This window comes from Drosophila rhopaloa, unplaced genomic scaffold (assembly GCF_018152115.1).
Source record: "Drosophila rhopaloa isolate 14029-0021.01 unplaced genomic scaffold, ASM1815211v1 contig_190, whole genome shotgun sequence".
NCBI classification, from domain to species: domain Eukaryota; kingdom Metazoa; phylum Arthropoda; class Insecta; order Diptera; family Drosophilidae; genus Drosophila; species Drosophila rhopaloa.
In genome coordinates, this window is record NW_025335073.1 from 436,495 (window position 1) to 580,673 (window position 144,179).

Consider the following 144,179-nt stretch of genomic DNA (forward strand, 5'->3'; position numbering starts at 1 on the left):
TAACAATGAGGCTGAAGAAGAAAATGAGGTCTTAGGAACAGTTTTTTTCGCACTTCGCGATGGTAGTGGATTTATTAGGGAAAGAAACCAGCCGAGTATCATTAGGTATAGCCCCTTTAATATTAATTCTGATAGGCCCAACTATTTTAGAGCATTAGTTATGCTATATTCTCCATGGAGAGATGAACAGGTAGAATTGTTTCAGAGAAATTGTGAGGATTTTTATCATGAGCACGAGGAGGCTATTAAAGCCAACTTTGATAGGTATAATGCCATAGACAGCTTAGAAGACGCGCTCAGAAGGGCCATGGAGGCTGAGGAAAGTAGCGAGGAAAATGTAGATGAGGAGGCCGCAGTTAATGAGGAGTTTAGGGCCTTAGCTTTTCCAGAAATATCTTCTCAAATAAATGTTTTAAACTTAGACGACCGTGTTCAGGAAGTAGATCCGGATAGCAATATCCGCATAATAAAGCTCCCGCCAATTATTTCCCCTGAAAATTTAGCCACCTTAGTTAGGTCCCTTAATTTAAAGCAAAAAACTTTCCTTACGCATATCTTGCACAATGCAAGGAGAAATGCTAGTTTCCATGAGTTCGTAGGAGGCGGAGCAGGTGTCGGCAAGAGTAGACTTATATCCACCTTATTCCAGTCCCTTTCCAAGGAGTATAATGGTAGAGTAGGATGCGACCCAACTTCTGTTAAAATACTGCTGTGTGCTCCCACAGGCAAAGCTGCTTTTGGAATCGGAGGCTCCACTCTCCATTCCATGTTCTCTCTCCCTGTAAATCAGGCTGGGTCTGCATTTAGGAGTTTAAGCCCTGATCTGTTAAATACCCTGCGTTCAAGATTTATTGATCTTAAAGTTCTTATAATAGACGAAATTTCTATGGTCGGCGCAACCATGTTTTCCCATCTGGACTCTCGCCTTAAGCAAATTTTCTCCAACGTTGATACTCCCTTCGGAGGCATTTCGGTCATCGTGTTCGGCGATCTTAGGCAATTGCGGCCAGTTTGTGATCGTTGGATTTTCCAGCCGCCGTCGCATGATCCATACAGCGCTATATTTGGATCCCACCTCTGGAGTCCTTTTAGGTTTTTCGAGCTCACAGAGATAATGCGACAGCGAGATGACCAGCCGTTTGCAATAGCACTCAACAACATGGCGTCCGGCCAAATGTCGTCTGAAGATATTGTCCTACTTAGAAGCCGTATTTCCGTAGAAAGTCAGATTCCAAATGACGCCATTCACCTTTTTTCAAGCAATCAGGACACAGACCGATACAATAGGGAGAAGCTCAACTCGATTCCCACTGATCAGTTCATTTCGGAAGCCATTGACTCTGTAAAATCTGCACATATTAGCTCAGAGCAGGGGAACAGATGTCTGGAACAAGCTAGGGCATTAAAAACATCTGAGACACAAGGTTTGTGTACCTCGCTCATTTTAAAAACCACTGCTAAATACATGATGACGGTCAATGTAGACACATCAGATGGTCTCGTAAACGGAGCCACTGGTGTCCTTAGGGAGATAGGTTTCAACACGTCCAACTCTCCAAACATTCTTTGGATACAATTCTTAGATGACAGTATAGGAGTAGCTGCACGATCAAAGTGCAGTCATCGCCAAGAGGCTTCATGGACCCCAGTAGTTAAGATCATAAAAAGCTTTCAGATTAATTCTAACCAGGCCACAACCATTGACCGAAAGCAGTTTCCAGTGGTACCTGCAGAAGCAATAACTATTCACAAAAGTCAAGGCGCTACGTACAGCAAAGTGGTGGTTCACACTAGTCCTAGCATGCAGAGAGCTGCGCTGTACGTAGCCTGTAGCAGAGCCACAAGTGCAGCAGGTCTCTATATTATTGGACCTTTCGTCCCCCCAAGATCCGCCCAGGGATCGGCTTCCGAGGAAGAGCTCCGAGAACTGCGTTCCACTAAGTTACTGAGTACCCATTTCGATTGTTTACTCAATAGTCCGAACCTTCATGTCTTTTTCCATAATACGGAAAGCTTGCACTGCCACATTAGCGATGTGTGTTCCGATCAGCTAATGCTTAAGTCTTCCATTCTGTGCTTCGTTGAGGCTTCCACATACTCAAATGAAGCATACGACATTCCTGGCTTCGCCACAGCAGTGCGACTAGATTGCCAGTCAGTAGCTAACGGAGCTCGACCAAAAAGAGGCATTCTCGTATTCGTTCGAAACGAACTCTTTGAGAATGTCAGTCTTTGTTCAAGTGGTCGCTTTCTGGCTAATTCCTCAAATATAGCCTCTCCAGTGTTCGAGTTTGCCATCTTTAGGTACCGGTCTTTAGGGATTGTAGTTATTTATAAAAGTCCGACCTATCCGTTGTTAAAGTTTGAAACAGAGTTTAAGGAGTTATTTCAGCGGCACACATTTTTAAATAGTAATAGTTTAGTGTTAGGAGATTTCAATTTATGCCTTCACTCCATCTCTGGCTGCTGTAGGAGAGTTTTCGATTTTCTAGCAGATGTAAAAGGGTTTAGTTCGTTGCTAGATTTGGACTCGTCGACAACCAATTGCAATACGCATATTGATTGGGCGTTTTCAAATATTTTCGATAATAGGGCCACTGCGCGCACATTTGAGACTACATATAGCTACCACAGTGGTATATTAGTTAGCGTTAGGGAGGCTGAATAGGTAGGGAAAATTGTATATATTATATTTATAGTATGTATATATTTAAGTTAAAAAAAAAACAAAAACCCAAAAAAATTAAATAGTTGCATGCACAATTTTTTTTATAGTATGTATATATTTAAATTAACCAAAAAACAAAAAACCCAAAAAAATTAAATAGTTGCATGCACAATTTTTGTTATAGTATGTATATATATATTTAATATAAACAAAAAATCAAAAAACAAAAAAAAATTAAATAGTTGCATGCTAAATTTTATTTATAGTAACTAAATTAAACCCTAAAAAAAATTAAATAGTTGCATGCAAAATTTTTTTATAGTATGTATATACTTAAATTAAACTAAATTTTTTTTATTAAAAAAAAACGCAAAAACCCAAAAAAAAAAAAAAATTAGTAAGGTCAAATAAGTATTAGTAGTATTAGTAGTAAGTACATAAGTATGCCTTCCGTATGTTACGGATAAACAAAATTTTGGGGAACATGGAGATTCCAAACTTGAATAAAGTTTAGCAACTCAAGTCGACTCGTAGGTCCCCAAATTTTATTTTGGTTTGAAAGACCCCGTTGCAAATCAACGGCCTCCACGTGGTGTTCCCTGGTTACCGATTTTAACATAAAAATCGGGAGCTAATTCGAGCGGCGAAAAACATACAAGACGGCATACTTATATTAAGTTGTTTAGCTGAGTAACGGCTATCTAATAGTCGAGGCACTCGACTATAGCGTTCTCTCTTGTTTTTTAATTGGTTTTAGTGTCTTTTGGATATAAAAATTTTGGTTTTTTTCTGATTTTGAAGTTATTAATTTGTATGTTTTATCAAAAAGAGTAACTGTGCTATTATTGTAATTTATAATTGATTGTGCATTTTTCAACAATTTTCTGCCAATTAGTATATCATAATTATTAGAAAAATTGTGTACATAAAATGGTTCATTTGTTTTAAAAATACTATTGCTTGGTAACATAATTAAATTCTTCAATGTAATAGGACCATTTGATGTCAAAACTTCGCATATAGTATTTTGAATAGGAAGACAAAATATATTTTTATTGATCATATTTATTGTGGATCCTGTGTCTATAAGGCAATTGTATGTGCAGCCTTTGTATGCTATTTCTATGTATTGGTGTTGTCCGGGGCTGTTAACCGAAAATTTTCGTTTGGTTCTGAGCTATTTTGATTTTGTTCATCTTTATTTTGGGTTTATTGTACCTGTTGTTGCTGTTGTGGTTCATTAATCAAATTCACTCGAGGTTCTTTTTTGCGGATACTTTTTGTATCCTACCGACTGCGCCAGTTAAGTGTTTATATTTTGTTGAGTCAAACTAATGTCCCGTCAGTTGACTAAGGACAACGCCAAGTTGAATTAAAAACCGAAGAATTAGTTTCACGTCTTTATTCGATAGATCTCAGCTTACGACTAAATTCTTGTGACAAAAATATTACTTGTGCTGCCCTTTGTTTACATAAGTTGGCGAGCGAGATCGCCGGCTTGGGATATTGATTGTACATAATAATTTGAGAATAAGAGTGCCACTCAGAGAGCGGGACTTAGTCATTGAAAGAATTGTTTATGTTATTGGGATGCAGTATCGCCTGCTCCGGATGTGATTGTTTACATTGGTTCAGCGTGGTATAGCCTACGCTGCAGATTCTTATTTCTTAGTACATAAGTGGATATATGAATATGTCACTATATACATATAATAAATAACCGAATTGTACTATACATAAGTGCTGCCTGTGTGCAGCGTAGGTTACAAACTCATATTTGACATTATTAAAAATCGAATAGTGAGATAGAAGAATTGTTAAAAGAATTCTGAAAGCTAAAAAGCGCGGACAATTTTCAAGTAAATCAAAACAACTTAAATATGGCAATGACCAACGACCAATTAAAGGCCATTATAGAGGGCGTGGTTGGAGCGCACTCGCCGCGCAAGAAAAAAATTTCGGACAAAAATTACAGGACGTTCAGAAGCGCCTAGGTGGTGTTAATATCGGTACACCAGAAGTATAAACATATAGAGATGCTGAAATCAGAATAGGTATTACATGTAATGAGACCTTAGATATTATAAAGTCCCTGCCGGACTTCGAGGGTAAAAATGAGACGTACGTCTCAAGGAGAAAAGCGGCGCACACCGCATATAAGGAGTACGAAAAATACGATGGTAGTTCCAAACATTACCAAGCTTTAGGAATACTCAGAAATAAAATAAAAAGTTCAGCCGATATGGTTCTTTCGTCGTTCGACACTCCTCTGAACTTTAGGGCCATAATAAACCGACTAGACTTCACCTACGCGGACAAGCGACCGGTATACTTAATAGAACAGGGGATTTCAACGCTCCGCCACGGAAGCATGACACTCTTGCATTACTATGACGAAGTAGAGAAAAAACTGACTCTGCTAATAAATAAGACAAATGCGCTACTCGTTTTTATTTCAGGAACAAGAAAGTCACTGAGCGATTCTTTTTTTTTTCAGCAAGACCATCTGATCTTCCTTCCGCTCTAGCGCTACTACAGGAAGTAGAGGCTAACCATGAGCAATATATGTTCGCAAGTAATTTTGCCCGTAGCACGGAGGAAAAACTCCAAAGGTCCGAAAAACAACAAAGACAACTGGATAGAGAAAGAAATCCAGTAACAGAATCTAGATTTCACCCGGAGGGTAAAAACCCCCATTTTAATAAAAGACCAAGACAGTGACAGATAAGACCACAAAATTTCCAAGCGAACGCTTACAATAACCAGGGACTGACAAGTAAAAGACCTAATAATAGTAGCGCAAGGTACACAGGACCGAAACACCAAAGAATAAACCATTTGGCGTTAGACAACGATTTATCCAACGAAATCAATGACGAATACCCTACAGTAGCAGAGGAAGAAGTAGAAGACGTAGACAATGACCTTGTAGAATATGACGAAATAAATTTTTTAGGCATAACTCCCTGCTAAGGGATATCGCAGGGAGCAAAATCCAACTTTTGATAGACAAAAACATTATTTACGTATATAAACCATTTTCTGTAAAATCAATCCAATGTCACAACACCATAAACAAAAAATGTATGATGCACCTTTTTAACACAACTACAACATTTTTCTTACTACCGAACTTAACGACCTTTGGTGGAATAATCGGACTGGACTTACTAAAAAAAACTAATGTCGTACTCGACCTAAAAGACAACAAATTAATAACTAATAGCGGTGCGGAAGAAATTAAATTTTTAAAATGTGCAAAATGAGGATATAGAGGTACCCCAGGAAATTTCGGAAAAATTCCAGGACAAGTTGGGAAATCGCACAGGCGTATTCGAAGAGCCGAACGAGGCGCTGCCTTACAATACTAATATCATTGGTACTAATCCGGACAGAGAACGAAGACCCAATATATTCAAAATTGTACCCATACCCGATGAGTGTGTCCGACTTTGTAAATAATGAAACACAAGCCATGTTACGAGACGGCATAATCCGACCATCTCGGTCTCCGTATAACAACCCTGTTTGGGTTGTAGATAAAAAAGGGACCGATGAGCAGGGAAACCCAAAAAAACAACTAGTAATAGACTTCCGAAAACTTAACTTAAAGACGATAGACGACAAACACCCTAACCCGAATGTTGTATTTATCCTGGCTAGTTTAGGGAGGGCAAAACACTTTACCACATTGGATTTGAAGTCTGGTTTCCACCAGATACTTCTCGACGAAAACGACAGAGAGAAAACGGCATTCTTAGTAGGAAATGGGAAATATGAATTTTGCAGACTGCCCTTTGGATTGAAGAATGCACCCAGCATTTTTCAGAGACCCAACCATGATGTGCTCAGAGAACAAATAGGGAAATCATGCTATGTTTATGCCGATGACGTAATTATTTTTTCAGAAAATATGCACGATCATGTGAAACACATAGCATGGGTCTTGGACAAATTATATGAGGAGGGTTCAAAATCTAATTTCTTTAAAGAAAGCGTAGAGTATTTAGGTTTCGTAGTTTCACGAGGAGGCATAAGAACATGCCCTAGCAAAGTAGATGCAATTCGTAACTACGAGCAACCAACCACACTATTTAATGTCAGATCATTCCTTGGATTAGCAAGTTACTATAGGTGTTTTATTAAGGACTTTGCATCTATTGCAAAACCTATAAGTGACATCCTAAAAGGCGAGAATGGCAAAGTAAGCGCAGGTAAATCTAAAAAAATACCCGTTAACTTTGATGAACATCAGCGCCAGGCATTTGAGAAGCTTAAGAGTGTTCTTTGACTTAACGACGGACGATTCGTCTTTCGGTTTGGGAGCAGTCTTATCACAAGACGGAAAACCCATAACCATGATATCACGAACTTTAAAAGACAGGGAACTAAATTTTGCAACAAACGAAAGAGAGTTGTTGGCAATTGTGTGGGCCTTAAAGAGCCTCAGAAATTACTTATACGGAGTAAAAAATTTAAACATTTTTACTGACCACCAACCACTAACTTTCGCCGTCTCAGATCGCAATCCAAACGCAAAAATTAAGCGCTGGAAAGCTTTCATTGACGAGCACAATGCACAAATTTTTTACAAGCCAGGAAAAGAGAACTACGTTGCTGACGCGCTGTCCCGACAGCACATTCATTCGCTAGAAGAAGATGCGCAGTCAGATATTGCCACAATACATAGCGAATTATCACTAACCTACACCATCGAAAAAACGGACAAGCCGGTCAACTGCTTTCGGAACCAAATAATAATAGAAGAAAGCGGAATTGCTTCAGTTAGAACGGTCATTATGTTTGGTGAAAAGACTCGACATCTCTTACATTTCTCGGATAGAGAAACACTTATGCAGAAAATATGTGATGTGGTCAAGAAGGACGTAGTCAATGCAATTTTTTGCGAACTACCAGTACTGGCATTTATCCAACATAAATTAATAGAAACATTTCCGACAACCACTTTTCGTTACACAAACCGCATGGTGACCGACATCTTAGAAAAAAACGAACAAAAAGAAATTACTGTGTCAGAACATAACAGGGCTCATAGAGCTGGACAGGAAAACGTGAAGCAGATCATGCAGGACTATTTTTTTCCCAAAATGACTCATATGGCAAATGAGGTCGTCGCAAATTGTAAAATTTGCCAGAAGGCAAAATATGATCGACACCCTCAGAAACAGATTCTCGGGGAAACACCTATTCCCTCATACACGGGCGAAATATTACATATTGACATATTTTCGACCGACAAAAAATACTTTCTTACTTGTGTAGATAAATTTTCAAAATTTTCAATTGTCCAACCAATTGCTTCCAGAACCATTGCAGACCTACAAACCGCGATCTTACAACTTATAAATTTCTATCGACGACAAAAACAATTTATTGCGATAATGAGCCTTCTATAAAATCCGAAACAGTTAAGTCCCTTTTAAGTAACCGGTTTAACGTACAAATCGTTAATGCACCGCCTCTTCATAGTACATCGAACGGACAAGTGGAAAGATTCCACAGTACACTGACAGAAATTGCACGGTGCTTAAAAATTGAAAGAAGTATTGAAGACACTGTTGAACTAATACTTCTCGCGGCTATAGAATATAATAGAACTATTCACTCAGTAACAAATAAAAGACCCATTGACATAATACACTCATCGACCATTGAGCTCAACACAGAAATTAGGGATAAAGTCTTAAATGCCCAGAACATTCAACTACAAAGATTGAACAAAACAAGACAAGAAAGAAATTTTCAGGTAGGAGACAAGGTTCTTGTGAAATCAAATAAGAGGTTGGGAAACAAACTTTCAGATTTGTACTCCGAGGAAACCGTCGAAGCAGACTTAGGGACCACAGTCTTAATAAAAGGGAGGGTGGTCCATAAGGACAATTTGAGGTAATTACAATAAATCTTATTTTTCTTTTTATTTTTATCTTCGACACACTAGGATTTGGATGATTCTACTCAGCAGCTAAAATGACCGACTACACGACCTCAAATTACATACCAATCATAGACGGGCATGTGACTATTTGGAGAGACTTCCAATACCTCAAACACTCAACCAACTTAACCATGTACTCGGAAATAGTTAAAGAAACAGAAGAAATGAGAAACCATTTCCCCCAGTCACATATGAGGCAAATATTAGACTCAGATTTACGACACATTAAGACTCTCATAGATACCGTAAATGTTCATCATAGACACGCTAGAAGCATAAATCTATTAGGCACCGCATTAAAAATCGTAGCCGGTACTCCAGATTTTGATGACTTTGAGAACATTAAATTTAGGCAGAAAGAACTCATAGAATCAGAAAGTAGACAAATAAAAATTAACACAAAGACCCAGGAACAAATAAACATCCTAACGAACACGGTAAACATTTTAGTAAAAAATGCAAAAGCAAAACAGATAAATACAGAAAATTTATATGAGAACTTGCTATCAAGAAATATAATTATTATTTCCGAACTCGAGGCCTTACTGTTGTCGGTTACTCTTGCAAAAATTGGAATAATCAATCCCGCGATTTTAGACTCAAATGACTTACAAAATTTAATCAATGAACATTCCACAAATGTTACTATAACTGATCTAATGGAAGTAGCTCAAATTAAAGTTTTATTAAATAATAACTTTTTACACTTTATATTAAAATATCCTAAGCCCTACATAGCTTGTAAGAAAATAATCTTGCACCCCGTTGAACACAACGGCACTATTCTTAATTTTGCTGAAGGCGATAGTATAGCTGACTGCGGTAACAAAATCATGCCGATTGGAAACTGCAGCGCTGCCCTTACGACAACATGCTGCAGAGAACTGCCCTATGCAACATGCGCACAACAACTCCACTCAGGAGGCAACGCACACTGTTCGACTCGCACCAGCCACCTCGAGCCACTAACAATCATCGATGACGGCGTTATTATTCTCAATGACGGAACAGCTACGGTCAATGGACAACTGGTAACTGGAACGTTCCTCGTTACATTCGACGAGGAGGTAAAAGTAAACAACACCTTATACCGAAACTTGAAGAGCTACGTAAAAAAATTCCCAGCACCCGCTGTAACAACATTACAGACCATCAGGAAATACTGAGTTTACCATACTTACAGAAATTAAACATAGAAAACCTACGATACATTGGCGAAATGGAAAAGAGACTGGAAAACCGGCCTATAATATCTGGAGTGGCCGCGATCGCTTTCTTCGCCATCTGCTTTATCATTTTCAAGCTCTACCAAAGACGCCAGCGAGTTCGTCGCCAGCATGACCTTCAAGTTATTATTAACGGTTTCAAGAAGTCCGAGGACGTCCTTCATCTAAGCGATGGAGGAGTTAACACGGTCACCCGGCAACAGAGAAGTTGCCAAACTGATCACGCGTAGCCGGCATGAGAATAATGCAAAGCCAGCGACACCTGCGGATATTGCACAACGACGGTAGCAGAAGCCCAAGCTTCGGTCAGCGCTATCAGCGGGCAATGCACTGCGACGCAACCGACGGCTACCCAACACCACACACGGGGCGCCGGGTCAGCACTTTCAGGGCATAGGGCTAGCTTTCATTATAAGAATTTATGTACTTAGTAATTAGTTGAATTTTGGAAATAAATCGTGACGGTCATCACCTCCCGAAACCTAAGTCTTCTCATTCGCGCAGTACCGCGCGTCTTAAGTAAAAACCTGAATAAGGAAATAATTAATTTATATATTTAAATTAACCAAAAAACAAAAAACCCAAAAAAATTAAATAGTTGCATGCACAATTTTTTATTTATAGTATGTATATATATATTTAATATAAACAAAAAATCAAAAAACAAACGGTCTATTACTTTTCTCTTTTGTTTTCCAACGACTTCTCTCGCACTTTCACTTAGTTTACTTAGATATAAAACAAAAAAACTATACTAATCTTTTTTTTTTAAATTACTTTAAACATTTTTTTTGTATATCTTTTTTTTTTGGTTCATCCTTTTATTTAACCTCCTGCGGCTAATTTTTCTGGGTGGTTTTTCTACGTTTGTAGCCCCAAAGGCAACCCTTCTTGCAGGTGAAGATAAGCGCAGTCTACTTCCTACTTCTTCTGCCGCCAGCTGGAACCTCTGGTTTCCGGGATGTTGCGAGCTCCTACAGCACGGCCGCCGAACAGATTTGCCGAACCCTAATGACAACAAAACGCTATCTGTATAACCCAGACTAAACTCACTGGTTTCTTTTTCCCATATATGTCTTACCTTTTCTGAGGGCTCGGCAACACAAATAATACAAAAAATTCACTTCCCGGGCCAACTGAGGGATCCGAATTCTAGCACCCGCGAAATGATTGGCTTTAAGCCAGACTTTTATTTAAACGCCAGCTTTTCTTAACACTTGACATAATCTTTTAAATCGCTAAGCTAAATTGACTGGATCCTCCGGCCGCCAAAAGGGAACAGAACGAATGGACGCCCCGAATTAAGCGGGAACCCTTGTCGCTCTCCCAAAGGTGAATTTTCCCTCCGGAGAAAGTCTGACATTCGGCCCTGTTAAGTAATCTTTCTAATTTGACCGGCGACCTCGACTTCGAACATCTCTCTCCTAGATGGCGCCTGCAACCTCGAGTTTCTCTCTCATAGAGGGCGGGACTCTCAGCTTGTTTTGCTGGGACAAGCGTTACAAAAAACCGCCCACGCAAGATCAGTCTTGGGGGTCAGACCTCCAAGACTGATACCACCAAAGCTTGGCACAGCTATTGCTTGAGATCTTTCGCATGGTAGCGACCCACAGAGCAAAGCTGCAAATCCTCAAGATCGTAATAGCAATTACCTATCTTTTTCCTTATCCGCGCCTTCAAGTAAGCTGGACCAAGTTTAGCGTTATACCCAGCCTGAAAATTGTTCTGCTTGAAATTTTTTCTGAACACTTCCTGTCCCATGGCATGCGTCACTTCTCGCGACCTCAAATTGTAAGCCCGCTCATTTTTGCCTCGTTGCTTCGCCATCACCTCCAAAGCCTTGCTTCTTACCAGATCCCATGAATCTTCTTTTGCAAGCATTGACGATCTGTCGTCTAACAGGCGAAGAGCTCTTAATAACTTGTAAGTTGCTGCTGAGCCGACAATCTGCTGTCCAAACACCATATAATACGGAGAAGTTCCTATACTGGAATGCACTGCCGTCCTTAAAGCGCAACAAATGCTACTGAGCTGTTCGTCCCAGTTCTTCTGATCAGGCTTCACGTATGAGCGTAGTGCTGCGATTACCGAACGGTTAACTATTTTTGAGGCGTTAGCTTGAGGAGCATATACCGCCATCAGAGTGTGCGATACCTTGTTAATTTTGAGAAACTTTTAAAAAATCTCCACCTTGAATTGGGATCCGTTGTCCGAGATTCTGGTCTCCGGAACTCCAAACGTGTGGAACAAATCTTCCTGAAGATATTTTATTACCACATCCGCCGTCAGTTTCTTCACGGCTTTCAAAACTACAAATTTAGAATAGTGGTCTAGAACAATAAAAATGCCGATGTGCCCACTTTTCGACCTGGGATACGGACCCAAACACTTCCGGTACCAAATCTTGTGGAACCCATAGTTTCCATATATAGTTGTCGTGTTAAACTTTACCGGTAGCATGTTCGATTTTTCTATATAAGCGCTCATCAACGACACATAATCACTTGACCTGAAAGCTGGCGACTCCAAGTCGACCAGAAGACCTTGACTAGCTTCTATGGCCGCCACGCTATCCTCATTCATCCTGGAAAGAGATCCGGTACAACGTTTAATTTGCCACTTCTATGCTCAATCTTAAAGCTGAAGCGTTGCGATTTTAGAGCCCATCTTGCCAAACGTGAATGCAAATCGGTCTGTGTCATAAGCCATTTCAAGGATGCATGATCAGTTATGACCGTGAATTCATGCCCTCAACCTCATTCCGAAGCTCGGCCGGGATAACCTTGTCCATCAATCTGGTCATAGTTTGGAAGGCATTCGTTAACCCAAATGGCATGACATTATACTGGTATAAGGGCTTTCCCGGAATTGTAAATGCTGTCATTTCACGAGACTTTGAATCAAGCGGTATCTGCCAATAAGCATCTTTCAGGTCCCGCGGAGTCCCACGGCCTACTTACCCGCCCAACCGACCGAGGGGCGCAGCCCACGATTCGCGAGAAGATAGACGCTAGATAAGGAAATATAGGTAAAAGTCCGAGGAAAAAAGTAATAGAAAGATCAATTTTGTGCCAATGAAGCAAGTATTAATCGTTTTAGGAGCGGCAGAGAGTCCAGATTTGAGATTATAGGAAAAAGTCTATTATAGTCAGAACATAATACTCTGAAGGGCTCATGCAAGGCAAAGTTAGATCTACAATGATTTAAGATTAGGGGAATATAACTTTTAGTTAATCTACTTGGCACAGAAAAGTTTAGCCGACTTAACAAGTCGGGGGATTCAATATCACCATGTATAAGTTTATAAATGAAGACAGTACCAAGCATCGTTCTACGGTTGGCTAGGGAGGTAAGTTAAGATTTGAATCCCAGTTTAGGCGCCGTAGAGCAAAAAGAAGAAAGTTTTTTTGTACTGATTCAATACGACCAATATGCATTCCGTATTGTGGACTCCAGACGGGAGACCCATACTCCAGAATCGGACGGACTAACGAAATAAATAAAGTTTTAGTTAAATAAGGATCATCAAATTCTTTTGACCACCTTTTAATAAATCTAAGCACTCTTCTGGCTTTATTAACCATGGACGAAATGTGGTTTGCAAATTTTAGATTAGGGTCCAAGAGAACGCCAAGATCGTTTATAAGAGTTATTCTATCCAAAGAGCTGCCACTTAAACTAGATATGTACATAGCCTTCGGAAGTCTCCCCAAAATTTCATCTATTTGCGGCAGGGGATACGCATCCTTCCTAGTGACTGCATTAACTTTCCTACTATCCAGACACAATCTTACTTTTCCCGGTTTCTGCACCAAAACAACGGGTGATGACCATGCACTATCCGATTCTTCAATCACCCCAAGCTTGAGCATTCTGTCTACCTCCGCATACAATAATCTTTCTACTGCCGGTGACACGGGAAAATGCATTTGCTTAACTGGCTTAGCATTCCCAACATCTATAGAGTACGAAAAAAGCGACGTTTTTCCTAGCCCAGACACAGAAAACGAAAGAAATTTTGCTATGGTATTCTGCAATTCTTCTTTTTGGCTAGGCGACAGGTCATACGCCGATTTCAGAAATGCTGTCCAAAAATCTATCCCAAGGTACAGGTCTTGGCTAAGGGATGGAATGATGTGCAAATTGAGATCTCTAACTTCTTGATTATACTGCACTGCAGTCCTTAATCTACCCATTACCTCTTGGTTCTTTCCATCTGCCGTGGAGGCAGCCAAATTTCATCGCTTAAATTTCACTTCACTTCTAATCACTTCTTTGGCTAAATTTCCTCCTATCACACTTATAGCAGCACCTGTGTCTAGCAATCCTAGGACCACTCTGTCGAGAACGCGAACTTCCGCATAAGGCCGATTATCTGGTTGCTTATATCGGATTGCATTGATAGCTCTAGCTGTGAACGTTGCCGAGTTAATCGGTTAGTTGGTATATAAATAGGTTTTAAATTTAATAATGTCGGCCAGAAACGTGGTTGACTAGATATACAATCGGACGAAAACGGATTTTTGACCGATGAAACGTTAGCAATTTGTTCTATCCGCCTGATTGATCGTCGGCCGGCGACGTGGAGCACACGGTGGCTGACGGGACTGTGTGTTCGACTTCCCGTTTTTTGACATTTACCACAAGCACCTGTGTCTAGCAATCCTAGGACCACTCTGTCGAGAACGCGAACTTCCGAATAAGGCCGATTATCTGGTTGCTTATATCGGATTGCATTGATAGCTCTAGCTGTGAACGTTGCCGAGTTAATCGGTTAGTTGGTATATAAATAGGTTTTAAATTTAATAATGTCGGCCAGAAACGTGGTTGACTAGATATACAATCGGACGAAAACGGATTTTTGACCGATGAAACGTTAACAATTTGTTCTATCCGCCTGATTGATCGTCGGCCGGCGACGTGGAGCACACTGTGGCTGACGGGACTGTGTGTTCGACTTCCCGTTTTTTGACATTTACCACAAGAAGGCTTGTATACGTTTGGAGTACCACATCCATAGCAAAAGATTTTTCTCTTGCTTTCGCAGTCCTGATACCTATGTCCCTCTTTGTGGCAATTCCAACACACTAATGCCAAAGCGCCGATTACTAGGTCTCCTTCTTGATCAGAAAACTCGGAAGCCTCATCTGACAAAGCTTCCTCCAGCAATTCTACCACCTGTTGGCGAAAAGGTGTTCCTTTCTGATACCCGTGAGTCCGTTTTACATCTTGCAAGAATGTTTCCCTGCGCCTGCATATCTCCCGGATGCTGTCTACCGTTTCTATAGTCACATTTAATATTTCGTGACGGATTTCAGGCCTTAAATTCCTTTTTAAAATGTACACTATAGTCCTTTCTGACAGTGGGGACTCTAGTGTATCCATTAACTGAACAAATGGAGTCATAAAATGAATCAAAGGATTCCTTTTCCCTTTGTTTTCGATCCCGAATGGCTTCAATTATATCCGCATCAGTCCTAGTCCTAGTCCATTGCTTTTGCAATGCCTCACATAGAGTACCCCAGTGAACCTGCCTTTTTGCTTTGTGGAACCTCCAGAAAAATTCACTAGCCTTGCCATCGAAAAGAATGTTTGCGTTGTTGCATACTAATTCGAATCAACTCTCCAAAGTTTGGCGGGCTAGTGATTCAACTCTATAAATAAAGTTGTCAACACTAATTTCGTCCGCGCTGCCATTAAATTTTAATTTCCACCCGTTCATGATGTGGCCGACTTTATCCGGCCTCTGCCTGGGCAACCATTGTCCCTATTGCTTCTGTGCTGACCGAAGCCTCTTTAACCGCTGCAGCTTCTGAGACAGGTGGATCATTTCTAGCCGTCGCCATTTTTGTCTTTTGACTCGTCCCAGCCGCCGATCCTTGCACTTCAAAGCACACCGTATTGCAGATCGGACAGGTTGCTATCGCTTTCGAGTGAGCCGCTATACAGGACTTGTGGAACTCGTGTCCACATTTGGTTTTGTACGTAACTCCAGTGCTTAAATCTTTCCCACAAAGATTGCAATTTGCGGCTTTGTCCTGCTCATACATCTTTACAACGCGCTTTTCCGACCTAAGATATAGAGAGTTTCGCTTGTGATGCTCCAAGCTTAAGATACTTTGATCAGAAAGCTTAAACACTCTCTTTGTCCTCTCTCTCACCTAAGCTATTCCAAAAGAGTCAGTCAGCTCTGAAATTATGGTCACCTGATCAGCAATTTTCAAAACTCTTATTAAATTTATCTTTTTATTTGACATAAATATTATTAAAATTAAAGCAAATGTAAATATGTGTAACAAAAATCAAACGATCAGAAGAAATCATAAAAAAATTGTTTGCCTTCAAGCATAGTGGACCTCCCTTTCAAACCTTAAGCCTAGTACTCAGATCGACAAAAACTGTCCGCCAGTCATGAGAGAGAGCGAGAGGCAAACAGATGGCGTTCACTTTTCGTCAACGTTTTTTTCACCTCGGTCCTCAGATCGACGAAAAAATACCAGAAAATTGCATAGCGTTGCCAGTCTGCGGAAATGAACTTTGGGTGAACCCTAGCGAAAAGATTAAAAAATTTTATCTTTTGGCGTGCGCTTCTCACTGAACATTATAAGAAATGGAGGGAAAAACTCAAATAACTCTCAAAAGTCGATTTCAGGAGTTTACATGTGATGAAAACTCGGAAGCCTCATCTGACAAAGCTTCCTCCAGCAATTCTGCCACCTGTTGGCGAAAAGGTGTTCCTTTATGATACCCGTGAGTCCGTTTTACATCTTGCAAGAATGTTTCCCTGCGCCTGCATATCTCCCGGATGCTGTCTACCGTTTCTATAGTCACATTTAATATTTCGTGACGGATTTCAGGCCTTAAATTCCTTTTTTAAAATGTACACTATAGTCCTTTCTGACAGTGGGGACTCTAGTGTATCCATTAACTGAACAAATGGAGTCAAAAAATGAATCAAAGGATTCCTTTTCCCTTTGTTTTCGATCCCGAACGGCTTCAATTATATCCACATCAGTCCTAGTCCTAGTCCATTGCTTTTGCAATGCCTCACATAGAGTACCCCAGTGAACCTGCCTTTTTGCTTTGTGGAACCTCCAGAAAAATTCACTAGCCTTGCCATCGAAAAGAATGTTTGCGTTGTTGCATACTAATTCGAATCAACTCTCCAAAGTTTGGCGGGCTAGTGATTCAACTCTATAAATAAAGTTGTCAACACTAATTTCGTCCGCGCTGCCATTAAATTTTAATTTCCACCCGTTCATGATGTGGCCGACTTTATCCGGCCTCTGCATTAAGTCACTTCTGTGAGTCTCCGCCGCATCGGACATTATTAATCCTCGCCGTTCTACATTATGCAAAATGGGATCTGGAGTTGGATCCCTGTTTACGTGACTTCCTGCTAATGAACCGAGATGTGCAGCTTCATTGGACTGAATTAATTGAGCCATCTACTCCGATAATTCGGTCAAAATATCGTTTTGCATGGACCTAACTGCCTGGGCAACCATTGTCCCTATTGCTTCTGTGCTGACCGAAGCCTCTTTAACCGCTGCAGCTTCTGAGACAGGTGGATCATTTCTAGCCGTCGCCATTTTTGTCTTTTGACTCGTCCCAGCCGCCGATCCTTGCACTTCAAAGCACACCGTATTGCAGATCGGACAGGTTGCTATCGCTTTCGAGTGAGCCGCTATACAGGACTTGTGGAACTCGTGTCCACATTTGGTTTTGTACGTAACTCCAGTGCTTAAATCTTTCCCACAAAGATTGCAATTTGCGGCTTTGTCCTGCTCATACATCTTTACAACGCGCTTTTCCGACCTAAGATATAGAGAGTTTCGCTTGTGATGCTCCAAGCTTAAGATACTTTGATCAGAAAGCTTAAACACTCTCTTTGTCCTCTCTCTCACCTAAGCTATTCCAAAAGAGTCAGTGAGCTCTGAAATTATGGTCACCTGATCAGCAATTTTCAAAACTCTTATTAAATTTATCTTTTTATTTGACATAAATATTATTAAAATTAAAGCAAATGTAAATATGTGTAACAAAAATCAAACGATCAGAAGAAATCATAAAAAAATTGTTTGCCTTCAAGCATAGTGGACCTCCCTTTCAAACCTTAAGCCTAGTACTCAGATCGACAAAAACTGTCCGCCAGTCATGAGAGAGAGCGAGAGGCAAACAGATGGCGTTCACTTTTCGTCAACGTTTTTTTCACCTCGGTCCTCAGATCGACGAAAAAATACCGGAAAATTGCATAGCGTTGCCAGTCTGCGGAAATGAACTTTGGGTGAACCCTAGCGAAAAGATAAAAAAATTTTATCTTTTGGCGTGCGCTTCTCACTGAACATTATAAGAAATGGAGGGAAAAACTCAAATAACTCTCAAAAGTCGATTTCAGGAGTTTACATGTGAGGACAAAATAACATTAATACTATCTGGTGCCTCTTGTCAGAGCAAAATGTTTTTTAGGTCAAGAATGAACGAAAAAACACAATAAAAGTGCAGCTATGAACTTTAAATTAGCAAATAATTATCAGTAAATTAAAAAAAAACAACTGTTAAATTTAAATTGTATTTTTTTTAAATTTCTTTGTACAGCGGCAAACTTGTCTTGCCAAGGTATTCGATAATATCTTTTAAAGGCTCTTCCCCGCAAATACGATATTTGAATTTTAACAGCTTGTCAACAAACCCAGCTGATTGACAGTACGACCGTAGCACGCTTAAATCTGATGAACTCTCGAAATTTTGGTCACACTGGAAAGATTAAAGTTTTTACGCTAGCATACTCGTTTGTCGATCTGAGTACTAGGCTTTATCAGTAAATCTGTCGTCAACGAAATGCATGCGAAAAGAGAAATAAAACTGCATTAGCAGCGGCGGTCCGCTTTTACAGAGCGCAAGTGCCAAAAACAACGCTCGACAGTCCGCGTGTGCCTTGCCAAACGACAAGACGACAATCGTTACGCCGCATTGTTCCGCTAGGCTGCTCTGTTTTTTTTCTCGCGATCGCCGGTATACGCAAGGTTTTTTTTGACTAAAACTAATCGCCTTCCTTGCTATTCCCCCTTCTGTTTAACTTTTTTCGTCACACGTGGTCAGATCGCGCTTGACCAAAAAGTTATTATTTTTCTATTTATTTTTTTGTGAAGTGAAATTAAAGAAAATGGTGGAGTTCTAATTTTTATATCTCAGCCGTGGTCAGGTGATATGCCTAAAGAATTATCTAGCCTGCAATTTCCTAAGCGCCTGACAAACAAAAATTAAACTTCCCTTTTTGAAAACCTTCAACTCGCTTTGCTTACACTCTAAACCGTGGCCAGCCGATCAACTGCGAGCAGTAAAATCGCTGTGAGTCCTATGCGTTTTAACAATGTATTTTAGCGAGTTAGTTTATTATTTTTTTTTGTGCAAAATTTGATTTATATTTGTGCTCAGCAACCGTTGCTTGTGGTTCAGGTAGTCAGCTGAAATTCCAAAAGCCCACTGATATATATGTTTGCTACTCTGTAAACTATTTAATTGTTGAACTGTGGATGTATATGTGTTTGTGTGTGTCTTAGCCATTGATAATATCATGGCCTAAATTGGCCCCACGTTGGGCGCCAGATTATAATAATGTTATTTATTGATAAATTATAATTGTGACGAACTACTTAGGTTGGTGTTGGGGTGGGAAAAGACAGGCGCACGCGTAGTTCTCCGGCTACTTGGTCGTCGGCTAATGGGGTGGTATCTTGGCCGCCCTTTCCCTGAGTTACCTAATTTTTCCATTATTATATTCAATAATTTTGCGTGCTACGATAAGCTAAATCGGGAGGACCAAAACACAAATAAACACACTAAAACCAGTCTATTGGACATGCAAGATCGGACAACTATTTAACCCCAGATGTTGTTGAGATTATTAAGGACCCTCCCTGCCTTGGCTATTCTTTGCATCCCCATAGTCAAATGGAATTTTGATTTTTGGTGAATGGCCCCTATGGGTTTTACGGGACGATCGCACTTAAAACATTATAATTATTTTATTCCTTAATAACTAATAAAATTGTTTAAACTAAACATAATGTGAAGAATATAATGAAATCCAATGTGCATGCAATGGGTTTATGTGGATAACAAAGAAATAATAAATATAAATGTGATTCGATTGGACATACATTTTTTTTGTATGACAAAACAGAATTGAAAATCGGCGTTATGTTTCGTCAAGTAAAGGACATTTAGCAACAGTGTAATATAAACGAATCATGGAAAAATATATGCAAGTTTTGTTACTGTCTTTTCTTTTGATTTTTAATCTGTTTCGTTTTAATTTTTGATTTTTGGGGATTAGGCGTTAGATGAATTCTTTTTTTTTTTGTGCATTTTTCTTTTAATTTAGACATTTAGGTAAAGAAAATAATATTTCGGAGCCTAAGCCACCGAGTCACTCACCCGAACAATTTCTAGATGTCCAACGGAGAAAGCGCTTTGGTCGTTGAGATCGAAGCTGTGGGAGTTAAAACTTTATACACAAAAAAAATTCTCTAAATGTATTGTTAACCCCGAATTTTTCTTTTAAAACTCGACTAGATCCGTGCGCATCTTTTTTTTCTTACATTTTCTCTTCTCTTTGACGGTCTATTACTTTTCTATTTTGTTTTCCAACCACTTCTCTCGCACTTTCACTTAGTTTACTTAGATATAAAACAAAAAACTATACTAATCTTAAATTACTTTAAACATTTTTTTTATATCTTTTTTTTGGTGCCTTTCTGTTTTGCTTCTTTTGTTACGTATATATGCGCAGAAAAACTAATTTGGGAGCATTTTATCCATCCGTTTTGTGTCGAGCGGCTCCATGGAAGACATCGAGGCAAAGGCAATTGTATGGTTTTTCTTTTTATACTATTTTGACTATGAAAGAAAATTCGCCTTAATGGAACAGAACGAATGGACGACCCGAATTAAGCGGGAACCCATGTCGCTCTCCCAAAGGTGAATTTTCCCTCCGGAGAAAGTCTGACATTAAGTAATTTTTTATAATTTGACCGGCGACCTCGACTTCAAACATATCTCTCCTAGATGGCGAGTCCAACCTTGAGTTTCTCTCTCATAGAGGGCGGGACTCTCAACTTATTTTGCTGGGACAAGCGTTACAACCGTATAAACGGACGGTCTCTATGGGAAGTGGCTATAACACGCACAATTTTGCGAATGCTGCAAATCGATGGAGCTCTGTGAGATAGGGTATAATACTGCATCTGCAGTAAAGCTGAAAGTTAAAGCCTAGTACTCAGATCGACAACCGAGTACGCTAGCGTAAAAACTTTAATCTTTCCAGTGTGACCAACATTTCGAGATTTCATCAGAATTAAGCGTGCTACGGTTGTACTGTCAATGAGCTGGGTTTGTTGACAAGGAGTTAATATTCAAATATCGTATTTGCGGGAAAGAGTCTTTAAAAGATAATATCAACTACTTTGGCAAGACAAGACTGCCGCTGCCCAAGGAAATTAAAAAACAAATTTAACAGTTGTTTTTTTATTTATTTTCTGATAATTATTTGCTAATTTAATGTTCATAGCTGCACTTTTATTGTGTTTTTTCGTACATTTTTGACCTAAGAAACATTTTGCTCTGACAGAGGAACCCCAGATAGTATTAATGTTATTTTGTCCTGCGGGTTTTTTGAATTTTTCCCTCCTTTTTTTAAATGTTCAGTGAGAAGCGCACGCCAAAAGATTAAATTTCGCTAGGGTTCACCCAAAGTTAATTTCCGCAGATTGGCAACGCTATGCAATTTTCTGGTATTTTTTTCGTCGATCTGGGTACCGACGTGAAAATAGGCCCGACGGAAAGTGAACGGCGTCGAACGTCAATACTAGGCTTAAGAGTCAGTTGTCAGTCAAAAGTGTTTCTTGCGCTGCTATAAATTTTAAATTATCAAATAATTATCAGTAAATTTAAGCCTAGTATCCAGATCGACAAACGATTACGCTAGCGTAAAAACTTTAATCTTTCCAGTGTGACCAACATTTTGAGAGTTCATCATATTTAAGCGTGCTACGGTCGTACTGTCAATCAGCTGGGTTTGTTGGCAAGCAGTTAAAATTTAAATATCGTATTTGCGGGAAAGAGCCTTTAAAAGATATTATCAAATACCTTGGCAAGACAAGTCTGCCGGTGTACAATGAAATTAAAAAACAATACAATTTAAATTTAATTTAAACAGTTGTTTTTATTCTTTTTCTGATAATTATTTGCTAATTTAATGTTCATAGCTGCACTTTTATTGTGTTTTTTCGTACATTCTGGACCTACAAAACATTTTGCTCTGACAAGAGGCACCCCAGATGGTATTAATGCTATTTTGTCCTCTCATGTAAACACCTGCAATCGACTTTTGTGGATTTTTTGATTTTTTCCCTCCATTTCTTATAATGTTCAGTGAGAAGCGCACGCCAAAAGATTAAATTTTTTAATCTTTTCGCTAGGGTTCACCCAAAGTGCTTTTCATCAGACTGGCAACGCTATGGAATTTTCTGGTATTTTTTCGTCGATCTGTGGACCGACGTGAAAAAAAGGCCCGACGAAAAGTGAACGCCAGCTGTTTGCCTCTCGCTCTCTCTCATGACTGGCGTACAGTTTTCGTCGATCTGAGTACTAGGCTTAAGGTTTGAAAGGAAGGTCCACTATGCTTGAAGGCAAACAATTTTTTTATGATTTCTTTTGAACGTTTGATTTTTGTTACACATATTTACATTTGGTTTAAGCCTAGTATCCAGCCTAGTAATATTTCCAGTGTAACCAAAATTGTGAGAGTTCATCAGATTTAAGCGTGCTACGGTCGTACTGTCAATCAACTGGGTTGGTTGACAAGCAGTTAAAATTCAAATATCGTATTTGCTGGAAAGAGCCTTTAAAAGATATTATCAAATAACTTGGCAAGACAAGTCTGCCGCTGTACAAAGAAATTTAAAAAAATACAATTTAAATTTAACAGTTTTTTTTTTTTAATTTACTGATAATTATTTGCTAATTTAAAGTTCATAGCTGCACTTTTATTGTGTTTTTTCATTCATCCTTGACTTAAAAAACATTTTGCTCTGACAAGAGGCACCCCAGATAGTATTAATGTTATTTTGTCCTCACATGTAAACTCCTGAAATCGACTTTTGCAAGTTTTTTGAGTGGATACTAGGCTTAAACAACAACTGCTTAACTGAAATTGAATATTCTTGCCAAGGTAGTTGGAGATATCCCTTAATGCCCTGTTTCCATAGAGTCCATCCGTTCGAAACGGTTGGGATTTTCGACAAATGTGAAACTCCGATTCCCACAGAGCACATCCACCATCCGATTACAGCTGATCTGAACAGCACAACATTTCAAATGAGCACAACAGCGCTATAAATGATACTTATAACTGATAAGAGACTGCAAGTGATCTACGCGAATAACCAAATCGGATTAATATGTCTGCCAGCCTTCAAAAAAAAATATGAACAGCTATGGCCCAATATTGTCTAAATGATAACAAATCAAGTTTGTTTAATATAAATATGTTTTTTTTTTTGTTTTATTTTGCGGGGCCGAAGAGCTGCCTGAGCGTTGACTTCCGCTGCAGAGGATTCCAGATCAGCAGAGGCTTCCAGATCCCTAGTACCTGCAATAAATATATAGTCTGGGTGTATGCTCTCGTTCTCCAAGGTGTTCTGCTCCATGGTGTGAATACGGTATGCGCCTAGGAAAGAGTGAAGTAACTCTTAATGCTGCCAGTTAGATGGATCAGTAATCAATTAATTATTAAAAGTATAATCAGCATTTATTGATTTGGCGCCTCCTTTTTTGAAAAGTTACCCTCCATTATTTTTTAAATCTTCGTAGTGAATGTTTCAATTTAACTGTCAAGAAGAAGAAATCAGAGTTTCGCCGAAAAAACAGCGCCTAACTATCGCATATAAAATCCGTCAAATTCGGATGGGGAACTAACTGGGAATTTTCGGAACGGCAAAAAGAAGAATCCGTTCAACGGATGGTGGAATGATCTCTGTGGGAAGATGGCATACTGGGAAATTTTCAAACCGGCAAAACCTTCTGGACCATCCGTTCAACTTAACAGTTGTTTTTTTTATTATTTACTGATACATTTTTGGCAATTTAAAGGTCATGGCTGCACTTTTGTGAAGTTTTTTTCGTACATTTTTGACCTAAGAAACACTTTGCTCTGACAAGATGCACCCCAAAAGATTAGAACCCTCACAAGAAAACTCCTGCAATTTACTTTTACGCGTTTTTTTTATTTTTTCCCTTCATTTTTTAAAATGGTCAGTACCTGCCAAAGGGTTACATTTTTTGTTCTTTGCGCTAGGGTTCACACAAACTTCATTCAGTAGACTGGCAACGCTATGAAATTTTCTGGCATTATTTCGTCGATCTGAGTACCGAGGTGAAAAAAAGGCTGACGAAAAGTGTAATGCCCTCTTCCCACAGAGCTCCATCCACCATCCACCATCCGTTGAACGGATGGTCCATAAGGTTTTGCCGTTCCGAAAATTCCTAGTTAGTTCCCCATCCAAATTTGGCGGACTCTTTTATGCGATAGTTAGGCGATGTTTTTTTGGTGCAACTCTGAGTTCTTCTTCTTGACAGTGGAAATTGGAACATTCACTACGAAAATTTAAAATAATAATGGCGGGTAACTTTTGAACAGGAAGGCGCCAATTCAAAAAATGCTGTTTATACTTGTAATAAATAATTAATTAGTGCTCCATCCGTGTGGCAGCATTAGGTGTTGCTCCACTCTTTCCTAGGCGCATACCTTACTCACAACATTGAGCAGAACATTTAAAATGAAATAAAATATGAAATTATAATAAAACAAAAAACAAACATTTATATATAATGAACTTGATTTGTTACCATTTAGACAATATTGGGCAATAGCTGTTTATATTTTGACTGGCGGACAGTTTTCGTCGATCTGAGTACTAGGCTTTAGCGAAAAATTAAAATATTTAATCTTTTTTGGGTCTGTTGTCAGAGCAGAGTTTTCTTAGGTCAAAAATGGACGGAAAACACAACAAGAAACGCCGCGAAATTGCCGGCAAGAACTTAGAGCAGCTATGCTCTCTAAGTTACCAATTAATGATCAGAAATTAAAAAAAACCACCGTTAAATTTATAATATATTGTTTTCTAATGTCTTTGTACAGCGGCAGACTTGTCTTGCCGAGGTAGTTGTGAAAATTTTTTAAAGGTATTTTCCGGCAAGATTTTTTTATTTTAACTGCTTGTCAACAAACCCAGCTGATTGACAGTATTAACTCCTGGCCTAAAGGGATCGACGTGGATGTTCATTTGGCGAAGAATGGACAAGTTCGTAGCGGTGTTATACGTACATCGGGAGGACTCCTTACTCGCCCGGTAGTTAAACTGGCTAAATTGGGGAATGTTGCGAGGCTAATAAGAAGGTTTAGCCGCGCGCCAACTGTCCAATTTCAAAAGTCGATTTATTTGAATTTATCTGTTAGTTTAAAAATACTCTTAAGTTGTTTAACACTGTAAGTTATCGTTAGTATTAGAAAACTTAAGAATTGAAGAAGAAGAAAAGGACGCTATAAGAAGTTGAAGAGAGGCAAACCACAAGTGTAAGAAAAAATGTATTAATTTGATTAATTGTGAATCCATTTAAATTTAAATAAAGATTTCAGCTATCTGTATGCTGTGAACCAGAGCTGGAAACCTTCTGGGACCGTGAGTGTCCCAACATTCTGAAATACTTTGCCATCTGGAAAACTCGGTGCCAATAGTGCACGTGATTTCGGAAAAGCATTCTTTTACCAAGGGTGTAAGAGAGTGAGGACAGAGTATACACGATAGTGGTTATTGAGAGCCAAATTCGTAAGTTTCGACGACTTTGGCTGGTGAATCGCACATGAGTTGTGTAGTGGTACTTGTACAAGGAGTGACGTCACAAGTGCGAATTGGATGATGCAATAGGAAACGCATCTGGTGAACAGAATTTACACACCACGGGATTGGGAGCAGGTTCAGTTGGAATCGCAGGATGCAGTTTCACTGAGCCATTCAGAGATTTTGAGGACGGAAATGTATCCAGACAAACTGTTATTTACTCGAACCAGTTTGTTTCGCTTGAGAATGCAAGCACAACGATTATGTTTAATCATTCCGCTTCGCAGAATTGCGCAGGGCATCAGTACTCACAACAAGTTAACAAGCAAAGGGCCGCCACACCTCCTTATACGGAAAGAGAGAGCTACGACTGAAATCTTACCGAACGCATTTTCTTATGCGAATCTTCAGGGAAACATTTCAGGTCAGTTTATGCCGACATATACCGCAGCGCAATGCATACCGCCATGTAACACTGTCGGATTCATGCCACCAAACAATGCACCAATATCTGTACATCCAAATGGTGCCGCAGGATTTATTCCGCCAGCCAATGGGCTGGGTTTTGTACCACAGCCTAACGTCGTTTATAATGTTGGTAACGTTGGAGAAGGAAGACATATGCCACAGTTTGCCGGGACACAGCTCCCACACGTAGTATCATTGGGACACACATTGACGCCAGCTCAAGTTGCATCGCGTCACGGGACTTGCCAGTTTTTAACGGAAAGCCCGAAGAGTGGCTTTTATTTATAAGTAATTATGAACAATCAACCGAGAGATGTGGATTTACCAACGAAGAAAATCTAATCAGACTCCAGAAGTGCGTGAAAGGATCTGCGCTAGAAGCTGTGCGAGGAACGCTCATGATCCCAGCTATGGTACCTTATGCTATTGGAACGCTAAGGATGTTGTATGGACGTTCAGAAATAGTGCATGCTCGCTTGCAACGGAAGCTAAAAGAAGAGCCGTCCATCAAACCCAACAATTTGGAATCCGTGATTTGACTGGCACTTGCAGTCCAGAATTATTGTGCAACAATGATGTCAGTAGGACTACAGGAATACCTTAATGATTATACTCTGTTAAACGATTTGGTTGCTAAGTTGCCAAGTGATCTTAAGCTGGATTGGGGTAGACATCGCTTAGCAGCTGGTGCCGCCAATTTGACCACCTTTGACAAGTGGCTTTTTGGAATAGCGATGTGCGCAACGATGGTTGCACCCTATGAATGTCACTCAACAGAGAAAGATAAAGGTGGAAGGTATTCAAAGGAGCGCCTGCTAGTGCACGACATGCTAGGAAGCAATGACGACGGCAAGTCGAAGGCACACGTCACATAAGATCAACCTTGTCCAGAATGTGGCTGCGACCATGGTCTGGCAAATTGCAAAGGATTCTTATCCATGTCCATCAAGTCGAGAGTGGAATTTATTAAATCCAAACGACTTTGCTTTTATTGTTTTGGAAAGCATATTGTCCGTAACTGCAGAGTGAAGAAACTTTGCACCCTCGATGGATGTAAGTTACCGCACAACGTCCTACTGCATTATCCGAATACTGAGATTAACAGCGAGATTCGTAATGACAAAAAGGACAGCCCTAGAAAAACCGGCGATTCAGAGACCAGCGAGTCAACAGTTTTCTTTCATGAGAAATCAACAACAAAGGCCGTTATATACCAGTAACTTTGCATAATAATTCCCGTAGCATAGACGTTTATGCTCTAATCGACGAAGGCGCGTCCTGCACGCTAATAGAACGATCGTTAGCCGATGAGCTAGGGCTTGACGGTCCTGAAGAGCAGCTCTGTCTTAAGTGGACTAGCGACGTGACCCAGAACGAGTCAAAATCGAGAGTCGTTAGCGTCAGTGTTTCCGCTGAGGGTCGTCCGGAAGTAAGACACGGACTTAAAGGAGTGCGTACTGTAAGCAACTTGAATCTTCCATTGCAAAGCATCGAAGATCGGACACTCAAAGAACGTCAGCACTTGAGAACAGTTCCAATTTCAACATACAAAGATGTTAAGGCTCAAATTATCATCGGACTAGACAACATTAAGATTTAATGGCAGCGCGGACGAAATTAGTGTTGACAACTTTATTTATAGAGTTGAATCACTAGCCCGCCAAACTTTGGAGAGTTGATTCGAATTAGTATGCAACAACGCAAACATTCTTTTCGATGGCAAGGCTAGTGAATTTTTCTGGAGGTTCCACAAAGCAAAAAGGCAGGTTCACTGGGGTACTCTATGTGAGGCATTGCAAAAGCAATGGACTAGGACTAGGACTGATGTGGATATAATTGAAGCCGTTCGGGATCGAAAACAAAGGGAAAAGGAATCCTTTGATTCATTTTTTGACTCCATTTGTTCAGTTAATGGATACACTAGAGTCCCCACTGTCAGAAAGGACTATAGTGTACATTTTAAAAAGGAATTTAAGGCCTGAAATCCGTCACGAAATATTAAATGTGACTATAGAAACGGTAGACAGCATCCGGGAGATATGCAGGCGCAGGGAAACATTCTTGCAAGATGTAAAACGGACTCACGGGTATCATAAAGGAACACCTTTTCGCCAACAGGTGGCAGAATTGCTGGAGGAAGCTTTGTCAGATGAGGCTTCCGAGTTTTCATCACATGTAAACTCCTGCAATCGACTTTTGCGAGTTTTCCCTCCATTTCTTATAATATTCAGTGTGAAGCGCACGCCAAAAGATAAAATTTTTTAATCTTTTTGCTAGGGTTCACCCAAAGTTCATTTCCGCAGACTGGCAACGCTATGCAATTTTCTGGTATTTTTTTCGTCGATCTGAGGACCGAGGTGAAAAAAACGTTGACGAAAAGTGAACGCCATCTGTTTGCCTCTCGCTCTCTCTCATGACTGGCGTACAGTTTTCGTCGATCTGAGTACTAGGCTTAAGGTTTGAAAGGAAGGTCCACTATGCTTGAAGGCAAACAATTTTTTTATGATTTCTTTTGAACGTTTGATTTTTGTTACACATATTTACATTTGGTTTAAGCCTAGTATCCAGCCTAGTAATATTTCCAGTGTAACCAAAATTGTGAGAGTTCATCAGATTTAAGCGTGCTACGGTCGTACTGTCAATCAACTGGGTTGGTTGACAAGCAGTTAAAATTCAAACATCGTATTTGCGGGAAAGAGCCTTTAAAAGATATTATCAAATAACTTGGCAAGACAAGTCTGCCGCTGTACAAAGAAATTTAAAAAAATACAATTTAAATTTAACAGTTTTTTTTTTTAATTTACTGATAATTATTTGCTAATTTAAAGTTCATAGCTGCACTTTTATTGTGTTTTTTCATTCATCCTTGACTTAAAAAACATTTTGCTCTGACAAGAGGCACCCCAGATAGTATTAATGTTATTTTGTCCTCACATGTAAACTCCTGAAATCGACTTTTGCGAGTTTTTTGAGTGGATACTAGGCTTAAACAACAACTGCTTAACTGAAATTGAATATTCTTGCCAAGGTAGTTGGAGATATCCCTTAATGCCCTGTTTCCATAGAGTCCATCCGTTCGAAACGGTTGGGATTTTCGACAAATGTGAAACTCCGATTCCCACAGAGCACATCCACCATCCGATTACAGCTGATCTGAACAGCACAACATTTCAAATGAGCACAACAGCGCTATAAATGATACTTATAACTGATAAGAGACTGCAAGTGATCTACGCGAATAACCAAATCGGATTAATATGTCTGCCAGCCTTCAAAAAAAAATATGAACAGCTATGGCCCAATATTGTCTAAATGATAACAAATCAAGTTTGTTTAATATAAATATGTTTTTTTTTTGTTTTATTTTGCGGGGCCGAAGAGCTGCCTGAGCGTTGACTTCCGCTGCAGAGGATTCCAGATCAGCAGAGGCTTCCAGATCCCTAGTACCTGCAATAAATATATAGTCTGGGTGTATGCTCTCGTTCTCCAAGGTGTTCTGCTCCATGGTGTGAATACGGTATGCGCCTAGGAAAGAGTGAAGTAACTCTTAATGCTGCCAGTTAGATGGATCAGTAATCAATTAATTATTAAAAGTATAATCAGCATTTATTGATTTGGCGCCTCCTTTTTTGAAAAGTTACCCTCCATTATTTTTTAAATCTTCGTAGTGAATGTTTCAATTTAACTGTCAAGAAGAAGAAATCAGAGTTGCGCCGAAAAAACAGCGCCTAACTATCGCATATAAAAGTCCGTCAAATTCGGATGGGGAACTAACTGGGAATTTTCGGAACGGCAAAAAGAAGAATCCGTTCAACGGATGGTGGAATGATCTCTGTGGGAAGATGGCATACTGGGAAATTTTCAAACCGGCAAAACCTTCTGGACCATCCGTTCAACTTAACAGTTGTTTTTTTTATTATTTACTGATACATTTTTGGCAATTTAAAGGTCATGGCTGCACTTTTGTGAAGTTTTTTTCGTACATTTTTGACCTAAGAAACACTTTGCTCTGACAAGATGCACCCCAAAAGATTAGAACCCTCACAAGAAAACTCCTGCAATTTACTTTTACGCGTTTTTTTATTTTTTCCCTTCATTTTTTAAAATGGTCAGTACCTGCCAAAGGGTTACATTTTTTGTTCTTTGCGCTAGGGTTCACACAAACTTCATTCAGTAGACTGGCAACGCTATGAAATTTTCTGGCATTATTTCGTCGATCTGAGTACCGAGGTGAAAAAAAGGCTGACGAAAAGTGTAATGCCCTCTTCCCACAGAGCTCCATCCACCATCCACCATCCGTTGAACGGATGGTCCATAAGGTTTTGCCGTTCCGAAAATTCCTAGTTAGTTCCCCATCCAAATTTGGCGGACTCTTTTATGCGATAGTTAGGCGATGTTTTTTTGGTGCAACTCTGAGTTCTTCTTCTTGACAGTGGAAATTGGAACATTCACTACGAAAATTTAAAATAATAATGGCGGGTAACTTTTGAACAGGAAGGCGCCAATTCAAAAAATGCTGTTTATACTTGTAATAAATAATTAATTAGTGCTCCATCCGTGTGGCAGCATTAGGTGTTGCTCCACTCTTTCCTAGGCGCATACCTTACTCACAACATTGAGCAGAACATTTAAAATGAAATAAAATATGAAATTATAATAAAACAAAAAACAAACATTTATATATAATGAACTTGATTTGTTACCATTAGACAATATTGGGCAATAGCTGTTTATATTTTGACTGGCGGACAGTTTTCGTCGATCTGAGTACTAGGCTTTAGCGAAAAATTAAAATATTTAATCTTTTTTGGGTCTGTTGTCAGAGCAGAGTTTTCTTAGGTCAAAAATGGACGGAAAACACAACAAGAAACGCCGCGAAATTGCCGGCAAGAACTTAGAGCAGCTATGCTCTCTAAGTTACCAATTAATGATCAGAAATTAAAAAAAACCACCGTTAAATTTATAATATATTGTTTTCTAATGTCTTTGTACAGCGGCAGACTTGTCTTGCCGAGGTAGTTGTGAAAATTTTTTAAAGGTATTTTCCGGCAAGATTTTTTTATTTTAACTGCTTGTCAACAAACCCAGCTGATTGACAGTATTAACTCCTGGCCTAAAGGGATCGACGTGGATGTTCATTTGGCGAAGAATGGACAAGTTCGTAGCGGTGTTATACGTACATCGGGAGGACTCCTTACTCGCCCGGTAGTTAAACTGGCTAAATTGGGGAATGTTGCGAGGCTAATAAGAAGGTTTAGCCGCGCGCCAACTGTCCAATTTCAAAAGTCGATTTATTTGAATTTATCTGTTAGTTTAAAAATACTCTTAAGTTGTTTAACACTGTAAGTTATCGTTAGTATTAGAAAACTTAAGAATTGAAGAAGAAGAAAAGGACGCTATAAGAAGTTGAAGAGAGGCAAACCACAAGTGTCAGAAAAAATGTATTAATTTGATTAATTGTGAATCCATTTAAATTTAAATAAAGATTTCAGCTATCTGTATGCTGTGAACCAGAGCTCGAAATAAGTGGAAACCCTCTGGGACCGTGAGTGTCCCAACACCTTCTGTACATATCCTGCATTGTTTACCAAATGTTGGTATTTTTAATTTCAGTCAAAAGTTTGCAACGCAGTGAAGGACCCTATAAAGTATATATATTCTTGATCAGCATCACCAGGAGAGTCGATCTAGCCATGTCCGTCTGTCCGTCCGTTTCTACGCAAACTAGTCCCTCAGTTTTAAAGCTATCTGCTTGAAACTTTCCGGATCGGGCGACTATATCATATAGCCGCCATAAAACTGATTGATCGGAAATGCCATAGCTTTGGTGTTTGTAAAGTTAGGAAGTTGCGATTTTCTATAGGTCTTATTTTTGTCCAATCAATCCGACCTACCAAATTTCATAAGGATCGGCCGACTATATCCTATAGCTGCCATATAACTGAACGATTGGAAATGTCATAACTTTGGTGTTTTTAAAGTTAGGAAGTTGGGACTTTTTATGAGTACTAAGAATGCATCATATGAATATTCTGCAAGGGTATATCAACTTCGGCTCCGCCCGAAGTTAGCTTTCCTTTCTTGTTTTGTTTAATTTTGGGGAAATAATATTTTTTTGCAAGTTGATTTTTGTTTTCTTCTGCATTTTTATGTGCTCTATTATCTGTTTCTAATATTAATTCTTCCGCTTAATTTCTTCTGACAAATCTTCTACTTTATTTTGTGTGATCTTGATTTTAATGGATCCGAAATGTTTTGGATAAATTCGCTGTATTTCTCCCATTTTCTCTTTTGATGTGAAAATTCCATTTAAGATTGACTGATTTAAATGTTTTTAAATATTTCAATATTTTTAATATTATCAATATGATCAAAACTCAGAGTGCTGTGTTGTGTTGCTGTTAATGAATTTATTTCGATCCCAGACAAAGCATCGGCCACTATGTTTTTCTTTCCGGATTTATAAAGTAGTTTTTTATTATATTCGTCGAGATATGATTTCCATCTCTTGATCGCTATCCCTCTCTTCCAATTACAATCATGTGTGAAATTTGGATATTGTAATATTACGTTTTTTAAGATTAGTGTTCTTTTTAATTTATTAAAGGCCTGAATGGCTTCGTTATTGAAGTGAATAGATTTCTTCGATGAAGTTTTGTTCGAGATTCTCCCATCCTAGCCCCTAAGTAAAGTGGTGAGTGGTTTTGCTAATGCAGCGTAGCCCATAATAAATCGTATGTAATAACCTAATAATCCAAGGAAAGATCTTAATTCCTTAACGATTTTGGGAATGCGATAGTTAGCCCTCCACCTTTGTTGGGTTGTTTTCGATCCCATATCTGAAATTAAAAATCCTAAAAATTCAACTTTACTTTTGAAAAATTAGCATTTATCCAATTGGCATTTTATGTTAGCATTATTTAAGGTTTCAAATATTGTATCTAAATTTTTTGAATGAGATTCTGCGTCTGGACTAAGAACAATAAAATACAAGGGCAGTCTAATAAGTACTTAGCCTCACCGCCCAATGTCGTCACTATCGCAAGAGAAATTTACTATCGCGTAGTACATTCTCGTAGACGGCTACTGTCGAAATTTTAGCCGAATCGGACTTGTAGTTTTGTTTTGACTGCGTGTGGAATCGGACGTGTCCGCGGATTTTAGAAAAATGGAGAAAGAGCAATATCGGTCTGTTATTCGATTCTTGTTTTTGGAAGGGAAATCGCGCAGCGAAGTCCAAGAGCGCTTGGATGGTGTGTTCGGTGACTCTTCTCCTTCGATGGCGACCGTCAAAAATTGGTTTAACGAGTTTCAACGTGGTCGCACGTCGGTTTTTGATGAGCCACGCCCAGGTGCCCCGAAAACGGCTACCACGGAGCATAACGTGACAAAAATCCACGATCTCGTATTGGCAGACCGCCGATTGAAGATACTCGAGATAGCTGAGTCAGTAGGCATGTCAAAAGACCGAGTGGGTCATATCCTGCATGAAATTTTGGGCATGAGAAAGCTGTCGGCGCGATGGGTGCCGCGTTTGCTCACTCCGGACAACAAACGCAACCAAACACCACTTCAGGGCAGTGTTTGACGCTGTTTAAGCGAAGGAGTTTCTGCGTCGTTTCGTGACCGTCGACGAAAGAAGGATCCAAGAGACCAAGGAACAGTCGAAACAGTGGACTTCACCCGGCGAACCTGCTCCGAAGAAGGCGAAGACTGTCCCATCGGCCGGAAAGGTGATGGTCACCGTTCTTGTAAATCAAAAATAAGATTAATACTTTTAAAACTTCAAGAGAAAAGAGATTTGCGTCGAATGAGGAGGTCGTCGCCGCCACAGAGGCCTATTTTGCAGACCTCGAGAAAACGTATTTTTCTGATGGGTTAAAGAAGTTGGAGCATCGCTGGGTCAAGTGTATCGAGCTAAAAGGAGATTATGTTGAGAAATAAATCGCACCTTTTCCAAAATTTTCGTTTTTCTTTTGGAGGCTAACCGGACCACCCTCGTATAACAGATTTTCCCTATGTTCCCTAAGAATGTCGTCTAGGGCTCGCTGAAAAATAGATGGTGCGTTTTTAAGCCCAAATGTCTTGTAAACTCAAATTTTCCGTTATTCACGGAAAAGGCTGTCTTTTGTATATCGCTTTCTTTTAAAAGAATTTAATGGAACCCACTTTTGATTACATTTTATTATTTCCCAGTTGAGCAAGCACTGCATTTATGTCTTGTACTGGGTATCTGTCTGCTATTGTCACACTATTCAATTTTCTGTAATCTATTGCCATTCTATATTTCTTTATATTGGAGGCATTTTATTTTTTTTTGGTACTATCCACCAAAATGGCATCAAATGTTTTTAAATTTTGTTTAAAAAAATGTAATTGCTTTATTAGGATCGTTAAATAAATTGGCTGTTTTGTGCTGTGTAATTTTAATATTTCAGCCAACCGAGATGGCGTCGAACGGGGAATTTTTATACCCGTTACTCGCAGAGTAAAAGGGTATATTGTATTCGTGCAAAAGTATGTAACAGGTAGAAGGAAGCGTTTCCGACCCTATAAAGTATATATATTCTTGTTCAGGATCACTAGCCATGTCCGTCTGTCCCTCTGTCCGTCTGTCTGTCTGTCCGTATGAACGTAATTCTGTCTGTAATTATTATTTGAACGGATATCAATTAATATATTTAAAATTTCTTCACTCCTCAGTTTGCGTTCGAATTACGGTAATGGTATTCCTGGTCGGCGTGGTCTATGGATTCAGAATATTCTGTTAGAGTTTCAGGATATTCCGATTGTAATTCGTCCTGTGTTTTTACGGTTTCCTTATATTCGTCAAAAGATAGTGTTTCTTCGTCCACTCCTGAAGAAGTGCCAGGGGCTGCTTGAATGATAAAATGTATTATATTATATAGACGTGGTTGATTAAACATATTATTATTCTGGCGCATTTTGAAGAAGGTTGCGCCTGCGCTTGAATTGGTCTATATATGTATGCGTGCTCATACAGGGGTGCATGTGTGCGTTTATTTCAATTCGATGCGACAAGAATATTTTGTCTTTTGCTACTTTTCATAATGTGTACCCTAACAATATGGGCGTATTCACTATTGGGTTAATGATAAAAATAAGAATATTATATGTTATAGTATATTTTTAAATATTTCAGCATAAATTTAATTTTGGTTTAAAAATTCAAATCAGTGGTAGCAGTAAAATGTTTTGCATATATGTATGTATTCCAATTAATAGAAATCAATCTACTGAAATAGGAACAGGGCATATCGCAGTCGGTGTCACTTAAAACACCGAATGTTCTTAAATGGTTGAGGAAACTTCAAGCCAAATCAGCTTTGGTTGTTGTTCTGCGAGCCGAGTAGTTCCCGTGTTCGCTTCTGGACGCGTGGCAGACCCCTGCTCTGCTCGGAAGTTAATATAGATTCCAAGTCACCTAGAATGGGTTTTACCTTGTAAACATTGGTTTTACAAAATTATAGAACGTCTCAAGACGGGTTCGAATTGATTCCACAATTGTTTTGTTTTTATTTTTATTACATTTTTTTGCGCATAGTTTTACTGAACACCACGCGCCCAACCAACCGAGGGCGCAGCCGTGTATCGCGAGAGGAAACTAGAGGATAAGTCATAAAACTGAAGTAAAAAACAAGAAAGGAAAGCTAACTTCAGGCGGAGCCGAAGTTGATATACCCTTACAGAATACTCTGTAAATTATATTCTCCAAAATTATTCATATGATGCATTCTTAATACTCATTAAAAATCCCAACTTCCTAACTTTAAAAACACCAAAGTTATGTCATTTCCAATCGTTCAGTTATATGGCAGCTATAGGATATAGTCGGCCGACCCTTATGAAGTTTGGTAGGTCGGATTGATTGGCCAAAAATAAAAACCACAGAAAATCCCAACTTCCTAACATAACAAACACCAAAGTTATGGCATTTCCAATTGTTCAGTTATATGGCAGCTATAGGATATAGTCGGCCGATCCTTATGAGATCTGTTATGAGGTAGGTCGGATTGATTGGCCAAATATAAAACCCATAGAAAATCCCAACTTCCTAACTTTACAAACACCAAAGTTATGGCATTTCCGATTAATCAGTTATATGGCACCTATAGGATATAGTCGGCCGATCCCGGCCGTTCCGACATATATACTGCGTGCAAAGGAAAGAAGGGTGTGTGCAAAGTTTCAATTCGATAGCTTTAAAACTGAGAGACCAGTTTGCGTAGAAACAAACAGACGGACAGACGGACATGGCTATATCAACTCAGGAGGTGATCCTGATCAAGAATATATATACTTTATAGGGTCGGAGATGTCTCCTTCACTGCGTTGCACACTTTTGACCAAAATTATAACACCCTCTGCAAGGGTATAAAAATGCAGTAAGAAGTAATTGTTTAAAGAGAGGCAGGATTTCTATTAAAGGAAATGCGATGGTTTTCATTTGTCAATACCGAACTATATCCCAAGAACTATGAAAATCAAATCTAGTTAGCCAAATTGGAGGTCTGAGTCAAACAATGGCGTATGTGTGTATGTATGTAAGCATATACATATGTATGTATTTACATTGTACACAGTTGCAATTGCCCGGCAAAGATAACTCCTTTCAAAGAAAGCTATTCGATATACCCGTTACTCGTGTTGTGCAAACATTTAGACTTTAATATACATAATACTATTTAAGAATGTATGTGTTTACCCAATATAAGTTTGTATTTTTAATACTTCTAGTCAATTTATTGCACTCAAAAACATAAACATAAACACAGCTGCTGGTGCAGGACAAAAGCTGCCTGCGCTAAAGCAGCGCTGGTGCTGATGCTCGTGCTGTAAAGCTGTCAGCTCTAAGAGATCGCCGAATTCAAATTGATAATTTGAACTTTTTGTCCTTTTTTCCTGTGGTCACTATAATTCACATTATGTTAAAAAAAAAAAAAAAAAACACAAGAGGCATATTTATATTAAGTTGTTTAGCTGAGTAACGGGTATCTAATAGTCGAGGCACTCGACTATAGCGTTCTCTCTTGTTTTCTTTGTTTTTTGAAATTGCTTTGCTATTTATCGAATGTTTAATATCCAGTGGAAGCTGCTGGCTTTTAGTTTTAGATGTAGTTTCTTGCATAAGATGTGTATACTCCAGGTTAGTCGTCTGTCGAGGTGGACGCCGAGATGCGTTACTTAGTTGACTTGGGGAATCGGTTTACTATTCAATGATAGTGGAGTGCATGTTTGCCTGTTGAGAGTAAACGTTATGTGTTTACATTTTTGTTAATTTATTTTAATACGCCAATCAGATAGCCACCTTTGTTGCTTGGCTTGGGCTCCTCGAACGACTTAGGATTGGAGTGTCGTCAGCGAACGTAAATGTTGTTAGCTGCTCGTTTGTAGGAATATCCGCTGTAACGAACGGAGTAGGCCCAAGTGCGGTTCCTTGCGGGATTCCAGCTTTGATAATGTTGTCGTCAGATATTGTTGTGTTGCACCTTACTGCGAAGACTCTGTTGTACAGATACGACTCAAGTAGGTTATAAGTGTATGTAGGCAAGTGTGTTTTGATTTTATGCATGAGGCCATCGAGCCAGACACGATCGAAAGCTTGAGATACATCGAGGAATATTGCGCTGCAATGTTCCCGATTCTCAAAGGCAGTGCGGATTTCGGATGTTATTCTGTTAACTTGTTCGATTGTACCATGTCTTTGACGGAAGCCAAATTGATGCGCCGGGATAACATTGTGTGCTTTGTGAGGAGTTAAATAACTTTGGAGAATACAGCTGGAGAGAGTTTGGAGAGAATGAGAAGAGACTTTGGAGAATGCAGCCGGTGCGAGTTTGGAGAGAACGAGGAGAGAGAGAGTTTGGAGAGGAGGAGTAACGGTATCCCTAGTATAGTGCCGTGCGCAAAGACGAAAAAGGAGAAGCCTAGAATTAACGGGATACGCCGGCCTATATAAGCGGGCCGAGCGCAGGAAGCGGGATCAGTCGATCACAAGGAGTCAATCCACCAAGATCAGCATATCAGTGAACAACACAAGTCAAGTCAACATCAGGAGGAAGCAGAGTCGCACCGAGTCAGCAAGGAGCAAGATCGCTACATCAAGACGTTCGGGACTTAGAGTTGAAGTCTCCGAGCTGAGAAGCAGGTAGCTGAGGTCCTTAAGGCATCACGCGGCTAAGTTTTAATTCTTTGTTTTAATTCTTGTCGCGATTTGAGCTTCGCGTATTGCTCGGCTAGTCCGACAGAATTGAATAAAAAGAGTCCTTCGACAAAGAACCGTAGGCTCGGAAGGGAAGTTGTCCAGAACCAGCGTACGCCTGAACCGGCAGGCGAGAATTGTGCAGGCCCTGGTGCGACTAGCCACGAAGGACGCGCGTCCGAACCACGGGTGTCTCGAGAGGCGTATGCGTCGAGAGCACAGTAGTTCACCGCCAGAGTCCTAGAAAGGCAGCTGAGCGAATCCCGAGAGTCAAAGTCTCGCTGCACCTAGTCTCACAAGAGCACGCGGACAACGGAGCCAGGATTCGCGCCGTGAGCAGAGCAAGGACATCGAGGACACCAGAAACGACGAGCAGTCATCGCAGGCCCAGCAGCAACCAAGCCACACTCCGACGTATCCAGTCCACGGCTAAGAGGCGAGGGAGGAAGCGTTCATCTTGAACCTATCGTCCTTCCACAGGGACTGCATTGGCGGCCTTTCGGCGTATGCTTGAACCGTCATGTAGAAACTGTGTAGGCGTCTGGTGTGACCGGCCGGGACAGATCCAGGGACAGGAGGCTGTGGCGGCGAAAGGCGTACGCTTTGAGAGCCCAGTGCCTGTTCACCCTAGTCTGGGAACGGTGACGCATCCCTAGACCCTCATAGCCCCGAGGCCAAGGACAACGGAGGCGTTCCGGACCAGCGAGCAACGAGGCAGCGGAGAGCGACGGTGGAACAACCACAATTCTTCAAGGAAGTCGTTGAGACAACCATCTGTCACCATTAGTCCCAGGCCGAGGGACAAGTCGGCGAATAAAGATACTAGTATAAACATCCTAACATTCTGTACGTTCTCACTAGACAATCGGGCGGTCACGTTTATATAAATTTGGTGAGACGAATAACACACATCTTCTGAGCTAGCCGCACGATACTCGTAGCGAGCAGACCGTAAAAAATCAATTCGTTACAGCTTCCAGATATGGTATTATGCGTGTAAGAAGGCATTTTTCGAACAATTTAGACAGAGACGATAGTAAACTTATTGGTCTGTAGGATGAAGGAATTGTGTGGTCTTTTCCGGGCTTCGGTTCGGATAGTAGCCGAGGCGTAATATCCCATTGAAGAGTTTACAAATTGCCTCAATAGCAGAGCTTGGAAGTTCAATTATCATTTTTGGTGTTATTAGGTCACTGCCTGGAGCCTTCTTCGGTTTCAGATCCCCGATCACTTTCACTATCTCTTTTGGCTGAAGCAATGTTGGTAAGGATATAGTTTCCGATTCAATTTGTGGTAGGAGAAATGGACAAGTGGCAGGGTTCGGCTGGAAAACGTTTCGGAGATGTGAAGCAAAAGTTTCGGCTCTATCTTCGTCTCTGCGGGCCCAGCTACCTGATGGGTTTTTTATCGGAGTGACTGTTTCGATTGGAGAGCTCAGATTTGGGTGAGCCCTCCACAGAGGATGTTTTCGATGTACCGCAGTTGTGCATTTTCAGCGTCTTTTTATGCTGGGCTCGGTTCAGTGTGCGAGTTGCTTCCTAAAGACGTTGTTTTAAAGATTGCGATCTGGTGGATTGCCAAGCAAGTAGCAGACGCCTCTTTTGATTGGTTGATTTGCACGTCCTTCGATTGTGGTGTTGAAATAGTGGCTGCTGCCACGAGTACATCTTTAAGAGTATCAGTAGATTTTTCGATGTTAAGCTGCTGGGTTAGTTCGATGTGGAAACTTACATAAATTTTATATTTTAACCAGTTTGTTCTGTGCGATGTCAGTCTCTGGGGGTGATCTGTATTTTCTGGGCTTTGAAGAAGAGTTATTAGCACTTGCAAATGGTCAGATGAAAGGTCCGAAAGCGTTTCGGCGCTTATAATAACGCGTTTAATGTTTTTTGTCACGGCAAAATCTATTAAGTTTGAGCCCTGTCTGGGGAAACATAGTCCAATTTGTTGCTCAGTTTTATAATTGCATTATATAATTGCATTCCTTTGGAAGTCACGAGTCGTGATCCCCAATGGGTAGGTTTGGCATTATAATCTGCTGCTATGAAGCGATCTCCAAATAAGTTGTAAAAATCCAGGAATTGTCCTTCAGTAATTGTGAAGCGAGGCGGGCAGTAGACAGCGGCTATGGAAAAACACAATAAGAAAACTCAAGAAAACCTTCGAAAAAGGAAAGAATAAAAACAAAAATAAGAATAAATAGCAATATTGTAATGTTTGATTTCATGCTGTAAAGGTGCAATGTTTATATTCGAACAGAAAGAAGGCATGCACAAAGAAATAAATTACACTTTTTTTATACAATTGTAGTTTTTGTGTTATCCTGATAGGTGGTTCCCCACCGGTGGGGATACCTGAACCATTTGAGCCAAAAATTTGGAAAGCAAATAAACTTTACAAAACAAAAGATAGTATTTTTGCATAATACTTATTATTCCAAGGAATGTGGGCTCTTTTAGATTTCTATATACAGCAGACCCTTACGTCGAATTGTTCAGACATAATAATGTTATTAATAAAAGTGGTTCACCTATCCCCACTCTCCCCTACACGTTTTGAGTGTTTTGGTGGCGCGTTGTTGTCACTTGTCGCAAGCGGTCTTTCAACTCCTTGTAGACCATACAGCCCCTGTAGTTTGCCGTGTGATTTGCTCCGCAGTTTCCACATTTCTTCTTTTGGGGGTCTTTCTTGTTGACAGGGCAAATGGCGGATTTGTTAAAGTCTCCACAAACTACACATACTGATCGAAGTGTGCGGTATGTTCTGGTGTGTCCATACTCCTGACAGTTTGTACATTACACTGGGCCGTTCCTTTTATGTGGTTCTTCCACCTTGATTCTTCGGTGCAATAGGTATTGCAGGTTATAGATGGGGCTTAATACATCCACTTTCTTCAACATTTCCCGGAGCTTGCGCAAAGCACGTCTGCTCTCTTCGGGGTTATTACTACTTTTGATATAAAATAAATAAATAAATATTTAAATATTTCACTTCTCTGGACGTGGCTAGATTTCAATGCACCCGGAATCAATTGAATATACTGCTTTTATTACTCCTGATGGGCATTACGAATTTCTTTCGATGCCCTTCGGATCAAAGAACGCACCCTCAGTGTTTCAAAGAGCTGTATTGAAAGCACTTGGCAGTTTTGTTCATTCGTTTATAATCGTTTATATTAATTTTTTCAGGAACGAAAGAAGAAGAGTATGAGCGGTGCAACTTGTATTAGACGTTCTAGTGAAGGCAGGGTCCTCATTTAACATTTTCAAGTGATTTTTCTTGAGATCTACAGTTCGCTACCTTTGCTTCGCCGAAGAGTTAGAGTTTCTACTCTAAAACAGTTTATCGGGTTAGCGTCATATTTTCGTCAATTCATTCCGGAGTTTTCCCAACTGATGAAGCCTTTATACTTTCTCACTTCTGAAAAAAATAGTTTTGAAACATACCTTCTCGAAATAAAGTCGAGTTGTCACCTAGGGTTTATTGTTGGTGGGAGCTTTTACAAACATTTGAATTCGTGGACTTTCTATCTAGGAATCCGGTGTGTCAAAAGAATAAGTCAGTACCAAGTAAAATAGAAGATAATCGAATTGATTTATGAAATTATGAGTCTATCATGCATCTAGGTTTGGAGAAACCGCTCGACAAGGTGTACAATCATTACTGGTTTTCTGGTATGGCAAAATATGTTTGAATATTTGTGGAGAACTGCATTACATGCAGAGTTTCTAAGGGTACGTCATAAAAACCTCAGATTTAATTACATCCAATTCCAAAAATTAGCATTCCTTGGCACATCGTTCACGTAGATATATGGGAAAATCGAGCGGAAAAAGTGATTGTAAAGAATATATCATTGTACAAATCGACGCTTTTACTAAATACATGTAACTGTTTCACACCTTTTCTTTGGATGCTAATACTTGTATAAACGCAATGAAATCTTCGATTGCCATTTTTGGCGTGCCAACACGTTTCATTGCCGATCAGGAACGCAGCACCACGGGCACAAAGTTTGCGCAATTTTGTTCTAACCATAAAATACAATTACATCTAATTGAAACAGCTACAAGTCGAGCCAACGGTCAAGTTGAAAGGGTTATGAGTATACTAAAAAATTGACGGCTGTTGAGACAAGTTCTAGATCGTGGCAAGATACACTGGGGGATGTACAGTCACCCCTTTACTGTATAGTTAATCGTAGCACGTAGCAAGTTGCGGGCCACTGGGGTTGTCTCGTATTAGTGATACTGAAAATGAAATTGACAAGATTAAATTAAGGGAGTTGGCCGCTAAGAACATGGAAGAGGTTGCTTGATATAAGAAGACAAAATTTAATAAAAATATGCCTAAGGCAATTAGGTTCTTTGTGGGGTACTTTGTGTTGCTTAAAAACAGTGAGAGACAGCAAACGAAATTAGATCCAAAGTTCTGAGGACCTTTTTTGGTGGTCGAGGTATTGGACGGAGACCGATACGTTTTAAAGTCTACACAGAACAGAAGACGTTACAAGTATCCACACGAAAGTTTGCGAAAGTTACCGGATGTGCAAATTCCAGAAGAGCTTAATGTAAATTATAAAGAACAAAGTCAGTTGGAATCGTCTGTTGAAACAGAAGAGTGTTAGTGAAGTCATATGATTGGCGATGGACGAGGGTTGCTTTAGAAATGTGTTTGATGAATTCGTGAAGCAATGTGGAAACTTAATAAAATGGGTGAAGTCAATGTTTTTGGCGATGGACAATTTAATTTGTTTCAAGATGTGTTAGTTATGTATATTGGAATTCGAATTGATGATTTGAACTGATTAATGTATAATTTGAAAATGTTTAAATGATCTCTTGCTTGAAAATGGTTTATAAAAGAATTTAACCTGAGATATGTGAAGGTAACCTGTGACATGTTTGAAATAGAAGTAAAGTTATGTTATGGAATATTATATGAGTTTTAGATTATTGGACTAAGTTCTTCTGAAGTATTCAATAAAATTATAAAGTTGGAAAGAAACTGAGATGTTTATTGTAGACACGACGACGTGTATATGTCAGAATGGCCGTGTCGGAGAGGAAGTAATGCAGCATTTCGTTAGGCTTGAGACTTTAAGGTATGTATGTCCATGGGTTGTGCTGGTAGATACTAGTTCTGGTAGAATGGGGCCTCAGTTTGCGAACTAAGGCTGTGTGTGGCTTCGTATGCGTTGCTAGGATCTGGTCTCTCTTTTTCTTTCTCTGGTTTGGCGTGAGTTGGTCACGCGTGTGTATCAAAGAGACAATAATGAGCAACAAAGGCAACGAAGACTCACTGCATCCGCCAGAACTGGGTATGGAACACCAGAAGCCGTGCGATCAAGCGACCAACAATGACGACCTGCATAAAGATCACTTTAATTTTCTGATATGTACATATGTATATAAATTTGTATGTACTTATTTGTGTTTTTAAAGTAAACAAGATGTTATGCATCAAATAAACAAAACATGGTATTTCCTTTCTTTCTTGTATTATGATTTTTATTTTATGTGTAATGCTTAAACATGTTTAAGCCTAGTACTCAGATCGACAAACCAGTATGCTAGCGTAACAACTTTAATCTTTCCAGTGTGACCAAAATTTCTGGAGTTCATCAGATTTAAGCGTGCTACGGTCGTACTGTCAATCAGCTGGGTTTGTTGACATGCAGTTAAAATTCAAATATCGTATTTGCGGGAAAGAGTCTTTAAAATATATTATCAACTACCTTGGCAGGACTGCCGCTGTACGAAGAAATTAAAAACCAGTACAATTTAAATTGAACAGTTGTTTTTTTATTTATTTTCTGATAATTATTTGCTAATTTAATGTTCATAGCTGCACTTTTATTGTGTTTTTTCGTACATTTTTGACCTAAGAAACATTTTGCTCTGACAGAGGAACCCCAGATAGTATTAATGTTATTTTGTCCTGCGGGTTTTTTGAATTTTTCCCTCCTTTTTTTTAAATGTTCAGTGAGAAGCGCACGCCAAAAGATTAAATTTCGCTAGGGTTCACCCAAAGTTAATTTCCGCAGATTGGCAACGCTATGCAATTTTCTGGTATTTTTTTCGCCGATCTGAGGACCGAGGTAAATAAAAAGACGAAAAGTGAACGCCAGTTGTTTGCCTCTTGCTGTCTCTCATAACTGGCGGACAGTTTTCGTCGATCTGCGTAATAGGCTTAAAGCTTTAAGAACGAGTTCGGTAGCGGAAAACTTTAATCTTTCCAGTGTGACTGCATTTTTGTCCATCCATGTCAATCAGCTGGGTTTGTTGACAAGCAGTTAAAATAAAAAAATCTTGCCGGAAAATACCTTTAAAAAATTTTCACAACTACCTCGGCAAGACAAGTCTGCCGCTGTACAAAGACATTAGAAAACAATATATTATAAATTTAACAGTGGTTTTTTTTTAATTTCTGATCATTAATTGGTAACTTAGAGAGCATAGCTGCTCTAAGTTCTTGCCGGCAATTTCGCGGCGTTTTTTGTTGTGTTTTCCGTCCATTTTTGACCTAAGAAAAATCTGCTCTGACAACAGACCCAAAAAAGATTAAATATTTTAATTTTTCGCTAAAGCCTAGTACTCAGATCGACGAAAACTGTCCGCCAGTCATAAAAGAGAGCGAGAGGCAAATAACTGGCTTACACTTTTCGTCAGCCTTTTTTCACCTCGGTACTCAGATCGACGAAATAATGACAGAAAATTTCATAGCGTTGCCAGTCTACTGAATGAAGTTTGTGTGAACCCTAGCGCAAAGAACAAAAAATGTAACCCTTTGGCGGGTACTGAACATTTTAAAAAATGAAGGGAAAAAATAAAAAAACGCGTTAAAGTAAATTGCAGGAGTTTTCTTGTGAGGGTTCTAATCTTTTGGGGTGCATCTTGTCAGAGCAAAGTGTTTCTTAGGTCAAAAATGTACGAAAAAAACTTCACAAAAGTGCAGCCATGACCTTTAAATTGCCAAAAATGTATCAGTAAATAATAAAAAAAACAACTGTTAAGTTGAACGGATGGTCCAGAAGGTTTTGCCGGTTTGAAAATTTCCCAGTATGCCATCTTCCCACAGAGATCATTCCACCATCCGTTGAACGGATTCTTCTTTTTGCCGTTCCGAAAATTCCCAGTTAGTTTCCCATCCGAATTTGACGGACTTTTATATGCGATAGTTAGGCGATGTTTTTTCGGTGCAACTCTGATTTCTTCTTCTTGACAGTTAAATTGAAACATTCACTACGAAGATTTAAAAAATAATGGTGGGTAACTTTTCAAAAAAGGAGGCGCCAAATCAATAAATGCTGATTATACTTTTAATAATTAATTGATTACTGATCCATCTAACTGGCAGCATTAAGAGTTACTTCACACCATGGCGCAGAACACCTTGGAGAACGAGAGCATACACCCAGACTATATATTTATTGCAGGTACTAGGGATCTGGAAGCCTCTGCTGATCTGGAATCCTCTGCAGCGGAAGTCAACGCTCAGGCAGCTCTTCGGCCCCGCAAAATAAAACAAAAAAAAAACATATTTATATTAAACAAACTTGATTTGTTATCATTTAGACAATATTGGGCCATAGCTGTTCATATTTTTTTTTGAAGGCTGGCAGACATATTAATCCGATTTGGTTATTCGCGTAGATCACTTGCAGTCTCTTATCAGTTATAAGTATCATTTATAGCGCTGTTGTGCTCATTTGAAATGTTGTGCTGTTCAGATCAGCTGTAATCGGATGGTGGATGTGCTCTGTGGGAATCGGAGTTTCACATTTGTCGAAAATCCCAACCGTTTCGAACGGATGGACTCTATGGAAACAGGGCATTAAGGGATATCTCCAACTACCTTGGCAAGAATATTCAATTTCAGTTAAGCAGTTGTTGTTTAAGCCTAGTATCCACTCAAAAAACTCGCAAAAGTCGATTTCAGGAGTTTACATGTGAGGACAAAATAACATTAATACTATCTGGGGTGCCTCTTGTCAGAGTGCAGCTATGAACTTTAAATTAGCAAATAATTATCAGTAAATTAAAAAAAAAAACTGTTAAATTTAAATTGTATTTTTTTAAATTTCTTTGTACAGCGGCAGACTTGTCTTGCCAAGTTATTTGATAATATCTTTTAAAGGCTCTTTCCCGCAAATACGATATTTGAATTTTAACTGCTTGTCAACCAACCCAGTTGATTGACAGTACGACCGTAGCACGCTTAAATCTGATGAACTCTCACAATTTTGGTTACACTGGAAATATTACTAGGCTGGATACTAGGCTTAAACCAAATGTAAATATGTGTAACAAAAATCAAACGTTCAAAAGAAATCATAAAAAAATTGTTTGCCTTCAAGCATAGTGGACCTTCCTTTCAAACCTTAAGCCTAGTACTCAGATCGACGAAAACTGTACGCCAGTCATGAGAGAGAGCGAGAGGCAAACAGCTGGCGTTCACTTTTCGTCAGGCCTTTCTTTCACGTCGGTCCACAGATCGACGAAAAAATACCAGAAAATTCCATAGCGTTGCCAGTCTGATGAAAAGCACTTTGGGTGAACCCTAGCGAAAAGATTAAAAAATTTAATCTTTTGGCGTGCGCTTCTCACTGAAAATTATAAGAAATGGAGGGAAAAAATCAAAAAATCCACAAAAGTCGATTGCAGGTGTTTACATGAGAGGACAAAATAACATTAATACCATCTGGGGTGCCTCTTGTCAGAGCAAAATGTTTTTTAGGTCCAGAATGTACGAAAAAACACAATAAAAGTGCAGCTATGAACATTAAATTAGCAAATAATTATCAGAAAAAGAATAAAAACAACTGTTTAAATTAAATTTAAATTGTATTGTTTTTTAATTTCATTGTACACCGGCAGACTTGTCTTGCCAAGGTATTTGATAATATCTTTTAAAGGCTCTTTCCCGCAAATACCATATTTAAATTTTAACTGCTTGCCAACAAACCCAGCTGATTGACAGTACGACCGTAGCACGCTTAAATCTGATGAACTCTCAAAATGTTGGTCACACTGGAAAGATTAAAGTTTTTACGCTAGCGTACTCGCTTGTCGATCTGAGTACTAGGATAAAAAATAAAAAAAACCGCAAAAGTCGATTGCAGGAGTTTACATGGGAGGACAAAATAACATTAATACTATAATATAAAAAACATTTTAATGCCACCTGGGATATGTGCAGCTATGAACTTTAAATAATTAAATAATATTCAGTAAATTTAAAAAACAACCATATTAAATTGTATTGTTTTTAATTTATTTTCAAAGCGGCTGGCTTGGCTTGTTAAAGTAGTTGATAATATCTTTTAAAGGCTCTTTCCTGCAAATACGATTTTTGAATTTTAACTGCTTGCCAACAAGCCCAGCTGATTGACAGTATTAACTCTCGAAATTGCAGTCACACTGGAGAGATTAAAGTTTTTACGCCAGCGAACTGTTTTGTCGACCTGAGTACTAGGCTTTAACATGGAAACAATATACTTAGCTCATGTTCCGTACCTATTTCGACAGTATTGCAATTTGTTAATTCTTTTTGGTCACACTGTTTGGATTATCGTTTTAAAAACTGGTATAATTTTTGTGTGTCCACCCGCGGTCACACAATTACTGTGTAGTACACGTTTTATAAAATATGGTGGACGAACAGGTTGGTTTTTTCATACTTTTTAGAACTATAACATTTCTATTTATGTATTTATTATATTATATATAGTTATCTGGAGCTCTGCGAGATTTACCCGGCAGAGTTTTAAACGTGTCTGTTGAGGAACGGCAGCTCATATTCCGAAATGTGTCAGCAGTTTTAAGAAATCCCGGTAAGCAGTCACGTACTAATCTTTGTTTTATAGAAAAATATAAATCTAATTCCTTACATTTTTATTTTCAAACAAAATTATAAATATAAAATTATACATATACTATGTACATATGTATGTATGTAGGTGTAATTGTTGCCATTCCGCGCAGTCCCGTAATTCAACGGTCTGCCAACTGTAACGCTCGCAAAAAAAAATATCACACTCTTCGCAAATATAAGATAAAACTTGTTTATAGAAATACACTCACTCGCATATCTCTGCGTACACCCCAAAAAAAATTTCAAAATCTAACTTTAAACCCTAGCTGTTCGGCCATTTATGCATATATTCAACCCATTCTTCTTTTAAACATAATTATAATTTATTGTCTTCATTGACGTATTTTTTTTAAATTATTCAACAGTGTCTTATATTTTATTTTTAATTTTAAACTTAACACTACCAAAAAATGTACCCGCAAAAGTCTGCGTACACCTATTTAAAACACAAATAATATTATTTTTAGTAACTGGTAGGGTATCCTTTTCCCTGCAAAACTTCCGTAAGGCGTCTCGGCATGGAATCCACTTTTTTTTTTGTTTCATTTGCAGTGATTTTCCCCTACTCCTCGAGAATCACCTTCTTGATCATTTTTTTTAGATATTTCGTGTGTCTTCGGATTTTTCTCTCAAGAAGATCCCAAAAATGCTCAATTGGTCTTAGATCAGGACTTTGGGGAGGTGTTCGCAGCTGATTTATGACGTTATACAGCAGCCAAAGCTTGGTATTCTGATCCGTGTGCTTCGGGTCGTTGTCTTGTTGGAACCAAGATTCACTTTCGAGCCCTAATTTTCCAGCACTTTCTTTTAAATTGTTTTAAAATATGTCAATATAGATTTTTTGATCCATTATTAACTCGATAAATACCAATTTTCCAACGCCACGTGCTGCCATACACCCCCACACCATTATTCCGCTTCCTCCTTGCTTTACTGTGCCAACCAAATTTTCTTAATTTAAGGCTTCTCCGCTTTTCGTCCATACCAAAACCTTTCCCTTGATTCCAAATATGCAGAATTTACTTTCGTCGGAAAATATAACCTTATTCCAGAAGTCTTGGTGTTTGGAAATATACTCATTAGTAAAGGTTAGGCGCTTTTGTCTATTGACTTCCGATATGAGAGGTTTTTTGCGGGCGACTCTGCTATGGTAGTCAGCCTTTTTTATGGTCCGGCGAACAGTATCCTCGGAAACTGTTTTGGAAAATCTATCCTCGACCTTCAGCTTTGCCTGATGAGCTGTCGTCCTTGGGTTGAGCTGAATAGATTTGATAATATTCCTCTGCTCGCGGTTTATAATCAAAGGCGGACGGCCAGAACGAGCCTTTGGCAAGATATTTCCAGCCGAGTTGTAGTTATTTATCACTCTTTGGATGGATGAGTGGGTTCTGCCAAATAAAGCACCAATTTCTCTATAAGATTTTCCATCCAAAAAACCTTTTAATATAATTTTCCGCTCCTCAACAGAAATTTCCTTGCTTTTTTGTTCCGTGTTGCAATATGATCGTTATTATAATGAAAGAGTTTCATTTTAACTGCGTAATGTCTATTTTTAGACATTCTAAAGTAGATCGGCGACAACAAAATTAACGGTAATCGCACAATCCTCGAAGTTGAAAACTGCTGTACGCAGACTTTTGCGCGTACACTTTTTCGTAGTGTTAAGTTTAAAATTAAAAATAAAATATAACCCCCTGTTGAATATTTCTAATATTTATACGTCAATGAAGACAATAAACTATAGTTTTGTTTAAAAAAATAATGAATAAAATACATGCATAAATGGCCGAACAATTACTGTTCAAAGTTTCATTTTTACATTTATTGGGGGTGTACGCAGAGATATGCGAGTGAGCACCAGCATAAATTCAGCACCAGTGTTAAATTTGGTATGATTCATACATGAAAAGGCTTTAATCGGTACTCAGTGGAAACTCTTACCAAATTAGTTATTACCCTATTCTTCGACCTATTATTGTGTAATATATCTACAGACGCTCACAGCTTATATGGTGCAAATGTAAACTTTAAATTCAAAATCATGTAGCTGGCAAACTATACGGAATATGAATAAATGCAGTTATGTTTGGTAGTATTTTGACATTTATTAAGGCACTTCCTTATTTTTAAACTCCATTAGGTAACACTTATAACTAAGAAAAACTAAAAATACTGATTTTTTTTATGTCAGCTTATTTGGTGCAAGTTCCAGACAAGTTCCTTCTCAATTGCTGCTGAATGTTTAGGATCGTTATCCTGGTAATACCAAAATCGATCGCATATGCCCAGTTTTTCAGCAGTTTTCGACAGGTTATCCTTTAAAATTTTTTAGGTCCATCTTGGCTTTAGATCCTTCCAAAACTAACTATGTGTCTCTAAAATTTCAGAAGCAAATTCAAAATATTTTTAAAGTTACAGGAGAAATACTGAGCAAGCGTTACGATTTTTTATATAAGAATTTTTGGCGGGAAAGATAGGGATAAAATTAAACGTCCATCGAGTCGAGACAAAATTGATTGGATTCGGGAATAAATTCTCTTCTAGTTGAACCTAAAAAATCGTTATGATTAACCCACTTTTTGAACAATCTGAAATTAATTTTTTTTAATTTGCGAAAAAATTAGAATTTTGCCCTTTTCTTTTCAATTTTTTTTGGTTTAACTAAAAGCTTGCAGAGGGTATTATAATTTCAGTCAAAAGTTTGCCCCACAGTGAAGGAGACATTTCCGACCCTATAAAGTATATATATTCTTGATCAGCATCACCAAGAGAGTCGATCTAGCCATGTCCGTCTGTCCGTCCGTCCGTTTCTACGCAAACTAGTCCCTAAGTTTTGAAGCTATCTGGTTGAAATTTTGCTAAAAGTTGTCTTTCTATTGCAGGTAGTATATAAGTCGAAACGACCCAGATCGGCCGACTATATCATATAGCTCCGACTTACCAAATTTCATAAGGATCAGCTGACTATATCCTATAGCTGGCATATAACTGATTGATCGGAAAGGCCATAACTTTAGTGTTTGTAAAGTTAGGAAGTTGATTTTTTTTGGGCTTAACAGAATATTCTGCAAGGGTATATAAACTTCGGTAGGTATGTATATCATATAGCTCCCATAGAAAAAATCGGGGAAAAAAACGAAAAATATATATCATTCTTGTATTTAATTTTTTTTTTGATCTTTGGGATTAGGTAATTTTTAAATATTATGGATTTACGGTTTTAATTATATTAACATCGAACAACAATATCATATAGCTGCTATAGCAACGATGGCCAAATGCAGCGCCAAATCGACATAGCTTTTGTTTTTAGTAATATAGGCATAGAAATCGAAATGTAGTCGATTTGTAATAACTGCAAGGGTAAACAAACTACGGCTTGCCGAATCATTATCATTATACCATTTGGAGAATAGAAGCAAATGCGATAAATAAATACAGTGACCAAATCGATAACGTTTTAAAAAAAATAGATAATTAAAGCACAAGCGTGCCTATAAATTTCTTCAAGGAAATTTAGTCCATTTCTTGGTTTTAATTAATGAAGTCACTTGTTTCATTTAAATATCAGCATATTAGACCAAGAAAAATAGCTTTAAAGTTGAACATGCTAGCTGTACCTATAATTAGGTTTATCACTGTATATTAATAAACGGGGATCGACAAGAGTTTATGTATGTACAGTGATAAAAAAATAATAAGACCTTTTCTTCAAAGGTTTCTTACTAAAATAAATCATATATTTATATAATTTTATCTCCGGATAATAAAAACCAAAAAAAGTTTTGAACGTTTGATTTATTGGGAGTTCAATTTGAGACTGATTTTATTCACTTAATTCGGCCTATTTTCATGAATTTTTTCACGCGGTACGGCATATTAAAGTACAACACGTAAACTATGTTTTCACAAATTTTCATAAAAAATAAATGAGCTGTTTGCAACAAAGCTCTGTAGACGCCTCCAAGAAAAAGGTTTTTCGATGATCAGCATAACTTGTTTCTGGATCATCAGAAAAAACCAAACAAAAATTGTTTATTAGTTAATATGTTTCTAAAGATAACTAACTTGAGTTTTTTTTCTTTATTCAATTTTTGGATTATTGGTAACACTTTAAAGTAAAAAAAAGGTGATTTAGCCTAAAAATTCGATATATTTGTTATTATAAAATGTTAAATAATCAGTAAAAAAAAAACTAGACGTCAGTACCTGCTGATTTAGGTACAGAAATTGTGTTCAAAATTTCAAAACGATTCGTATTGTAGTTTTTGCAGGATCGTGATTACCGACTTTGAAATTGCAACTTTTCAGGAGAGCGTTTTAAAGTTTTGGACACCGCAAAATCGCATACAAAACGAGCTAACTAACCTACGTTCAACTTCAACTTCGGAAGTTTTAGTCGGATGAATCTTAAATTTTTACGCAATATTCTTCAAATTTTGTGCATTTAGAAAATTTAAAAAAAAAAGAGCCAACAAAATTTTAAAATTATATCCCCTCCTTAAAAACACCCTGATCTAAGTTGTGGGTTGGGGCAGCGACGTCGACGTCCCGGAAGAGAACGCGGCGGTGGCGTTGTTCTGATGGAGCGGCAGAGACTGCAAGGTTTGCAGAATCAGCATTGCGCTGTGGCTGTTAACCGGATGCGTGTGTTTATGTTATTGAACTTGCATATTTCTTAAACAAATTGAGAAAATATTTCTGTGATTAACTCTCCCTCCTTAAAATCCAGCTTGTCCTCAAGTGGCATTAGAAATAGGGAATATTATTACATTTTGGTATTATTGTTTTAGGAATTGATATAATATTAGTTTTTTTGTTTAAAGCTTGTTGAGGCGGTTCTTGGGTATGTAGGATTACTTTTTTCTTTCTGTGAATACAGTCTTTTAATACAATCAAAGCAAAGACAGTGCCGCAAATTAATGTAACTGTGGTTATTGGGTTTAAGAAGAATCTTTGTGTAAAGTTTGCAAATGCTTTATATTATTTATATGTAGAGCTTCCAATGCTTCTAATGATAGAATTTGTATGCGTTCTGCTTGCAATGGGGTAATTTGAATTCGTCGAATTTCGGGTCTCATTATTATTTTTTCTCTGTTTGTAAAATTTTTGCCATCTATATTTTTAGTTTCGTTTAAAAATTTAATAACTAAAGTGCATTTTAGTTGACGTGAAATGTTTGTTAAAGTCATTTAAGAGTATTATGCCGTCGTCTATTTCCTCTATTTGTTCAACGTTTTCAATATTTTTTTATAATTAGTTTTTTCGAATTGAGGTATTTTTATCAATTAAATTATAGCCTTTCCTCTACTGAAAACGAGGTAATTTTTCGGAGATCTTTTATTTATTTCGTCAAGCTTAGGTTCGTTAATTTTAGCCCATTGTATGGCAAATTTAATGTTTCCCATTTCTTCTTTCATACAGCTGCGGTCAAAATATTAGTAGTGCCCGCAGAGGTTTTCTAGAAACCGCAAAAAAAAACCTTTTGAAACGTTTTTACAAAATGTTTTTATTTTTCATTGAAACTCGACTAATAGTAGGTAATAATAATACAATCAACTTAGATTAATTCATAAGATTTTTCAGAAAATAATAAAAAATGTGGAATATTACAATAATTTGTTCATTCAAAATAACAGTAGGGAAACTTTTAAAAATTCATCACAGCCGAAAAAAACGTTTAAAGATGGAATTATTTTAGTATTTAGTTGCATATCCTTCAAAGGAGAATTCCGACCGCCCGAGTGTACATTAAATAAGGAATCGTTGGTTTTTAATTAATAAAAATGATTATTTATTAATCGCGACTCTGCGCGGTGATCTACTTGCGATGGCTAGCCCTACTCGACTCCCCGAGTGTAACATAACAGCTTGTTCTCTCAAAGTTCGCTCCTCAGATGTTATTCTTATATTCTGTTATATACATATGTTAATATACGGGAACATTGGAACTAATTTCAACAGTTTGCAATAACGGACGCACAGCGCTTATGCATGGAATCAAAAAATCTGCATCTCTTCACAGGAATAGAGCCCAAAGTCCTTTGCACTGCTTCTGAAAGTTGAATGATATTGTTTGGTCTTATTTCAGAGACTGCTCTCTTCATGTCACACCATACATTCTCAATTGGATTACGATCGGGTGAATGTGCAGGCTACTTCATGACACTGACTTGATTGGCCGCGAACCACTCTTTGGGGAGTTTACTCGAATGTTTAGGATCATTGTCCTATTGCTTGTCCTCGGAATTATGTGGAAGCAATACGTCGTTTAAAATTTTGACGTATAGATAACGGTCCATGATGGTTTTGATCCAATATACTGGCCCAACTCCATAGTATGAAAAGCTTGCCCAAATCATAATTGATGAACCACCGTGTTTTACCGTTTTTAAGGTATATTTCGGAGATAAAACAGATAAGGGTGATCGTCTAATAAACTGCCGAGTGCCATGGCCTCTAAACAAAACTATTTTAGACTCATCCGAACACAAAATATTCCTCCACTTCTCCAATGGCCAATTCAAGTGCCGTCTTGCAATCTTTAAACGTTTCACGGCATGTTTTTTTGTGACTGACGGCGCTTTTCTTGGACTTCTTAAAATGAGGTTATAATCTTTAAGTCGTCTTCTTATGGTTTCCAAACTGGCATTTAAGTTACAATTTTTTTAGGGATGCAGCAGACGAGAAAGGTTCGATTCTTGACTGTCTTTCTAAGCGATCCACGGAGCTTTTGTCCAATATCTTGGGTCGACCAGGAGTTTCATTTGCAGGCTCATATTTTTTTTATCATTTCTAACCATTGTAAAAGACCAGCCAATAATACTTTGCACTTCGACATAAGTCTTCTCAGCAGAAATCAATTTTTTAATCAGATATTGCCCCTTGGCAGTACTGTGTTTGCCACGCCCCATGTAGTCAGGACTGAATGTTAAAGAAAAATCTCAAAATGATTGGGACTGTTAAATAACACCCAAAACTATTATTAACCACCACAAAACTCTTTTCAAATTAAGTAAACTAAATTATTCTTGCTAATTTCTCTGGCACTACTATTATTTTGACTGAGTCAGACACGTGAATCTTTGCAAATGAAAGCGAAAAGAATAAAAAGAGAGACGAGAATCGAAAATAACAACACATTATTAAAGAGCAGTTAATTACAGTTACTACTGGGAAAAAATGAATTGGATTTTTGAAGAAATGGAGAAAATATTGAGAAAAACTTTTTGCTTAACCGGCACTACTATTATTTTGACCGCAAACTGTAAGTCTAAAATTTCGTTTGCCAGCTTGTCATTATTAACGAGGACGGAAGCTAGCTTCGGCAAGCCGAAGTTTTAATACCTGGAGACTTTGCCGAAATTGCTAAAATTTAAAAAAGTAGCAAAAGGAATAAGGTATACATAAATAAACTAAATTTTTATAGTTTCATATCAATAGCTTTTATACTGCAAAAATGTCATATAAAAATAGAACAAAAGTAATATTTTCGATGCCTTTAACAATTTTTCCTATTGCTATTAACCCTAAATTTTAGAAATTCGCCCTAAAACTTTATTTTTTCTAAATCCAAGAAAAGATTTTTATTTTCAAGAAATTTTTTTCTCAAAACAAGAAAACTTTTCTTAAATCAAGAAAGTGTTTCTCAAATGTATAAATTGTCGCCATAAACCAAACTCACCCTAAGTCCAAGAAAGAATTTCTATATTTTAGTAAAAATGGTACTTGTTTTTATAAATTTTTTTCTTCAAATTAGAAATTCTGCCCTAAAAAATTATTTACCCTAAAAAATAGAAAAATTTTCTCAAATTAACCTTAAAAATTCGATAACCCTAAAAAATAGAATCGCTTTCTTAAATATATAAATATTTTCTTAAATATAGAAATATTTTCTAAAAAATAGAAATTTATCCCAAAATATAGAAATATTTTCTATAACATAGAAAACATTTTCTAAAATGACCATAAAATTGTTCTAACCCTGTCTGAGTAGCCTAGGGGCTAGAACGTCTGGCCAGAAATCAAAGCGCCGCAAGTTTAATTTCAGCTGCCGACATCTTTCTTTTTTCTTTTTTTTTACTTGTGTTATAAACACAGATGAGAAGTAATGCTTAGAACGACTAAAGGTTTTACCCTTTATGGAAAAGTAATTAAAATATTTTTTGTCATATGAAATATCATCTTAGAAAATTTATTTTAAATATTTCGACTTTCACAGTTGCGACTTAACAAGTTCTAAAAACTTTTTTAAACTAATATTCTTTGCAAACGCCCCATTATATAGTCTTTGGTTTGCCATGCGCTCTTCGCGCGCGACCGTGGCTCGGTCCAAATTTGATGTTTTTCAGAATATTTCGCAAAGTGTGTAAGCTATTGACATAATTTTTTCCAAGTCTTATTTATTTACGCATATCTACATCAGGGTAAAAGCGCTTGCCGATCGGACGTCTATATTTTATAGATTCCGTAGGAAAAATGGTTTAAGGCTGCGAAAATATCCCTTTTTTTTATTTTTATACGGTGCAGTATAAAAGCTATTGGCATGAAACTATGCAAATCTAGTTTATTTACCTTATTCCATTCGCTACATTTTCAATTCTAGCAATTTCGGCAAAGTCTGCAAAGGTATTAAAACTTCGGCTTGCCGAAGTTAGCTTCTGTCCTCTTTTTCATATTGTTCTGGGTCGGTATTTCTTTGTCACTGAATGTATTGTGTAATTGTATTCTTAAATAGCTCTGACTAACAATTATTCAAAATCATACCTTCTTTTGCGAGGCTAATAAGAAGGTTTAGCCGCGCGCCAACTGTCCAATTTCAAAAGTCGATTTATTTGAATTTATCTGTTAGTTTAAAAATACTCTTAAGTTGTTTAACACTGTAAGTTATCGTTAGTATTAGAAAACTTAAGAATTTAAGAAGAAGAAAAGGACGCTATAAGAAGTTGAAGAGAGGCAAACCACAAGTGTAAGAAAAAATGTATTAATTTGATTAATTGTGAATCCATTTAAATTTAAATAAAGATTTCAGCTATCTGTATGCTGTGAACCAGAGCTGGAAACCTTCTGGGACCGTGAGTGTCCCAACATTCTGAAATACTTTGCCATCTGGAAAACTCGGTGCCAATAGTGCACGTGATTTCGGGAAAGCATTCTTTTACCAAGGGTGTAAGAGAGTGAGGACAGAGTATACACGATAGTGGTTATTGAGAGCCAAATTCGTAAGTTTCGACGACTTTGGCTGGTGAATCGCACATGAGTTGTGTAGTGGTACTTGTACAAGGAGTGACGTCACAAGTGCGAATTGGATGATGCAATAGGAAACGCATCTGGTGAACAGAATTTACACACCACGGGATTGGGAGCAGGTTCAGTTGGAATCGCAGGATGCAGTTTCACTGAGCCATTCAGAGATTTTGAGGACGGAAATGTATCCAGACAAACTGTTATTTACTCGAACCAGTTTGTTTCGCTTGAGAATGCAAGCACAACGATTATGTTTAATCATTCCGCTTCGCAGAATTGCGCAGGGCATCAGTACTCACAACAAGTTAACAAGCAAAGGGCCGCCACACCTCCTTATACGGAAAGAGAGAGCTACGACTGAAATCTTACCGAACGCATTTTCTTATGCGAATCTTCAGGGAAACATTTCAGGTCAGTTTATGCCGACATATACCGCAGCGCAATGCATACCGCCATGTAACACTGTCGGATTCATGCCACCAAACAATGCACCAATATCTGTACATCCAAATGGTGCCGCAGGATTTATTCCGCCAGCCAATGGGCTGGGTTTTGTACCACAGCCTAACGTCGTTTATAATGTTGGTAACGTTGGAGAAGGAAGACATATGCCACAGTTTGCCGGGACACAGCTCCCACACGTAGTATCATTGGGACACACATTGACGCCAGCTCAAGTTGCATCGCGTCACGGGACTTGCCAGTTTTTAACGGAAAGCCCGAAGAGTGGCTTTTATTTATAAGTAATTATGAACAATCAACCGAGAGATGTGGATTTACCAACGAAGAAAATCTAATCAGACTCCAGAAGTGCGTGAAAGGATCTGCGCTAGAAGCTGTGCGAGGAAAGCTCATGATCCCAGCTATGGTACCTTATGCTATTGGAACGCTAAGGATGTTGTATGGACGTTCAGAAATAGTGCATGCTCGCTTGCAACGGAAGCTAAAAGAAGAGCCGTCCATCAAACCCAACAATTTGGAATCCGTGATTCGACTGGCACTTGCAGTCCAGAATTATTGTGCAACAATGATGTCAGTAGGACTACAGGAATACCTTAATGATTATACTCTGTTAAACGATTTGGTTGCTAAGTTGCCAAGTGATCTTAAGCTGGATTGGGGTAGACATCGCTTAGCAGCTGGTGCCGCCAATTTGACCACCTTTGACAAGTGGCTTTTTGGAATAGCGATGTGCGCAACGATGGTTGCACCCTATGAATGTCACTCAACAGAGAAAGATAAAGGTGGAAGGTATTCAAAGGAGCGCCTGCTAGTGCACGACATGCTAGGAAGCAATGACGACGGCAAGTCGAAGGCACACGTCACATAAGATCAACCTTGTCCAGAATGTGGCTGCGACCATGGTCTGGCAAATTGCAAAGGATTCTTATCCATGTCCATCAAGTCGAGAGTGGAATTTATTAAATCCAAACGACTTTGCTTTTATTGTTTTGGAAAGCATATTGTCCGTAACTGCAGAGTGAAGAAACTTTGCACCCTCGATGGATGTAAGTTACCGCACAACGTCCTACTGCATTATCCGAATACTGAGATTAACAGCGAGATTCGTAATGACAAAAAGGACAGCCCTAGAAAAACCGGCGATTCAGAGACCAGCGAGTCAACAGTTTTCTTTCATGAGAAATCAACAACAAAGGCCGTTATATACCAGTAACTTTGCATAATAATTCCCGTAGCATAGACGTTTATGCTCTAATCGACGAAGGCGCGTCCTGCACGCTAATAGAACGATCGTTAGCCGATGAGCTAGGGCTTGACGGTCCTGAAGAGCAGCTCTGTCTTAAGTGGACTAGCGACGTGACCCAGAACGAGTCAAAATCGAGAGTCGTTAGCGTCAGTGTTTCCGCTGAGGGTCGTCCGGAAGTAAGACACGGACTTAAAGGAGTGCGTACTGTAAGCAACTTGAATCTTCCATTGCAAAGCATCGAAGATCGGACACTCAAAGAACGTCAGCACTTGAGAACAGTTCCAATTTCAACATACAAAGATGTTAAGGCTCAAATTATCATCGGACTAGACAACATTAAGATCAGTGTGCCGCTGGAGGTACGTCAAGCTGAAAATGACGATCTTATTGCCGTTCGATGTAAATTAGGATGGTCTGTGTACGGCCGCCAGGACCGGAAAATGACACGCCACCTCTTGTATTCCATATCTGCCACTGCACAACAGTTTGCGGTACGCGGAATCTTGATGAAGCTATGAAGGCATTCTTCTCGTTGGAGTCATTCGGCGTGAGTGTTTCTATAAAACCGTTGCGATCTAAGGAAGACGAACAGGCGCTAAAGATAATGGAGGCAACTACAAAATACATTTCCAACGAAAGGCGCTGGGAGACTGGGCTGTTGTGGAAGTACGACAAAATCATTATGCCCGATTCGTACCCCATGGCTCTCAAAAGGCTCAAGTGCCTTGAGGCGAAAATGTTAAAAGATCCGAAGCTGAAAACGTTTTTGAATAATACCATGCAGCACTACATTCGCAAACTGGAAAAGTGGGAGTTATCAAACAGTCCACGTTCTTGGTATCTTCCTATATTCACGGTTACAAACCCTAACAAAAAGAAGACACGCCTGGTCTGGGACGCGGCAGCGCAAGTTGACGGCATATCACTAAACGACACTCTTTTAAAAGGACCAGATATGTTGGTGTCTTTGATGGGTGTGCTGTTGCGCTTTAGATATACGTGAAATGTTTCATCAAATTAAGGTTTGCGCCCTAGACCAATATTCCCAGAAGTTCTTATGGCGTAATGGAGAAATTAATCGTTCACCGGATACATTCGTATTGCAAGTGATGACGTTGTGAGCTGGGACGACGCAATCAAGGAACAGGATGAGATTGACTGGATGAAATGGCAGGCCTTACTGCCCAAACTGAGCGATCTGCGTATTCCTCGCTACATGTCATGTTCGAGCAATGTTAAGAGTCTGCAACTACATATGTTCGTTGATGCTGTTTGGATGCTTACGCTGCGGTAGCTTATTTGCGTGTTGATCTTGGAGACGAAATCCGATGCTCCTTGCTAGCATCGAAAACCAGAGTAGCGCCTTTGAAACCTATATCGGTACCACGAATGGAATTAATGGCAGCGGTTTTAGGATTGCGCCTGGCCAAGTGCTTGGTGTCTGAGCTATCAAACGAAATTGAAAAACGCGTATTCTGGACTGATGCTCAAGATGTTCTGTTCTGGATAAAATCCGACGCTCGCAAGTACCCGCAATTTGTAGCTCTACGAGTCGGAGAAATTCTTGAAGGGTCCGAAGTTGGTGAATGGCGCTGGATACCCTCGGAACTAAATGTAGCGGACGATGGGACTAAATGGACAAAAAGTGTTGAGGTAAATAGTTCAATACGATGGTTTACCGGACCGAATTATTTGTTTCAAGATGAATCGGAGTGGCCACGCGGAAATGGAATGTCTAAAACCAGAGAAACTCAAGTATTGTACCACAAGGAGGAAATTAAGAAACAAATCTCGCCTTTGGCATGTGTAATGCCGGATCCACTACGTTTCAGCAAACTGGAGCGTCTGCGTGCTGCGCAGAAGAGAGTTTTGGATTTTCTACGCCTTCTTTCCGTGAAACCGCACGGACCTGAGCTGGAGGGATTGCTTTTGCTTAGACCCAGTCGGAGTGCTTCGTATGCACGGTCGAATCGATGCTATCGAAAATGTTGAAGTCAGCGTAAAGCGTCCTGTTATACTTTCGCGTCACCACAGGATTGCATACCTTATAGCAGAGTATCACCACCGGAAGTGCCACCATATGCATGCAGAAATAGTTGTCAACGAAATACGACAAAAGTATTGGATACCAGGTCTGCGAGCCCTTGTAAAGGAAATCATCAATAACTGTCCCGTGTGCTGCATCAGGCGAGCACAACCCATTCCACCGATGATGGGAACTTTACCAAAGGAACGTCTATCGGCACATACACTGCCATTTACGTTTACTGGAGTAGACTACTTTGGACCCATTGAAGTTGCTGTAGGAAGGCGTCGCGAGAAGAGATGGGGAGTTTTATTTACTTGTCTGACAGTTCGCGCTGTTCATTTAGAATTGGTCCCATCTCTTTCAACGGACTCATTTTTATTGGCTCTAAAGCTATTTACTGCTCGCAGAGGTGTGCCTCTTAAGATGCTATCCGATAACGGAACGAATTTTCGGGGAGCCAGCAGAGTACTCGCGCAAGAGATCGAACGTATATCAACGTCAGCAGTGGAAAGCCAGTATCCGGAGATGTCGTTTACCTTTATTCCTCCTGGATCGCCTCATATGGGCGGCAGCTGGGAGCGTATGGTGCGTTCTACAAAGTCAATCCTGACGGAAATTCTGTCGAACGTCGGACTGCGCGAGGAAGTATTGCGCTCTGCGTTAGCCGATGTCGAATGCACCTTAAACTCAAGGTGCAATGGAAACCAACGGATTAGGCTTGGCCAAAAATTTCCGCATCGCTGGTCAACTAGCAGATCGTTTCTGGAGAAGATGGATTCGAGAGTATCTACCCACCCTGACGAGATGTACAAAATGGTTTCAGCCGAACCCAGCTCCAATTTCCGTGAATGACGTGGTTCTTATTGTTGATGAAACAAGCAAGCGAAACTCCTGGCCTAAAGGGATCGTCGGGGATGTTCATTTGGCGAAGGATGGACAAGTTCGTAGCGGTGTTGTACGTACATCGGGAGGACTCGTTACTCGCCCGGCAGTTAAACTGGCTAAATTGGACATCATAAGGATTGGTAATACTCAGCGTAGTCACGCAGAAGTATCACGAGGTGGGGAATGTTGCGAGGCTAATAAGAAGGTTTAGCCGCGGGCCAACTGTCCAATTTCAAAAGTCGATTTATTTGAATTTATCTGTTAGTTTAAAAATACTCTTAAGTTGTTTAACACTGTAAGTTATCGTTAGTATTAGAAAACTTAAGAATTGAAGAAGAAGAAAAGGACGCTATAAGAAGTTGAAGAGAGGCAAACCACAAGTGTAAGAAAAAATGTATTAATTTGATTAATTGTGAATCCATTTAAATTTAAATAAAGATTTCAGCTATCTGTATGCTGTGAACCAGAGCTCGAAATAAGTGGAAACCCTCTGGGACCGTGAGTGTCCCAACACCTTCTGTACATATCCTACATTGTTTACCAAATGTTGGTATTTTTATACCCTTGCAGAGGGTATTATAATTTCAGTCAAAAGTTTGCAACGCAGTGAAGGACCCTATAAAGTATATATATTCTTGATCAGCATCACCAGGAGAGTCGATCTAGCCATGTCCGTCTGTCCGTCCGTTTCTACGCAAACTAGTCCCTCAGTTTTAAAGCTATCTGCTTGAAACTTTCCGGATCGGGCGACTATATCATATAGCCGCCATAAAACTGATTGATCGGAAATGCCATAGCTTTGGTGTTTGTAAAGTTAGGAAGTTGCGATTTTCTATAGGTCTTATTTTTGTCCAATCAATCCGACCTACCAAATTTCATAAGGATCGGCCGACTATATCCTATAGCTGCCATATAACTGAACGATTGGAAATGTCATAACTTTGGTGTTTTTAAAGTTAGGAAGTTGGGACTTTTTATGAGTACTAAGAATGCATCATATGAATATTCTGCAAGGGTATATCAACTTCGGCTCCGCCCGAAGTTAGCTTTCCTTTCTTGTTTTGTTTAATTTTGGGGAAATAATATTTTTTTGCAAGTTGATTTTTGTTTTCTTCTGCATTTTTATGTGCTCTATTATCTGTTTCTAATATTAATTCTTCCGCTTAATTTCTTCTGACAAATCTTCTACTTTATGTTGTGTGATCTTGATTTTAATGGATCCGAAATGTTTTGGATAAATTCGCTGTATTTCTCCCATTTTCTCTTTTGATGTGAAAATTCCATTTAAGATTGACTGATTTAAATGTTTTTAAATATTTCAATATTTTTAATATTATCAATATGATCAAAACTCAGAGTGCTGTGTTGTGTTGCTGTTAATGAATTTATTTCGATCCCAGACAAAGCATCGGCCACTATGTTTTTCTTTCCGGATTTATAAAGTAGTTTTTTATTATATTCGTCGAGATATGATTTCCATCTCTTGATCGCTATCCCTCTCTTCCAATTACAATCATGTGTGAAATTTGGATATTGTAATATTACGTTTTTTAAGATTAGTGTTCTTTTTAATTTATTAAAGGCCTGAATGGCTTCATTATTGAAGTGAATAGATTTCTTCGATGAAGTTTTGTTCGAGATTCTCCCATCCTAGCCCCTAAGTAAAGTGGTGAGTGGTTTTGCTAATGCAGCGTAGCCCATAATAAATCGTATATAATAACCTAATAATCCAAGGAAAGATCTTAATTCCTTAACGATTTTGGGAATGCGATAGTTAGCGATGCCCTCTACCTTAGTTGGGTGGGTTTCGATCCCTTATCTGAAATTAAAAATCGTAAAAATTCAACTTTACTTTTCAGAAATTAGCATTTATCCAATTGGCATTTTATGTTAGCATTATTTAAGGTTTCAAATATTGTATCTAAATTTTTTGAATGAGATTCTGCGTCTGGACTAAGAACAATAAAATACAAGGGCAGTCTAATAAGTACTTAGCCTCACCGCCCGATGTCGTCACTATCGCAAGAGAAATTTACTATCGTGTAGTACATTCTCGTAGACGGCTACTGTCGAAATTTTAGCCGAATCGGACTTGTAGTTTTGTTTTGACTGCGTGTGGAATCGGACGTGTCCGCGGATTTTAGAAAAATGGAGAAAGAGCAATATCGGTCTGTTATTCGATTCTTGTTTTTGGAAGGGAAATCGCGCAGCGAAGTCCAAGAGCGCTTGGATGGTGTGTTCGGTGACTCTTCTCCTTCGATGGCGACCGTCAAAAATTGGTTTAACGAGTTTCAACGTGGTCGCACGTCGGTTTTTGATGAGCCACGCCCAGGTGCCCCGAAAACGGCTACCACGGAGCATAACGTGACAAAAATCCACGATCTCGTATAGGCAGACCGCCGATTAAAGATACTCGAGATAGCTGAGTCAGTAGGCATGTCAAAAGACCGCGTGGGTCATATCCTGCATGAAATTTTGGGCATGAGAAAGCTGTCGGCGCGATGGGTGCCGCGTTTGCTCACTCCGGACAACAAACGCAACCAAACACCACTTCAGGGCAGTGTTTGACGCTGTTTAAGCGAAGGAGTTTCTGCGTCGTTTCGTGACCGTCGACGAAAGAAGGATCCAAGAGACCAAGGAACAGTCGAAACAGTGGACTTCACCCGGCGAACCTGCTCCGAAGAAGGCGAAGACTGTCCCATCGGCCGGAAAGGTGATGGTCACCGTTCTTGTAAATCAAAAATAAGATTAATACTTTTAAAACTTCAAGAGAAAAGAGATTTGCGTCGAATGAGGAGGTCGTCGCCGCCACAGAGGCCTATTTTGCAGACCTCGAGAAAACGTATTTTTCTGATGGGTTAAAGAAGTTGGAGCATCGCTGGGTCAAGTGTATCGAGCTAAAAGGAGATTATGTTGAGAAATAAATCGCACCTTTTCCAAAATTTTCGTTTTTCTTTTGGAGGCTAACCGGACCACCCTCGTATAACAGATTTTCCCTATGTTCCCTAAGAATGTCGTCTAGGGCTCGCTGAAAAATAGATGGTGCGTTTTTAAGCCCAAATGTCTTGTAAACTCAAATTTTCCGTTATTCACGGAAAAGGCTGTCTTTTGTATATCGCTTTCTTTTAAAAGAATTTAATGGAACCCACTTTTGATTACATTTTATTATTTCCCAGTTGAGCAAGCACTGCATTTATGTCTTGTACTGGGTATCTGTCTGCTATTGTCACACTATTCAATTTTCTGTAATCTATTGCCATTCTATATTTCTTTATATTGGAGGCATTTTATTTTTTTTTGGTACTATCCACCAAAATGGCATCAAATGTTTTTAAATTTTGTTTAAAAAAATGTAATTGCTTTATTAGGATCGTTAAATAAATTGGCTGTTTTGTGCTGTGTAATTTTAATATTTCAGCCAACCGAGATGGCGTCGAACGGGGAATTTTTATACCCGTTACTCGCAGAGTAAAAGGGTATATTGTATTCGTGCAAAAGTATGTAACAGGTAGAAGGAAGCGTTTCCGACCCTATAAAGTATATATATTCTTGTTCAGGATCACTAGCCATGTCCGTCTGTCCCTCTGTCCGTCTGTCTGTCTGTCCGTATGAACGTAATTCTGTCTGTAATTATTATTTGAACGGATATCAATTAATATATTTAAAATTTCTTCACTCCTCAGTTTGCGTTCGAATTACGGTAATGGTATTCCTGGTCGGCGTGGTCTATGGATTCAGAATATTCTGTTAGAGTTTCAGGATATTCCGATTGTAATTCGTCCTGTGTTTTTACGGTTTCCTTATATTCGTCAAAAGATAGTGTTTCTTCGTCCACTCCTGAAGAAGTGCCAGGGGCTGCTTGAATGATAAAATGTATTATATTATATAGACGTGGTTGATTAAACATATTATTATTCTGGCGCATTTTGAAGAAGGTTGCGCCTGCGCTTGAATTGGTCTATATATGTATGCGTGTTCATGCATTCTCATACAGGGGTGCATGTGTGCGTTTATTTCAATTCGATGCGACAAGAATATTTTGTCTTTTGCTACTTTTCATATTGTGTACCCTAACAATATGGGCGTATTCACTATTGGGTTAATGATAAAAATAAGAATATTATATGTTATAGTATATTTTTAAATATTTCAGCATAAATTTAATTTTGGTTTAAAAATTCAAATCAGTGGTAGCAGTAAAATGTTTTGCATATGTGTATGTATTCCAATTAATAGAAATCAATCTACAGAGATAGGAACAGGGCATATCGCAGTCGGTGTCACTTAAAACACCGAATGTTCTTAAATGGTTGAGAAAACTTCAAGTCAAATCAGCTTTGGTTGTTGTTCTGCGAGCCGAGTAGTTCCCGTGTTCGCTTCTGGACGCGTGGCAGACCCCTGCTCTGCTCGGAAGTTAATATAGATTCCAAGTCACCTAGAATGGGTTTTACCTTGTAAACATTGGTTTTACAAAATTATAGAACGTCTCAAGACGGGTTCGAATTGATTCCACAATTGTTTTGTTTTTATTTTTATTACATTTTTTTGCGCATAGTTTTACTGAACACCACGCGCCCAACCAACCGAGGGCGCAGCCGTGTATCGCGAGAGGAAACTAGAGGATAAGTCATAAAACTGAAGTAAAAAACAAGAAAGGAAAGCTAACTTCAGGCGGAGCCGAAGTTGATATACCCTTACAGAATACTCTGTAAATTATATTCTCCAAAATTATTCATATGATGCATTCTTAATACTCATTAAAAATCCCAACTTCCTAACTTTAAAAACACCAAAGTTAGGTCATTTCCAATCGTTCAGTTATATGGAAGCTTTAGGATATAGTCGCCCGATCCTTATGAGATCTGTTATGAGGTAGGTCGGATTGATTGGCCAAAAATAAAAACCATAGAAAATCCCAACTTCCTAACATAACAAACACCATAATTATGGCATTTCCAATTGTTCAGTTATATGGCAGCTATAGGATATAGTCGGCCGATCCTTATGAGATCTGTTATGAGGTAGGTCGGATTGATTGGCCAAATATAAAACCCATAGAAAATCCCAACTTCCTAACTTTACAAACACCAAAGTTATGGCATTTCCGATTAATCAGTTATATGGCAGCTATAGGATATAGTCGGCCGATCCCGGCCGTTCCGACATATATACTGCGTGCAAAGGAAAGAAGGGTGTGTGCAAAGTTTCAATTCGATAGCTTTAAAACTGAGAGACCAGTTTGCGTAGAAACAAACAGACGGACAGACGGACATGGCTATATCAACTCAGGAGGTGATCCTGATCAAGAATATATATACTTTATAGGGTCGGAGATGTCTCCTTCACTGCGTTGCACACTTTTGACCAAAATTATAACACCCTCTGCAAGGGTATAAAAATGCAGTAAGAAGTAATTGTTTAAAGAGAGGCAGGATTTCTATTAGAGGAAATTGCGATGGTTTTCATTTGTCAATACCGAACTATATCCCAAGAACTATGAAAATCAAATCTAGTTAGCCAAATTGGAGGTCTGAGTCCAATGTTACGTTACGTTACTCATTGTGTGTGTATGTATGTAAGCATATACATATATATGTATTTACATTGTACACAGTTGCAATTGCCCGGCAAAGATAACTCCTTTCAAAGAAAGCTATTCGCTATACCCGTTACTCGTGTTGTGCAAACATTTAGACTTTAATATACATAATACTATTTAAGAATGTATGTGTTTACCCAATATAAGTTTGTATTTTTAATACTTCTAGTCAATTTATTGCACTCAAAAACATAAACATAAACACAGCTGCTGGTGCAGGACAAAAGCTGCCTGCGCTAAAGCAGCGCTGGTGCTGATGCTCGTGCTGTAAAGCTGTCAGCTCTAAGAGATCGCCGAATTCAAATTGATAATTTGAACTTTTTGTCCTTTTTTCCTGTGGTCACTATAATTCACATTATGTTAAAAAAAACAAAAAAAACACAAGAGGCATATTTATATTAAGTTGTTTAGCTGAGTAACGGGTATCTAATAGTCGAGGCACTCGACTATAGCGTTCTCTCTTGTTTTCTTTGTTTTTTGAAATTGCTTTGCTATTTATCGAATGTTTAATATCCAGTGGAAGCTGCTGGCTTTTAGTTTTAGATGTAGTTTCTTGCATAAGATGTGTATACTCCAGGTTAGTCGTCTGTCGAGGTGGACGCCGAGATGCGTTACTTAGTTGACTTGGGGAATCGGTTTACTATTCAATGATAGTGGAGTGCATGTTTGCCTGTTGAGAGTAAACGTTATGTGTTTACATTTTTGTTAATTTATTTTAATACGCCAATCAGATAGCCACCTTTGTTGCTTGGCTTGGGCTCCTCGAACGACTTAGGATTGGAGTGTCGTCAGCGAACGTAAATGTTGTTAGCTGCTCGTTTGTAGGAATATCCGCTGTAACGAACGGAGTAGGCCCAAGTGCGGTTCCTTGCGGGATTCCAGCTTTGATAATGTTGTCGTCAGATATTGTTGTGTTGCACCTTACTGCGAAGACTCTGTTGTACAGATACGACTCAAGTAGGTTATAAGTGTATGTAGGCAAGTGTGTTTTGATTTTATGCATGAGGCCATCGAGCCAGACACGATCGAAAGCTTGAGATACATCGAGGAATATTGCGCTGCAATGTTCCCGATTCTCAAAGGCAGTGCGGATTTCGGATGTTATTCTGTTAACTTGTTCGATTGTACCATGTCTTTGACGGAAGCCAAATTGATGCGCCGGGATAACATTGTGTGCTTTGTGAGGAGTTAAATAACTTTGGAGAATACAGCTGGAGAGAGTTTGGAGAGAATGAGAAGAGACTTTGGAGAATGCAGCCGGTGCGAGTTTGGAGAGAACGAGAAGAGAGAGAGTTTGGAGAGGAGGAGTAACGGTAGAAGGCGGCGGACTTTGCACCCTAGTATAGTGCCGTGCGCAAAGACGAAAAAGGAGAAACCTAGAATTAACGGGATACGCCGGCCTATATAAGCGGGCCGAGCGCAGGAAGCGGGATCAGTCGATCACAAGGAGTCAATCACCCAAGATCAGCATATCAGTGAACAACACAAGTCAAGTCAACATCAGGAGGAAGCAGAGTCGCACCGAGTCAGCAAGGAGCAAGATCGCTACATCAAGACGTTCGGGACTTAGAGTTGAAGTCTCCGAGCTGAGAAGCAGGTAGCTGAGGTCCTTAAGGCATCACGCGGCTAAGTTTTAATTCTTTGTTTTAATTCTTGTCGCGATTTGAGCTTCGCGTATTGCTCGGCTAGTCCGACAGAATTGAATAAAAAGAGTCCTTCGACAAAGAACCGTAGGCTCGGAAGGGAAGTTGTCCAGAACCAGCGTACGCCTGAACCGGCAGGCGAGAATTGTGCAGGCCCTGGTGCGACTAGCCACGAAGGACGCGCGTCCGAACCACGGGTGTCTCGAGAGGCGTATGCGTCGAGAGCACAGTAGTTCACCGCCAGAGTCCTAGAAAGGCAGCTGACCGAATCCCGAGAGTCAAAGACTCGCTGCACCTAGTCTCACAAGAGCACGCGGACAACGGAGCCAGGATTCGCGCCGTGAGCAGAGCAAGGACATCGAGGACACCAGAAACGACGAGCAGTCATCGCAGGCCCAGCAGCAACCAAGCCACACTCCGACGTATCCAGTCCACGGCTAAGAGGCGAGGGAGGAAGCGTTCATCTTGAACCTATCGTCCTTCCACAGGGACTGCATTGGCGGCCTTTCGGCGTATGCTTGAACCGTCATGTAGAAACTGTGTAGGCGTCTGGTGTGACCGGCCGGGACAGATCCAGGGACAGATCCAGGGACAGGAGGCTGTGGCGGCGAAAGGCGTACGCTTTGAGAGCCCAGTGCCTGTTCACCCTAGTCTGGGAACGGTGACGCATCCCTAGACCCTCATAGCCCCGAGGCCAAGGACAACGGAGGCGTTCCGGACCAGCGAGCAACGAGGCAGCGGAGAGCGACGGTGGAACAACCACAATTCTTCAAGGAAGTCGTTGAGACAACCATCTGTCACCATTAGTCCCAGGCCGAGGGACAAGTCGGCGAATAAAGATACTAGTATAAACATCCTAACATTCTGTACGTTCTCACTAGACAATCGGGCGGTCACGTTTATATAAATTTGGTGAGACGAATAACACACATCTTCTGAGCTAGCCGCACGATACTCGTAGCGAGCAGACCGTAAAAAATCAATTCGTTACAGCTTCCAGATATGGTATTATGCGTGTAAGAAGGCATTTTTCGAACAATTTAGACAGAGACGATAGTAAACTTATTGGTCTGTAGGATGAAGGAATTGTGTGGTCTTTTCCGGGCTTCGGTTCGGATAGTAGCCGAGGCGTAATATCCCATTGAAGAGTTTACAAATTGCCTCAATAGCAGAGCTTGGAAGTTCAATTATCATTTTTGGTGTTATTAGGTCACTGCCTGGAGCCTTTTTCGGTTTCAGATCCCCGATCACTTTCGCTATCTCTTTTGGCTGAAGCAATGTTGGTAAGGATATAGTTTCCGATTCAATTTGTGGTAGGAGAAATGGACAAGTGGCAGGGTTCGGCTGGAAAACGTTTCGGAGATGTGAAGCAAAAGTTTCGGCTCTATCTTCGTCTCTGCGGGCCCAGCTACCTGATGGGTTTTTTATCGGAGTGACTGTTTCGATTGGAGAGCTCAGATTTGGGTGAGCCCTCCACAGAGGATGTTTTCGATGTACCGCAGTTGTGCATTTTCAGCGTCTTTTTATGCTGGGCTCGGTTCAGTGTGCGAGTTGCTTCCTAAAGACGTTGTTTTAAAGATTGCGATCTGGTGGATTGCCAAGCAAGTAGCAGACGCCTCTTTTGATTGGTTGATTTGCACGTCCTTCGATTGTGGTGTTGAAATAGTGGCTGCTGCCACGAGTACATCTTTAAGAGTATCAGTAGATTTTTCGATGTTAAGCTGCTGGGTTAGTTCGATGTGGAAACTTACATAAATTTTATATTTTAACCAGTTTGTTCTGTGCGATGTCAGTCTCTGGGGGTGATCTGTATTTTCTGGGCTTTGAAGAAGAGTTATTAGCACTTGCAAATGGTCAGATGAAAGGTCCGAAAGCGTTTCGGCGCTTATAATAACGCGTTTAATGTTTTTTGTCACGGCAAAATCTATTAAGTTTGAGCCCTGTCTGGGGAAACATAGTCCAATTTGTTGCTCAGTTTTATAATTGCATTATATAATTGCATTCCTTTGGAAGTCACGAGTCGTGATCCCCAATGGGTAGGTTTGGCATTATAATCTGCTGCTATGAAGCGATCTCCAAATAAGTTGTAAAAATCCAGGAATTGTCCTTCAGTAATTGTGAAGCGAGGCGGGCAGTAGACAGCGGCTATGGAAAAACACAATAAGAAAACTCAAGAAAACCTTCGAAAAAGGAAAGAATAAAAACAAAAATAAGAATAAATAGCAATATTGTAATGTTTGATTTCATGCTGTAAAGGTGCAATGTTTATATTCGAACAGAAAGAAGGCATGCACAAAGAAATAAATTACACTTTTTTTATACAATTGTAGTTTTTGTGTTATCCTGATAGGTGGTTCCCCACCGGTGGGGATACCTGAACCATTTGAGCCAAAAATTTGGAAAGCAAATAAACTTTACAAAACAAAAGATAGTATTTTTGCATAATACTTATTATTCCAAGAAATGTGGGCTCTTTTAGATTTCTATATACAGCAGACCCTTACGTCGAATTGTTCAGACATAATAATGTTATTAATAAAAGTGGTTCACCTATCCCCACTCTCCCCTACACGTTTTGAGTGTTTTGGTGGCGCGTTGTTGTCACTTGTCGCAAGCGGTCTTTCAACTCCTTGTAGACCATACAGCCCCTGTAGTTTGCCGTGTGATTTGCTCCGCAGTTTCCACATTTCTTCTTTTGGGGGTCTTTCTTGTTGACAGGGCAAATGGCGGATTTGTTAAAGTCTCCACAAACTACACATACTGATCGAAGTGTGCGGTATGTTCTGGTGTGTCCATACTCCTGACAGTTTGTACATTACACTGGGCCGTTCCTTTTATGTGGTTCTTCCACCTTGATTCTTCGGTGCAATAGGTATTGCAGGTTATAGATGGGGCTTAATACATCCACTTTCTTCAACATTTCCCGGAGCTTGCGCAAAGCACGTCTGCTCTCTTCGGGGTTATTACTACTTTTGATATAAAATAAATAAATAAATATTTAAATATTTCACTTCTCTGGACGTGGTTAGATTTCAATGCACCCGGAATCAATTGAATATACTGCTTTTATTACTCCTGATGGGCATTACGAATTTCTTTCGATGCCCTTCGGATCAAAGAACGCACCCTCAGTGTTTCAAAGAGCTGTATTGAAAGCACTTGGCAGTTTTGTTCATTCGTTTATAATCGTTTATATTAATTTTTTCAGGAACGAAAGAAGAAGAGTATGAGCGGTGCAACTTGTATTAGACGTTCTAGTGAAGGCAGGGTCCTCATTTAACATTTTCAAGTGATTTTTCTTGAGATCTACAGTTCGCTACCTTTGCTTCACCGAAGAGTTAGAGTTTCTACTCTAAAACAGTTTATCGGGTTAGCGTCATATTTTCGTCAATTCATTCCGGAGTTTTCCCAACTGATGAAGCCTTTATATTTTCTCACATCTGAAAAAAATAGTTTTGAAACATACCTTCTCGAAATAAAGTCGAGTTGCCACCTAGGGTTTATTGTTGGTGGGAGCTTTTACAAACATTTGAATTCGTGGACTTTCTATCCAGGAATCCGGTGTGTCAAAAGAATAAGTCAGTACCAAGTAAAATAGAAGATAATCGAATTGATTTATGAAATTATGAGTCTATCATGCATCTAGGTTGGGAGAAACCGCTCGACAAGGTGTACAGTCATTACTGGTTTTCTGGTATGGCAAAATATGTTCGAATATTTGTGGAGAACTGCATTACATGCAGAGTTTCTAAGGGTACGTCATGAAAACCTCAAATTTAATTACATCCAATTCCAAAAATTAGCATTCCTTGGCACATCGTTCACGTAGATATATGGGAAAATCGAGCAGAAAAAGTGATCGTAAAGAATATATCATTGTACAAATCGACGCTTTTACTAAATACATGTAACTGTTTCACACCTTTTCTTTGGATGCTAATACTTGTATAAACGCAATGAAAACACGTTTCATTGCCGATCAGGAACGCAGCACCACGGGCACAAAGTTTGCGCAATTTTGTTCTAACCATAAAATACAATTACATCTAATTGAAACAGCTACAAGTCGAGCCAACGGTCAAGTTGAAAGGGTTATGACGGCTGTTGGGACAAGTTCTAGATCGTGGCAAGATACACTGGGGGATGTACAGTCACCCCTTTACTGTATAGTTAATCGTAGCACGTAGCAAGTTGCGGGCCACTGGGGTTGTCTCGTATTAGTGATACTGAAAATGAAATTGACAAGATTAAATTAAGGGAGTTGGCCGCTAAGAACATGGAAGAGGTTGCTTGATATAAGAAGACAAAATTTAATAAAAATATGCTTAAGGCAATTAGGTTCTTTGTGGGGTACTTTGTGTTGCTTAAAAACAGTGAGAGACAGCAAACGAAATTAGATCCAAAGTTCAGAGGACCTTTTTAGGTGGTCGAGGTATTGGACGGAGACCGATACGTTTTAAAGTCTACACAGAACAGAAGACGTTACAAGTATCCACACGAAAGTTTGCGAAAGTTACCGGATGTGCAAATTCCAGAAGAGCTTAATGTAAATTATAAAGAACAAAGTCAGTTGGAATCGTCTGTTGAAACAGAAGAGTGTTAGTGAAGTCATATGATTGGCGATGGACGAGGGTTGCTTTAGAAATGTGTTTGATGAATTCGTGAAGCAATGTGGAAACTTAATAAAATGGGTGAAGTCAATGTTTTTGGCGATGGACATTTTAATTTGTAAAAGATGTGTTAGTTATGTATATTGGAATTCGAATTGATGATTTGAACTGATTAATGTATAATTTGAAAATGTTTAAATGATCTCTTGCTTGAAAATGTAATCAAAATATATGGTTTATAAAAGAATTTAACCTGAGATATGTGAAGGTAACCTGTGACATGTTTGAAATAGAAGTAAAGTTATGTTATGGAATATTATATGAGTTTTAGATTATTGGACTAAGTTCTTCTGAAGTATTCAATAAAATTATAAAGTTGGAAAGAAACTGAGATGTTTATTGTAGACACGACGACGTGTATATGTCAGAATGGCCGTGTCGGAGAGGAAGTAATGCAGCATTTCGTTAGGCATGAGACTTTAAGGTATGTATGTCCATGGGTTGTGCTGGTAGATACTAGTTCTGGTAGAATGGGGCCTCAGTTTGCGAACTAAGGCTGTGTGTGGCTTCGTATGCGTTGCTAGGATCTGGTCTCTCTTTTTCTTTCTCTGGTTTGGCGTGAGTTGGTCACGCGTGTGTATCAAAGAGACAATAATGAGCAACAAAGGCAACGAAGACTCACTGCATCCGCCAGAACTGGGTATGGAACACCAGAAGCCGTGCGATCAAGCGACCAACAATGACGACCTGCATAAAGATCACTTTAATTTTCTGATATGTACTTATTTGTGTTTTTAAAGTAAACAAGATGTTATGCATCAAATAAACAAAACATGGTATTTCCTTTATTTCTTGTATTATGATTTTTATTTTATGTGTAATGCTTAAACATGTTTAAGCCTAGTACTCAGATCGACAAACCAGTATGCTAGCGTAACAACTTTAATCTTTCCAGTGGAGTTCTGGAGTTCATCAGATTTAAGCGTGCTACGGTCGTACTGTCAATCAGCTGGGTTTGTTGACATGCAGTTAAAATTCAAATATCGTATTTGCGGGAAAGAGTCTTTAAAATATATTATCAACTACCTTGGCAGGACTGCCGCTGTACGAAGAAATTAAAAAACAGTACAATTTAAATTGAACAGTTGTTTTTTTAAATTTACTGATAATTATTTGCTAATTTAAAGTTCATAGCTGCATTTTTATTGTGTTTTTTCGTTCATTCTTGACCTAAAAAACATTTTACTCTGACAAGAGGCACACCAGATAGTATTAATGTTATTTTGTCCTCCCATGTAAACTCCTGCAATCAATTTTTGCGGTTTTTTTTTTTTACCCTTCATTTTTTAAAAAGTTTAGTGAAAAGCGCACGCCAAAAGATTACATTTTTTTAAATTTTTCGCTAGGGTTCACCCAAAGTTCATTTCCGCAGACTGGCAACGCTATGTAATTTTCTGGTATTTTTTTCGTCGATCTGAGGACCGAGGTGAAAAAAAACGTTGACGAAAAGTGAACGCCAGCTGTTTGCCTCTCGCTCTCTCTCATGACTGGCGTACAGTTTTCGTCGATCTGAGTACTAGGCTTAAGGAACAAAAGTAATGTAATGGTTAAAATTAAAAATGTTAAGGAACACATGTTTCAAATTATCACTTTTTCATAAATTAAAAATTCATTTCAGACGTTAGATTCTTAAATACCAAACATTTTATAAAATGAATTTAAGAAGAGAAAGCAATTGATTCACCCTTCATAATTATGCTAGTCACGATCGATGACGATTTTGATCGAACTGGTCATTCTTTGACGCTCACACAAAATGTTCGATCAAATCCGATCATGTACGCGTCAAGCGAGAGTGATTCGAACGGATTGTTTGCTTTGAGCACGCTCGCTAACGATCATTTGATATTAGCTGGAGCAAAGTTTTGCGTCACAAAAAAACCTGAGTCAATATTTGGTTATGATCGAAAAAATGTTGATCGTTGCGGTCCTTTCGTATGTTTTGGCTTAGATTACAAATGTTAAATGTTACAAGGTTGACTTTAAGTAAAACTTTTTGTTATGCTTATTTGGGCTTAATCATATCAGTCGCGAATCCTTAAGATCTAGATGTTTAAGAATATACGAATTTGAATTTCAAAACCTTTTGTAAATATTTGCAACATTTCTGTTATCGACTGAACATAAACGGATTTTACTGGAGATATATTTACGGTTTTAATTATATAATATATCGTTAATTGTTTTCGCAATTTTATTTTTAAACACAGTCTTACTCTAAGACACCTCTCCCAGCGATGCTGCCACTGCTCCTAAGTTCGTGTATATTTTCTATGGCAACTGATGATGTAGGGAAAGAGGTGAATCTTGGTGAATCACAATATTGTGATTCTTGTGTAAAATATGACTTAAAAGGATTTAAAACGAGTTCTTCTACGAAGATATTTAAAACTTGTGAAAATTGTTGCCAATTTATCTGTTTTGTATGTAGCTGCCAGCCAGAAATATCGCTGGTGCCGAAAACCTGCCATTTTTAACTGACTTGCCTTTTATTTCCATTTGTCTCATATTGGTTTCCTGGTTTTGTACCAGGATTTTATTGTTATTTTTTTATAGCCTTGTTGCAGATGGTATTATAATTTCAGTCAAAAATTTGCAACGCAGTAAAGAAGCCTTTTCCAGGAGGGTAGATCTAGCCCATGCCCGTCTGTCTATATCATATAGCTCCCATAGGAACAATCGGAAAAAAATTAAAATCGAATAATAATATCATGTAGCTGCTATAGAATATAGGCATATATTAACAAAAGGTGTATCAAATCGAAATGTAGTCGATTTGTAACAACTGCAAGGGTATATAGTTTGTTTCTTTCTTGTTTTTCTTTAAAACTCTTCGAATTTTTCTCAATCATTGTTTCTTCTTAAAAATTGTTACGAATTTTTTTTTCTGCTTTGATATTTATTTATTGAATCTTCTCCTTTCGGATTCTAACAATAAGTGTATCAAATGTGACTGGTACTGAGTTATGGGGCCCTGGGAATTATTTTGCTGGGTTGGAAGGTCGTTGCATTGTAGGCGGGTTCTGCTGGAAACACGAGTCAATCCTCTTGCGAGATGATTTGGGTGCACGGAGAGTTTTACTTTGTTTGTATATTTCATCTTTTACTGCAAGAATGCCGAGGTCTCTCTGGATGGTTTGGTTGCAAATATACATATATATTTTCGATTGTGCGAGCTGTATGTTGTCAATGTTCCTGCTGCTCGCGGTCCCCCATAGCTGGGAGCCATATGTCCAGATAGGCTTAAAAGGTTATCCGGGTCTTGACACTTAAAAAAATTCATTTTTTTCAAACTTTTGTATATAATAGTACAAAGTGTGAGGAAGGTTGTCCGAAAATTTCAAGTCGATCGAAGCAAAACTGTAGGAATGGGAGAAATTTAAAGCCCAGCGCGTCGAATAAGTCACAACTGGCAATTCGGGCTCTGGCGTCGATCAGGTGCCGCACGCAGAAGCAGGAAAACGGCGACCTTTTGGGTCCGCTTTAAAACTTTAATCGCGTTTTTCTCGAAACCACTTTTTTGAAGACGGTAGTCACGTTTTCTCAAAAACTATTGCACCGATCTACTTCTGCTTTTGTACACTTCTTTTAGACATGTTTTTGTTGTCGTTGAACGAAGGATTTTGTTTATCTTTAATTACAACTCATTTTATAAGCCAAAATATGTCCAAAATTTACGTAAAAAATGGCACTTTTTATGAAAAGCACTTCAAAAAATTCAATTTTTAATTTTAACAAGAAAGGAAAGCTAACTTCGGGCGGAGCCGAAGTTGATATACCCTTGCAGAATATTCTGTAAATAATATTCTCCAAAATTATTCATATGATTCTTAACACTCATAAAAAATCCCAACTTCCTAATTCTAAAAGCACCAAAGTTATGGAATTTTTTTATTTTTTTTTTCTTCAGTTATTCTTTGTTCAGTTACATGGCAGCTATGGGATATAGTCGGCCGATCCTTATGAAATTTGGTAGGTCGGATTGATTGGCCAAAAATAAAACCCATAGATAATCCAAACATCTTAACTTTAAAAACACCAAAATTATGGCATTTCCGATCGTTCAGTTATAGTCTGCCGATCTCGGCCGTTCCGAATTATATACTGCGTGCAAAGGAAAGAAGGGTGTGTGCAAAGTTTTAATTTGATATCTTTAAAACTGAGAGACTAGTTTGCGTAGAAACAGACAGACGGACAGACGGACGGACGGACAGATGGACAGACAGACGGACGGACAGACGGACGTACAGACGGACATGCTGATATCAACTCAGGAGGCGATCTTGATCAAGAATATATATACTTTATAGGGTCGGAGATGTCTCCTTCACTGCGTTGCACACATGACCAAAACTATAATACCTTCTGGAAGGGTATAAAGATAATCCTTCATTCAAAGACAAGCCAGACACATACACTAACAGAAAAACTTTGGTTTTTCGATTTCAAATAAAAATTGACGGAGATATTATGCCTACCGCAATGACACGATTTTTGGTGTGGCCAAGTTCAAGCCTGCCTCAACGGCTCATTTTTTAATATTTTTTGTTCAAATTTTTATACAATGTTGTTTAAAGCTTATACATTAATGTGGATAAATGAAATTTGTAAAATTTTCGTAAGATCTTTTAAAAAATTCACGACAATAGGCTTTTTTTTGTGCTTCAAGACCCTGTTTACCCCTTAAGAGTAGAGTTGTAGAGCAGGACCTTGTAGTCCAGAAGCAGGGGCGATCGAGAGTTTAATATTCAGTAAAAGCTGCTGGCTCTTAGTTTCAGATGTAGTTTTTTGTAAGGTGCGTCTCTATCAGTAGCATAATGTCGATATGATTTTCATTCAGGAACTGTGTTATTTCAAGTTTTGTGAACGCCACTGGCGTTCCACATGGTTATTCGTAGATTTGCCATCAATTATTTGGATTGCTTAGCTCCAAGCAACTGTAACACCATGTTCTGGTTTTCAACCAGTGATTGCAAGGTCGTTTTCATGAGGGACATAAATTCCATTATACTTTGTTGCATAGTAACCATCATAGCTTCCAGTGTGCTTTGTGACTGTCCTGGGACCTGCTGAACGTTTCCTAGATTAGACTGGAGTGGGTTTTCCGTTCCTGTTTGGAAGGCATCGGCGTATGAGTATCCCTTCTGGGTAAATATATAGCTTACCAAATGAGGACCTTGCAGTGGTCCCGAAGTAAGTGTACTCGTTCTGAGTATTTTGATTGCGCGTTGTTGTCACTCGTTGCATGCGGTTTTTTACTCCTTGTAGACCACACAGCCCTTGTATCTTACAGTGTGATTTCCTCTCCAGTTTCTACATTTCTTCTTTTGTTGGCAGAGCAGTTAACGGAATTGTGAAAGACTCCACAAACTACACAGACTGATCAAAGTGAGCAGTATGTCCTGTGTTTAAAAAAATTGATCGAATAAATTTCAAGATTAATGGGCGTATTTCAAAACGAAAAGAAAGTTAAAATATATATAATATAGCAAATATTTACGAATTGAGGATTTCTCTTTGTACTAAAGATTCTTTTTACAACTACAAATTATTTTAGATTTATAATTTTTGTATTAAAACAAATAAGTTAAATGTTTCGAGTGTTTCCAATAGGGGTCAAAAGCAGTTGTTCAACAAAGAAAATAAGTGAAATAGCAAATAATACCGAAGATTAAACAAAAATTCAGAAGTTAAATAACAATAAGAATCAGTAACATAGAATAATGAAAAGCTTTCAAACTTTTTCAAAAGAGTCATCAAGAACAACAAAACAATACCTTTTTAATCCAATAGTTTAGAAATTATAGTTTATCAACTATAGTTTACGAACTATAATTTACATGCTATCCGATAGTTTAGGAGTAAAACACATTATGGCAACATGGAGTAAAACACATCATGGCAACATCATGTGTTTTACTCTTAAATTATTAGGAGTGTCGTGCTTGTACGCAAGTAATCACAACAAGTTCCCAATAACACACGGCTTACTTAGGCCTTACTGACTTGTTACAAAAACATTTATTTTAATTTAATTATACAATTTTTCATCTCTACACCAACTTTGTAGCGATGATCTGTCATTAAGTTGGTGAAACACTAATCGTTATCGAACTATCTATCTATCTATTATCTTCAACTTACTTCCTTACAATTGCTATTAATAACTTTTTAAGTATTTTAGATAATATCTAGAGCTCTACTTCGACAGGGGTATAAAAAACTGGTAAAAGGTTTTTTCATATAAGATTCCAATATTTTTCGCAGTTACCTAATTGGTATAAGTTACCTAAATTGAACGAGGAATGCGATTTGGAATAATATATTTTGTGTAAAACTTAGTAAGCATTTTTGCCGAAATAAAATAAATAATAACAATGCAATCTTATATTTAATTGAATGTAATATTAATTACTCACATAAATATTATTATTTTTAATTAAGATTGTGTGTTTATTTTTTTTAGGTATAAATTCAACAATAATTCGAGGAATATGCAAAGTCATTGGAACTACGATAACCAAGTATAAGGATCTTGCATCTCAACGATTAGTTAGAGAGCTTATTGTTGATCTTGCCACCATTCATCATGATTTAACAATTGAACATATGTTAAACGTCTTTAAAACTCTCTTATTTAAAGAATTCGCTGGTGTTTCCCCTCAAAAATCTTGTAAATCGGCCGTTATAGCACTGGGATGGATTTCTTTAATACAGAAAATAGCAGACCGCGATTCAAATATATTTAAAACAGAAAAAAAAAAGTTAATTGAATATCAATCATTATTTTATCAAATAACTTTATTATCTTCCAACCAAAGAATTGCCGAAGCAAGAACAAAAATATTGTATGAGCTATGGGAAAACACGACAATTTTTAATGAAACTTTGGACACAATAATTCAAACTGAAGCAACTAGCAATGCTACTATTATCCTCATGGCCATGATTCAGTTTGAATCTAAAAGCAACAAGTCTAATATATTAAAAAAATATACGGAAATCATATCGGAATACTTTGTAAAGAGTATGATTTCATGCAAATACAAACCTGACAAGTCGTTTATTGCAGCCTGTCAACCATTATTGGAATCACTCACTGAAAAAGAATTCGATTCCTATATATATCCCCCATTACAAAGGTCGATATTACGAAGCCCAGAAAATACACTTGAAAGTATTGGATTAATTTTTATTATGTTGAATTTTGATTGCAGTCGTTATGCCCAAAAAATTGGAAATGTTCTTATAAAAAATTTGTACAGTAAAGGGGACATTGCACGAAGAGAGTCCTTAGAATCTTTAAAGCTTATATCCACAAAATGCTCCGATTGGGTTATAGTAAAGGAATTATTATCACATATTTTTTCCGTGTTAAATGGATCCGAAGGCAAAATAAATGTGATCGAATATAGACTTAATATTTTACAGGTAATATATAGTTTTACTAAAAAAAATACATATATTTTTAAAATTTTGTTCTTTAAAAATCTTTTTTTGTGTATGTATACTAAAATTAGTTGTATTTTAGGAGGCTCTAACACATTTTTGGCTAATTTTTTTTAGTTTTTAAGTATAAGAACACATGAATAATGCGCTATTAATATTGCTAGTAACGTCCTGTCGTCTGTAGCGTTCTTTTTTATATAATTTATAAATTTTTTTATAGGCGACCTTTGATGTATGTATGTTTAATTTTTGAGTTTTTCCGGCTCGAGGTCAACAAATGAAAAATTTTTTAAATAAAAGTTTTTAAATTTTATTTTTTCAAATATATTTCGGTTGCACTTTGGCAACCGTCTTCAGGGCAACTATAATCAACATAAAAACACATAAAATAACATAAATTTAGACAATAAAAAACAAAGCTTTAAAAATTATGACACCTACATAATTTTACACGTTTACACCGTCGGACGTGGAGATTAATACTAGTTGTTCTTAAGTAAGTGTCTGTTTTGTAGTTCAGTCTTATGCTTGTGGGTGTGTTTGTTATATGTAACATTTCTATGGTAAAGCGTTTTTTGTAATGTTGTTCTTGTTTCAAAATAGTCGTTGCTTCAAAATTTGGTGAGTGACCGCTGGTTTTACAGTGGGCCATAAGTGCTGTTTTTTGTATATTAGCTTGGTGTCTTAATTTGAAGTCTGATCTGTGTTGTGATATTCGAGTTTTTAGTTTGGATTTAGTTGTTCTTAAATATATACTGTCACATTTTTCATTTGTATCTCCATTGCATGGTATTTTATATACAACATTGTTTTTGTCAAACATTTGTATTTTGGTCTTGGTCCTGTTGAATATTGGTCGTAGGGTATTGTTGGGCTTGTGTGCTATCGTTATTTTTTGTTTATTGTAAAATTCTGACATTTTAAGGCGTTCTGATAGTCTTGGTATATATGTTACGGACATGTATTGTGTAGGTTCTCTACATTTTGTTTTTTGTTCCATGTTTTGGTGTCTTTTAATTAATGTTCTAATTAGATGGTTTGGGAAGTCGTTGCTCTTTAAAATTTGTTTTATTTTATTTTTGGTTTCTTCATGAAAAATGTTGTCCGAAATGGCTAGCATCCGTTGTATATACTGCTGTACTGATAATTATTGTTTTAGGGTTTTTGAGTTAAAGTTAATAATTCGTCTTGATGCTGTTGGTTTTTTATACCACTTTAGTTTTAGAATGTTCCCTTGTCTATGAACCATTGAAACCAAATATGCTAGTCCTCCATCTTCTTCCTGTTCCAGTGTGAATTTTATATTTTTATTGAAAGAGTTTAAAGCGTCAAGTGTATTTTGTATTTCGTCTTCTTTGACTATTGCGAATAAATCATCCACATACTTCGTCAAAAATCTTGGTTTGCGTTCAAGTTTTTTCAAATTGTTGTCTAATAGCTCTTCCATTACTATGTCTGCAATTATTAGTGAAGCAGGGGATCCCATCGACATTCCTTTTAGTTGTGTGTATATATATCGTCATTAAATTTAAAATATCTGTTGTCTTGTATGCAAAATTGTACTATGTCCATAAACATTTTTTTCAGCATATTTGTATGTTCTTTTATTTTTGTCCATTTTCCTAATTGTGTCTAGTGCAAGGTCTATAGGTATGCTGGGAAATAGTGAGACTACATCAAATGATATTAATTTTTCAACATCACAGATGTACGTGTTGTTGATTCTTTTTTTTTTTGACAAAAACAATGTTGTATATAAAATACCATGCAATGGAGATACAAATGAAAAATGTCACAGTATATATATAGGAACAACTAAATCCTCGAATAAAAAAAACTAAAAACTCGAATATCACAACACAGATCAGACTTCAAATTAAGACACCAAGCTAATATACAAAAAACATCACTTATGGCCCACTATAAAACCAGCGGTCACTCACCAAATGTTGAAGCAACGACTATTTTGGAACAATAACAACATTACAAAAAACGCTTTACCATAGAAATGTTACATATAACAAACACACCCACAAGCATAAGACTGAACTACAAAACAGACGTTGAAAATTGCGCTCACATTTACAGACACTTACTTAATAACAACTAGTATTAATCTCCACGTCCGACGGTGCAGACGTGTAAAATGATGTAGGTGTAATAATTTTTAAAGCTTTGTTTTTTATTGTCTAAATTTAATCTGATGGACGTTGATGCACTACGAGCAGTACAAACAAGTGGCCCAACGACACCAAGCACGTGCTTGTTACGCGCGGGCCCTATTATCAATTTGGGCAAAAAATGCGAGTTCGCGAGGAAAATACATAAATTAAATAGAGACAAGACACAAATGAAAATAAAAGGCACAATTAAGAGAAACGCAAATGAGTTAAAATATTAGTTTTTAATAACGGGATAGAAGTGGAAATGCAAATTAGATGATAAAGGTTGTTATAAGTATTACATAGAACGCGAAAGGGCTCGTGCAGACAAAAATTTGATGAACATCGTGGCAAATTTAGAGGGATATAATTTCGTGTTAGTCTAACAGGAACATTGAAAGTTAGGCGGTTTACAAGATCTGCAGAATCAATATCACCTCTTATAAGATTATGCATAAAAACAGTACCAAGCATTTTTCTACGATTTACAATTAAGCAACAGTAATCTACTCTGGTAGGAAGGTAGCCTTACGTTTTGATCCCAGTTCAAACTACGAAGGGCAAATAGAAGAAATTTTTTTTGTACCTACTCAATACGGTCAATGTGCACTTGATATTGTGGACTCCAAACCGACGAACAATATTCCAAAATAGGACGGACAAGGGAGGTAAATAATAATTTGGTCGTATAAGGGTCATCAAATTCTTTTGACCAACGCTTTATAAGGCCAAGAACACTCATGGCTTTATTAACAGTGGACATTATGTGGCAGTCAAATTTAAGTTTAGGGTCAAGAAGAACACCTAAATCGTTTCCTGAATATATACGGTCGAGTGACGTATTTTCAAGAAAATACCTAATAAACGTAGGAGTACCCCTATAAAAAGTCATGACGTTGCATTTAAGGTAGTTCAACTTTAAAAGGTTGTACTCACACCATTCATGAAAACAATCAATTTTTCAACATCATCTGACTGTAAGTTAAATCCCGACGCTATATCATTATATGATAAACAAAGCTTAACATCATCAGCATACATTAGAACATGAGAATGTGTTATGATAGAGGGAAGATCGTTGATAAACAAAGTAAACAGCAAAGGGCCCAGATGACTTCCCTGAGGGACTCCAGATGTCACGTAGATCAATTTTGAAACAGAATTCTTGAATATAACCCTCTGAGTCCTACCATTCAAGTAACTTGAAATCCAAGTTAATAGATTACCAGGAAACCCAAGCAGATCTAATTTGAATAAGAGAAAAGAGTGGTTGACGGAGTCAAAGGCCTTACTAAAATCTGTATATATAACGTTAGTCTGCATTTTTTTCTGAAATCCATTTATTACAATCAGGGCTGTGAACCCATATTATTTTGGCATGGGTTCGGTTCGGTGTTCAAACCTAATCGACAGATAATGTTCCGGCTTGCGAACCGGTTCATTGATGAGCCGGAGCAGGGTTCAGGTTCGAACCAGGGTTCAAATAAATAATTTTTTTTTTAATGAAATAATTTTTTTTTTTTTTTTGTAAATATATGCTTTATTTATTGAATCTTCTCTATATGAGACTAACAATAAGTATATCAAATCTTAAGAATATAACTTAACTTACAGTCATGTAGACTGAATTTAGACTAACGGGCCCTAATATTTATTGCTGGGCTGGTAGTTCGTTACGATGCAGACGAGTTCTGTTCGAAACCCGTCTTAGGTTCCTTGCGAGATTATTTGGGTGCAGTGTAAGCTTGTTATGGTAGGCCGCTTTCTGCTTTGCTATTTCATCTTTGACCGGTGGTATGCCCAGATCCCTGTGGATGTTTTCGTTCCGAACATACCATGGTGCCCCAGTGATTGTTCGCAGGATTTTTGATTGTGAGCGCTGTATGATGTCAACGTTGCTGTTGCTCGCGTTCCCCCAGAGCTGGGAGCCGTAGGTCCAAATGGGCTTGAGGGTGTAGTTGTAGAGAAGAACTTTAAAGTCCAGTCACAGGGGTGATCGAGAATTTATAATCCTGTGTAGGCTGCTAGCTTTAAGTCTGAGATGTACTTTCTTGCATTCAATGTGCCTCCGCCAGGTTAGGCGTCTGTCGAGGTGGACGCCGAGATATGTTACATCGCTGGCTTGGGGAATCTGCGTACCATTCAAAGTTAGCGGCGGGCACGATTGTCTGTTAGGGGTAAACGTTATATGTTTACACTTTTGTTCATTAATTTTGATTCGCCAGTCTGATAGCCACTTTTCAACTACCTCCAAATGATCAGCCAGTTGAGCTGTTGCTCTAGTTGGGCATCTCGAGCGGCTCAGGATTGCGGTGTCGTCAGCAAATGTGGACGTAGTCAGCCGCTCGTTCGTAGGGATGTCTGCTGTGTATAGGATAAACAGGGTAGGGCCCAAGGCGCTACCTTGTGGGACTCCGGCTTCAATGTTATACTCGTTGGATGTCGTTGTATTGCATCTAACCTCAAAGACTCTGTGGTAGAGGTACGACTTAAGTAACTTATGAGTGTTTTCTGGCAGTAATGTTATGATTTTATGCATAAGGCCTTCAAGCCACACTCGGTCGAATGCCTGAGAGACGTCGAGGAATATCGCACTACAATATTCCCGATGTTCGAAGGCTGTACGAATTTCTGAAGTTATCCGGTTGACTTGCTCGATGGTTCCGTGGCTTTCTCGAAACCCGAATTGATGTGCCGGGATTAAGTTTTGTTCTCTTAAATATGGTGTAATGCGCGTGAGCAGGCATTTTTCCAGTAATTTGGACAGACACGATAGTAAGCTTATTGGCCTGTACGATGAGGGAATTGTGTGGTCTTTGCCAGGCTTCGGTATCATTATAACCACGGACTTTTTCCATTTTTTGGGGTAGTAGCCAAGTTTTGCGATCCCGTTAAATAGCTTGCATATAACATCCACTGCGCAGTTTGGAAGTTCAATTATCATTTTGGGGTTATTAGGTCGGCCCCTGGAGCCTTTTTCGGTTTTATTTGCTTCCTAATGACGTTAGCAATTTCAGGTGTTTGAAACAAAATCGGGTTAATTGCAATTTCAGAGCTAAACGGCGGTAGTTGAAGAGAGTTTGTGGCGGCGTTCGGCTGAAATACATTTCGTAGGTGTAAAGCAAATGTTTCGGCTCTGTCTTCGTCACTGCGGGCCCAAGTACCCGAGGAGTTTCTAATCGGAGTGACTGATTCTACCGGAGAGCTTAAATTTGGGTGAGCTCTCCACAAAGGATGCTTTGTACTGGTCGGCGACAGTTTCTCGATGTACCGGCGCTGCGCAAGCTCCTCTTCTTGCTTGAGGGTTTTGGTGAGTCTGCGGGTGGCATCATTATAGAGTTGCTTCGAATGGGGCGATCTGCAGGATTGCCAAACGCGTCGTAGACGTCGTTTTTCCCGAACCAGTTGTTCGATTTGCAGATTAGTTTTGTATTGGTTGCTACGCACGATTGTCTCTTCTGGTGTTGAGATTTTGGCTGCTGCCACGAGTACTGACTCCAGGGCATCAGCACAGAAGTCGATGTCGTTCTCTATGTTTAACTGTGGTGTTAGTTCAATGTGGGAACTTACGTACTTTTTGTACTTTAGCCAGTTAGTTCTAGTCGAGGTCAGCCTGAAGGGGTGCTCGATTACTTTCGGGCTTTGAAGGAGAGTTATTAAAACAGGCGAGTGGTCCGATGATAAGTCCGATAGCGATTTGGCGCTGACTAAATTTCTTGGGATGTTCTTGGTCACAGCGAAGTCAATTAAGTCCGGGAGTTTTCTGGGGTCAGCTGGCCAATATGTGGGGCTGCCAGGGGAGACATAGTCGAGTTTGTTGCTCAAATTTATGATTGCTTTATACAGTTGTCTTCCTTTGGGCGTCACGAGTCTTGATCCCCAGTGCGTGTGCTTGGCGTTGTAGTCTCCTCCTGCTATAAAGCGATCTCCGAGTGAATTGTAGAAGTCCAAGAATTGCTCTTCAGTTATTGTAAAACGCGGTGGGCAATAGACAGCGGCTATAGTGATACTGCCGTTGCCTGCTTGTAGTTTTATAGATGTAGCCTGCAAATAATTTGTTGCAAACCTCTGGTGAAAGTGGTGCCTAATGCGTTCCCTGATTAGGATTCCAGTTCCTCCGTGAGCCTTACCGTCCGGATGATCTGTGCAGTATGAAGTATAACCTCTTATTTGGAAGTTGTATTTACTTGTGAGATGCGTTTCTGCCAGCAGCATTACATCTATTTGGTTTTCATTGAGGAATTGAGTTATTTCAAGTTTGTGCCGTGAAACGCCATTGGCATTCCACATGGATATTCGAAGACAAGACATCGATTATTTAGATTGTTGGGATGTGAGCAAATTTATTAAAATGTTTTGATTTTGCATAAGGTTTGTCATTGTTGTTTTCATGAAGGACATAAATTCCATCATACCCTGTTGTAAAGTCAGCATCATGGTTTCCATGCTGTTTGGTAATTGTCCTATTGCTTGCTGAGGTGTTATTATATTTTGCTCAGAGCATTGAGCTTGTGGGAACCCCGTCTGATTGGCAAGTCCTGATTTTAGGGCACTGGCGTATGAAACTCCCCCATTTGTGTTGAGGGGCCCAAATGAAGATCTGGCTGCTTTCGCAAAGAAAACATTAGGTGTGGTTTGGGATTGCACGTACGCATTTCGTGCATTCTGGGAGCGTGCTTGTTTTGCTTGTTAAAACTGACTCTTTAGCTCTTTATAGACCGGGCAGCCTCTGTAGTTTGCGGTATGGTTATCTCCACAGTTAGCGCATTTCTTTGTCTTTGGGTCTTCTTTGCTTGCAGGGCAAGGTTCGGATTTGTGGAAGCCACCACAAGCTACGCAGACTGAACGAAGCCCGCAGTTGTTTCTGGTGTGTCCATACTCTTGGCAGTTTGTGCATTGTAGCGGGCCATTCCGCTTATGCGGTTCTTCTACAGTAATCCTTCTGTGCAACAGGTATTGCAGTTTATAGATCGGGTGCACTTCATTTTTCTTCAAGGCTCTGCTTTGAGGCTCCAGTTCGACCTTAAAGAGTGGTTGCGGCTTTTTATTTTTGTTGATAATATTAATAATATTTTTGGAGAAGAATCCTTTTTCTTTTAATGCCTCTTTTACCTCATTGGTGGATACGTCGGGCTCTATGCCCTTTAGCACTACTTGCAAGCCCTTGCTACTCTTGAGCTGGTACGTGTAGTAGGGTTTCCTAGCCTCGTCTAGGTAATTTGTTACAGCTCTGAATTGATCTTCTGTTTTAGCTTGAAGCTTTGTTTCATGAATATTCCCTTTAACAAGGGGAGTAACATAAAAGTTGTCATTCCCGACCAGCGCAACAATTTTCTTTACTAGGGTATTTGAGTTCTGTTCCCTTATGTAAATTGGTGGGGGCTTTGGTTTCTTTTGAACAGCCTGTCCAGATTCGGATTGATTATTATCAATTTCCGACAATAGGGCGAATCTGTTGTTACTAGATGCCCCTGGTTGTTCGCTGCCTTTATTAGGGCAATTTTGTTTTGGTTTATTTCCAACCATTTTATTTTGCGGGCTTAGCTTCCGTTTGATTTGGATGTAACGGTCCATGCCAGTCTGTATAGCCGGACCCACTTGTTGTTGTTTGATATTGCCGATATTGGCACTCGTACTTACACTTGGCTTTGTAGTTTTATTCGGCGCTGCAGAAGTTGCAAACGCATTCGAAATCGCGTTGTTGTTGACGGCGACCGTTGATGTTGTTGTTGCAGTGGCTGCGGTTGAAGAAATTAACGAGGTCGCAGTGCTCGTGGCTGGTGAGCTGTTAGTCGAAGCTGGGGGTGGGGTTCTACACTGCAAGCTCCATGAAGTGGGAGTTGGTGTGAGTAGGGCGGGAGAACAAGACCGTGCTCTCGCACTGTCAATGGTCAGTAGGGCTGAGTTGCTCTTTGAAGAAGTTCTTTCTACTTCTGTATCGCGGGTTGAGAAATAAGAAATATAACTGTTTCTCTGGTCTACGGAGCTTCTACGCTCATTTTTTGAATCGCCGCTCATTGAGCTATCACTCGTGGCACTTCTTAGTTTTTATAATAACTTTGCACTAGTTTTTTACATAGCACTAATTATTATTTACTGTATTTAGCAATAAGATTGCCTTTATTACACCACTCTAGTATTTTTATACCCTTGCAGAGGGTATTATAATTTTGGTCAAAAGTGTGCAACGCAGTGAAGGAGACATCTCCGACCCTATAAAGTATATATATTCTTGATCAGGATCACCTCCTGAGTTGATATAGCCATGTCCGTCTGTCCGTCTGTCCGTCTGTCCGTCTGTCTGTTTCTACGCAAACTAGTCTCTCAGTTTTAAAGCTATCGAATTGAAACTTTGCACACACCCTTCTTTCCTTTGCACGCAGTATATAAGTCGGAACGGCCGGGATCGGCCAACTATATCCTATAGCTGCCATATAACTGATTGATCGGAAATGAAATAACTTTGGTGTTTGTAAAGTTAGGAAGCTGGGATTTTCTATGTGTTTTATATTTGGCTAATCAATCCGACCTACCAAATTTCATAAGGATCGGCCGACTATATCCTATAGCTGCCATATAACTGAACGATTGGAAATGTCATAACTTTGGTGTTTGTAAAGTTAGGAAGTTGGGATTTTCTATGGGTTTTATATTTGGCTAATCAATCCGACCTACCAAATTTCATAAGGATCGGCCGACTATATCCTATAGCTGCCATATAACTGAACGATTGGAAATGTCATAACTTTGGTGTTTGTAAAGTTAGGAAGTTGGGATTTTCTATGGGTTTTATATTTGGCTAATCAATCCGACCTACCAAATTTCATATGGATCGGCCGACTATATCCTATAGCTGCCATATAACTGAACAATTGGAAATGCCATAACTTTGGTGTTTTTAAGGTTAGGAAGTTGGGATTTTTTATGAGTATTAAGAATGCATCATATGAATAATTTTGGAGAATATAATTTACAGAGTATTCTGCAAGGGTATATCAACTTCGGCTCCGCCCGAAGTTAGCTTTCCTTTCTTGTTAGTTATTGTTTTTCACTTTTGAGCGGTTTTTTTCCGGAGCTCGCGCAAAACACGTCTGCACTCTCCGGCTGTTGTTTTGTTTGTTTTGAAATGAAATAATAAAGTCAACATTTATTTCCATGTATTTTCCTTCAAATATGTACCATAACATTAAGACTTATAAGTAAAGTTACAAGATTTATGATTTATAAAGTGTTCATCAGTTGAGGTTAACTAACATAATATCTTCCAAAATATCTTCATCAATGCTACCCCTGAGATCAGATAAAACAAATTTCAAAGTGGAAAACGCCCTTTCTACTGATACCTGTGTAGCAGGTACGGCATGAACAACATAAGCTAGTTTTCTTAAGTTTTCACATCGATAGACGTCCCAAAACTTCAAAATACTATCGTCTTTCATTCTAATTCTTTCTATGCCATTGAAAGAATTAATAAAATCACAAGCTGTTTTCCTGCCTTTAATATTATAGTTAGTATCATATTGAGATAATAAATTTTCATTTTCATCATCTATTGAACATGCAGAGGCCGCAGAGGCATTGAAAACGGCATCATCACCCAAGGCAAGTTGCCTTTGATATATTTCACGTAGGTGTGCCTTAGCGTCATTTTTTTGCTCTCTTAATAATACTACTTGATATCTAGGGTCAAGAAAAACGGATGATATTATAGGAACTGAATTCAATATGTGTGATCGCTTTTCTAAGCATTTTGACAATGCTACACTATATTTAGAGGACGATTTTAATGTCTTAGAGCGAAGAGAAAACCACTGGAAATAGAAGTCACTTGGCAACAAATTCAGTTTCTGAAGCTTTAAAGAGAACTCATAAAGAGGTTTCAGCAAATCACACAAATTTTTCACTGCGTCCCATTCGGTGTTTTTTAAACGAAGTTCTTTTATGTCATTTGAGCTTTTTAGACAAAATTCTTTTAATGTAAGAACTCGGTCGCACATTAAATACGTGGAATTCCACCGCGTGGCGCAGTCTAATATCGGCTTGTTTTAATTTTCTAAATGAAGCAGATTTAGAATGGTTGGAGTTCTTAGTTTTTTACATAAAGTGCGTATTTTAGATAAATCAATCTTGATTTCTTTAAAAAAATCAGAAACAACTAAATTTAAAGTGTGCGCTGCGCAACGCACTGTGGTGATTGAGTCCTGAGGTAAATCCACTTGAATTTGATCTATTTCAATTTCTGTAAAAATGCATTCGCATTCGGAGTGCTCTGCATCGAGGTCAACCCTACATAATTGGTTTAGTTTATTTCCCGCCAAAACCATATTGGCACCATTGTCCACCGTCAGCGTATATATTTGTCGGAGCGAAACTTCAAAAGACTCCAGCACTTTTTGGATAATCGTGGTTAAGTTTACGCTTGTATGCTGCACGTGTATTTCTTTCATAGCTAATGTGTAGCACCTTACTTCCGAACCATTATGAAGCTGAGCGTTTATTCCGATGATAGCACGATCCAAACGGCTTACAAAATCCACTTTTATAGATATAAGTCTAAAAAAATATATAAAACAAAATGTAATATCACCAAGTAACAGGGGTTCTGTTGGACTAACCGATTTTGTAGAACATTTTTAATGTGTAAGCGAATGCTACTAGCTTTTTCCTGAATTAAGTTCCGTATGTTAAAGCGATTGATTTTCAATGGAGGGCTAAAAGCGTCACACATGGGCTTTAGAATTTTTAAAAAACCAGAATCTTCAACTATTTTTAATGGACGCCCATTTTTAGTGACTAGTTCCAGGCAAGCATCTAAAATGTCAGCTTTGGTGATTTTCACTTTGACATACGCTGTTTCCAAGAATTGCTTTATAGGTGGCTGGTCGGCTGCTACTTGCTTCTTATTTGTTTCAATTTTCTGTACCAACTCCTTGTGCTTCCTTTCAATATGCCGTTTTAAATTTGAGGCATGTTTGCCTGTCATTTCGAAATCGCAAAGTTTACACTTATTTTTATTATTGTCTTCATTATAAATGAAGAAGTCGTGAACTTTTTGGTTTTCCATTGCTGCTGGTAAAAGAGCCATTTCGAAGAATTGGAACTCCCAACTAGAGCTGGAAATAACATCGGCGATGTAACGATACATCGATGTTTTCCAAAACTTGGGAAACATCGATGTTTACAAACATCGATGTTTCCTCTTTACCCATCAATGTTTGGCAGGAAAGAATCTTGGTAATCTTAACACATTTTTGATTAATTAAATATAAAAAACTAAAATATACGTTAAAATTAGTATAGAATTCGATGTATCGATATATCGATGTTTTTTTCTGAAACCCATCGAAACATAGATGTTATTAAGAATGCATCATATGAATAATTTTGGAGAATATAATTTACAGAGTATTCTGCAAGGGTATATCAACTTCGGCTCCGCCCGAAGTTAGCTTTCCTTTCTTGTTTTTTTGTTACATTCACATAATTAAATATGTTTTTTTAACATTCCGCATAGAAAATCGTCTTACTGGAAATACTCTATTATTAGTATACTACCATGAATTTAATCATGTAATTTTAATGTGGGCATACTGCGAAAAGTTTTGGAAGATGATAATTATATATTATTAGATTGATTGAGTTAGATGCAGGCATTGCATAGACAATATATTTGAGCATTTTTATTTCCCTTAATAAATAAACTCTATGTTAATATGATCAGAAAATCCCCCACAATGTTGAATAAAAAAACAAGAACACACAAAATCAATTTTTTTTGAACCTAACCGAATATCAAAAAAAAAGTTCCGGTTCGGCTCCGGTTCAATTATAAAAAACTTCGGCGCTCCGGTTTACGGTTCGGTTCGTTTTCTAAAAAATGTGAACCACTCCGGTTCGGAGTGGTTCAGCTCCGGAGTGGTTCACAGCCCTGATTACAATAGATGACAATTCAAGAATAATCTTCGCTTAACAAAACCATGCTGACACGATGATATAAGCGAGGAACATAAATGTTGCAAATGAGAAGTGATAATACGTTCAAATGCTTTAGGAATTGCCGACAATTTGGAAATACCTCTATAATTCTTGGCATCAGCCCTCGCACCCTTTTTATGAAGTGGAATAATAAAATAGTCCTTCCAGATAGTAGGAAAAACTGATGATGAAATAGACAAATTAAAAAGTTTAAGAATCGGTTTACAAATGGTTGACGCACAAAACTTGAGCACACATCCAGGAAGTCCATCTGGACCGGGAGAATAAGTCGGCGTTGTTGTTTCTAAATCTATAAGAGAGAGTTTTCAGTAATTAAAGGGCAAAAAATACAATTTGCCCTATTTAAGGGATTAGGGTAGTTAGAATTTGACCAAGCTGTCGAACTATAAGTGGTTTGGAAAAACTCAGCAAATAAATCAGCAATGTCAGAATCCGTCGATGCCTCCATTGAGTTTAGACGTACCGATGAAGGCAATGCCGATGACTTACGCTTGGCATTAACAAAGTTGAAAAACTGTTTCGGATCATTTGAAAATTAAAATTTACATCGATTTAGATACAAAGAATAGCAATGACTGTTGAGAACATTAAAATCCGATCGAGCTACTACATATTTCGAAAAATCTAATGGCTTACGCGATTTTTTATACTTTTTATAAGTATTTGATTTAAGGTTTTTAAGTCTTTGAAGCGCATTGGTAAACCAAGGAGGCCTGTTTAGGTTTAAAGGAAACCTATCAGGAACGCATTCATTAAAAAAAGTATTTAACGCTATATAGAATAGTTCAGTGGCACTTTCAATGTCTGTACAATTGTACAAGTCTGTCCAATTATAATGTGAAATCATATCGTTAAGTTTATTATAGTCACATTTACGAAAACATCTAATTTTAGTTGGCGACACTAAAGGAGAGAGGGTATCAGAGCAGGGGAGGCAAATTGTCAATTCCATTGTTGGATGATATCGGTCTTCAGGTACAACAAGAGCGTCAATTCTACATACCGTGACCTCGGACGGGTCTGAAACAAACACAAGATCTAATTGTCTATTTATAGAATTTTGTATAAAGCTTACTTGCTGTAACGATAATTCTAAAAGGCCATCAACAAAATCATGGGCGGATAAAGGTATTGCGACAAGTGAGTCAGTGGGAGGAGACCAAGAAATATCCGGTAGATTTAAGTCACCCAAAACAATCAAAAGGTATCTGTTAGAAAGAAGGGATAGTACGTATTTTATGCTGCTCATAAATTACTAGATCAGAGCCAGGTGGAATATAGGAACATGTAACAACAATAGATAAAGGTTGCAAGGAAACTTTCACACTTACAAATTCAATTTCGTTTGGGATATGAGTGAGAATTCTTTCGGATGTTAGGCTAGAGGTAACAGCAATCAGTACACCGCCCCCCCTACGTGAGGGGCGATCGGTCCTATAAGTATTAAAGTTATTTGACAGAACTTCATATCCTCGGATGGGAATTTTTCACTTATAAATTCCAAAACATCCTCAGATGTGGTAATAATTGCTTCCTTTGTGGAACAACTGAAAGTATCTTACACCTCCCAGCAGCAGTCTGAACCACACTGGGCTGAGAACCAGGAACGGTGCCTACTGTACCTGTAGGTACGGTCGGCAACGAATTCTTTGACTTAGCCAGTACTGTAGATTTTATTCTGGAAACAGAGGTTCCACCCGAACTAGCTGTATCCATAGGCACAGTTGGTTCATTTACCCCTGTGTCAACAGAAACTGCTGCTACCAAGTTCGGATTTGGGGTGGATCCCACAATCATATTAACGGCGGTTAAACTGGCTTTTTTACCTTTAGGCGACTCGGTTAATAATTTTTTATTATTAAACTGGGCACAGACGGAATTGAACCCCTCATTGAGTTGTTTAAAAGCTCCTGAGATATTCAATAGGCTGTCTCGAGTCTGCCTCATAAAGCCGCTCATCTCAACAACCATTTCCTTGCAGGACCCACATGACCACATGAGACCAGAATTAAGATCAATGAAATCTTTGACTCTGCCAGTAAATCCTGCACATTTAACGTGCATCATCGAATCGCAGAGCCAGCAAAAAAAAAAAGGGTCTTTATTTGATGACGCAAGAGTACAATTTTTCTTAGAACAGACAAGAGCCATTGTAAGTTTAAAGCAAAATAAAAAAATAAGAATATGAAAAATACCTCAAAGTAAATTTGGCACTGGGATCAAATCCAAAAACCACAAGGGGACAAAACACGAAAAAAGTAAGAGCGCGAGATCACGAATTAAATCGAGTAAAGAGAGCACGAGAGAATAAATCTTATATCGACTGAGCGTGGCTTGTGCAACACAACAACTTTAATCAATAAACAAATGCAATGTAAAGCATGCAAGAGAGAGAGAGAGAAAGTTAGAGAAATAAACGAAAAAGTTTACCAGAAGTTAATAGAGAGTAAATTACAGTTATAAAATAGAGCGAGAGAGATTGAGAGGGAGTAAAAGAGTTCTAGCAAGTATAGAGAGCGTAAATTACACTAACAAAGCTACGAGATTAAACAAATCTAATAGAAATGTTAAAACAATTCTAAACACATACCCGTTTACTGGGAGATCTATTTAAAATTTCTAACACAGATATTAAGTTAAGCTTTGTAAATAAATTAACACAAAACACTCGCACAAAATCACTGAAAAAATACAAAAACTCAGAGCACAAAGGTAAACACAACTGTTCACAAGCGACGCTAAATCGTTGTTGTTATGTTATTTTATTTGTTTTTATGTTGATTATAGTTTCCCTGAAGACGGTTGCCGAAGTGCAACCAAAATATATTAGAAAAAAAAAAAAAAAATTTTAAAACTTTTATTTAAAAATTTTTTTAATTGTTGACCTCCAGCCGGAAAAACTCAAAAAATAATTTATAAATATATAATTTATAATTTCAGTCAAAAGTTGAAACGGTTGGGAAGTGGGAAGGGCACATTTCCGACCCTATAAAACATATATATTCTTGATCAGCATCACCAGACGAGTCGATCTAGCCAAATCGGTCTGTCTGTCCGTCCTTTCGTTTCTACGCAAACTAAGTCCCTCCGCTTTTTTGATGACACTTCGTCTCTTCCCACTATATCACATAGTTCCCATAAAAACAATCGGGAAAAAGCGGAAACAAAATTATAACTTCGTTGTTTCTTAACCAATATCCAAATACTCCGAAATATATTATTATTTTGAAAATTCAGAATTAAAGTTTTAGTTTAACAACCGGTAAACAAGAAAATAGAAATAAAACTTCTTTGTCTCTGAATATAATAATTTTAAACGTTTTTAGAATTACTGTTTACTTTAATAAAAATTGCACGAGTAAATCAAATAGGTATATAAACTATTTCTTGCCGAAGTTACTTCCTTTCTTTTTTATTTTACTTCGGATTTAGTTCAAGAAAACAATTGACATTCAGTTAGAGACATAATTTTGTGTATATTTGTTTTATTGTTAATGGGGTATTTTACTATATCCTGTTGTTAATTTTAATACAATTTCCTGTTTCTCAATTAAGAGGAACGTAGTTGCTACACGCTATTTTCACTGATTTTTGATCTGGACAAATTTGAAAACTTTAGTGTGTATTTAAGGAAAGCATAATTTTTGTTATGTGTTATAATTTCACAATACAAGTATTACTATACTTTTGTTCAATCCTCATGAGAATTGTACATGTTTTTAATTCATTTTCGTGACTAATTTATTTATATATCGAGAAAATTAGACTTTTCAATTTTGGCAAAACCTGTAATAAAATAAAATTCATATATAATCCCTGGACCAGGCCGTATAGTTTATTGTTTTCTTGCACAACCCTTTTTAAAACTTTGCTATGTCATTTTATCATTTTGGGTGCACGGGGATGCATGGCTGCCTTATGACGCACTGCTTAATAACATATATTGCATAAAAAAGTCCGACTAGATAGAAATCAGTTTAATGTGATAAAACTGGGAAGCTGTCACATAATATATATTTTTATTTTAATGTAATTAATTAATTAATGCCAAAACACTATATTAAATAAAAAGAATATCATAACAAATGCCCCCCCTAATCAAATCGAAATAATTGTTTAAAAATTTCATTTATTTTTAATTATATGTTAACAACTTTTGTTATTTTATAAAGCTTTTCCTAAAACTATGACAGTATAATGAAATGTTTTTAATATTAAAGGATATAAGCAATACCAAAGAGAAACAAAAACAAGGAGGAACTTATTATACCCGTTACTCGTAGAGTAAAAGGGTATATTGTATTCGTGCAAAAGTATGTAACAGCTAGAAGGAAGCGTTTCCGACCCTATAAAGTATATATATTCTTGATCAGGGTCACTAGCCGAGTCGATATAGCCATGTCCGTCTGTCCGTCTGTCCGTCTGTCCGTCTGTCCGTCTGTCTGTCCGTCTGTCTGTCTGTCCGTATGAACGCTGAGATCTCGGAAACTATAAAAGCTAGAAGATTGGCATTTTGCATGCAGATTCTAGGAGTTCCTACGCAGCGCAAGTTTGTTTCAAAAAGGTGCCACGCCCCCTTTAACGCCCACAATAGCTTATATACGATTTTAAAAATTTAAATATTTCGGAAAAGTAAAAATGCAGTTTTATTGTGTTTACCAATACCTATCGAAATGTAGAAGAAATTTTTCAAATCGTACCATTCGTTAAAAAGTTATGCGTGATCAAAGTTTCTATCTCCATCTCCCTCGCACTCCCTTTACCTGAGTAACGGGTATCTGATAGTCGGGGCACCCGACTATAGCGTTCTCTCTTGTTTTTTTTATAAAATTACCAAAAATATAAAAAAATAAATAAATAATTTAACACAATTAACCAAAGCAAACAACTATAACAAAAACTTAACTTATCATAACTGATATCATTTTCGGATATCAGTATATATATAAGTAGATAATGTAATATATGTTTTTTCTTTATTTCAGGGAGCGGGCTATTTAAGCTTTAACAACATAGATCAAGACCACATGCCTGACATTTTAAATGAAGCAGTTACCTTATTTTGGAAAGCACTAGAGTGTGAGACGCAGGAAAAAGTAATTTGTTGCACCTTGGAAATGTTTGCCTTGTGGACTCAAAAATTTAGAAATGAGTTACCAAGTGTGATTCTCAATATTTTTAAAACTGGAATTCGACTGAAAAGCACTAATCAAATAATTCGACAAAGCTATCTTGAATGGCTTCTTTTATCAATTCAAAATACTGAGATTAATAACCATAGTGCAATTATACCTGATCTTATTTCTTTTTATACTAAAGCATTGCAAAACTCTTCGCAATTATGTAATTTTTCTGAAGCCGCATGTATTGCCTGTATAATGCTTACTTTAGAAAAGCCATCGGAAAACTATAACTTCTTTTGGACCACAGTTTTTGATATGAAAAAAAAATATTTCTTTAATGAAAAGTTTACGGCAATCGCTCCGACCGAGACATTATGTAATATATCTTTAATGATAAAAATATTGGTCAATTCATATCCTGACAAAATTAGAGGAGAGTTGGAACCCTTAGTTCGAACGTTAGTTTTTAACTTATGTAGCAGTTCAGTAAAAGTTCGAAAATATACTACTGGGGAGGTCAATAAAATTATTAGTGCTTCGAAGGGAATAGAATTCGTAAAATTAGCTTTATGTGAATTTGGAAAGCGTATTAATTTAGTTAACATTCAAAATGATGGAGATACTTGTAATGACCAATTTGGAACTTCGACTCAGGCGTATGTAGACGCATTAAAAGCATTGACCAGCTTAAAAAATATTTCATATGACCAATCTCTGGATGTTGCTATGGAATTATTACTTATATCACATCATCCTGCAATTGTATTGAATGAGGCATATTTATGGGAAAGAACTATACAGCAAAATTTTAACTTGGATCCGAAAGATTTTATATTAGCTAAAAAAAATGAGATAGTTTATGAATTCATCGACCATTTTAAAGCTAATGCACAATACGAGAATACCATATCAGCACTGGTTCGAATATGTCCCAATTCTATTGTCCCATTAGTTGTTATGCATTTCAAAAACTATCTTTCTAACTCTTCGAATTATCATGCTTCCAATGATGAATATTTGACATTTTTGACTCCAGAAGGAGAATTGTATGATAAAAGTGTTATACCTCACATAGACTCACAATACGAAACAGTTCGTGTTAAAAGAGAAAATAAAGTTTATAGCTACAAGGAACAGTTAGAAGAGATTCAACTTCGTCGTGAAATCGATGAAAAAAGAGAAAAAGAAGGAAAATTGAAAACTATAAAGTATACACAAAAACAGGAAGAACAGATTAAAAATCAAATGGAAAAAGAACTACGAATAAAGTTACGGATTCATCAGCTTTATGAAAAACTAATTAGTAAAATAAGCTTACTGAAAGCATCATGTTCTGGAAACGGTGATGAAATGGCACAATATTTTTACACTTTATTAGACGATGTTTTGAATGCTTCAAAAAGCCCACTAAGTGCAGAGGTTCTTACAAATCTTTACCTATTTTTTCATAATCTGTGCTTCACTTTCCAACCAAAACTTGGTCGCGCCACTGCAGTAGCTACAATAAAACTTCAAAACCCATCATGCATTTTAAAAGAAGAATATGACATTAATATAAAGAAAGCTATTGAAGATATCATATTGGATCTTGACAATATTGTTAAATCAAACTTCCTTGATTCGCCTTCATTTTCTTTTGCGTTTGAATTTCTTAAACGATCATTAATTTTGTTGGTTAAAGATTCGAATGATGAACTCATTTCGAAGGGCATACATATTATAGCTAAGCATACAAATGCTCCGATTAATTGTAAGCCAAAATATATGCCAAGAGCTGGTATGCTTGAAATTTTGTTATATCTTTATAAAAACAACAAAAAACTTGCAGAACAAACTTCTGCAGCCATTTTAGAAGTTGCAAAATCTTCAAATGGTGGTATTTTCTGTGCTAATCCAGATAACCAGATTATAAATCTACTTCTACAAGCATTGCAATATAATACTGACTCTGTCAGAAAAGTTGCGTTACAATCATTGCAAATAATGATAGACGCGATTGTAGATCATATTAAACACGATAATTATCTTGAAAAAATTATTATAAACCGAATTTGGATAGCAAAATATGATACAGAAGAAGAAAATAGAGAACTGGCCACCTTAATTTGGAATCAGGCTAACTTGCCTTTACCAGGATTTGGCGATATTATTGGGGATATCACACACCCCGAACTATGTGTTCAAAAATCTGCTTCAGAATCACTATTGCCACTAATAGCTGATAATGAAACGTCAAGGAAATGCGTAATACGGAAATTATTTTCTATTTACAATGATAAATTGTCGCTAATACCTCCAGTAGTAGATCAATTCGACCGTGAAATAGAGCCCGCTACCGACCAATGGAAACCGCGAAGAGGTGTTGCTATTTCATTCTCTACTATCGCTCCCTTATTATCTATTGAAGATATTAATATTATAATGCATTTTATGGTATCTCAAGGTCTTGGTGACCGAGAAGATATCGTACACAAAGAAATGTTAGCAGCTGCATTAAAGATAGTTGATTTACATGGTAATCAAACAATTGTAAATTTGTTACCTGTGTTTGAAGAGTTTCTTGATAAGGCACCAAAATCGCAAAGTTATGACAACATTCGTCAAGCTGTTGTCATTCTTATGGGCTCTTTAGCACGACATTTGGAAAAGGGTGACAAGAGAATCGATCCAATTGTTAAAAGATTATTAACAGCACTATCAACTCCATCCCAACAAGTTCAAGAAGCGGTGTCGAACTGTTTACCTCATCTTATGCCATCTGTTAAAGATGAGGCCCCAGCAATGATCAAAAAATTATTACATTCGCTAGCAAAATCTGATAAATATGGCGAGAGACGTGGAGCTGCATATGGTATTGCTGGCATAGTTAAAGGTCTTGGTATTTTATCTTTAAAACAATTGGACATAATGTCAAAACTAACAGCTTTTATTCAAGAAAAAAAAAATTATAGATCCAGAGAGGGAGCTTTGTTTGCTTTTGAAGTTTTATGTACAACACTTGGTCGTTTATTTGAACCTTATATAGTTCATGTCTTACCACATTTGTTGCAATGCTTTGGTGATCCTTCCCAGTATGTAAGACAGGCAGCCGATGACACTGCAAAAGTAGTTATGGGAAAACTGTCCGCACATGGAGTTAAACTAGTACTTCCTTCTCTTTTAGAAGCTCTCGATGAAGATTCATGGAGAACAAAAACTGCATCAGTTGAATTATTAGGTGCAATGGCGTTCTGTGCACCAAAACAATTATCATCTTGTCTTCCTAGTATAGTACCAAAACTCATTGAAGTCTTGGGAGATTCTCACACTAAAGTACAAGAATCTGGTGCGGAAGCTCTTAAAGTAATAGGGTCCGTTATTAAAAATCCTGAAATTCAAGCTATTGTTCCCGTTCTTTTGGATGCATTGGAGGATCCTTCTAACAATACGTCAACTTGTCTGCAAAGCTTACTAAAAACTAAATTTGTTCATTTTATTGATGCTCCCTCATTAGCTTTAATTATGCCAGTGGTTCAACGTGCCTTTATGGACCGATCTACAGAAACGAGAAAAATGGCTGCTCAAATAATAGGAAATATGTATTCACTAACGGACCAAAAAGATTTAGCACCCTATTTACCAAGTATAATTCCTGGCCTAAAATCATCTTTGCTAGATCCAGTTCCTGAAGTACGAGCTGTGTCAGCTCGAGCCCTTGGCGCAATGGTAAAGGGTATGGGAGAAAGTTCATTTGAAAATTTGTTACCATGGCTAATGGAAACTTTAACTTCCGAATCTAGCAGTGTGGACCGCAGTGGAGCAGCACAAGGACTCTCCGAGGTAGTTGGAGGACTTGGTGTCGAAAAGATGCATAAACTTATGCCGGAGATAATTTTGACTGCTGAAAGAGTAGATATTGCTCCTCACGTAAAAGATGGATACATAATGATGTTTATATATATGCCGGGAGCATTTCCAGAAGAATTTACACCATATATCGGGCAAATTATTAATCCAATCTTAAAAGCCTTGGCAGATGAAAGCGAATATGTCCGTGATACAGCCCTAAAGGCAGGTCAGCGTATTGTCAATTTATATGCAGAAACAGCAGTAGCGCTTTTACTTCCCGAGCTTGAAAAGGGACTTTTTGATGATAATTGGCGCATAAGGTATAGTTCAGTTCAATTACTAGGAGATTTATTATATCGTATATCTGGAGTATCAGGAAAGATGACTACAGAAACAGCAAGTGAAGACGATAATTTTGGTACCGAACATTCACATACAGCAATTATTCGCTTTTTAGGCGATGAACGTAGAAATAGAGTATTATCTGGACTTTACATGGGACGAAGTGACGTTTCATTGATGGTGCGTCAAGCTGCATTACATGTTTGGAAAGTGGTTGTGACAAATACTCCGAGGACTCTGCGAGAAATTCTACCGACTCTTTTTGGTTTACTTCTAGGATGCTTAGCTAGCACAAGCTATGATAAAAGACAAGTGGCTGCTCGAACTTTAGGTGATTTGGTAAGAAAACTAGGAGAACGAGTTTTACCAGAAATCATTCCTATTCTTGAAAATGGATTAAACTCTGATCATCCTGATCAACGTCAAGGAGTCTGCATAGGCTTATCTGAAATAATGGGCTCTACATCAAAAGAAATGGTTCTAACTTTTGTACACAGTTTGGTTCCTACAGTCCGCAAGGCTTTGTGCGATCCCTTACCTGAAGTTCGAGAAGCAGCAGCAAAAACATTTGAATCTTTACATAGCACAGTAGGCTCTCGGGCGTTGGATGATATTCTGCCGTTTATGCTAGAGGGCCTCTCAGACCCGGACCCTTCTGTTGCTGAGAATACATTAGATGGACTTAGACAAGTTATGTCTATTAAATCAAGAGTAGTATTACCATATCTTGTGCCCCAGTTAACATCCCCACCAGTTAATACAAAAGCCTTATCAATTCTTGTATCTGTTGCTGGTGAAGCACTAACTAAATACTTGCCAAAAATATTATCTGCGTTATTAGAGGCTCTATCAGACGCCTATGGAACTCCGCATGAACTCCAAGAGATTGATTATTGTCAAACTGTTATATTATCAGTAACAGACGAAACTGGAATTAGAACAATAATGGATACACTGCTTATTTCAGGAAATTCTTCTAATTTATGTACTCGAAAATCCTCAGCAAGTTTGCTTTCTGCATTTTGCATACATTCACCAGGAAATTACTCGCAATACATTCCTCAACTTTTAAGATGCTTACTTAAATTGATGGTTGATAATGATAAAGATATATTACAGAAATCATGGGAGGCTCTCAGTGCTGTAATTAAAGGCCTCAACGCCGCACAGCAAATCTCCCACGTATCTGATGTTCGTCAAGCAGTTAGGTTTGCAGCAAGCGAACTTAAAGGACCGGAGCTTCCGGGATTTTGTTTGCCAAAAGGAATAACTCCTTTGTTACCCGTTTTTCGTGAAGCTATTTTAAATGGATTACCAGAGGAAAAGGAAAACGCAGCACAAGGACTTGGTGAAGTTATTTTCCTAACTAACGCACAATCATTACAGCCTTCTGTAGTACATATAACTGGTCCATTGATTCGAATTCTAGGAGACCGTTTTAATGCAGCGGTTAAAGCTGCTGTATTGGAAACTTTGTCAATTTTACTTCATAAAGTTGGCGTTTTATTAAAACAGTTCTTACCACAACTTCAAACCACATTTCTTAAAGCGTTGCATGATCAAAACAGAAACGTAAGGATGAAAGCCGGTAAAGCTCTTTCTGAATTAGTAGCAATTCACTCTAGAGCGGATCCATTATTTAATGAAATTCATAATGGTATAAAAAATTCAGATGATTCTTCTGTTAGAGAAACAATGCTCCATGCTCTTCGCAGTATTCTAAGTCGATCTGGAGATAAAATGTCTGATCCAATACAAAAACAAATTTATGTAACCCTTTTAAATATGCTGGGCCATCAAGAAGATATAACTCGAAACGCTGTTGGCGGATGCTTGGGAGCCATGTTAAAGTACATGGCGCCCGGACAAGTTGATGACTTATTTACTAATTTAATTTTGGCGGATAATACAGATGATTTAATAGTAAAGCATGGGCACACAATTGTGTTATTCGTTGCCTTAAAAGAATGTCCCAACGAAGTACTAACATCAAATTTGCATGATAAAATAACATCATTCGTGTTGGTCCATATTTTATCAGAAAAAGTGCCGATTGCCTGTAATGCAATAAGAGCTGCCACTTATCTTTTGGAGCACTATCTTGTCAAAAGTGATGAACTTCCTTTAAATGTTATAATTGCACTAGCTAGAGCTATGAATCATTCTAGCAATGATGTCAAACAGTTGGTCGCAAAAAGTTGTACCCACCTATCTAAAAGTTTAACAGCTGATCAAATTAATTTTGATGTCTTTAAATATTTGGTCCCCATGTTAGTCAATGGCACTAAGGAAAAAAATGGATACGTAAAATCAAATTCAGAGCTAGCGTTAATTTCCATTTTAAAGTTAAGATCTGACGAATCGACTTTTTCAAAAATTTTAGACCTTTTAGAATCTGGAGCTAGGGACTCATTAAACGACGTAGTAACAAAAGTTTTAAAACGTTCAGCATCCCAGTCCATTATAAAAGAAGAAGAATTAGATGATACATTGCAGACATAATCGCTACTTTATTTTAAAAACAAAATTTTTGCTTTATAAAACATGTTACTGTATTTTATTTTTTTGTAAATAAAGAATTTGATTAAACGATTCGATTTTTATTGTATGGATTCCCTGGGTAAGTGAGTATTCGTAGTAAAGTTAAATTTTCTTCAAAGAGGCAATGGCACGCCTCGCCGTTACTTTTTGTTTTCCTCGTTTTTGGTTTTTCCTTTATAGCTTTTGTCCTTTCAATACCGTGGCTCCTAATTACCGGAACAACATAACAATTATCTTTCCCGACCAGCTCAACAATTTTGTCAGCTACTGCATTTGAGGTCTTCTCGCTGATATAGGAGGCTATATAGTGGAGGTTTCTTTTGCACCTTTTGTCCATATAACTTTTATGTAGATCTTTCTTCAGCATCTCAGTTATTGGTAGATGTCCCAGGTAGGTTCATACATAACATATAATAACTTATACAATTTTTGTTTTTAATATTTTTTTTATATAATTAGGCATGTACCATAACCCACCCTAACTTCAAATTTTTAAAAATAACGCTTGGAAAAGTTATTATAAATAAGTACAGAACTTGGAAATTAACCTTTATTAACTTTTTATGCGGAAAATCAAGAAGTAGGGAGTAGAGAAGAAAAAGGTGTTCAAATAAGTAAATCAGAGTGCAAGTGAAACTATACAAAAGAACCAGAGAATTAAATGAATTTAAAGGCAAAACAAAATATCAACAAGTTACCGAAAAATTAAACTCCATCAGGTCCCGCCTGCATAACAACAGTCTTATGCGTATTCTATAATTGTATGTTTTAATTCAAGTTGGAATCGGGTAAAAAAATTAGAAGAAGGTAATCGGTTATTTAGGTTAGGCTATAAATAAAGTTTGGTGAAGGGAAGTGGCGCTCCCTTCTGCTCGTACACTTGGCTATCTAGCTATTTAAACCAGCGCTGTTCGCTATGGGTATGGATAAAATGGCCTTGGATCGTACAATGACCCAATATTGGGTGAGCTCAGGGAAGCACAAATTTATACGTATATTTTTATTTTTATTATATTTATTGTTGAACACGCCACACATGGATGTACCTTGTTTTCGTGTACTGTCAAATTATTTCTAAAGATCCCTAAAAAAGAGCGGGTGCTCCATTCTTGGGCAAATCAGGTGTGGTCATATCCGGTCATAAGTTATATACGTAAAAGTAAATGCAAAAGATATTTGGCACTTGGGTTCGGAAACACTCACCCTCCAGTTGCTTTTACCTAGCGTTGATAACTACATTTTTTACAACATTGCCTTAATTTGAGCTTACAAACACTAAGTTATAGAATTATATTACAATTATAGTATTCCCAAGAGACTGATGTTATTTTGCTTGCCTTTAAATTCATTTAATTCTCTGGTTCTTTTGTATAGTTGTGACATGCACTCTGATTGTTGCACTTAACACGTTTTCTTCTCTGCTCCCTATTTCTTGATTTTCCGCATAAAAGGTTAATAAAGGATAACTTCCGAGTTTTGTAGTTATATCGTGACTTTCCCAAACGTTATTTTTAAAAATTTGAAATTCGGGTGAGCTGTGGTTATTTACCCATAGTTGGACAAAAGGTGCAAAAAAATCAATTTCTCCACCAATAAATATCAGCGAGAAACGCTCAAATACTCTAGCAATTCATTACATTTTAATCAGTAAATCATCGCATTTTCATCAGTTAATAATTCTTTAAGGAATACTCATCAGTTGATGATATTGTATTTGTGGGCATAATTATTTAATTCATGATTACACGAAAATATTTAAAATGTGATATAAATACAACTCCTTATCTTTTATATAATTATAGTTCCAAATTACCAAAAATGTTATATTTTATTTTATTTATTATTGTTTTTATATTCAACAATAAATTTATTTCTTTATTTAAGAGGTCTGATTGTTAATCTAGTAATAATATGGTTAATGTCCTCAGTAGTTTATTCCATGCAATAAAATCGTTTTTAAATTCCTGCAATAAATAAAGTTAATGAGTCAATTCACATGATAAAATTGAAGGAATAAATTTCTGACGAGGTTGATATTGTTCTTGCACTCATAATAATAAAAAAATTTAACAAAGAAGCTCTGCAACTGTATGAGAGACATGTTAAAAAACTAAAGAAATTCAAGCATTGCCCGACGTCATTGAATTTCTAGAGCAACGACACAGTTCGATTAGCTCTGTTCAGGATGAAAAACCTTAAAAAAAGTGTTTAGTTACAATATTAAAGAATTGTCTATGTACTAACAGTTGTCCCATGTGCAAAAGTACGGGACATCTGATACTTCAGTGTCAAAAATTTAAGACTTTAAATCCATCTGAAAGGATGGAAACAGTAAAAAAGGCACATTTGTGTTTTAAATGCCTTAAACATTCATTCATTCATAATCATTCAAGAAATGTCAAAGTGACATTCCATGTTCAATTTGTAAGAAGAATCAGCACAGTATGATACACATTTCTGTAGTCAAATGAAAAAGTGAATACGTGTACGACGTCGGAACAAGCATTGCTAGCTACGGCACGCGTTCAAATTCAAACCTCTGAGGGAGGTTTCGAACATTGTAGAGCTTTGATCGACAGTGGTTCTTAAATCACAATAATTTCAGAAGAATCTGCGCAGATTCTGAAATGACCCAAAATTCGCTCTCAAACAGAGATCAGTGGAGTATGGTCTACGGGAAAGTGCATCTCGAAGCACAAGATAAATCTTTCAATTAAAAGAAATAATTCCCAAAAAACGATTCAAGTTGAAGCATTACTTCCAATTAATGAGGGCTCTCCCAGTCAACACAGTTAATGTTGACAAATCGAAGTGGGAGAAGTACAATTTGGCTGCCACAGACTCACATTCTGCAAAATGGAGTGGTCAAAATAAATGGCTTCTCTGGATGCAAAAAATCCAAAGGTAAGAAGACAGTTGTAGCAACCACCATCGAATTAAAAGATATGGATCGGTATTGGGAAGTTGAGGAAGAAGACAAAAATGATATCGAATCTGAAATATGTGAAAATCATTTCATAAAAACAACTAAAAAAGGTTCAGATGGTCGATGCATTGTGTCAATTCCATTTAAAGATGATGTCACCTTAGGACATTCAAAGAAACAGGCAATGGCGCGTTTCTTGAATCTTGAGAAAAAATTAAGCCGAAATGATAAACTAAGGTTAGACCATGCTAAATTCATGAATGAATATATGGATTTAGGACATATGGTCGATGTGCAAAAAGAAGGAAAGTACTTTCTACCTCACCAGGATGTAATTAGAGATTCAAGCCTGACGACCAAACTAAGAGTTGTGTTTGACGCTTCAGCAAAAGCAACTAATAATAGAAGTTTGAACGACATAATTTGGGTTGGTCCACGAGTTCAAAAAGATATATTTGACATTATTATTAAATGGAGAAAATTGGAATTTGTGCTATCTGCGGACGTTGAAAAAATGTATCGTCAGATAAATATTAATGATAAAACAGGCCAACAAAATTTTAGAAAATCCCGGACCCAAAAACTGGACCTACATTTTCTTATGCAGTTTTTTGCGCTGAATCCAAATCCGGTGCTGAAAGTGTGAAAGTGGACGTTTTTGGCATATTTCAACAAGCTATATATTCGATAATAAATGTTTTTTGAATATAAGCAACAATTTTACCTCAAAATGCACATCCTAACCATTAAAATTTTTTTTAGTTTTTTAAATACGATTATTTGTTCTGAGATATGAACCATTTAAAGAATGTCACTTTAATATTTTTATTGAACCCCTTAACGCCCAAACCAAAATATTAAAGTGACATTTCTTAAATGGCAGCGGATTTGGATTCAGCGCGAAAAATTGCATAAGAAAAGGGTGTCCAGTTTTTGGGTCTAAAAATTGTTGGCCTGTGTAATGATCAAGAGTACCAATATATTTTATGGAGAGATTCTCCAGATGTAAAAATTAAAAATTATAAATTAACAACAGTCACATATGGTACTGCGTCTGCACCATATTTAGCTACTAGAGTTATAGTAAATATTGCTGATAAATGCACCATATTTAGCTACTAGAGTTATAGTAGATATTGCTGATAAATGCAAAAACAAAAATTTAAGTGAGATAATTAGGAACGATTTCTTATATGAATGACCTAATGACTGGGGCAGATACTATAGAAGATGCCAATAATTTAAATAAATTAATTTCACAAGAGTTACAAAAAGTGGGAATGAATTTAAATGGATTTAAAACAGTTTAAAAATAATGGAAACTGTAGAAGATACAGTAGAAAACAAGGTTCTCACTCTTGTTGAAAATGAAAGCGTAAAAACCCTGGGTCTTCAATGGGAACCGCAAAAGGATTTATTTAAATTCAAAGTAAATTGCGGGGAATCGAAAAATATTAACAAAAGCATAGTGTTATCAACATTATCAAAAATATATGACCCTTTGGGATGGCTGGCTCCTGTATTAGGAAAACTTTTTATTCAATATCTATGGATAAATAAGAGTGAATGGGATCAAGAATTATCCAAGGAAGAAAAAGATTATTGGGTAAATTATAAAGAAAATTTATTAATTTAAGAGATTCGAATCCCAAGATGGATTAGTTCCAAAAATTGTTCAATAATTGTTCAGCTTCATTGCTGACGCTTCCGAAAAGGCATATGCTGCAGTAGTATATGCTAAAGTAGGAAATTGTGTAAACATAAAAGCCAGCAAAAGTAGAATTAATCCAATTAAAAATAGAAAAACTATTCCCAAGATAGAGTTATGGGGTATTATAATTTTGGTCAAAAGTGTGCAACGCAGTGAAGGAAACATCTCCGACCCTATAAAGAATATATATTCTTGATCAGGATCACCTCCTGAGTTTTTTTTTTTTTTTTTTTTTGGCGCGGAGTCCTACGGCTTACTTACCCGCCCAACCGACTGAGGGGCGCATCCGTGTATCGTACGGCACGATTCGCGATAAGATAGACGCGAGATAGGAAAATAAAGGTAAATTGCCGGGAAAAAAGTAATAGTTAGACCAATCTTGTGCCAATGAAGCAAGTATTAATCGTTTTAGGAGCGGCAGAGAGTCAAGATTTGATATTACAGGAAAAAGTATATTATAGTCAGAACATTATACTCTGAAAGGCTCATGCACGGCATAGTTAGATCTACAATGATTTAAAATTAGGGGAATATAATTTCTAGTTAATCTACTTGGCACAGAAAAGTTTAGCCGATTTAACAAGTCGGGGCAGTCAATATCACCATGTATAAGGTTATAAATAAAGATAGTACCAAGCATCGTTCTACGGTTGGCTAGGGATGGTAAATTAATCAAAATAAGTCTACTAGAATAAGACGGTAAGATAAGGTTTGCATCCCTGTTTAGGCGCCGTAAAGCAAAAAGAAGGAAGTTTTTTTGTACAGATTCAATACGACCAATATGTATTCCGTATTGTGGACTCCAGACGGGAGACTCATACTCTAGAATCGGACGGAAATAAATAAAGTTTTAGTCAAATAAGGATCATTGAATTCTTTTGACCACCTTTTAATAAATCCAAGCCCTCCTCTGGCTTTATTAACCATGGACGAAATGTGATTAGAAAATTTTAGTTTAGGGTCCAAGATCGTTTACAAGAGTTATTCTATCCATAGAGCTGCCACTTAACGTGTAAGTCGCGTATATCGGATTGGCCCGATAAAAAATCATCAGCTTGCACTTGGATGCGTTTAAATTTAGTAAATTATCTCGGCACCAGTTTTGAAAATTATCTAGATCGGATTGCAAGTTTAAATGGCAGGAAATGTCCTTATACTGCAGGCACAACTTAACATCATCTGCGTACATAAGTACGCGAGAATGACTTATAAATGAGGGAAGATCGTTAATAAATAATATAAAAAGTAGCAGACCCAGATGGCTCCCTTGTGGGACACCGGAGGTAACACGGAGAATTTCAGAAATTGAATTTTAAAAAGGACCCTTTGTGACCTGCCATTCAGATATCTTGAAATCCATTTAAGCAGATCAACTGGAAAACCTAACAGGTCAAGTTTTTTAATAAGAAGTAAGTGATTTACAGAGTCAAATGCTTTACTAAAGACAGTGTAAATGACGTCTGTTTGAAAACTACTATTGAAGCCTTTTATCACAAATGTAGTGAGCTCTAGAAGGTTTGTGATTGTGGATCTACGTTTTATAAATCCGTGTTGACACGGAGAAATGATTGATCTACAAAGGTGCTGCAAATGAGGAGTAATGATTTTTTCAAAAAGGTTTAGAATAGCTGACAACTTAGAAATACCTCTATAGTTACTGGCTTCTAACTTGTTACCTTTTTTGAAAAGAGGAATAACAAATGATTCCTTCCAAATATTTGGGAATTGGGAGGTTTCTAGAGATAAGGTAAACAACTTGTGAAGAGGTTTGCACAGGGCCTTAGCGCAATACCTAAGCACGCACCCAGGAATACCATCGGGCCCTGGCGAATACAGGCTTAATACGGAGAAGATCCAAAAGAAGAGAGCTTTCTGTTAAAGTGGGACTGAATACGAGGTTTGACTTGGACATGGTGTAAGAATAAAGCTGTGATGAATATCCTAAAGTAGAGTGTCGTTCAAAATCGTCTTTGACTTTCCAAGTGAACGGTCGTGTTTTTTTTTCTGCGCTTCGAATTTTGCATTTTGTTTTCGTTTATCAAAACAATTTTAATTCTCGTCCGGTTTATATAAACATAAATTTAAACTCCGTTCGCTTCGCGAATGCACTTTGTATTTAATACTAATAAATTTGTTTTAGTTTTTCGTAATTCTTATCTGTGTTTTCTTTTCTTATATCCCCGCCGTTTCTCTTTTGTGCATGCACTTTAAATTATTTACGCTCCCACTCTCTTTCTCTCTTTGCTTTGAAAGTTCTAAGCGTGCAGTTCCTGCGCTCTTGCGGTACTTATAACTGCTCGCTTATAAATTTCAATTCGCTTTCTTGGTACAGTAGTAAATAAATAAAATGAATAATAAAAATTTTGTCTGCTTCTGCAAAAAATGCAGCCTCGTAATCAGGGCTGACCAGTCTTATATGACTTGCTGGCTGTGTGAAAATATGGTGCACACCAAGTGCGCCGGTTTTACTGGCCGGACAAGTTATGACCTTTCAAAGGGGCCCAATTTGAAGTTTTGTTGTGACGCTTGTGTCGAGGTTGCGAACGAGATGAAATCGTTCATGCGCCAAACTAAAGGCGGCCTGATGGGGCTGATTAGCTGTTTCGGAGTGGCTAGAGATAGTTTTCGCCGAGCTGATGATCTCCTCTCTGCACTGGACTCGCAGTTTAATAGTCGTAAGCTATTAGAAGAGTCCCCTAAGCGCAAAAAGGCCGCTGGTGGTAAGGAGCAAAAGGGGAACACCCCGCAACCGAAATCAAAAGAACAACAGAGCATTCCGGCGGATCTGGAGCTGATTTCAGCAAACCCTCAAATGTTGCTAAGATCAGCAGCTAAAAAAGATTCGGTATCCGAACAATCCGTTACAGAATGCATGCAACCAGGGACTTCCCAGAATTCCGATTTGTCCGTAGTGGTTTTACAATTAGTGGATCCACCTATCTCTCAGAATGTAGCATCTCCACCACAAGGGACTACTGAGTCCGGACAACCGGCTCAAGTTGGTTTTGCAGAAACAATATCTGCTCCACCAAAATCCCTTTTAGTGGTTCCACTAAAGAAACAAAATTTTCGTTTCTCGGCTTTCCCCTGATCAATCATCTTCTGAAGTATTGTCTTATATACAAGACAAAACTAAAGCCGATTGTAATAGTGTAAAGGTGAAAAAGTTTTAGTTTTCTTATGCTAGAGACATTTCATCTTTCAAGATAACTGTCCCTAACGAGCTTTTTGAAGCCATATGCTCGGGCGACTTTTGGCCGGATAATATGGTTGTAAAAGAGTTCGAGGCTAAGATAAAGAAGAAGGGGCCCGTGGGAGAAAAACTTCCTAGTCGAGGCCAAACCAGTGTACCAATTTCAAAAAACTAACTTCTAACCTCCTTCTTTCCTATCAGAATGCAAGAGGTTTGCGTAGAAAACTCACTAAATTGTTTTCTGATAGCCTTTCCTTTGCATATCATATTATTGTGTTCACAGAAACCTGGTTAAAGCCGGAGATCTTTAGCTCCGAAGTTTTTCCAGGTAAGTACACAATATATAGGTATGACCGTCCCTCTAGACGGGGAGGTGGAGTCTTAATTGGAGTTGATTCAAACATCCCGTCTGAGGAGTTATTTTTTGATGAATTCAATACCATTGAATTTATTTGTGTAAAGTTATCTCTTCCTGGTAACTTTATATACATAACTTGCTCATATATTTCGCCGTTGTCTAAACTTCCTGATTATTTAAATCACCTATCCGTTATTAAGTCCGTTGCAAATAAGCTTTCCGATAGGGATCAGTTGGTAGTTCTAGGTGATTTTAATATACCTGGAGTTACTTTGTCCACTGAGGATGGATCGAATGTCTTACTACCTATAGCACAGCATGATTTTATTGACGGCCTGCTTGACATATCTCTATCTCAAGTAAACCATGTTCATTCATTAGGTCGCCTTCTTGATTTGTGTTTTGTATCAAATCCTGAAGGTGTGTTTCTGTCCAGAGTAGCACCACTCAAGCAACCTGAAGATCCATATCACCCAACAATCGAACTTTCATTTGATACGGGTAGAGTCATAGAAGAAAAATCAGAAAAATCCAAACGAATGCATTGTTTTCGCAAGGCAGACTTTCTGAGGCTAAATAATTTTATTTCTGGCTTTAATTGGTCTGATCTTTACTTATGCATTAATATGTCCGATGCAGTTAATGTTTTTTACACTGCAATAAACTCATTTTTTAATTCCTGTGTTCCGCGGTAATATCCGTCAACTTCCAATAAATCACCTTGGTTTAGCAAAGAGTTGACACACTTAAGAAATGTAAAGTCCAGACTTTTTAGGAAATATAAAAACACCGGTTTTCAATCTGTTTTTACTAGATATTTAAGTGCTCGGTCAAGATTTACCGTGCTTAATGCTCAGTGTTATAATAGTTACATAAACCGTTGTAAGGTCCAGTTCTCTCAGGACCCGAGACAGTTTTATAATTTTGTTAACACCAAGCGTAAATCTAATTATTTTCCTTCCTCGCTGTCGTTCGAAAACATGACGGCAACCACAGATCAGGCAATAGCCGATTTATTTGCCCAGCCTTATTCTTACACCATGTCCAAGTCAAACCTCATATTCTGTCCCACTTTAACAGAAAGCTCTCTTCTTTTGGATCTTCTTCGTATTAAGCCTGTTTATTCGCCAGGGCCCGATGGTATTCCTGGGTGCGTGCTTAGGTATTGCGCTAAGGCCCTGTGCAAACCTCTCCACAAGTTGTTTACCTTATCTCTAGAAACCTCCCAATTCCCAAATATTTGGAAGGAATCATTTGTTATTCCTCTTTTCTAAAAAGGTAACAAGTTAGAAGCCAGTAACTACAGAGGTAATTCTAAGTTGTCAGCTATTCCTAAGCATTTTGAAAAAATTATTACTCCTCATTTGCAGCACCTTTGCAGATCAATCATTTCTCCGTGTCAACACGGATTTATAAAACGTAGATCCACAATCACAAACCTTCTAGAGCTCACTACATTTGTGATAAAAGGCTTCAATAGTAGTTTTCAAACAGACGTCATTTACACTGACTTTAGTAAAGCATTTGACTCTGTAAATCACTTACTTCTCATTCAAAAACTTGACCTTTTAGGTTTTCCAGTTGATCTGCTTAAATGGATTTCAAGTTATCTAAATGGCAGGTCACAAAGGGTCCTTTTTAAAAATTCAATTTCTGAAATTCTCCGTGTTACCTCCGGTGTCCCACAAGGGAGCCATCTGGGTCTGCTACTTTTTATATTATTTATTAACGATCTTCCCTCATTTATAAGTCATTCTCGCGTACTTATGTACGCAGATGATGTTAAGTTGTGCCTGCAGTATAAGGACATTTCCTGCCATTTAAACTTGCAATCCGATCTAGATAATTTTCAAAACTGGTGCCGAGATAATTTACTAAATTTAAACGGTTCCAAGTGCAAGCTGATGACTTTTTATCGGGCCAATCCGATATACGCGACTTACACGTTAAGTGGCAGCTCTTTGGATAGAATAACTCTTGTAAACGATCTTGGCGTTCTCTTGGACCCTAAACTAAAATTTTCTAATCACATTTCGTCCATGGTTAATAAAGCCAGAGGAGTGCTTGGATTTATTAAAAGGTGGTCAAAAGAATTCGATGATCCTTATTTGACTAAAACTTTATTTATTTCGCTAGTCCGTCCGATTCTGGAGTATGGGTCTCCCGTCTGGAGTCCACAATACGGAATATATATTGGTCGTATTGAATCTGTACAAAACAAATTACTTCTTTTTGCTTTACGGCGCCTAAACTGGGATGCAAATTTTATCTTACCTTCTTATTCTAGTAGACTTCTTTTGATTAATACCATCCCTAGCCAACCGTAGAACGATGCTTGGTACTATCTTTATTTATAACCTTATACATGGTGATATTGACTGCCCCGACTTGTTAAGTCGGTTAAACTTTTATGTGCCAAGTAGATTAACTAGAAATTATTTTCCCCTAATTTTAAATCATTGTAGATCTAACTATGCCTTGCATGAGCCCTTCAGAGTATTATGTTCTGACTATAATAGACTTTTTCCTGTAATATCAAATCTTGACTCTCCGCCGCTCCTAAAACGATTGATACTTGCTTCATTGGCAGAATATTGATCTAACTATTACTTTTTTCCCCGGACCTTTACCTTTATTTTCCTATCTCGCGTCTATCTTATCGCGAATCGTGCCGTACGATACACGGCTGCGCCCCTCGGTCGGTTGGGCGGGTAAGTGGGCCGTGGGACTCCGCGCGAAAAAAAAAAAAAAAAAAAAAAAAATGGCCAATAAATTGGCTATTGCCTGATCTGTGGTTGCCGTCATGTTTTCGAACCACAGCGAGGAAGGAAAAGAATTAGATTTACGCTTGGTGTTAACGAAATTATAAAACTGTTTCGGGGGCTGAGAGAACTGGACCTTACAACGGTTTAAATAACTATTATAATACTGAGCATTAAGCACGGTAAATCTTGATAGAGCACATAAATATCTAGTAAAAACAGATTGAGAACCGGTGTTTTTATATTTCCTAAAAAGTCTGGACTTTACATTTCTTAAGTGTGTCAACTCTTTGCTAAACCAAGGTGATTAATTGGAAGTTGACGGATGGTACCACGGAACACAGGAATTAAAAAATGAGTTTATTGCAGTGTAGAAAACATTAACTGCATCGGACATACTATTGCATAAGTAAAGATCAGACCAATTAAAGCCAGAAATAAAATTATTTAGCCTCAGAAAGTCTGCCTTGCGAAAACAATGTATTCGTTTGGATTTTTCTGATTTTTCTTCTATAACTCTACCCGTATCAAATGAAAGTTCCATTGTTGGGTGATATGGATCTTCAGGTTGCGTGAGTGGTGCTACTCTGGACAGAAAAATTTTCTAATCACATTTCGTCCATGGTTAATAAAGCCAGAGGAGTGCTTGGATTTATTAAAAGGTGGTCAAAAGAATTCGATGATCCTTATTTGACTAAAACTTTATTTATTTCGCTAGTCCGTCCGATTCTGGAGTATGGGTCTCCCGTCTGGAGTCCACAATACGGAATATATATTGGTCGTATTGAATCTGTACAAAACAAATTACTTCTTTTTGCTTTACGGCGCCTAAACTGGGATGCAAATCTTATCTTACCTTCTTATTCTAGTAGACTTCTTTTGATTAATACCATCCCTAGCCAACCGTAGAACGATGCTTGGTACTATCTTTATTTATAACCTTATACATGGTGATATTGACTGCCCCGACTTGTTAAGTCGGTTAAACTTTTCTGTGCCAAGCAGATTAACTAGAAATTATTTTCCCCTAATTTTAAATCATTGTAGATCTAACTATGCCTTGCATGAGCCTTTCAGAGTATTATGTTCTGACTATAATAGACTTTTTTCTGTAATATCAAATCTTGAATCTCCGCCGCTCCTAAAACGATTGATACTTGCTTCATTGGCAGAAGATTGATCTAACTATTACTTTTTTCCCTGGACCTTTACCTTTATTTTCCTATCTCGCGTCTATCTTATCGCGAATCGTGCCGTACGATACACGGCTGCGCCCCTCGGTCGGTTGGGCGGGTAAGTGGGCCGTGGGACTCCGCGCGAAAAAAAAAAAAAAAAAAATTGGCCAATAAATTGGCTATTGCCTGATCTGTGGTTGCCGTCATGTTTTCGAACAACAGCGAGGAAGGAAAAGAATTAGATTTACGCTTGGTGTTAACGAAATTATAAAACTGTTTCGGGGGCTGAGAGAACTAAAGCTTACAACGGTTTAAGTAACTATTATAATACTGAGCATTAAGCACGGTAAATCTTGACAGAGCACATAAATATCTAGTAAAAACAGATTGAGAACCGGTGTTTTTATATTTCCTAAAAAGTCTGTACTTTACATTTCTTAAGTGTGTCAACTCTTTGCTAAACCAAGGTGATTAATTGGAAATTGACGGATGGTACCACGGAACACAGGAATTAAAAAATGAGTTTATTGCAGTGTAGAAAACTGCATCGGACATACTATTGCAAAAGTAAAGATCAGACCAATTAAAGCCAGAAATAAAATTATTTAGCCTCAGAAAGTCTGCCTTGCGAAAACAATGTATTCGTTTGGATTTTTCTGATTTTTCTTCTATAACTCTACCCGTATCAAATGAAAGTTCCATTGTTGGGTGATATGGATCTTCAGGTTGCGTGAGTGGTGCTACTCTGGACAGAAACACACCTTCAGGATTTGATACAAAACACAAATTTAGAAGGCGACCTAATGAATTTCGAACATGGTTTACTTGAGATAGAGATATGTCAAGCAGGCCGTCAATTTGATACAAAACACAAATTTAGAAGGCGACCTAATGAATTTCGAACATGGTTTACTTGAGATAGAGATATGTCAAGCAGGCCGTCAATAAAATCATGCTGTGCTATAGGTAGTAAGACATTCGATCCATCCTCAGTGGACCAAATAACTCCAGGTATATTAAAATCACCTAGAACTACCAACTGATCCCTATCGGAAAGCTTATTTGCAACGGACTTAATAACGAATAGGTGATTTAAATAATCAGGAAGTTCAGACAACGGCGGAATATATGAGCAAGTTATGTATATAAAGTTACCAGGAAGCGATAACTTTACACAAATAAATTCAATGGTATTGAATTCATCAATAAACAAGAGAGAACGCTATAGTCGGGTGCCCCGACTATCAGATACCCGTTACTGAGGTAAAGGGAGTGCGAGGGAGACGGAGATAGAAACTTTGATCACGCATAACTTTTTAACGAATGGTCCGATAGGTATTGATAAACACAATAAAACTGCATTTTTACTTTTCCGAAATATTAAAATTTTTAAAATCGTATATAAGCGATTGTGGGCGTTAAAGGGGGCGTGGCACCATTTTGAAACAAACTTGCGCTGCGTAGGAACTTCTAAAATCTACATGCAAAATGCCAATCTTCTAGCTTTTATAGTTTCCGAGATCTCAGCGTTCATACGGACAGACAGACAGACGGACAGACAGACGGACAGACGGACAGACGGACATGGCTATATCGACTCGGCTAGTGACCCTTTACTTTATAGGGTCGGAAACGCTTCCTTCTAGCTGTTACATACTTTTGCACGAATACAATATAACCTTTTACTCTACGAGTAACGGGTATAATAACTCCTCAGACGGGAGGTTTGAATCAACTCCAATTAAGACTCCACCTCCTCGTCTAGAGGGACGGTCATACCTATATATTGTGTACTTACCTGGAAAAACTTCGGAGCTAAAGATCTCAGAAGGAGGTTAGAAGTTAGTTTTTTGAAATTGGCCTCGACTAGGAAGCTTTACTCCCACGGGCCCCATCTTCTTTATCTTAGCCTCGAACTCTTTTACAACCATATTATCCGGCAAAAAGTCGCCCGAGCATATGGCTTCAAAAAGCTCGTTAGGGACAGTTATCTTGAAAGATGAAATGTCTCTAGCATAAGGAAACTTAAACTTTTCCACCTTTACACTTTTATAATCGGCTTTAGTTTTGTCTTGTATATAAGACAATACATCAGAAGATGTTTGATCAGGGAAAAGCCGAGAAACGAAAATTTGTTTCATTAGTGGAACCACTGAAAGGGATTTTGGTGGAGCAAACATTGTTTCTGCAAAACCAACTTGAGCCGGTTGTCCGGACTCAGTAGTCCCTTGTGGTGGTGATGCTACATTCTGGGAGATAGGTGGATCCACTAATTGTGAAACCACTACGGACAAATCGGAATTCTTAGAAGTCCCTTGTTGCATGCATTCTGTAACGGATTGTTCGGATACCGAATCTGTTTTAGCTGCTGATCTTAGCAACATTTGAGGGTTTGCTGAAATCAGCTGCTGATCCGCCGGAATGCTCTGTTGTTCTTTTGATTTCGGTTGCGGGGTGTTCCCCTTTTGCTCCTTACCACCAGCGGCCTTTTTACGCTCTTCTAATAGCTTACGACTATTAAACTGCGAGTCCAGCGCAGAGAGGAGATCATCAGCTCGACGAAAACTATCTCTTGCAACTCCGAAACAGCTAATCAGCCCCATCAGGCCGCCTTTAGTTTGGCGCATAAACGATTTCATCTCGTTCGCAACCTCGACACAAGCGTCACAACAAAACTTCAAATTGGGCCCCTTTGCAACGTCATCACTTGTCCGGCCAGTAAAACCGGCGCACTTGGTGTGCACCATATTTTCACACAGCCAGCAAGTCATATTAGACTGGTCAGCCCTGATTACGAGGCTGTATTTTTTTCAGAAGCCGACTAAATTTGTATTATTCATTTTATTTATTGGGACCACTGTACCAAGAAAGCGAATTTAAATCTATAAGCGAGCATTTATAAGTACCGCAAGAGCGCAGAAACTGCACGCATAGAACTTTCAAAGCAAAGAGAGCAAGAGAGCGATAGCGTAAATAAGTTAAAGTGCATGCACAAAAGAGAAACGGCGGGGACATAAGAAAAGAAAACACAGATAAGAATTATGAAAACTAAAACAATTTATTAGTATTAATACAAAGTGCACTCGCGAAACGAACGGAGTTTAAATTTATGTTTGACTAACCGGAAGAAAATTAAAATTGTTTTGATAAAACCCACCGATGGGAATAAACGAAAACAAAATATAAGCATGTCCGTCTGTCTGTCCGTCTGTCTGTCCGTCTGCTGTTTCTACGCAAACTAGTCTCTCAGTTTTAAAGATATTGAATTGAAACTTTGCATACACCCTTCTTTCCTTTGCACGCAGTATATATGTCGGAACGGTCGGGATCGGCCGACTATATCCTATAGCTGCCATATAACTGATTGATCGAAAATGCCATAACTTTGATGTTTGTAAAGTTAGAAGGTTGGGATTTTCTATGGGTTTTATATTTGGCCAATCAATACGACCTACCAAATGTCATAAGGATCGGCCGACTATATCCTATAGCCGCCATATATCTGATTGATCGGAAATGCCATAACTTTGGTGTTTGTTAAGTTAGGAAGTTGGGATTTTCTATGGGTTTTATTTTTGGCCAATCAATCCGACCTATCAAATTTCATAAGGATCGGCCGACTATATCCTATAGCTGCCATATAACTGAACGATTGGAAATGACATAACTTTGGTGTTTTTAAAGTTAGGAAGTTGGGATTTTTAATGAGTATTAAGAATGCATCATATGAATAATTTTGGAGAATATAATGTACATTATATTCTGAATGGGTATATCAACTTCGGCTCCGCCCGAAGTTAGCTTTCCTTTCTTTTTTTTTTTTTTGTACTAATATTTTTAAAGCGTTGATCAATCAATTAAATGGCTTTCAAACGCATGGAAATAACAAAGTAAAGTATAACAAAATAAAAAATAACGTGAAACATAACAGAAATGAGAAAATGTAACAATTTTATAACAGATGGTTTGATGACGTCCTCGTGACCAAAGATCACCAGGGTGTCGACGCTTTAGTATTTTTCTGGTAGTTTGATTTGCCAAGGATGCTGCTAGTTGGTTGGTGTGGGCTAGTAGACGGTCATTGTATCGGCTAGAATGCATGCTGATCTGCTCTCTCATCGTGGGAATGTGAAGATCGCTAGGACCTTGTTTCTTACATACGGTGCATTCGTAATTGTACGTAGCGCCCGGTTTTGCACTCTTTGGACCCTCATGACATTTGAGTCTGAAGCAGTACTCCATTTTTGTATGCAATATGTCATTGAAGGAACTACAATCGACTTATACAGCAACATCTTGTTGCTAAGGCTGAGTTTACTTGTTCCCTTAAGCATCCAATTTAGTTTCCGAAGCTTAGTACGACATGCTGCTGTTCCCTTCGTTATGTTTCGTTATGTTATGCTCGGTCAAGATTTACCGTGCTTAATGCTCAGTGTTATAATAGTTACTTAAACCGTTGTAAGGTCCAGTTCTCTCAGGACCCGAAACAGTTTTATAATTTTGTTAACACCAAGCGTAAATCTAATTCTTTTCCTTCCTCGCTGTCGTTCGAAAACATGACGGCAACCACAGATCAGGCAATAGCCGATTTATTTGCCCAATTTTTTCAAACGACTTACTCTACTTTAGATTATTCATCACAGCCTTATTCTAACACCATATCCAAGTCAAACCTCATATTCTGTCCCACTTTAACAGAAAGCTCTCTTCTTTTGGATCTTCTTCGTATTATGCCTGTTTATTCGCCAGGGCCCGATGGTATTCCTGGGTGCGTGCTTAGGTATTGCGCTAAAGCCCTGTGCAAACCTCTTCACAAGTTGTTTACCTTATCTCTAGAAACCTCCCAATTCCCAAATATTTGGAAGGAATCATTTGTTATTCCTCTTCTCAAAAAAGGTAACAAGTTAGAAGCCAGTAACTACAGAGGTATTTCTAAGTTGTCAGCTATTCCTAAGCTTTTTGAAAAAATTATTACTCCTCATTTGCAGCACCTTTGCAGATCAATCATTTCTCCGTGTCAACACGGATTTATAAAACGTGGATCCACAATCACAAACCTTCTAGCGCTCACTTCATTTGTGATAAAAGGCTTCAATAGTAGTTTTCAAACAGACGTCATTTACACTGACTTTAGTAAAGCATTTGACTCTGTAAATCACTTACTTCTCATTCAAAAACTTGACCTTTTAGGTTTTCCAGTTGATCTGCTTAAATGGATTTCAAGTTATCTAAATGGCAGGTCACAAAGGGTCCTTTTTAAAAATTCAATTTCTGAAATTCTCCGTGTTACCTCCGGTGTCCCACAAGGGAGCCATCTGGGTCCGTTACTTTTTACATTATTTATTAACGATCTTCCCTCAATTATAAGTCATTCTCGCGTACTTATGTACGCAGATGATGTTAAGTTGTGCCTGCAGTATAAGGACATTTCCTGCCATTTAAACTTGCAATCCGATCTAGATAATTTTCAAAACTGGTGCCGAGATAACTTACTAAATTTAAACGCATCCAAGTGCAAGCTGATGATTTTTTATCGGGCCAATCCGATATACGCGACTTACACGTTAAGTGGCAGCTCTTTGGATAGAATAACTCTTGCAAACGATCTTGGCGTTCTCTTGGACCCTAAACTAAAATTTTCTAATCACATTTCGTCCATGGTTAATAAAGCCAGAGGAGTGCTTGGATTTATTAAAAGGTGGTCAAAAGAATTCGATGATCCTTATTTGACTAAAACTTTATTTATTTCGCTAGTCCGTCCGATTCTGGAGTATGGGTCTCCCGTCTGGAGTCCACAATACGGAATACATATTGGTCGTATTGAATCTGTACAAAAAAACTTCCTTCTTTTTGCTTTACGGCGCCTAAACTGGGATGCAAATCTTATCTTACCTCCTTATTCTAGTAGACTTCTTTTGATTAATTTACCATCCCTAGCCAACCGTAGAACGATGCTTGGTACTATCTTTATTTATAACCTTATACATGGTGATATTGACTGCCCCGACTTGTTAAGTCGGCTAAACTTTTCTGTGCCAAGTAGATTAACTAGAAATTATTTTCCCCTAATTTTAAATCATTGTAGATCAAACTATGCCTTGCATGAGCCTTTCAGAGTATTATGTTCTGACTATAATAGACTTTTTCCTGTAATATCTAATCTTGACTCTCTGCCGCTCCTAAAACGATTGATACTTGCTTCATTGGCACAAGATTGATCTAACTATTACTTTTTTCCCCGGACCTTTACCTTTATTTTCCTATCTCGCGTCTATCTTATCGCGAATCCTGCCGTACGATACACGGCTGCGCCCCTCGGTCGGTTGGGCGGGTATGTGGGCCGTGGGACTCCGCGCGAAAAAAAAAAAAAAAAATGTGCTGCTTCCACGTAAGTCGTTTGTCCAAAATCAAGCCCAACTACTGAGCCTGGGAAGATTGCGGTATAATTGTGTCCTGTAATTCTATTCCGGTTAGAATTTTACTTCTAAGAGATAAGTTGCAGTGCTGGGACTTATTCCCGTTTATCAAAATGTTCCATCGATTCGTCCATTCGCCATACAGTTCCAAAACGTTTTGGGTATTTTAGTCGCTTCAATTCGACACATGGAGTTGGCAATAAAGGCTGGATCATCAGCATTTGTAGCCAAGAGGGTTCCCGGTGCCCTAGGGTATGAAAGGTCAGCGGTAAATATAGTGTATCCATCGTGCCAAACGCGATGAAAAGCTTCTTTGCCATCAAGAAAAACTGCTAAACTGTACTGCTTGTTTTCGAAAGCTCCAAGAATGTGCTGTGTTACTCGATGGGCTTGTTCTGGGGTGCCATGGTGATTTCTAAAGTCAAACTGGTGGTCTGTAATGGCATCCTGTACTCTTCTTACTGCCATCATTCTACTAAGGAATATTCTTACGAATATTTTTGAAAAAATAGGCAGCAAACTTATTGGTCGGTAGGACGCAACAAGGTTTTCCGGTTTACCTGGCTTGGGTATCATCACTTCACACTAGAAATAGTATACCCTTCCTAGGTAACGCCTTGGCATTTCTGCTGTCGATGCCGTCGAAACCTGGAGCTTTACTGCGTTCCAGCTTGCGAATTTGAAGACAGACCTCTTCCGGACTCACATGAGGGATAGGTTCAATTGTCGAGGAGGGTGCATTTAGGAATGCTAGGGTTTCATGGACGTGTTCAAGCCTAGCAAAATTGAATGGCTGAAAGCGCCCTTCCAATTCCTCAGCAAAGGCCGTCGAGATTTCGCCGTCTGATCTGCACCATGTGTTGTCGGCACGCTTTTTTAGAATTCGGCGAGGGGCCTGTCGTTTTATATTCCATGTCAAAGTATTCTCTCTTCGTTCTAAGCAATAGTTTCTTAAGATTGTCCTCAGCACGACGATATTCTCATATGTCAGCAGTCTCGAGAACACATAAATCTACGACGCAATGTTCTTTTAAACCTCACCAGATCCAGGACCTCAGGTTTTAAAAGAGCATGAGGTGAATCAGATGGGTTGTTTGGTCTTTGTCCGCAGGTTGATGACTCAGCAGCGATGTGAATATTTCGCACAAACATGTTCAGGTGTATGTTCAGGTTAACTAAACCGTTAATCGCTTGCTGAAACTTTGGTATATTTGCATTCTGGGGCAGGATGCACGCCTTGCGGGAAAGCTTACAAGCGGAAACTCTGTACTGAATTATTAATGGAATGTGGTCCGAACTCAGTTCAAGAATTTCAGCGATGGTTAGAAAATCAGAACGAATTCCTTTGTAGATGGCAAAGTCTATGGCTGATGGCATGCGTTGGCTGTATGGATAATGTGTAGGCCCTCCAGTAGCAAGTACCTGCATATGGGATGTGAGAATAATATTCGCTAGAGTTCTGCCCCTGTTTGAAGAAATATGTGACGATGATGGGCATTCCGGTCCCCTGCAATTATAAAATTTGACCAAGCTCACTTATAAGTTCTTCATAGTGATTAGCAGTGAGCTGAGAATTTGGGAGACTATATATAGACGCAATGGCTATTTCCCCTTGGTCAGTTTTGACTTTGAACGCAACACACTGAGCCGTATGGTGTTCCACACATAAGAATTGGTAGTATTTAAGGCACGTTTTGATTATAATTGCGGATCCTCCGCGATGGCTATCAGCAGGATGGTTTGATAGATGAACGTCATATCCCCTTAGCTGATAGTATGATCTAGAGCAGAAGTGAGTTTCGCTGACCAACATAACGTCGATATGATGTTGCTTTACCAAAACCTCCATCTCGAGTGACTTATTGGTCAAGTAGTCGGCGTTCCACACACCGATTTTGAGTCCAATTTGACTCATGGTTGTGCTGAAAAGGCAGAGTGGAGACCAGCGACTGCTTGTTTGGGGTAAGAGGTTGGTTATAAGGGACATCATTGACATTATCATCTGGAGCATTTTGTCAAACCGAACAACGAGGTCAGACAGTTTTTCTTCAGATCGTAAATACATTTGTTCGTGTCGTTTCCATAGCTGATAGATTTCGTTTATGTTGCTGCTGGAAGGACTGTTGCTGCTGTTCGCGGGTCTCTGGATATTGTTGTTGGTCAAGGGCTTCCGTCTGTATGGCTTGTGGCTGTAACTGAGGGTGATCCTTTACTGCTTGTTTCCAGTGGAGGGAATTGGCTCTGGAGCAGGTTCGCAGGTTGTTGCAACTGGGGTCGGCCACCCTGTTGAGTTTGCTGTCGAGAATGACCATTGGTGACATTTGCGTATGACAATGCTCCCACGACATCCTATCGAAGAGTACTCTTTTTTGTGGGGGATTTTTGGGGGAGAGCATTACCCTGGACGATTTTTTAGAAGTCTTACTATTTGCTGGTAGACAACACAGCCTTTACCACAATTTACACATTTAACAGGATGAATATCCCGTTCGCAAGTTGTGACGGTTCGTCGTTGTCGGGTGGCTCAGGGATGGCCAGGGTTCGTCACAAGAATTTGTTTGTGTCAGGCGTGGTTGCTGAAAGAGAGTTCCGACCCAGCCCAGAGTAGAAGTCGTGGGGATGTACCTAGTAATTGATTATAACTAGGTTTTATTTTAGTAAGTATCTTGACATTTGATTATCAACTATCGAATTCTCCGGATTGTCGGGGTGCCGCCCTTGCTGCCTTCGCTTCCTTCGTCCACTTAGAATACCTGGTATCGGGAGCTGTCCAGCTGCTCGAGAGGACCAGCACGGGTTGGGTTGCCTGAAATGAGAATGGGGTGCTTGGGGACCCTGAGGTCAGCCACGAGCGAGAGAGAGCTATTTAGTGCTTGGGGACCCGAAAGTCGACCGCAAGAGAGAGAATGTTGCTTGGGGACCCTGAAGTCAGCCACAAGAGAGAGAGAATGTTTGGCTTGGGGACCCTGAAGTCAGCCACAAGAGAGAGAGAGAATGTTTTGCTTGGGGACCCTGAAGTCAGCCACAAGAGAGAGAATTTGTTGTTTGGGGACCCTGAAGTCAGCCACAAGAGAGAGAGAATGTGTTGCTTGGGGACCCTGAAGTCAGCCACAAGAGAGAGAGAAATTGTTACTTGGGGACCCTGAAGTCAACCACAAGAGAGAGAGAGAATTGCTTGGGGACCCTGAGGTCAGCCACAAGAGAGAGAGAGAGCTCAGCCGGTGAACCGTGCCGTAAGGAGGTGTGATCCTGAAATCAGACGTCTCCTAGGGATCCCTCCAGGCCGGCAAGCCGAGAAGGTTAGAGGGAGGAGGAAGTACTACGGGAGCTAACTACAATGTATAAGCGGACTTGGATCGAATGATCTAGTCCACCAAAAAATGACTTTGCTGCTTACCACCACTGGGGAGTTGCCTCTATACCCTTAGACGGTTGGCTGCTAAGTGCCTTTCTATGGCCCGTGGTCCGTCTTATATAGGGCTCGGCGAGATCTGGTGTGCCCGTCGCCTGTGGGATTTGCCGGTCGGACCATCTCTCTCGGTCTAGTGTGCCCCTACACGCGCGATCGTTGGCGCGCGAGTTACCGCCTCAGCACATTCCCTCGGCGGTCCCCCACCTAAACCCCTACGGTTGACAAGCATCTATAAACCAAACACTTTATTGGCAACTAAGTTGCCAACCAAACAAACATCGCGGCCACTGCTAAGTCCAAGCCCCATATATGCATCCAGTCCAATTACAAATCCATTCCGCTAGGTCAGCACATTGTACGTTACACTAAGCTTTGAACAAAGAATTATAAAATAAAGAATTCGTTCTGATTTTCAACTCGAAACCATCAACTACAAACATTTATTTGGCCGGGTTATACCCCGGGACATTTATTGAAGAACCTACTTAAGTTAACTGGCGCAGTCGGTAGACCTCCGGCTAAAGGAAAGATTCTACCCAAGAAACTCAAGGAAGGATCTGTGACGGCGGAGGATGACAGGAATTTGCAACACTATAATTATCCTTATATTGTAAGAGTGAGTAGTGAAATGGAGTGAAATAATAAATTATAAATAAATAAAAAATGATATAGAAAGAAAAATATAAAATAATTAAATGGAGAAAGAATTAAAGTGCAAGATTAAAATAATTAATAAAATAAAACATAAAGAGGTCGAGCCACGTTTAGAGAAAGAAAAAGAGGAAATGAAATAAAAAAAGAAAACAAATAAAATGCAAATAAAAATGAAAATGAGAAAAAAAATATTAACAAAATAACAATTATTACGATCCATTTTACTATTTTATCCAAGTATGAGAGAAATTACTTTTTCAAATTAATTCACAGAACTCCATTTCAACACGGAAACTCGATGCCAAAAACACAAATTACAGAAGAACACGACTAAATAACTAACTCACACGGAGATACACATTTTTAAGTAAATTAACTTTAAGCAGCAATACATACATACCATACTTATTAAGTAAGAATTTGAAACAAGCTCAGAAAAGAGGTAGACAATCAAGGAAATTATAAGTAACATAAATACCATACATATTTAAAAAGTAAGAATTTTTAAAGAAAAAAAAAAAAACTCAGAAAGGAGGTAGACAGGAAGAAAATAAAACAGCCAAGAAAATTACTACAACAGCTAGTTCAGGAGTTGGAATGACAGAAGAAAGAATGGCAACAACGAGTGTATTAGAGGCCATCAAGGTAATAGACCTGGTGGAAATTATTCCAAAATACGAAGGAGACTCTGGTAAATTAGATGGTTTTATAGGAGCAGTGGAGCAGGTACTAGGCCTGATCAAAGGAGAGGAAAGATCGAATGTAGGGGTAATAGCCCTTAGAGTGGTGAGGAGTAAGATTGTAGGAGAGGCGGATAAGGCCCTCGACTTAGACGAATTAGAACTCAATTGGGATCAGATTAAGAAGGTACTAGTTACACATTTCAAGGATAAGAGATCCGAACAGGACCTTATTATGGTGCTGACCCATATTAAGGACAAGAAGCTTAAGAAAGCCCTGGTGAGTCTGTTCAAGTCCAGCGAACAGGGCATACTACTGAGAAGCGAGAAGATCAAGTGGTATGAGGATATGGCTTTAAACGCCTTTGTTCCGGCCTTAAAGCAACATAGCAAAGGCTTACGAAATAGCCTGCAGGGAAAAAAATTTAGGTACCTTAGAAGAAACAGGGGCCGAAGTAGAAGCCCAGGAAATTACAGGTTCACAGGCCAAAGAGGTTAAGGAAGCTCCGAAACAAGAGTTAGGAAAACGGGACAACCCAGTGCTGGAGGCACAGACGGGCCCTTGGTCGCAGTATCGGTGGGCTGCAAATACCCAACCACAGTTTCAGATGCCGTTTTCAATGCCCACCATGAATGGATGGCCAGGATTTGGATTGCCATATCCAATAATAGGCAATCCATTCAGGACAGATAACATTAATCAGACAGAAGCCCCTAATTATGTTAGACCGTACCGTAATTACCACAACAGGAACACGAAATGGAATTATGGCCAAAATAATCGCGACAGGCAGTGGTATGGCAACAGCTATAACAACAGCAGGCCAAGGGAAGGTCAGTTAGCGATCCAGGAAGCTGCAGATGGAGGTAGTGGACAATCAAGAATGTCTAGGAATTCAAATTATTCGGGACAATCATTATTTAACTTTGCTTTTATTTATTGAATCTTCTCTTAATTTTGAGACTAACAATAAGTTTACGAATCTTAACATTAACATTTAACTAACAGTATAATAAGACTGCATTCTGGTTGCGCGTGCCTCAAGTCGGTCGCTGGGTGGGTAAGTCATTGCGACGAAGGCGTGATTGGTTGATCAACCTTGTAAGACCTCTCGCCAGGTGGTTAGGGTGCAACGATAGCTTGGTAAAGTACTTTTCCTTCTGTTCTGCGATCACTTCTTTGACTGGTAGAATGTTTAAGTCGCGATGTATGGTTTCGTTGCGAACGTACCACGGTGCCCCGGTGATTGTTCTCAAGATCTTCGACTGAGCTCGCTGGACTATGTCAATATTGCTGTTGCTGGCATTCCCCCATAACTGAGAGCCGTACATCCATATAGGTTTTAGTACCGAGTTATACAGCAGGACTTTATATTCAAGACTAAGGGGAGACCGAGCGTTGATAAGCCAATGAAGGCTACTGGCTTTTAGCTTTAGGTGTGTTCTTTTGGCTTCAATGTGCCGGCGCCATGTGAGTCTTCTGTCGAGGTGTACTCCTAGATATGTCACTTCGTTTGCTTGCGGGAGTAGAGTATGGTTTAACATGAGCGGCGGGCAGTTTTGCCTGTTCAGGGTGAACGTAACGTGCTTGCATTTTTGTTCGTTCACTTTAATTCGCCAATCTGATAGCCACTTTTCTACATCGACCAGATGAAGAGCGAGCTGCGCAGTTGCTTGCATCGGGCATTTTGAGCGGCTGAGAATGGCTGTATCATCAGCAAACGTAGATGTTGTTAGTCGTGTGCTTGTTGGGATGTCTGCTGTGTAGAGGACATATAATGTTGGCCCAAGCACGCTTCCTTGAGGAACTCCAGCTCCAATAGTGAAATCGTCAGTTATAGCAGTGTTGCATCGAACAGCAAATTTTCTGTCGTAGAGGTAAGACTCTAGAAGCTTATGGGTGTTGTAGGGGAGCATTGTCTTGATCTTGAACATTAGACCTTCTAGCCAAACTCTATCAAATGCTTGAGAGACGTCTAAAAATATGGCAGTACAGTACTCTCGTTTTTCGAACGCGTTCCGAATTTCTGATGTTATCCGGTTGACCTGCTCAATTGTTCCGTGCTTTTCACGAAACCCAAATTGATGTGACGGAATTCCTTCCTGGATTCTTAGGTATGTGTTTATCCGAATCAATACGCATTTTTCAAAGAGTTTAGATAAGCATGAGAGTAGGCTTATAGGTCTATACGACGTGGGAATTGTGTGGCCTTTTCCTGGCTTTGCTATCATTATTATAATCGACTTTTTCCATCGCACTGGAAAGTGGCCAAGTTTTGCGATGGCATTAAAAAGCTGGGTGATAGTGCAAACGGCGCAATATGGGAGCTCAATGATCATTTTGGGAGTTATGAGGTCGCAGCCCGGGGATTTTTTCGGATTCAGATGATTTTTGATGATGTTAACGATTTCGTTTGGGCGAAACTCAATTGGTTCATGTTGAAGCTGAGGCTCATGTGGTAAAGTCAGCAAGGTGAACGCACTAGTGGCAGGATTTGGTTTGAAGACATTTTTAAGGTGGTTGGCAAACGTGCTGGCTCTGTCTGCATCGCTGCGCGCCCAGCCGCCTGTGGGGTTTCTAATAGGCATCACGGTTACTTTCGGTGAGCTTAGAGTAGGGTGAGCTCTCCATAGTGAGTGTTTTGTGCTAGATGTTGACAATTGCTCTATGTAGCGTCGGTGGACATGTGCTTCTTCTTGCTGTAAAGCTTTTGTGAGTTGACGTGAGGCATATTTTAAGCTTTGCCTAGCAGATGGTGATCTGTGCAGTTGCCACTCTCGACGTAAGCGTCGCTTTTCGAGGACGAGCTGTTCTATTTGTAGATTTGTCTTCTTTTGGTTGCTTTGTGTACTTGTAGTTTGGGGTGTTGAAACTCGAGCTGCAGAGACGAGTACAGACTCCAGTGTATTAACAAATCTGTCTACGTTGGCTTCATCGTTGAGATGAGGACTTAGCTCAATGTGTGAGCTAATGTATTTCTTGTACTTGACCCAATTGGTTTTCTGAGATGTCAATTTAAACGATTGCTCCAATGCGCCTGGATGTCGGAGAAGAATAAACAGGACAGGCGAGTGATCCGATGAAAGATCCGAGAGGCATTCGGCGCTTATCAGATTTTTAGAAATGTTTTTGGTAATTGCAAAGTCTATTAAATCGGGTAGTTTCCTTGGGTCTGCCGGCCAGTATGTTGGTCTGCCAGGAGAAACATAGTCCAGCTTGTTCTTGGCTTTTATAACTGCATTATAGAGCTGTTTTCCTTTTGGAGTCACGAGACGTGATCCCCAGTGTGTGTGCTTGGCGTTGTAGTCCCCTGCTGCTATGAAGTGGTCTCCTAGTGAGTTGAAAAACTGCATAAACTCATCTTCAGCTATGGTGAAGCGAGGGGGGCAGTATACGGCGGCTAGTGTAAGTTGGTTGCCAGTATTTGTTTGTATATTTATAGATGTGGCCTGTAGATAATTTTTAGCAAATTTGTTATGATAGTGGTGCTTAATACGGCTTCTGATTAGAATTCCAGTCCCACCATGTGCTTTACCATCTGGATGATTTGTTCCGTAAAATGAGTAACCTCGTAGTTGAAAATTGTATTTATTTGTAAGGTGTGTTTCTGAAAGCAGCATTACGTCGATATGGTTGTCGAGTAGGAATTGAGCTAACTCAAGTTTATGCTGTGAGACGCCGTTAGCGTTCCACGTAGATATCCTTAGGGAAGTCATTATTTGGATTGTTGTGAAACCAGCATTTGAATCAGTAGATTTTGGTTTCGCATTAAATCTTGCATAGTTGTGCGCATAAACGACATAAACTCCGTAAGGCTTTGCTGCAGGCTGTATATCATATCTTCGAAGTTGCTTTTTGACTGCTCCGGGAATTGTTGCTGCTGAGCCGTGTTCGGTTCTTGGTATGCTGATTGCAGAAATGAACTTTTTGAGACAGGGTTAGCCAGTCCTGATTTTAAAGCGCTTGCATAAGTCACATTTTTATCCTCTCTGGTGGATGCGACTTTTCAGCTCCTTGTAAACAGGGCAGCCTCTGTAGTTAGCAGTGTGATTGCCACCGCAGTTGCCGCACTTTTTCGAGTTGCAGTCATCTTTGCTCGTTGGGCAGTGTGCGGAGTCATGAAGATCTCCACAAACTACACACACCGGGCGCAGTTTACAGTATGACCTTGTATGGCCATATTCTTGGCAGTTCGCACATTGTACCGGGCCATTGCGTTTGTGCGGTTCCTCAACTGTAATTCTGCGGTGCAGCAGGAACTGAAGATTGTAAATGGGGTGCACTTCGTATTTCTTTAGGGGCTTATTTTCTGGTTCGAGCTCAACCTTAAAGAGTGGCTGCGGCTTTCTATCCCTGTTAAGGATGTTAAAGACTGTCTTAGCGTTAAATCCCTTCTCTTGAAGCGCCTTTGTTATCTCTGCAGGCGTTACGTCGGACTCTATGCCCTTAAGTACGACTTGCAGGCCCTTCTTTTTATTCTCGGAAAGATATTTCGATAATACTCTGTAAATATCTTCAGACTTCATTTGAACCTTTGTTTCCTGGATGTTGCCCTTTACTAGAGGTATTATGTGGAAGTTATCCTTTCCAATAAGCTCGATAATTTTGTTGACAAGAACATTGGAACTTTTTTCTCGAATATAAATAGGCGGAGGTTTTGGCTTCCTTTTCTCGACTTCAGTGGATTCGGCCGGCTCAACGTCATAGGCGTCTTCCAAGATTTTAAATCGGTTTGAGTTCGTGGGCATTTCTATTCCAGCTAGGCTAGCATTGTTACGGGTTATTTTGCGTTGAGAATTTAGAGGGCTCAGCTTCCTTTTGATTTGGATGTAGCGATCCATACCAGTCTGCACAGCCGGCTTAGTACATTCATTGGTTTTGTTCTGTTTTTCGGGCAGCGCAGTGGCAGACGTATTAATATTTGCGCTGCTAGCTGATGATGTCATTAAACGAGTAGTCGATACGGTTGCAGTTGTTGTTGTAGTTACAGTTGACGTTGTTAAAGAAATTGCGGTGCTAGTTACTGCTGATGAGCTTAGGTTATTGCATACCTGCATTGGAGCACTTTCAGCGCTCTTTGGCCGCAGAGACGTCGATGGTAGCGAGGGGGAGCAAGAACGCGCTCTCTCGCTCGATACGTTTAAGAACTCGGTCAAGTTGGGGGTAATTGACCGCGCTTGATCAGAGCTTGCATTATTTTCGGTTGCTTTAAAAGAGAAGTAAGCGTTATTTCTTTGTACTGAGAGCCGTCTCTCGTCTTGCTCACGTTGACGTTGTGTGCGAACGTCGTTCAGACTCATTGTATTCGTGGTAAAGTTAATTAGAGTTTTAAGTGTTAAGTTTTATAATCAATCAATTATAACAATCATATAACTCGAATAATTCGAGACAGTCGAATAATTCGAGACAGTCGAATAATTCAACCAACTCCAAGCGGTCATACAATTCGGCCAATAATTCAGAGAGAGAGGGAAATGGGCAGTCAATGAGCGGTCAACTGCATAATATCCAAGAGGATGAGGCAAATTTTTTGCAATCAGCCTCGAGCAACCAACAGGATATTTAGGAGCAAGGAGGGGCCACTCCACCCTACCATATGTAATGATCAGAATTACCCCACACAAAACAATAAAATTACTAATCGATACAGGATCCACTTATTCTTTCATTCATTTAGCTCAACCACATCATGTGAAAGAGCTGCATGACCCAATAGCCATTAAGACAATTACCCAATCGCACACGATTTTGCAGGAAGCACATGTACCAATGCTCAAAGAATTCGGAGGAGTAGGAAAAATGAGATTATTGCTCTTCAGATTTCATCAGTTTTTCGAGGGATTAATTGGTATAGACTTGCTGCAACAAATAAAAGCCGGGATCGATATTGAGAAGGGTTGGTTCCGCACGGCGGACACAGAATTGCAGATACATTCCACTAAGTATAGAACCAGTGAGGTTCTCTCAATAGAAGCAGGGACAAAAGCAGTTATTTCTATTCCGGTATGTGTACCCGATGGAGATTTCTTGCTAAACAAAACAATAGTAAAAGAGGATTTGATCATTTCAGAAGGAATCTATAGGGCAGTGGCTGGAAAGAGCCTGGTCGAGATAACGAACTATGAGGAAGAGGACCAGGAATTATTTCTAGAAGAACCATTAGAAGTTGTCGAATTCGAAACTGACAAGCATTTCGAGCTCAACAATATAGATGAGACAGATAATGGAAATAGGAAGGCACCATTTGATAAGATCAGAACAGAACACTTAAATAGTGAGGCGCTTAATGAGCTGCAACGAATTTGTAAAAAATACCCGTAAGTATTCCATAAAGAGGGTGACCATTTGTCATTCACTAATGCGGTCAAACACCAAATTAGAACGAATGACGACATACCGGTGTACGCTAGGCCGTACAGGTATGCATTCAAGGAAAGACAGGAGGTGAGAAGACAGCTAGAAAAGCTGTTGGATCAAAAGATTATTAGACATAGCCATTCTCCTCGGAGTGCGCCGGTTTGGCTAGTACCCAAGAAGAAGGATGCCTCTGGAGAGAGAAAATGAAGAATGGTGGTAGACTATAGGAAACTTAACGAGAAGATAATTAAAGATAGATACCCGCTACCATTAATCAATGACGTATTGGATAGCTTGGGTAGGGCTAAATACTTCTCAACTTTAGATCTGGCGAGTGGATATCACCAGATCGAAGTGAAAGAAGAAGACATCCCGAAAACTGCTTTCTCGGCGGAAGGGGGACACTTTGTGTGTGTCCGAATGCCGTTCGGTCTAAATAACGCCCCAGCAACTTTTCAAAGGTTAATGAACAATATTTTCGGAGAGTTGGTAGGAAAATGTTGTCTTATATATATGGACGACATCATGGTGTACTCGACATCCCTACAAGAACACGTAACGGATTTGGAAAAAGTCTTCAAGAAACTTGCGGAGGCAAACTTCAACTTACAACTAGACAAGACAGGGTTTTTAAGGAAAGAGGTATAATACTTAGGACACGTAGTAACCCAACAAGGGATCAGACCGAACCCAGGAAAGATCGAAGCAATAAAAAGATTCGAGATTCCCAAGACTAGGAAGCAGATAAAATCGTTCCTAGGTCTATTGGGGTACTATAGGAAGTTCATAAGAGATTTCGCGGCTATAACAAAGCCTTTGACAAAACAGTTGAAAGGGAAAAAGGCTGTGCAGATAGACCAAGAATACAAGGACGCATTTGAGGTATGCAAGACCTTACTGTGCAATGATCCAATCTTGCAGTTTCCTGACTTCGATAAACCTTTCATACTCACCACAGATGCAAGTAATTATGCTATTGGCGCCGTCCTATCCCAGGGAAATGTGGGAACGGAGCAGAACCCTGTCAGAATCAGAAGTGAACTATGCCACAATAGAAAAGGAAATGCTCGCCATTATATGGGCGATTAAGCATTTTAGACATTACGTATTCGGCACAAAGTTCAAGATAGTCACTGGCCATATTCTATTAACATGGCTAATGAGCGTCAAGGAACCCGATTCCAAACTTGTGAGTTGGAGACTCCAAATGTTGGAGTACGATTACGAGATCGTATATAAAAAGGGTTCTCTGAATGTAGTGGCTGACGCACTGAGCAGAATTCAACCAGAGCTCAACGTGTTGGAGGATGCCTCAGAGATGGCGACCAATGGAGAGACAATCCACTCTGCTGGAGAAGATCTCCAGTTGGGATTCCCTATATCGGAAAAACCACTAAAAAAGTATAACATCCAGGTGGTCATACAGGAAGGTATAGTAGCGGGAATACAAATTCCGTTCAGGAATAAGTTGAGAATAATTTGGACAGATAACAATTTTGATGAGGAAACAGTTGGCCGGAAGTTAAAAGAAATCCTGAAACCTAAAAGAACGGTAGCACTCCTGATTCCAGACAACTTGGTGATAACAATCCAAGAGACATATTGCAAGTATTTCGCTTATAGTAAGTTATATAGGGCAATAAGATGTACAGTTTTGTTGCCGGATATAACGGAAAAGAGTGAACAGGAAGAGGTCATCAAAGACTACCATGAAAGGTCGAATCATAGGGGAATAGATGAAACATTAGCACACCTGAAAAGGATGGTGTTTTTCGTACACATGAAACAGGCAATTACCAAAACAATTAATAATTGTGACAGTTGTCAAATACAGAAGTACGATAGGAAACCAAACAAGATCAAATACAGCCTTACAGAGACACCAGAGAGACCTATGGAAATAGTGCATTGACTTGTACTTCGTAAACAAGAAAAGTGTGCTAACCATAATTGACAAGTTCTCCAGATACGCTTGGGGACTAACAATCCCAGCAAAAGAAAGCGTAAATATCGTTAAGGCAGTAAAAAGTTTCATGGTCTTATTCGGGGTGCCTAAAAAGATAGTCTGTGACCAAAGAGTAGAATTCTCTTCTAACTTGTTCAAGGACTTTTGTAGGCAGTACGAATTAGAGCTACACACTACATCCTTTCGGCAATCATCGAGCAATTCTACAGTCGAGAGACTGCACTCGACGATCACAGAAATATATAGATTAATAAAAGAGACAAAAAGGAAAAAGAAACTTGAAATCAAGCATGAGGAAGTCCTGGATGAGGCATTTATAACTTATAATAATGCCATTCATTCAGCGACGAAACTAAGACCGCAGGAGTTGTTCACAGGGATAACGCATAACTTCCTAAATAACGTGTCTTTTAACAACGAACACGATTATTTACAGAAGATTAATGCGTTTCAAGCAGAGCTTTATCCAAGAATTAAAGAAAAGATTCAGCAAGAAAAAAACAAATGAATAGAGGCGGCGAATGTTGACAGGCAAAGCCTGGACACAGTACAACCAGGAGACTTTATATTTAGGAAAGAAAACAGTAGGGATAAATTAACTCCTCGTTTTTCAAAGCACAAGGTGATGGAAGACAACGGTCTCACACTAACCTCAACTAAACCACAAAAAATCCTTAAAGAAAATATCAGAAGACTAACCAAACCAAATGAACAATAATTACAGGTGGTCAAGGAGCAAGGAAACTCGAGATCCGGCCATTGCTAGGGGAAGAACCACTAGCGCAAATAAATCTAGGCGCTGCGAAGATAATTCAAACTCATTAAACATTAGTACACATAGTAAAATTACAAGAATATCAAGAGGCAATAGAACAGTTGGAACCAACACTCACAGAAGTAGTTGAAGACGCGGAAACAAGGGACCTTGTTAAGGTTTTTGCAAAACAAATTACAGATGATCAAGAACAGATTAGAGGCAATATGCCCCAGGAAGAGGAAAGCAAGGGGTCTAATCAATGGATTAGGATCTCTAGTTAAATCCATAACAGGGAACTTAGACGCGGAAGACGCAGAAAGGTTAGAAGAAGAGATAAGAAAAATGCAAGAAGAGGAAAGGAGATTGAAGGAGAATTTGAATTCACAAGAGAGGACAGGAGCTAAAATCAAGATAATGTTTAAGAACTTGACGAAATATATAATCGATGAGCAAAGTCGAGTAACGACATTTATTAATAATTACAAAAATGGAATCAGCAAGACGTTCTTAGAGGAAGACAAGAGGATTTATAGGATAGAATATATCGACAGAATTGCGATAACAATAGATATGCTAGGGCTAAATTTGAATGAATTAGCCGAAAGTTTATTATTAGCAAAGATTGGGCTAATCTCAAAATTTATTTATGATAAACAAGAAACAGCAGAAAATTAATGAAGAATGTCTTAAAAGTCTGATTAGCGGAAAGGAAGCGGATTGTGAATCGAGAGATGCCGGACTCGTAACCAGGATCTTCGAACCAGAGGAGGGTTACATCGCAATTTTCAACGGAGAAAATGTAAAACTGCAAACGGACTGTGGGCAGAACAGAACCCTGAATGGGTCAGCAATAATCACATTTAGAAAGTGCAGAGCCATGGTGAACAACGTCCAACATGAGGCGGTAGAGAAACTTGGTACGGCAAAACTAAAACTGGAGAAACCACAAATTCCAACCATGAAAAAGAACAGAACAACTCAAGAATTGGGAAGTTTAAGCTGCCTTGTGAAATCGGGGCATGCCAGTACCGGTGCCTTTGTTAGGCTCGTTTTCAGTTGGTCAAACGATTCCTGTTGTTCCTCGGTCCATTCAAATTGTTGTCCTTTCTTGATTAAGCCTTGCAACGCTCCTGCCTGTTCGGAGAAATTTAGTATGAACCGTCGGTACCATGATGCCATTCCTAAAAAGCTGTGTACTTCCTTTGTTGATCTCGGCGCTGGTAAGTCTCGAATTGCCGCTACTTTGTCCGGGTCTGTCCGAATGCCCCGATCGCTTATGACGTGTCCCAGGTACTTTAGCTCCTTTTGGAAGAAGTGGCATTTGTCTGGATTAATCCGCAGGTTCGCGTTCTGTAGTCTCCTGAATACCTCTGTTAGCTTCTCCCGATGTTCACGTTTGCTCCGGCCAATAACCACTATGTCGTCCAGATTAGCAAATGCAAACCGTTCCATTTCTGGCCCTATTATTGAGTCCAGTGCTCTTTGAAACGTTGCTGGAGCTGTGGTTAGCCCAAATGGCATAACCTTCCACTGGAACAGTCCACGTCCGGGGACTGTGAATGCCGTGTATTGTCTAATATTCCTATCCATTGGGATCTGCCAGTATCCTGACTTGAGATCGTACTGATGAACTTTGCCTCTCTTAACTGGTCCAAGATGAAATTCATTCTTGGTACCGGATAGGCGTCTTTTTCTGTCTTGTCGTTCAGTAGTCGATAGTCCACACACATTCTCCATTCGTTGTTCTTCTTTCTCACTAGCACTACTGGCGCGCTGTACGGGCTACGTGAGGGTTCTATGAGTCCCAGTGCCAACAACTCGTTTACCTGTTCATTGATGATTGCCTGCTGTTTTGGATTTCGAGGATAGTACCTCTGTTTAATCGGTTTATCATCCTTGAGGTAAATCTTATGCTTTGTTATATTACTGGTTCCCTGCATTCCTTCAAATACTTGCCTCAACGTTTCCAGAAAGCCCTGTACTTCCTTTTCGGACGGTTCCCCTGTCGTGTCTTCTTGCTCCGTATTCGTCTCCGGTTGGTCCTCTTCGTCTCCGGGCTCCCTTATTTCCAGCTCTAAGTTTCCACACCTCAGCGTGCTGTGTACCCCCGCCAGAAAGTCCATCCCTAACAGTATTCCTCCTGCCACTTCTGTAAGTATCATAAACGTCACACAATTTTCCTCCAAATTGGATTTCTGCCGTGAATTCTCCTATCGCCTTCTGCGTTGTTCCGTTGGCCATTGTTATTTCTGCACGGGCTCCACACCATTTGCCCTTTCAGATCTTGATATCTGTTTCTGCTTATAGCGCTCCTTGATGCTCCTGTGTCCACTATTCCTTTCGCTGTTCTGTTTCCGACCATTATCCGGGCTACTATTTGGAACCCGTCGCAACACAACTGTTCCCCTGCTGCTGGCTCTTTTGTTGCCGCCTGAGATGCCATCATTATCTGCTCAGGCCTCCTGCGTTTCCGGGCCCCGCCCTCCAGCACTCCGTGGTTCTTGTACCGTTTCTTCCACAGATCCAGCAAAACAGCCTCGGTGGATTGTTACTCGTGCGTGGCCCATGTCCGGTTCCTCCACAGCGCATGCATATCTCCGGTCTTAGCTGCTGCACAGTTTGGCTTGACTGTGTCCGGTCCTCTGCCTCTATTCCTTCTACCTCTTCCGTTAGTTTGAGAAACTCAGTCAACGAGTTGAATCCTGCCCTCCTAGCGTACAGCTTTATCTTGCTCCTGCTGTTTCTGTACACTCGGTCCAGTTTGGCCTCCTCTGAGAGTTTCGTGAATTGCATCAGTTTTCTTAGTCCGATTGCGTATTCTCTTACGGGCTCCGTTTCTCTCTGCTTCATCTGTGCAATCTGATTCTCTAACTGTTCCTCATACCTTGGTGGTAAAAAGTATTCCAGCAGTTCTGTTCTGAACTGCGTCCATGTTACGATCCTGCTCGTCGTGTTGTTCCACCAATCACTCGCGATCCCCTCCAGGACGAATGGCATCGTCTGTATCAGCTGGTCCTTCCGTATTCCGTATCCGCCAGCCCAATGTTCCATTTTGCTTAGGAACTCCAGTGGGTTTGTTGTTTCTTGGTACCGGATGCCCCATCCACGTACCCGGTCTATGACTTCCGTTTCCATTTTTATTTCTAACTTTCCTTCTGTTTCGTCCCCTAGACTTGCAACTTTGATGTCCATTATCTCCTCCTTTTCCCTGGTTACCACGATCGCCGGAATTGTTTTTTCGCCGGGCGAAGTCTTTGTATGACCGTTTCCGTATGATCCGTTTTCTTTGCGAACGCTGCCAACAAACGTCTTAAATCCTCACTTCTTTCTGCCGTTCCTAATCCGAACTCTTTCGTGTATTTCGTTGGTTCGCTCTTTGGTGCCAGATATACCCAGCTCGACATTACTCCGCTGGTGTCGGTTTATCTCCTGCAACCACTTTAACCTGTTCGGGCGCCACTGTGACGGTTCGTCGTTGTCGGGTGGCTCAGGGATGGCCAGGGTTCGTCACAAGAATTAGTTTGTGTCAGGCGTGGTTGCTGAAAGAGAGTTCCGACCCAGCCCAGAGTAGAAGTCGTGGGGATGTACCTAGTAATTGATTATAACTAGGTTTTATTTTAGTAAGTATCTTGACATTTGATTATCAACTATCGAATTCTCCGGATTGTCGGGGTGCCGCCGTTGCTGCCTTCGCTTCCTTCGTCCACTTAGAATACCTGGTATCGGGAGCTGTCCAGCTGCTCAAGAGGACCAGCACGGGTTGGGTTGCCTGAAATGAGAATGGGGTGCTTGGGGACCCTGAGGTCAGCCACGAGCGAGAGAGAGCTATTTAGTGCTTGGGGACCCGAAAGTCGACCGCAAGAGAGAATGTTTGGCTTGGGGACCCTGAAGTCAGCCACAAGAGAGAGAGAATGTTTGGCTTGGGGACCCTGAAGTCAGCCGCAAGAGAGAGAGAATGTTTTGCTTGGGGACCCTGAAGTCAGCCAAAAGAGAGAGAATTTGTTGTTTAAGGACCCTGAAGTCAGCCACAAGAGAGAGAGAATGTGTTGCTTGGGGACCCTGAAGTCAGCCACAAGAGAGAGAAAATTTTTTACTTGGGGACCCTGAAGTCAACCACCAGAGAGAGAGAGAGAGAATTGCTTGGGGACCCTGAGGTCAGCCACAAGAGAGAGAGAATGTTTTGCTTGGGGACCCTGAAGTCAGCCACAAGGGAGAGAATTTGTTGTTTGGGGACCCTGAAGTCAGCCACAAAGAGAGAGAATGTGTTGCTTGGGGACCCTGAAGTCAGCCACAAGAGAGAGAGAATTTGTTACTTGGGGACCCTGAAATCAACCACAGGAGAGAGAGAGAGAATTGCTTGGGGACCCTGAGGTCAGCCACAAAGAGAGAGAGAGAGCTCAGCCGGTGAACCGTGCCGTAAGGAGGTGTGATCCTGAAATCAGACGTCTCCTAGGGATCCCTCCAGGCCGGCAAGCCGAGAAGGTTAGAGGGAGGAGGAAGTACTACGGGAGCTAACTACAATGTATAAGCGGACTTGGATCGAATGATCTAGTCCACCAAAAAATGACTTTGCTGCTTGCCACCACTGGGGAGTTGCCTCTATACCCTTAGACGGTTGGCTGCTAAGTGCCTTTCTATGGCCCGTGGTCCGTCTTATATAGGGCTCGGCGAGATCTGGTGTGCCCGTCGCCTGTGGGATTTGCCGGTCTAAGTGTGACCATCTCTCTCGGTCTAGTATGCCCCTACACGCGCGATCGTTGGCGCGCGCGCGTTCTCCTCCTCATGGAGCTCTAGGATGTCTCTATCCGGTGTCTCGGTTGCCCGGCTCTCCTGGGCGGTTTTGGCTGTTTGGCTGTTGCCTTGCCCGGACTGGATGTTCCTGTTTGGTGCCGTGGTCTTCATCTTTGCCGGTGCTGTCCTTTTCCGAGCGGTTCCCGCCATCGGTCTTGGCTCTATGAACTTCGCCATCGTTTGCGCTGCCCTAAACTTTGTGTGTTTGTCCCGGAATTTTCGTGCTGCCTCCGTGAATTTGTTCATCTTTTCTGTAATGAGACAAATGTTTGTGTTAGGCTTAACGTTTAGTTTTGGTGTAGGATGTTGGGTTGTGTTATGGTTATGGTGTAGTGTTGGTTTACGTTTGGGGTGTGGTGTAGTGTGATGACTAATGTTGTGTGTTGTGGAGTAGTGGCATTTGTGTAGTGTTTGGTTATGTGTATTCAATGATAGATTGTGCTTTTCATGTGTTACTAGTTTATCGTGTTCGTTCTGTATTGTATTTGTTCCTACGTACTGTTTGGTGTTTCCGATGTATACTCTCTTTGTTTTTCGTGTGTACGGGTCTTTCACTGTCATGATCACTGGTGACATGAAATTGGTTACCTTCCAGGGCCGTCGTACTTTGGTGCTAGTTTGGCGTTAAATTTTTCTGCCGCTTTTGACAGATAGTGCGTCTTGCACCATACCAAGTCTCCGACATCTGGTTTCCAATCCCTTTTCCGCGGCTTCTTCTGTATGCGGTGTTGCCTCCTTTCGCACGCCTTTTAATCTGTTCCATCTTTGTTCTATACTTTCCTCCTGTAACCCCGATCCTTTTGTTACCCTGTCGAACATCGTGTTTGGTAATCTTAATTCTTTCCCGAACACCAGTTGCGCACGGCTATATCTTGTAGATTCCGATTCACTGCTATTGTATGCTAGCATTAGCTCTGGTAAATGTTCGTCCCACGTGGTCTGATCCTCTCCTGCTAGCTGTGCGATCATCGTTTTGACTGTTCGATTCGTTCGCTCGGTAGGGTTCTCCTGGGGCGTGTACGGTGCCGTCAACTGTTGCCGTATCCCCCATTTTTCCATGGCCTTTCTTGTTTTTCCTCCTGTGAACTGGACCCCATTATCTGAGATCAGGGTTTTTGCCGATCCAACGCTCGCAATTACCCTTTCTCTAAAGACTCGTAGGAATGCGTCCACTGTAGCCTGTCTGATTGCTGCAAGTTCCACCCACTTCGAGAATTTGTCCATGATTACTAATAGTGTGGTGTCCCACGAAATCCACACATATGGTTTCCCATGGTGCTTCTGCCACTTTTGTCAGCATCTTCCCAGCTTTTTTCTGTTGCGATACCTTGTACCTTATACCTTTCTGTACGTATTTCCTTACGTCCTTGTTCATTCGTGGCCAGAAATACCGGTTCTTTACCCTTCTCAGTGTCTTGAACATGCCCAGGTGTCCTGCTTCTGCTGTACTAAGGTTTTCCGTTAATACTTGTTGAATTTC

The 144,179-nt window shown here is 38.9% G+C and overlaps 2 protein-coding genes across 2 annotated transcripts; one reads left to right on the forward strand and one right to left on the reverse strand.

Moving 5' to 3' along the window:
- The first annotated feature begins 48,007 nt into the window (after positions 1-48,007).
- LOC108045087 (eIF-2-alpha kinase activator GCN1) lies at positions 48,008-105,588 on the forward strand. The gene is made up of 4 exons (XM_044459304.1): positions 48,008-48,109; positions 48,176-48,278; positions 80,566-81,530; positions 98,692-105,588. Exons 1-4 carry the CDS (start codon positions 48,095-48,097, stop codon positions 105,499-105,501), a joined length of 7,893 nt encoding a protein of 2,630 aa, XP_044315239.1. The 5' UTR covers positions 48,008-48,094; the 3' UTR covers positions 105,502-105,588.
- A 34,765-nt stretch (positions 105,589-140,353) lies between these two features.
- LOC123037649 (activity-regulated cytoskeleton-associated protein-like) lies at positions 140,354-141,043 on the reverse strand. Its single transcript, XM_044459310.1, has one exon. It carries the CDS (start codon positions 141,041-141,043, stop codon positions 140,354-140,356), a length of 690 nt encoding a protein of 229 aa, XP_044315245.1.
- Between the last annotated feature and the right edge of the window lie 3,136 nt (positions 141,044-144,179).

Bases quoted from the DNA above. Each gene is read 5' to 3' on its own strand.
- LOC123037649 (XM_044459310.1), bottom strand. From the start codon at position 141,043: ATGGAAACGGAAGTCATAGACCGGGTACGTGGATGGGGCATCCGGTAC.
- LOC108045087 (XM_044459304.1), top strand. The intron at 48,279-80,565 runs GTAAGCAGTCAC...TATTTTTTTTAG, and splicing joins AGCAGTTTTAAGAAATCCCG to GTATAAATTCAACAATAATT. The intron at 81,531-98,691 runs GTAATATATAGT...TCTTTATTTCAG, and splicing joins ATAGACTTAATATTTTACAG to GGAGCGGGCTATTTAAGCTT.